At 53.6% G+C, this 121,372-nt stretch overlaps 4 protein-coding genes across 12 annotated transcripts; 3 read left to right on the forward strand and 1 right to left on the reverse strand.

Moving 5' to 3' along the window:
• Nucleotides 1–333: 333 nt before the first annotated feature.
• QRICH1 (glutamine rich 1) lies at nt 334–44,310 on the forward strand. 5 transcript variants are annotated; one of them, XM_084633666.1, is made up of 11 exons: nt 341–463; nt 6,812–6,872; nt 10,809–11,138; nt 24,869–25,882; nt 30,522–30,699; nt 31,873–32,027; nt 32,927–33,041; nt 35,919–36,027; nt 36,620–36,771; nt 37,555–37,645; nt 38,652–44,310. In XM_084633666.1, the coding sequence occupies exons 3-11, from the start codon at nt 10,830–10,832 to the stop codon at nt 38,842–38,844; spliced, it is 2,316 nt and encodes a 771-aa protein (XP_084489792.1). In that variant the 5' UTR covers nt 341–463; nt 6,812–6,872; nt 10,809–10,829; the 3' UTR covers nt 38,845–44,310. The 5 variants fall into 5 exon arrangements, with proteins under 5 accessions (XP_084489794.1, XP_084489792.1, XP_084489790.1 ...); XM_084633664.1 differs by lacking the exon at nt 341–463 and adding an exon at nt 4,854–4,990; XM_084633665.1 differs by lacking the exon at nt 341–463 and adding an exon at nt 5,649–6,062.
• Nucleotides 44,311–50,773: 6,463 nt separating this feature from the next.
• On the forward strand, nt 50,774–75,233 carry IMPDH2 (inosine monophosphate dehydrogenase 2). 2 transcript variants are annotated; one of them, XM_084633996.1, is made up of 15 exons: nt 50,774–50,932; nt 51,749–51,797; nt 52,146–52,247; nt 53,066–53,140; nt 53,693–53,899; nt 60,760–60,847; nt 61,604–61,803; nt 64,252–64,342; nt 65,610–65,705; nt 67,324–67,395; nt 69,600–69,743; nt 73,578–73,722; nt 73,834–73,977; nt 74,464–74,547; nt 74,971–75,233. In XM_084633996.1, the coding sequence occupies exons 1-15, from the start codon at nt 50,835–50,837 to the stop codon at nt 74,990–74,992; spliced, it is 1,617 nt and encodes a 538-aa protein (XP_084490122.1). In that variant the 5' UTR covers nt 50,774–50,834; the 3' UTR covers nt 74,993–75,233. The 2 variants fall into 2 exon arrangements, with proteins under 2 accessions (XP_084490122.1, XP_084490123.1); XM_084633997.1 differs by lacking the exon at nt 67,324–67,395.
• A 627-nt stretch (nt 75,234–75,860) lies between these two features.
• NDUFAF3 (NADH:ubiquinone oxidoreductase complex assembly factor 3) lies at nt 75,861–108,927 on the reverse strand. 3 transcript variants are annotated; one of them, XM_084634002.1, is made up of 6 exons: nt 108,784–108,927; nt 78,616–78,705; nt 77,809–78,001; nt 77,308–77,374; nt 76,755–76,855; nt 75,861–76,100 (listed from the first exon to the last, which is right to left on the reverse strand). In XM_084634002.1, the coding sequence occupies exons 1-6, from the start codon at nt 108,786–108,788 to the stop codon at nt 76,005–76,007; spliced, it is 552 nt and encodes a 183-aa protein (XP_084490128.1). In that variant the 5' UTR covers nt 108,789–108,927; the 3' UTR covers nt 75,861–76,004. The 3 variants fall into 3 exon arrangements, with proteins under 3 accessions (XP_084490128.1, XP_084490129.1, XP_084490130.1); XM_084634003.1 differs by lacking the exon at nt 108,784–108,927 and adding an exon at nt 83,310–83,453; XM_084634004.1 differs by lacking the exon at nt 108,784–108,927 and adding an exon at nt 83,272–83,309.
• A 1,398-nt stretch (nt 108,928–110,325) lies between these two features.
• Nucleotides 110,326–120,819, forward strand: DALRD3 (DALR anticodon binding domain containing 3). Of its 2 annotated transcripts, XM_084633994.1 has the most exons (13): nt 110,326–110,587; nt 111,829–112,127; nt 112,221–112,501; nt 112,764–112,822; nt 112,945–113,067; nt 113,850–113,920; nt 115,206–115,264; nt 116,137–116,219; nt 117,139–117,262; nt 117,856–117,914; nt 118,250–118,363; nt 119,664–119,732; nt 120,133–120,819. In XM_084633994.1, the coding sequence occupies exons 1-13, from the start codon at nt 110,405–110,407 to the stop codon at nt 120,250–120,252; spliced, it is 1,644 nt and encodes a 547-aa protein (XP_084490120.1). In that variant the 5' UTR covers nt 110,326–110,404; the 3' UTR covers nt 120,253–120,819. The 2 variants fall into 2 exon arrangements, with proteins under 2 accessions (XP_084490120.1, XP_084490121.1); XM_084633995.1 differs by lacking the exon at nt 118,250–118,363.
• The last annotated feature ends 553 nt before the right edge of the window (nt 120,820–121,372 follow it).

Consider the following 121,372-nt stretch of genomic DNA (forward strand, 5'->3'; position numbering starts at 1 on the left):
GAAAGGGTCGGAAACCTGCCTTGTCCTGACAGAGGCAAGGAGCGCAGTCTGGCTAACTCCCGCGCCAGCCGGGCCAGGGTGAGGGACCCCAGCCTGTCCCTGCAGCCCTGGGAACAAATCATGGGCGAGGGGCGGCGCCGGGTACCCGACCCTGGGGCTGGAGGCTGATGCTCGACGCCTCCAGCAGGATACGAGGCCCACGCTGTGGCCGGGGAGGGGAAGTAAGGGTGGGGCAGTGGCCAGAGGTGGCGGTGGGGTCTCCAGGCCGGGCTGGGGCTGCGGGCTGCGGGGAGGGCTCGGCGCTGCGCTGCGGCTGCGGGCTGCGGGGAGGGCTCGGCGCTGCGCTGCGCTGGGGCAGACCGGGGAGCGCGCTGGGCCCGGCTGGGGATGCCGATACCCGGCCCCACCGAGCCGTGCGCGTCTCTGACGGCGATGGCGGCCGCCGCGACCCAGGCCCGGCGCGGTAACGATGAACCGGGAGCGGGGGAGCGAGCGGGGCTCGCAGCCGGGCCGGGCCGGGCCGGGGGAGCCGCGGCAGGTCACCGCGGGGCCGGGCAGCGCCGGGAGCTGGGCTCGCAGCCGAGCTCCGGGAGGACGCTGCAGGGCTTCAACCCGCCACCCCCCGCGAGCCTGGCGGGCTCGGCTCGCCCCCTGCCCGGCTCGCCGTGCAAACACGGGCCCCGCTTAAGGTGGGCTGGGCTGGGCTGGGCGCGGCCTGACCCCCGGCCGGGGCCCGGGCCCGCCGCCCGCGCTGGCCGCCGCCGGCGGGTTTGGGCCGCGGGCGCTGGAGGGGGGCAGCTTCCCGGGGGGGCTGCGGCAGCGGCCCCCGCGAGCCCCACGGGCCACCTTAAGGGGCTGTGTTGGCCCTGCCGGGTGGGAGGCTTCGGCGAGCCCACGGGGCTGTTCAAGTAGCCGGCCGGGCTAACAAGCGGCCCGGCCCGGCCCGGCCCCCGCCGGCAGCCGCAGCCAGCGCCCCTGCGTGGGCCGGGGTCCGGCTCCTGGCAGGCTGGGCCCGCAGCCCAGAGGGAGCAACTGCCTCCCTTCCCGTGGCGGGGAGGGACCCGGGGGAAGAGCAAAGGGAACAGGCCTGCCAGGCGCTGCTCTGGAGAAGTAGGGTGGCCCAGTGGCCGGGCACTCGGCTGGGATTGACCTTTCAGTTCAATTCCCTGCTCTACCCAAGGCCTTGCCTGGCTGGGGAAGTGGCCTGGGCCCAGACCCTGGAGGCAGGGAGATATTTTTGGAAACCAATGGAAGGCTCTGGGCCTCAGTTCCCATCTGTCAGTGTGGGGATGATGCCCAGCCTGACCTCCCCCGGGGGCATGAGGATCAGTGCGTTGGAGTCAGGAGGTGCCCAGGTATCCCGGCGATGAGGGCCATGGATTGTCCTTCAGTAGCGTCTGTACAGGTCCAGAGTGGGACAAGCTCCAAGGCTGCTGTGAGCACCTCACGGCCACGACATAGCAAACATCTTCCTGACCCTGGGCGAATGCGCCTGGCGGAACCTGCAGGCGACTCCATGGGCTCTCATGACCCAGAACTATCTCTGGGGCCCAGCTGCTTACAATTAGCCCTCGGGGCTCCCGACTGGGACTGTGTGGGAGTGAAAGTGAGCGCACAGGGGCTACACAGGGTGGGGAGGGGAGGCTCATTCTCCCCTGGTAGCCTGAGGGTCCTGGGAACTTTCACAAGTTCTGTACTTAGTAACTGACTGCTCGAAGATCCTCGCATGTGGACAGGGTAGATGCCATAGGCAGGGCCTGCTGTTCCATTTCCTTTTGCCAGCTAAAAGTCTGTCCCCTGACTTTCAGGTAAGCTGTGGCAATTACCTGGGGGAGGGGGGTAAATTATGTGCTCTGCCTTGGCAGGGGGACTGGTTGTACAGCCAAAACCAGGGCTGCTGTGTGTGTGCACAACTCCCATGCTGACATTGGGGCCAAAATAGCTCTGCTGGCCTCCAGCTCTTCTTTAAGGAGCTTTAATCGCTGTGGGCTGCCTCTGAGAATCCCTTAGGGCGTCTGCTCCTTGATAAGGAGATTCTGGATTTGCACAGTGCCCTGTACAACTCAGTTCTCCAACCCAAGACAGAAGTACCCACAGCCAAATTCACTTTTCCTGGCCTGCTTTAGGCCACAACAGCTGTGGTGAGCTCCCTGAAGCCTAGCTGCAGTAAGGTGTTAGCAGGTCACCGCCAATGGAAACTGCTAAACAGTGGGCCAGTGTAATCTCTGGTGTAACTCCATTAAGTTAAAGGAGTTACTCAAGGGCTGAATTAGCCCTGTGTTTTTCTTAATCTCTGGGTTACCTAGTCTCACTTGGTATTCTTTAAATTCACTGTGTGTGGGATGTTGCCAGGTGTTTTAATGAAGCAATTAACCATTTGCTTTCCAACTCACCCAGCCTGGCTGCCTTGTAGCAGGGAGGGGAGTTAAGATACTTGGACCAATCAAATCCCTCTTTGTGATTGTCCTTCCACATTCGGTCCACACAAACCTTATCTAACTCATTGCAGTGTGAATGGTAAGGCATTGTGGAGGGACCCTGCTGCTGTGCAGAGCCCAGGATACTGCTCCTAAAGCCAGGAAGCAAAAGGAGAGCATGCTAGCTGCAGGGCTCCAACAGGTGATGCATGGGAGGCGAGGGACAGTTTTCAGACAGCTGCATGTCATCTTCACAACTCTGGGCCCAGTAAGGATAATACCTGCTATGTGGCGCACCTTCTGGCTTAGGTGCTGTAGGGACAAGCCCTTCCCAAGCCCACTGCAGTGATTGGGGGATGTGCTAGAAGTTGCTCCTGTTCTGTAACACTAGAAGAAAAGGAGTACTTGTGGGATCTTAGTACTCCTTTTCTTTTTGTGAATACAGACTAACACGGCTGTTACTCTGAAACCTGTAACACTAGAGTTTGTCCTGAGGGGGAGAGCAAGACAAAGTCGCTTCCCAACCACACAACGCTCTCCTCTAAAGCAGCATTCCAAAATGCTGTGAAGCAATGTTTGCTTTGGGAAGGCCTGTAAGTTTCTCTGATGCATTCTCCTGCCCCAGGCTATTTGATTTGACCTGTCAGTGTTTTGTTTCCGTTATTGACAGTGATTGTGAAATCCATGTCTCCTTCCACTGCTCAGCTGTGAATATTCTAGACAAAGCAGGTGTGGATGTTATCTCTAAGCCTTACTAAGATCATGGCTGCTTCAACTGGAAATAGAACTGTGGCTTCCAAAAAACCCATTCCTCTTGTATATCTACAGCTCCTGATCTTATTCTCTTTGCCTAAGTGCAGCCAGAACTGCTCTTTCTCTCCTACCAATGGGACCCAGTATCTCCTGCCTCTGTTCTCTTCCATGGAGTTGTTTAGCCTGCTCCATCCATAGTGGTCAGCACTCTTCCTTCTTCCTCTCTGAATTCCAGTCACAGTTACTCTCCTAATTGTCAAAACTCTCACCGGGCATTTTCTTTTACGGACATAAAAAGCTGCTGCCAGAGGATCTCCATATTGCCCTGACTTGAGAGCTCGTTCCTGGACTGCGTCACATCGGGCCCTGCTCCTGTTGCACAGTGACTGCCCCTTCCGTATTCTCTACCTTCTTTCCTCTTTGTAAAGATAGCAGGGAATATCAGAGCAGCCAGACTGGGTCAGACCAAAGGTCCATCCCAGTGTCCTATCTGCCGACAGAGGCCAATGCCAGGTGCCCCAGAGGGAGTGAACAGAACAGGGAATCATCAAGTGATCCATCCCGTCGCCCATTGCCAGGCTCTCTCTCTCCTGGTTATAGAAAGGTCTAGCCTATCAACTAGCAGGAAACTCCCCACCCCTAGTGCTGACAACTGTATATTGTAATTGTTTTATATGAAACCAGTGTTGGTGATATATGTAGGATGGAATAGGCCCTTTAGCTAGGTTTTCTACCTCCCCAACCAACTCTTTCTTCCCTAGATACATAATGTTTCTGTCTTATGCTGAAATTCTATCACAAGAAATAGATACTGTTGTCAGATCAGTGAGGGCACAGGGGTTGGGGGCCTATTACTTGTTTTTAATTCTTATTTCATCCTCCTACAGGCTTGACTTAGTCTTTAAAGGACAGGATGTTGCTTGACTTTATGGGGAAAAAGTCAACTTTCAGCCTTTATTTCTCACGTATCTGCCTTTTCTACCATGAAGGGTGTGGGGAGAAGGTGTTAAATCAGACATGTAGGGCTGGAAGGGGCCTCAGAAGGTCGTCTATACCATTCTGCCGCCCCCGGGGCTGGCATGCAAAACTAAACATTAAATTACTACTGAGCAACCCATGGACGTTGGGACCAATGTGTAAAGTAGAGGCTAGTCTCAAAGGCACCTAGGCAGGGATATCAATAGCAAGAAACTAAACCACAGGCTGGCTCTCTTTTGTGTAAGGAATGACAGTCTCTTCCTGCGCCTGGCTTTCTCCGGTCCAGCCGGACGTTCGGGTTTTCCCATTGCAAAGCGCTATGTAACCGTTGGGTTAAAAGTGTTCCCGGGAAGCGGAGCCTGGGGCTGGCATGGGACGGGCTGAGGCTGTTGGCCTTGGCTCGGGGCCCGGCCTTCCCCCTGGCAGGGGCCAGCGCTTTCTCCAGGGCAGAGTGGTTGATGACCTGGCTGTGAGGGGCTGGGACAGGGTGCTGTGCAGCGCCATGCACCTGGCCAGGCCTGGCCCAAGGCTTGCAAGGGCCCGCCAGCCCCAGTGCGGTGGGGGGGGTCTGGAATCTGCCCCACACTGGGCCGGGCCAAGGTCCCCCCGGGCGCTAGCAGCAGGCAGGGCGGAGCCTAGGGCCCCCGGCGCACGGCCCCTTTAAGGCGCAGGGCGGCTCCGGGCGCGGAGCTCTCGCGGGGCTTGGGGGCCGCGCTCTCGCGAGGCCGGGGCTGAGCGCTGATTGGCTGCGGGGGGTTGAATGTAAGATGGCGCCCAGGGAGCTGTGAGGGGGAAAGAGTCGGGCCGAGGCGGTGGCGGAGCGAGGCGGCGGCGGGGCCAGGGTGAGGCGGGGCCGGGCTGGGCCGAGCGGCGGCGGAGCGGGGTTTGCCGGGCCGGGGGACGTGGGCTGCGGCGGCTGGGCCGGGCGCGGCCTCCCCTCACGCGGGGGGAGGCGGCGGCGGTGGCGGTGGTTCTGGGGGCGGCGCGGCCCCGACGGGGAGGCGCGGCCCCGACGAGTCCGGCGCGGGCCCGTTTGTTGTGTGGCGCTGCCGGGAGCGCGCGGCGACCCGAGACACCCTGTGCCCGCGCGAGGCCCGTTGGCCTCCCGTGAGAGGAGGGGCGCGCCCACGCGCGCCCACCCCTCCCCCAGCCGCGGGGCGGCCCCTTCCCGCGCCGCTGTTGCTGTCGGACACGCGCACGGGGCCGCTCGCTCCCGGCGGCGGGGGCGCGCTCGTCTCCTTGGGGCCTGGCTCGCCCGGCCCGGGCATGCTGGGGGGGGCGGGGGCGGGACTGTCCCGTCCCGGGGGGCAGGGTGTTGCTCTGCCGGGCTGCGCCGAGCACGGCGCCGGCGGGGCGGGGGCGAGAGCGGCGGGGGGCTGCGCGGGGGGCCTGCTGCCGCCGCCGCCGCGGCTTGCGCCGGGCCCCGCTGCGCAGGGACCCGCCCGCCCGCCAGGCCCGCGGCCCCGGAAAGAAGCCTGGCGAGCTGCAGCCGGGCCCGCCCGCGGGGTCTGGGGCCGGGGGTCAGCGGCGGGTCAGAGCGCCTGTCATTTCTCACTCCGCATCCCCGTTGTCAGCCGGTCTGGTCTGGAGACTACTTTGGCCTGCAAGTGGTGTATCGCCACCACGACCCGCTGCAGTGCGACTGGGTCAACTCTTGCTTTTAAGAAACTTCAAGATAAGAGATACAGTAGATCTTCAGATCAGGCCTGGTATAGTCAGAGCCTTGTAAAGATCCAAGTGCTAAGGCTCCTGAGTCCAGAAATCTCTACTTTAGAGACAAAGCAAGGGGCATAGTTGCTTATATGCAGTGAAAACTGTTCAAGATCAACCTTACTAAGCAATCTCCTGTCCTAGGGGACCCCTGCAAATTAATTGAGTACAATCTTGCTGCTCATTTATTGGAAAACCTCTCCAGTAAGCATCTGATGTGTCAGTCTCTTGAGTGGTCTCTTAAGAAAGTTTTGCTGTATTGCACAAAACCTTAGTATATTTTGTAAAGTGGATGAGTGGTTTAGTAAAGTACTAATTAAGTCTGTTTACAGTTGTGTTTATTAGCTCCAGCAAGAGGAGAAGATATTTTATATAACTAAATTAAGAAGGTTTAAAAAATCTTGAGGTGTAACCCACCATTTAACAGATATGTATGGAGTTTAGCCTTCTCTTCATTTAACAAAGTGACTTTTTTTTAAAAAGTTTTTATCTCCTCAGAGAGCCTTAATTGGACTACTGGTCCCCAGCTCTGCCTAGTTACTCTGTTCTACCTTGAACACTTGTGAGGAGAAAGGAGCAAGAAAAGGCATCTGGACCTTATGGCAATGTTTTTTTTCCCCACTGCCTTGTTCTAAGTTTCAATAACTCCAGTGTCCATTAAAAGTTATGTAAGTTCCAGCACAGTTCTCTGTCTTAGAGAAGAACATTCTGTACTATGCAAAAGATGTACATGGAGAGCTTAATATGTGTTCTTAAGATCTGGAAGTAAAACGAACTGGTTAGGAATTGGGCATGTCTTGTAGTAATTAGTTAGGAATTCTCTATTAAGGGTGTAGCATTATTATGATAATATTCATTTTGTGTTTATTTCATTGTCTTTTAAAAATACAATTTAACTAAAAATAACCAAAAAACTGGGGATAGAAAGGGCTTCTTTGTTCTGTCTTCTCCAGAATGTTACAAGTCTAAGAGCTCAGGACAAGTGCAGCAGAAATACCTGCAACATGGTGACTGGTGAGTCCAGATAGTCCACCTGCTGCAAATCTGTGTGTACATTTTCAGTATCTTTAGTCTCTAAGTTTAATGAACTAACCACTTATGCTCATGAACTTGGACTATTTTCCAAATCCTATTTAGTGGAAAATGCAATTAAGCTGAAAAGGGAGGAATTATATCCATGTATCCAAGCAGTAACCTTTGCTGAACAGTTTAAAAATGCATTCTGCCAAGTTTTAGTAGTGATGAGTATTCACTTCATTTTGAAATGGACTGTACATAATGGATAAACTGAGTGCATAAACTGATCTATCCTGATATTTTAATAGCTAATGGTAAAGGTGTTGTCTGCCTGCCAGTACAAATTTGCGTACGTTCTAGTATAAATGTTTTTTTGCTGTTGAACGCAATACTAACTTTGCATAAAGAGAATTATATTGTGTGTGTGCTTGGAAACCTGTAGAAGTTTTTATTTTAAAAAATAAAAATATATTTGTTAATGCTGAGTAGTAAACATGCCTGTGGGGAGGTGGTATGTTAGGTAGTCAAAGGGAGAGGCTTAGTTCTTTTTGTGATTTTTTTTTAAAATTACAATGGAAAAAGAAGGCTTCAAAACATGTTACCTTCCTGAATCTATGGTCAGCACTAATAACTCTGCTGTTGCTCATACTTTTGCCAAGGGGCAGAAGAGTGAAACTAACAAGATCCTGATCAGTTTTACTGCAGTTCCATATTTCTGTAGATTGCCTTGAAATTGACAAGAATTTGGTAAGGTCAGTTTAGCTCAGCTGCTGATTAGAAAAACTGAGACTTGTTTTTAAATTCGCGATATAAATAAAAAGGGAGACTATAGGAATGGAGCACTAGAGATTCCAGTCTGCCTCTTTCCCAATCTCTCAGAACGTTGGGAGAGGTAGAATAGCAGAGACTCCCCAACACTTTGGTGCAAGGACCATCTTTGTTCTGCTTGTACAGTATCTAAGGTAAGGGGGTCCTGGTCCATGACTAACGCTCCTATGCACTCTGGATATATGTATATTAGATAATACTCTGAAGGTGCTTAGATACCACAGTGATAAATGCAATGTAAGAACTTAGTAGAACAGCTGTTAGGCTCTGGGATTGGGAGGGAGAGAAAAAGGAAAGCTTCCTTCCAGCAGACTGTAGGGGAAGTAAGAGTGGGCTTCTGATTTTAGGTGACTGCTAGTCTGAATCTAATTGAGAGATTGAACACCTGATTGAGGTCAAGAGACAGTAAGTAAGAATCCCAGCACTTGTTCTACTTCCCAGCTATTGGAAGTAGTGGATGGAAGCTTAGTTCTCAAGCCCCTAGACCTCAGTGGTGGTGGGTCTCTCCTACTAGTTACAGGCAGATTAAAAACTAAGATCTAGATTTCTGGGTTTTGCGTTTGTTTTTTTTTAAGCTCTGCCCCAGAGCAGTCAGCTGTATATGTGAAAACAGCTTCCAGCACAAGGATCAAGATTTTTCACAAGTAACTAGAAATTTTTTTGTGAGGGTCAGTTTTTGGGTGCCAACCTTGAGACATTTTAGAGGAGTCTTTCTCAAAAATGCTGAGCACCTGCCTTCTGAAAGTCAGGCCCATTGAATGCATTTCAAATTGGGCACCCAAAGTCACTATTCACATCTGAAAGTCTTAGTCAAAGTACTCGGGCCAAATCTCTGCAAACTTCAGTAGGCTTAAATTCCAGCCAAACACACACACACACACTGGAAACTTAACAATTCTCTACTTCAAAGTATCATACTGGGTTTCTGTTTTCTTTCAGTAAGGTTTAATGCTCATTTTGGAATTTGTTGATGAAGGCTTGGTGGTCTACTGCAGCACTGAAAACATTAGCAAGACCAGGGTTTCTGTTGGTTTCAGCATAGGTGTAGATAGTGTCAAACTTTTTCTTCCTGAGAGAAGGTAAACCGTTGAAGATGTTTGGACTGTGTTCTTGGTGGCTTCTGGGGAAACTTGTCACTGAGTCAGCAGTGACATGAATAGCTTCATTAGTTGCATGTCACATGTAGAGCTGGTTAGAAATCTTGTCAAAGTGTAACTTCAGTGAAAGACAGTATTTTTTTCTGACTATCAGATAGTTGTATGGAAGCTTCTGCATGCTGTGTTATAAAACATTGTGGCCAAGGTACGGTGGCAAATGCAGCTATTCTGTATTAACACCCTTCTCTTAAATAAGTGAACAATGTAAGTTTGTACTTTTTATTTGTGTAAGCACAACCATATAGTTGTGTGTTCACTATAAATGCTTGGATTTTTCTACAGGAACCCATTGCAGAAACTTGTCACTTATTTTTAAGGTCCCATAAATTATGTTCTGCAAGAATTGCCTCGCACACATTCTCTGCCTTTGGGATCCATACCTCTTTGACCCATGTGCTAGTAGTGACTTGTATCTATGACCCTTCCTGCATGAAGTGTCATGGGTGTGGTGCTGCCTGACCAGGTCGGAGTGGGTTTCAGACCAACAATGGAAGTGATTTAGGGTCTGATCCAGCTCACATTGCTAGAACTCTGTTGCACTTAATGTTGACAGCCTATTACTAAACCTCCTTTTGATTGCACACTGCTTTAGAAATAACACTTTGGGCCACCTTGTTGAACGAATGTAGTCAGTCTCCTGTGACCAAATCAGTGCTGATATGTCGTACAGCTTTTTTTCTCATCTATTTTTTCTGTAGTCCCAATCACCATAATGTGTGTGTGTGTGTATATATAGTGTGATCTGTATGTGTCCCTTTCTCTTCTGTATACATAATTGGGCCCAGTCACCCAAAGTTCCCTATCCTGGTAATTGTGGCTGCAACCCCATATCTCCACACAGCATTGCATGACCACATCAGTAGTGGTAAGGTTACCATCTAAATGTGTTTACCCTTTACCATGAGTTATTACTGCTCTGGAAACAAGAATACACTCACAGAAAAGGTGATAGTGAAATAGAAATACTTCTTGTATTTAAACAAGATGGATCAGCAATTCAAACAGTACCTGTGAGATAATACCCCAGATGTTAATCTTGTTCTTGGGTGATTCCTCATTTGTTTTTTTTCTCTTTGCTCTTACTTTCTCCCTGGTCTTGTTGGTTTCTTTTGCTCTGTTTCCCTTTCTTCACCTTACATGTATGTCCCTCCTACTATACTGTGCTTCATGCTGATTTCTTCCTCCTCCTATTTGGTAATAGGAGTGTGAGGCCTGCTGTTGCCCACTTTTTCAAGACCTCACAGCTTCTTTCCAGGTGCACCAGTCCCACTTAATAGAATCTTTGGATTCCAGTGTTCTGTCCTCTGTCCTTTTAAAGAAGTCTGAAAATTCTGCTTAGCAAAGTGAGAGAATAATCCCAGTCCTAATCCCAGTGTAAATGTAGAGATATAATCACTTCCTACTTCCTTTTCTCCTCCTTCCTGTTAGTTACCACAGAGTGTTGTTTTGCCTAATGGGTTATGATACTTGGTTCTGTCACCTCTGTAGCTATAGACCAATCCCATAGGCAATGGCATCTCAAACGTTCTTGATACTATATATAGTATTCCATGTTGTAAATGAACACATAAAATTCAATAAGGGTTAATTTAGCCTATTCAGGACTGCTCTGGCCTGAGACTGAGTGCATTACTGTAAGTCATCAGCAGGAGACAACACTCTGGAGAGAGCTCTTTATACAAGGCAAGTAAGCCTGAAGGGTAGCAGTGTGCAGTTGTGACTCTTAACAAGGGATTAATTCAAGAAATGCTTGCTGCATAAAATGGCATGTAAAACTACAGCATTTGTCTCTTAAAGGCTTCCGGGTGTCCATGTTTGTCATGCAGAAATCCAGCGTGTGTAAGATATTAGCCACTGGCTTCATGTGTACCCTTGTACAATATAACTATGAAAGTTGTGAAACAACTATGAAAGTTGTGAAACTAGAGTCTTAACTTTCTCCTTTAAGGAATCCTAAGGACCTTGCAATATGAATAATTCTCTGGAGAACACCATTTCCTTTGAAGAATACATCCGTGTGAAAGCACGAACAATCCCTCAGCACAGGATGAAGGAGTTTCTTGACTCTCTTGCTTCCAAGGGACCTGAAGCTCTCCAGGAGTTCCAGCAGACAGCCACCACCACCATGGTATATCAACAAGGTGGAAACTGCATTTACACGGACAGCACAGAGGTGGCCGGATCTTTGCTTGAGCTTGCCTGTCCCGTTACAACCAGTGTCCAGCAACAAACGCAACAAGAGCAACAGATACAGGTTCAGCAGCCACAACAGGTCCAGGTAAACATCTGAATGATCATTTTGAATTTATGCATTAACTTGTAAATCAGTTACAATCAGGTGTCTATATTTGGGATGTGCAACATGCAGGTCAGAATGTAAAAAGTAGGAAAACTTTATAAACACTAGTCTGTGGACACCTAGCTCTCCATGTATCAGAAATTATTTAGTTTTCATATGAGAAGTTTGGTAGATAATGTCTCATGGCATTATTTCTGCAGAGCCCCACTATTGGAGGAGTTCCATTCCTAGCAATGAGGTGATGCCAACTTCCTGAGAAATAGTTAGCAGTTTTGGTGTGTGCGCATCTTCCTCAAACCCTAATTTCATAGGAAGTGGCTGTAAATACCCCATCCCCTCTAGTGGCCTGTTAATTTCTCTTTGCTTGCTGGAATAGTTATGGAAACAACCTCTCATTTTTCTGTTCTTTTCATAGAATAGTTCAGATAGGTGTAGGATACACCTGATAATTTTGGCTTAATTGTTGTTTTTGAGCTGTTTTGAAGTTTTGCTTTTGCGGTTTTGGGTTACCTTGTGCCTTGCCCAAGCTGCTAAGATCCATCTAAGAAAAGTGAGAGGCATTCTCCTTGCCCTGATATTTTCTTTTTCTTATGGACCTGAAAAGTGATTTTTGTGCCTTGGGTAGGACCACTCAAACCCAGGTTGAGATGTCTGCAAGGACTTCTCTGAAAGCCTGAGGAGAACTCTGACGCTTTCCTGGGGTATCCAGGATTGTGAGGGACCTCGCTAGCCCCTGCCCTTAGCATGAGGAAGCCTTGTCTGTGCCTGCCAAGGGTCAGCTCCCCAACAAGCACTCCACTCCAGACCTACTCAGCCTCTACTCCCTCTCCTAGGTTAGCAATAGGCACACTCCAACCCTTGAGTCTTCCAAGCCTCCCTCTGGAGTGACAAATCCCTGATGCATCAGTCACTCACTGAATTCACAGACCCACTGCTCCCAAAGAAACAATAGACACCAGCTTACCAGTTTCATTGTTCTGTTCAACACACAGCACTCAGATCTCTTTATAGTGCAAAGAAGTGAAAGTTTGTTTAATGAAGTATAGAGATTCAAGAAGTAGTAAGTCAGAGTATTGTAAACAAATGGTTATATATTCAATAAAATCATGATATGCCTTCTCAAGCCTAGATTTAGGTAACAAGATATACTGTCTTGTCTAATGAATTAGCTTACCTGGTCTTTGCAGAGTTTTCCAGCCAGGTTGGTTTTGACCCTCCTTGCATAGAATAGAACATGCTGACAGTTCATCTCTCCTCAGTGAAGGACGAAGGTTGCCTTTTTGCATCCAAAGGTATACCCCCAACAATCCATTGTCTTTACTTGTAAACAGGACCCCCCCCCCCCCCCCCGCTGGTATTTTTTTTCCTGCGTGCTGCTTTCTAGTTGATTTTACAATATCGATTAGTATTCGGCTCAGACTATAGATAGACCACCAGACAATAGGCATATGACCAGCCAGAGAGAGATGCGCATCTCCTCTTCCCTCCTACCTGACAGGAGAAAATTTATCACCATTTGGTGACTTGCCTTAACTTGAGTATCTTAAGAACATAATTTTCAGCACAGAAACATAACTTCTTGAATATTACCTGGAGATACATTTCACAATGACTGTTGATTCTCGGTAGAGTCCTTACATCCCACCCTCTGGTGAATTATTATGCCTATAAGTGACCCAGAGGATCCCTGTAAAACCCAATGAATCCCCTGGGTTCCCTCTGTCAGTTGGCATCAAGAGATCCCTGGGTCACAAGGACTATGCTGTGGACTCTGTCCCTGCAAACGGCTGATAGCCTGTGAGTTTAGGAGACCTTTCCTAAAATGGACCCCCTGGACACAAGTGGCATGGCCCCTGTGCCTCCCTTAGTGCAAAACCTCAATGCAAATCCCAGGCTAAAGGGGGCCATTCTCTTGTAAAGATATCCTGTAGGGAACCTTTGAACTGTTTACAGGATGTTTCCAGGGCCTGAAGCTGGGGTCAAGGAAAACCCCTCTTGTGTCTTTCGGAAACCACTGATACAGTGTGGAAGGAAGGAGGGACTCCAGCAAGGATCCTGTTGTTGACTCTAACCAGACACCATGGAAATGGCTTTCCAAGATCTTGATGGTCACAAGAAGGGTAGGATTGTCTTATGAATGGTCCTACTGACCCAGATACATACAGAAGGGCGACCACTGGTTCACCATGGCCAAAGCACCAATAGTCAATGCTCTTTGAAGGCTCTGGTGGAGGGAATGTCAACATTCGAAACCATCAGTGCTAAGCCTACTAATTCTATGTGGAGTCACTCTTGGCTCCTTTGTACCACCTCCTCCTCAGATGTTGTCTGAACCCCTTTCTTCTGTGCTCTGAGTGACACCAGGGTCTTTCAGAACACAGTGGGCCAAACAGCATAGCTCTGGGGATTCCTTTGGCAGCTTTACCTAGAAAGTCAGACGCTGACATCTTGGAACTCCAGGAGAAAGTAGCCCTCCTATCAACAAAGATCTTCTGGAACCATAACCTTTCTACTTCCTTGATTTCTAGGGAGCTGCATTCTTTCTACTGGGTCCTAACAGAAGGGTTTGAATTATCCTTCCAGCATCCTCCCTCAGGATCACTTCTGGTTTTGGCTACAAGTGGAGTAGTGGTATTTACTTCTGGGGAAAGGACTATATGTCAGAACAGCTTATTCCTCTACAACAGTGACATTGAGTCTCTAACTGCTATCTTAACTGTTATGGCTCAGTATAGCTTTTTATAGTCTAGGATAACTATATATGGGCCCAGCTCATACCAAGGGCAAAAATCAGGAGGGCACTGAAATTCTTAAGACAATTCTGAGACATTTAAGCATTTTCTAAGGTGGTCTTACACATCCCAACACCGCTGCCAGGTCACCTACCGTGGTTGTGATTCTCATCCTCTTGGCAGCAAAGTTCAGCTCTTTCCATAGTTTGAACCTAAAATAATAGATTTTTCCCTCTTAAATAAACTGATCTCAAAATCTAAGAGAGATGCCGTTTTGAGAAATAACGGCCACAAGATTCATGGCCAGATTGCTTGTATTGGGTCAAGTATCTCCCCACAGTCATCTTTAAACTGCTTTGGTTTGCTTATCAGAGTGTTTTGTCCCCATCAGAGCAAACAAAGGTCTTCATCCTATGCTGTCTCAGCAGCAGGTGGGCTGTGTCGAAGCAGCAGATTTGAGAGAGAGAGTGGGTGGGTGGGGAGGGAACCAGAATCCATGGTAAGATTCAGTTCCTTATCGTTACTCTTCTATCCCTCCCTTTAAGAACCATTAGTGCCAGACTCTTCATGGATGATGAGCTACTGCTCTTCATCCTGCTGGGGCCTGGGGATCCTGGAATGCTCTTTGGTTACAAGTTTCTTCAAAGCTCAAATCCCCTTCCCTTTCAGAAGAAACTGCTCCTGACCCTGTTGAAAATGAGTCATAGAAACTGACAGTCTCCCCAGAGGAAAGGCTTTGTTCCTCATGTTTCCTGATTCCCCAAAATAAAGGGTGGCAGGTGCCCTGTATAAGACTTCAGCAAGTTGATCAGGGATCTAATGAAGATCAAATTCTGCATGATTTCTTTAAGGAACATAGTTCCTACACACATCCGTTGGTCTGGGGCCCTTTTACTTCGAAATATCTGCCTCCACTTCTTGAAAAGGCACAGGCAGTATCTCTGGTTCATGGTGGACAGTATAAGATGCTTTCCTTTGGACTGGTAGCATCCCCTAGTATGTTCATCTAGTGCTTGATGGTGGCTGCAGCTTATGTGCAGCATCAGGGTCTGCAGGCTTACTCATACTTGGACAACAGGCTCATAAGAGCACAGTCTTGTAGCAGGGGTAGTTCAGGCCCTGGGAGACTTGCACCCTTTTTTGTCTCTTGGGGTGAGAATAAACAGAGGAAGTCTAGATTGGTCCCATCTCAGCAGCTAACCTTCATAGAGGCCATCTTAGTTTCTATAAGGGCTTTAGTGTTCCTGCCTCAGGGCAGGTTCCAAATTCTCCTCTTGGCAGTGGAACTATTCCGGTTCAGAACAGAAGGCCTAGTGAGATTGTCTGTAAGTGTTAGAACTGATGGCACTTGCTCCTTTTGTTCTGTCCTGTTCAAGGCTAATGGAGGTGACCCTTGCAAGGGTAGCTGAATTAGTTGTGCAAACCAAGTTTGCACAACTTAGGCACAATAGTAGTTCTCGAGGAAGGAGCTGATTTGTCAGCCTGCTGCTCAGAAAATGATAGCTCGAGTCCTTGGTCTGGGTCCAGGAGTATATCTAGGATCTGACTGTTGATGGTGTCTGAAGACCTAGAGAGTTGAGGCTCTACATAAATAGAGCTCTAAGCAGATATAATTTTGTTTCCATGCAAGGCTCTACGCACAAATTTGATGGAGCCAAGAATTCTGTGGCTAGTTCTGACTTTCTCCTACGCTTCTGGAGGCAACCAGTGCATAATGTCATACAACATGGTCACAGTGTACTATGTGAACAGATTCCAGGGAGCTTTGTTGCCTTTGTGTCAAGAGGTGATCCATCTGTGGAAAAGGTGCACTAGGACCAAAGGGACACCTCCCCTCTCCATTCATATGTGCCAGGTGCAGTCAGACAAAACTTTAGCCAATAACCTGAGTTGTCTGGCTGTCGCTCACCACATGTAAACTTGTTTGATAGCAGGTAGAGATCCATAATGTCTGTTAGTGTCTTCCATTGATGCTTAGGGAAAAGGGGTCCTTTATGCTTTCCTCAGTTTCCTTTCTTACCCAGATAGTGAGGAGGATCTGACCGAACAGAACCAAGGTGATTTTCATGGCAGTGGCTTGGGCATCAGCAGGCTTGGGTCTGACAGTCCGGGCCAGAGATCATCCATTTTTCTTGTCCTCTCCTGTCCCAGCGGAACAGAAAGTAGTTCATCCAGACCTTGCATCGGACCTGCTGAATTTCTAGATCGGGCTATGTTGTGCTTGCCTGTGGGGCATTCAAAGCAATTCTTTTAAAGTGCAGAAAGTATTAGGCTCTCAAATAAAACTGTTAACATTTGCTTAAGGCAGATGTTTTGATCCTGTTTCTTGTCGTGTTCCAGTTATTTTGCACGGTCTTTGTTGGTCATCAGGGCTCTCTGGGTACACTTAGGTCTACCAAGCTGCTAGTTCTGCTCTAACATGTGCCTATGAAAGAGGTCAACGTTATTGCTCCACCCCGAATTATTTTTTTTAAAGGGTCTTATCAGACTTCTACTCTCCCACCTGGAAGCCTACTAGTTCCCATCACTTGAATTTGTAACCAGCCTCATGGAAGGCCCCTTCAAATAATTGTTCTCTTGTGCCTCTCATTGTGTGGTCACCCTTTGCTTAAGGGAATTTTAATGGCCAATAGTATCAATCAGGAGGGTCTTGTGCATCAAGAACTGGCTTTGGGAAGGCAGTGCTTCTGTCCTGCTCATCTAGAAGGATTCCTCAGCCCGTTTTGCCCTGGAAGTCACTGGTAGCTGGTCTATCATAGTGGGAGTCTGTAGAGGTGATGTCATGCAGGAGAAAGGGGCTAATTAACAGTGACTTGTTTACAAATCTTGGCCACAGAGCTCTGCTCTAGAGATTAGTTCTAAATAGGGCTTCTGGAGGTAGAACAACTGAAAACATTAAAACACTCTAGAATAGTGAGCTTGAGGGAGAAACTACAGCTCAAAAACCTACGTCCGCATCGCCTTCCTTTGCAATGTGTGGGTGAGATTGTGGGTCATTTGCCAGGATTATCTGGGTATATCTCACTTAATCATTTCCCTGACATTTCCCGGGCCTTGTGCACTGGTGCGTCTCAGTCCCTCCTACTCTCTGCTTGTGGCATGTCGGAGTAGGCTCCTGTGGGGTGTAATACTTTTTTGCTGGATTTAGTGTGCAGGTGCTGAGTGGCGGTGGGGGCTTGTGCTACACAGGAGGTCAGACTAGATGATCTGATGGTTCCTTCTGGCCATAAACTCTTAATGACTTTGGCTAGGCATTCCACATCTTGTACACTGGGGGATCTGGAGGCTTCATGTTTTGGAGAGAAAGTTACTGTGGATAAGTAACTGTTTTTCCCCCTGCAGTGTAATTCCTTTTTTCTCCTTTCCCCACACCATCCCTCCTGAACACACAATAATAGTGGGAGAAGTTTTAGTAGTTGCTCTTGTTTACAGCCCATTTTAGTGTCAGAATGTCATTGTGAAATTGAGATCTTCCAGGTTTGTAAGATTCTTGACGCTCCTATGGCTTCAAAAACTGGGCTATTCAGTTACTGACCTCTAAAGTTCTGAAGCCTGAGGGTTATTTGCTCATGTTACTGCTGCAAAGGGACTGCTTTGATACAGTTGTATAGAAAAGGGTGAGGTAACTGCATCAACTGAGAAGCAGTGTGTGCTGCTCTGATGGCACATCTCCTTGTGGTTTTACTTTTGTCTACTCTTCTTCAGTCTTTTTCTCCTTTAGCTGCAGACACATCTTGTTCCACAATTTCAGACCCATTATAGAGACACGGTAAGTATACACAAAAAGAAAAGGAGTACTTTTCTTTTTGTGAGCTACACAAAAGCTTATGCTCAAATAAATTTGTTAGTCTCTAAGGTGCCACAAGTACTCCTTTTCTTTTTGCGAATACAGACTAACACGGCTACTACTCTGAAACCAGTAAGTATACAGGGGATGGGAGGTGGAGAAAGAGGCAATTGAGAAGAAGCTGGAAAGACCTTAATCTTGTTGCTACAGAAGTGCATGATTCTAGAAAAGAATCGGCAAGGAATGCATTCCTCTTTTCACTAATTAGGTTTTGTGACTTGCTTCTTCCTACCTGAATATCTGCAGAGTAGTTCAGTCTGCTTTTTGAGATGTTCCTAATTTAAACCCCTATGGCTTTGAATCATTCCCAAAGCTTTGAAACCGTGATTTTGGTTAAAGAGTACTATGTAAATGGCGTCTCCTTACTCAGCAGATCTGTTCCCTGCAAATATTTGGAATCAGATCTATTGACTTCAGTGGCAAAAATAACCAAAGCAGCTCTGGGAGAGGGATCTGGGTTTTTATCTCATTTATGCATCAACAGAATGATTACATTCTAAATACAGGACCAAATTCTATCATTAGGCTCACCTGTGGAACTTGGAGGCAGTGATTTGGGATAGTCAAAATGGAAGACAATCTTTTGTGGCGGGATTTTCCTTGTTCACCAGCTTGACTTTCAGAACTCGGCTTGAGATTGCAGGGCTGTCAGTTAAACTTTGAGAGGCTGACTTATAGACTCCCCACTTGCTATAGGACTTGTTCACCCAGAGCTTGCTTTATTTTGTGATAGGTAATAAAATATTTCCTTTAAAGCAGTTGTATATCATCCTGTATATTTCCTGCTATTCAAGCACTGCTTAGAATAGAGCTTTAGTCTAACTGTCTGCTTCCAAGATCTTTTTAGACTTACACACACACACACTAAAAAGAGAATCTTTACATATGTCCTAGGTGCCCATGACGCAATTTAAAAATATTATAGTATTTGACTCAGTGACTTAGGACTGTTTTTGAAGAACCATGTCTTATGTTGTTTTTATGTCCTGTTGTCTGAATGTTACTTTTACCCCCACACAGTGTGATAGGGAGCTTAGTGTGAAGGGATCTTGACAGTGGTGAAGACTCTCTGGAAGTCTGCAGAAACCACCATTTCTGCTTACTAGAACACTAGTCTTGCTATGTTGCTCTTGTCCTAGTGAAAGCCTGACTTGGCTTGTGGAGTCATCGGCCAGCTATTACATGCTAGAACTTATCTGTAGATAATTTTGGTCACTTTAGTTGGTCTCTTGATGCCAGTGGGCTTGGGATGCCCTGGCCTATAATGGCTCTATGCTGGGAACTCCTAGCATGGAAACTGCTGTTCCTATGCTACTTCCTGAGTACTAAAGCAGACAGTATTTCTCTGCAGGGCTTAGCCTGCAGGCTGACAGAGGCTTGAATGTATCTTTTTCTAAAGTCAGCCACAGAATTTGTTTGTCCTGTACAAAAAACACCACTTCATCCTTTTTTCCCCTAATATGTTGGCTTTTTCACAGCTCATAGCTGTTTCAAAGTTAAAGGCAGTGAGAGCCCAGCCTAGCAAGTTTGGATCTTGGGCAGGGAGGGGTACTCCTGGGGGAATTTGTCACTGTGCATGTGCAGAAATTGTCCCCCACAGATTTCTTTGCTTCCCCGCAGAAAAATTACTTTGATGGGGAAGCCACAAGAGCAGTCTTGCGACCCTCCCCAGCAGTATGTTTCTTGTGCCCATGGCAGCTGTCAGAGGTAAATCGCTGTGGGGCAGGACTGGGGAAGACCCGGCTGGTGGCTCCTACCCTGCATTGGGTTCAGCTGCTAGTCCTTGCTGGGCTGGATGGGACTTCCTCTTCTCCTGCACAGCATCCAGGGCTGTGTCAGACCCACCCCCAAATTTCTTCCCTCGGCTGTAGGAAGCTCTGCAAACTCTTCCCCCCAACCACTTCCTGCACCTATTGTGCCTCAGCTGCGGGGGGGGGGGGGGGGGGGAAATCACTGTAAACGGAGCTGCTCTCCATCTGCCCAGACCCTCCCGCCAAGCCGCCCCGTTCCCCCTGTACCTGGAGCACCCCAACGAGCCACCCAGATCCCCACCCTACCAAGGCCCAACCAGCTGCACTTGGATCCTCACCCCACTGAACCCCACTCCCCCAGCATCTGGATGCCCCCACTGAGCCCGCAATACTCAGACCCCCCTTCCGAGATCTCTCTGTGATCTCCCACCTCTGTGCAGCCAGTGGCCTGTGCTCCCAATGCCATGCTAGAGCCTCCATGTTTGTTTGACAAATAAAATTTGCAGAATTTTAAAATATTGTGCGCAGAATTTTTTAATTGGCACATAATTCCCTCAGGAGTAGAGAGTTTTGGGAATGCTTTGAAGTATGTGCCTTGCATTGCTCTCTAGCAACCCCTTCTAGATGACTTAAGGAATGGTGTTGGTTACACTAGCAGGGAGTGGGTTGCTACAATGTAGGGCTGTTGGAAGGAGAAAATATTGAAGATTTATTATGGGAGGGGGGGGAATGGTGATGGGAAATCAAAGTAGGAATAGCTTCAGTATCCCATTACTTAGTTCCTCACTCAGTATCTCAGTTCAGACTTTGTCACCAAAATGACAGATGTTGTTGACAGAAGTTGTGAAGAATTAGCAGCTCACTAAGTGTGATCCTTTACCTGTGTCATCCTACCTTCTTCCTGGATCTGCCTCTTGCATCTCTGGATATCTGGAATAATGGCTACACAAACATAGGAACGTGCTAGTATATTAGTAGTTAGGATTTAGCTCTTGAGGAGTAGCAGATTAGTGAGTGCAGGATCAAGGCCCGAGACAAAGCTAATGAAGCGCCTCCCTCCCCGCGCCCCTCCCCCAATGTCAGTAGGTATATAATCAGGCTCTAAAACAAGGGTTAAAATAGGAAAATGCAGGTGGCACTGCCCTGGCTGTTTCTAGGAATGGAGATGGCTTCTGCTTTGAAATAAACCAGTCTTGCCACATTTCTAGCTGCACTTTCCTACAGTTGGAGACTGCCTCTTGGTATGTAATAGGAAGCCTACTCCCCTCCAATGAAATAAGAAACAAAAGTAGTGCCTTCTCTTGGGGACTAGTAAGAGGTGCAGAGCATTGTGTACATTAAGGCAATGGAACAGACTTTATGATCTGAAAAAGCGAATATAAGGAAAGCAGTGGATACCCTGAGAACATGAAGCACAGAGCAAAATATCTTTTTAAATGCAAGGGACTTGTCAACCTGATCAGGCCCCGCTATGTGCATTGATATCTATCCAGCATTCTGGGAGTTTTTTCTAATGTCGTGCTGCCCTCTGCATACACCACTTCATTGTGTGGCGGTCTCTGAGAAACTGGAAGATTCTTGTCCTATCAGGTTTTCATTCACATTCTTGTTTTGTGTGAAGGTGTGAAAATAACATTGCTTTTTTGTTTGTTTTTTTTTATTCTATCTCTGCATCATTGATATCTGGACCGCTCTAAAAGGAGGGCTTATGTATAGTTAGTGTATTTTAAGTAGCTGTGCAAAAATTAGTGCTGGGTGGTGGGGTTTTTTTGTCTAAGTATCTCTCACTTTGTGTTTTGAAAATCCCAGGCTAAAGAGCACCTGAATGACTTAGGAGCATAAGTCCCATTGAAAGTGCTTCTAAGACACTTAGATACTACCCAAATTTTTATCTCTGCCTCCTTTATATATGGACAATAAAGCTGAATATTGTACATGAGCTGAATATTGGTGAGTAAAGGAAAAGAAATCACAAGCTGTGAAACAATAGCTCATGTAAGACTTAATCTATTTCAGTTAACTGCCTGGTCAGATCATTCATTGACGTAGCTTTAACTTGTGGTGTTGGCAAGAGGCCAAATGATTCTTGTTACCTTGTAGGAAATTTTATATCAAATCCATATCTGCATTAGTGTGTTTCACACTGCTCTAGCCCTGCAGTAGGAACGCTTAAAGTTCGTTCTACTTCCTATGAGTAGAATCGGCTGTTCTCAACAGGGGGTGACTTGAAAAAATGGTTCTGTGAATGATGCCTCCTTGTCTACCTGCGTTTTCCATGGCATCTCTTAAGTTATTGCAAATGAATCCTTGAAACATTTTAATAAGACCTTTTGGAACTCTGAGCTTTTGGGGGAATGGGCTTTTTGGGTGAGGATCACTGTTTGGGTGCTACTGCAACACAACACAAAAGTGAGAAACAAAGTCCCAAGTCAGTGCTAGATCCCCATTTTGCAAATGACAGTCCATGCCCCAAAGAGCTTACAGGATAATTTTGAATCTGGTAGGTGAGGCAAATAAGAGGGAAGGATAAGGAAAATAAGAGCATGCAGTTACATAGCTTAGCTCTCAGTTCCAGATGGCTCCAGATTATCAAAGCTTTAAAATAAATTCGCTACCCCTGACTAATGTGTTCCATGGCCATCATTGGTTCCCTGATTTCTTCTAAACATCATAGAAGTGGGATTTGGGGGAGGAGAGAGTGGTGGCCTTGTAGATTAACTCACATGAGGAGTTCCATGCAGCCCCTTATGCCGGGAAAGAATCATGTGGATGTTTGTGGAACAAGCAGAGAAATGGCCATTCAAGGCTAGTATAATTGGTAGAGCAATGGGGAGGGTGCAGCATGGTAACAGGAGCAGATGCGTACGGAGGGGCGAAGTTGTAAAGAGCCTTGAAGATGAGGACAGGTTTTAATTTGGCGCAGTGCGGAGCCAGTAGAGGATTGGAAGTCAGGATGACATACTTTCATAAAAGTGTAGGGTTGGAAGGGACCTCGAGGTTGTCTAGTCCATCTGCCTCAGCAAGATGGGGACCAAGTAAACCTAGACCATCCTGGACACACGTTTGTCTAACCTTTTTGTTAAAAATCTCCAACAAGAGAGATTCCACAACCTCCCTTGGTAACCTGTTCCTGTACTTAAATGTCCTTATAGTTAGAAAATTTTTCCTACTATCTAATGAGTATCTATCGTGGCCAACGACAGGCCTGGAAGAGTATTTACAGCTGTTAAAATCAGAATAATTGAATCTTACATTCCTGTCAGTCGTGATACTGGCAAAAGAGGAGTTAGCATGTACTCTTTTGGGCTTCTTCCAGATACTATAGTAAATGTAATGTCATCAGTGTGTCTGTGTGAAGTTGCTTCTCCTCAACAAGGGATAGGTGTCTTAGTGCATAGGTGAACCTTGCAGTGATACCTTGGGGTAGTTTTGGCTCCATAACTTTAGGAGAAAGAGGAGGGTAGGATTCTTTTTTCCTAAACTAAAAATCAAGATTGTTCTTCGGGTGTAAATCTTCCTTTGCATTATTTCAGGGGTTGGCAGCCTTTCAGAAGTGGTGTGCCGAGTCTTCATTTATTCACTCTAATTTAAGGTTTCACATGCCAGTCATACATTTTAACGTTTTTAGAAGGTTTTCTATAAGTCTATAATATATAACTAAACTATTGTCATATGTAAAGTAAATAAGGTTTTAAAAATGTTTAAGAAGCTTCATTTAAATTTAAATTAAAATGCAGAGTCCCCTGGACTGGTGGCCAGGATCCGGGCAGTGTGAGTGCCACTGAAAATCAGCTCGCGTGCCGCAGGTTGCCTACCCCTACTTTGTTTCTAACCAAGACTATGCAATGTATTGTGTAAATGCCTGAGAACCTGAAAGTGAAATTGAGCATGTTCTTATTGTCTAAGCAGAGTTAAATGGAAATGACAAAAAGGTAACTAGACTCTCAAAATTCCTCCAGTTCTGAAAATCTGTGGCAAAGATTACTTAGTTAAGAAAACATCAAAAAGCCATTTTTACCCTATTAGCGTCCCTTTCATTTAAACCGCAATGTGTCCGAAGTCTGCAGTTCCTTCCAATGTGATACCCATTCATTAGTGCTACTCTTAGTCCCAAGGTTAGGTAAGTAGACCTCAGTTTTTATGTATAAACACTATACCATTCCTTTAAGAGAGTTATCCTAATTTACTTTAGTTAGTGCCCATTGTGTGTGTGAAGTGACATGATGGTTTTGGGGTACTGAGCGCGGCACAAAACCTATTGGACCTGTAGGTCCTCGTTCTTGAAGGACGAAGGACCTCGTTCTTGAAGCATCCTACAGATGGAGAGAGTTGTTAGTCAAATGTTTGTATTTTGTAGCAAGGTGAATATTAAAGAATGTTAACACAAGCATTATGATTAAGGCTATGTTTTAGTCATGGGTATTTTTAGTAAAAATCATGGACAGTAAACAAAAATTCACGGCCTGTGACTAAAACTTGGGGACCTGGGATTCCTGCTGGGGTGGCGCGTGGCCCAGGACCTCTGCTGGCTCTCTACCTGGCTCTGTGCCTTCCTCCTCTCCCCACTCCCCCCGCACACAGCAGCAGTTGTGGGGTGGGGTGGGGCGGGGCGGGGAACTTCGGCCAGTGGGAGCTGCAAAGCCAGTGCTCTGGGTGGAGGCATCGCACAGAGCTGTCTGGCCATGCCTCTGCCTAGCAGCTGAGCAAGGGGGATGTCGCCACTTCCAGGGAGCCCCCAGGTAAACACCACCCAGCGCCCTCTCATCCTATCCTGTGCCCCTTACCCCTCTCACACCCAAATTCTACTGCGGGGGCACAGTGGCCCAAGACTGCCCCAGCAGTGGCCAGTGCCCCTGGTGTAGGGGCTGCCTGCCGCTATGGAGGTCACAGAAAATCACGGAATCCGTGACCTCTCTGATGTGTTTGCATCAGGCGTGACTTTATGTTGATTTGCTATGAGGTAGGCTGGATTTCTGATGGTGCACATTCTATCAATGCTGACAGTTCTGAAGGGTATTCTTCAGCTTCCAGGGATGCCTGATGTCTGTTTTCCCAAACAACTCCAGTCTATAAGTGGTATGTGATACAGTTTGTGAACTTCTTCCATTGAAAAGTGCAATGAATTGTGCTGAGGAAATCCAGCATTCACTCTGCCTTCCCTTTGTCAGATACCTTTGAGATCTCCTTGGGCAAGATGCTTCTCTATCTTTTCCTATACTTCCTCTAGGATCTTGTTGACCAGGATTATATAATAAATTAATACAAAACTGAGCACATCAGAGAGCTCTGGAATATAGAGCGTATTGTCTGTTCATGGTGTCACCATTGAACTAAAGTTCTTGTGTATGAGCATTAACTATTGAATCTTTGCTGTTACAGGTACAAGTCCAGGTCCAGCAGTCCCCGCAACAGGTCTCTGCCCAGCAGCTCTCTCCCCAGCTCACTGTCCACCAAGCCTCAGAGCAGCCAATACAGGTCCAAGTTCAGATCCAAGGCCAGGCACAGCAGCAGGCATCCCAGACAATACAGAGTCAGTCTCTTCAGAGCCCTAGCCCATCTCAGCTGCAAGCAGCTCAAATCCAGGTGCAGCATGTACAGACTGCCCAGCAGATCCAGGCCACTGAGATCCAGGAGGAGCACATACAGCACCAGCAGATCCAGGCCCAGCTTGTCTCTGGACAGGCCATTGCTGGTAGCCAGCAGATCCAGATCCAGACAGTTGGGGCACTGTCCCCTCCACCTTCTCAGCAAGGCTCACCACGGGAAGGCGAACGGCGGATCAGCACTGCTAGTGTCCTTCAGCCAGTGAAGAAGCGTAAAGTAGATATGCCTATTACTGTGTCATATGCTATTTCAGGGCAGCCAGTTGCCACAGTGTTGGCCATTCCTCAAGGCCAGCAGCAGAGTTATGTATCTTTAAGGCCGGACTTATTAACAGTGGACAGTGCTCACCTATACAGTGCCACTGGGACCATTACTAGCCCCACTGGAGAGACTTGGACCATCCCTGTTTACTCAGCTCAGCCACGTGGTGACCTTCAGCAGCAAAATATAACCCACATCGCCATCCCCCAGGAGGCCTACAATGCTGTCCACGTCAGTGGCTCGCCAACAACACTGGCTGCTGTGAAGCTGGAGGATGACAAGGATAAGATGGTGGGAGGTGCATCTGTAGTGAAAAACTCACAGGAGGAAGTGGTGCAAACTATCGCTAACTCACTCTTTCCAGCACAGTTCATGAATGGCAACATCCACATTCCAGTGGCAGTGCAGGCCGTGGCAGGGACATACCAGAATACAGCTCAGACGGTGCACATATGGGACCCGCAGCAGCAACAGCAGCCCACACCCCAAGAGCAGGGGCAGCAGCAGCAGCTCCAAGTGACTTGTTCTGTGAGTAAAACTGCTTCCATTATGCCTGCCCTTGATTTTAATGACATGTTGATGGTGTGGGAAGAGAGATGCTGTCTGTCAGGTATCCTGTGCTTCATAGGATCCTTCTAAATATTACATGTGTGACACTGAGCATTTGACCAGTCCCCAGCTGTGCATTTGTGTCACGTCAGTCACTTTGGACAGGGGCATGATTATGGCAAGAATCAGAAGGTGAAACTGCTGTTCTGGCCTCTAGTGTAAATGAGGCAGTATACTTGTAGCAGGTATTCTTAATAGTTCAGTATTCTCCTGTGCTGAGTTAATGTTCTGAGCTGTTCTAGTTACTCTATTGGAATAGTTAGAGCCCCACCGCAGTGGAACTAATGTGATACACCAGACGCTAGCCACTTCACCAGTCACTTTGAATCACTCCGCTCAGAGTAGCGCAAGACACTTGACAGAGAGCTGAGGGTTTGATGGCTGGTCAGCTGATGAAACACATCTCACTGATGATCAGATGTACCAGTCTGTCTCTGCGCCATGCCCTGTTTCTAGTCAATGCCTGGTGTGCAGGAATACAGACGCCATATGAATGAGAACTGGAAACTAATTTAATTTAAACAGTGTCTTTTTTTAGAGTGCTTGGTGTACACAGTGGCCAAAAATATTGCTGTCTTTACAGGGAAATAGGGGAGCCTCAGAGCCGAACCTCTTGAAAAACATTTTTATGTTTTAGCTTTTTTAAATTTCATAAATCCTTTTGTATGTAAATGTCTGTTACTACACGCATACAGACAATGCCCGCTCTGAACATTGTGGTAGTCCACGAGAACAAGAAAGTGACTAGTATGTCACTAACTGAATTGCAAAACCCATGCCCAAAAATCCACCAGCATAAATGTTTTTAGAGAAGATTTTTAAAACTTAAGATGCTAGTAACAAAAGCAAGAAAGCAGCATTTAAAAAATAATTTAAACTTGACTGCAACCTTAATTCCATAATGCACGTGGTGGTGGGAATATCCCTTCCTTCTTGCTAGGTATCAGACTAATAGCCGTATGCCTCTGTGGTTTTCATAGGATGAAATCCAGGCTCTATTGAAGTAAATAGGAGTTTTTCCACTCACTGCAGTGAAGCTAGGATTTCACCCATAGGTTTTAAGGTCAGAAGGGATCATTTTAATTAATCTTTATCTGACATCCTGCATAACACAGGCCATAGAATTTCACCAAGTGATTCCTACATCAGTCCTATAACTTCTGGTTGAGGTAGAGTATCTTTTTAAAAGGATATCCAGTCTTGATTTAAAAGAACCCACCACATCTCTCAGTAAGTTCTAGTGGTTAATTACCCTCATTAAAACCTGCCTTATTTCTGGTCTAAATTTGTTTAGCTTCAGCTTCTAGCCATTGGATGTTCTGCCTTCATCTGCTAGATTAGAGCCTCTGATATCCAGTCTCCCCCAGCCTCCCATGTAGTTACTTTAGACCGTGATCAAGTCACCTCTTAACCTTCTGTTGGAGAAACTAATAGGTTGAGCTGCTTTAGCCTCTCCCTGTAAGGTAGATTTTTCCAGATCTCTAGTCAGTCTTGTAGCTCTCTTCTGAACTCTGTCCTATTTGTTGACATCTTTTGGAAGTGTGAACCCAAGAACTGGAAGCAGTGTTTCAGTAATGGTCTGACTAACCCCTCCTACAGGAGTAATAACACCTCCCTACTTCTACTTTGCATTCCTCTGCATAGCGGTATAGCACACCTAATAGCAATGTTGGCTGTTTACTACTAATTGTACCTTCTTGGTCTGCTGGGGAGTAGTGTGTCCCCTCTAGTGCCAGGAATTTCTAGGCAAGTCAGAATTCAGTCTTCCATTTTAGAGGAAGTGTGATAAAGCTGCCAGGATGACTAAACCTCTGTCCTTTTGGGCCTGTCCTGAGGCCCACCTGTAGAGTTATCCGATTAGATTATTACTGGGAAGGAAAGGGTGGGTCCTTCTGAATGCCCTTTGCTGCTGTAGGAGTATCATGAGGAGTTTAACTTGCTACTGCTGTGGAATGAACTCCTCAGAACCCAGAGCTTTTCCCAGTACTTTGTACTCCCCATTCACCTGCTTCTGCAGCATTGATATGCCGCCCCCCGAACCATCTAGCTGCTGGCTGGGCTGGTATGTTGTTCATGAGTAAGGAAAAATAGAAGCATGTCAATCAGTTCACTGCACTGGAAATTGCTTTTTACCCCAGCCTGATTGCCAGCCCTCAGACTGAGAGTGATTGTGAGGTACTCGCAGGAAGATAGCCAGTGCTCTTCTTCTGCTAGACTAAGTGGCAGTGAAAACTTTATCATTTCATGGGGAGCAAGGAGACAGCATTCAAGAAGTCGGTCTGCAAATGTGGAGGCCGTGCCTCGCCCCTGAGCTCTCTTTCCCCAAGACCGTTGTTTGTTTGTCAAGTTAAGCTTCATCCCTGTCTGCCCTGATGGTAAAAGCAGAGCCCCTTCAATTAAAGGACTTGGTCTCAGATTCTGCCCTAGCTCCACTTTCTGTAATATAGGTGCTGTTGTGTAAACAGCAGGTGATGCAGGAGAGCTGACACGGGGATGCACTCAGTCTGTCTAAAAACTCATATCTGAGATTATTACAGGGTTTGTGCCTTTAGCAGACTTGCTTTTCATTGATGGGTAATGCTGTGGATTTCTCCCTTGTAAACCTTGCATTGTATTCACCATAGTTCTGTGGAGCTTCACAAGAACGAGACTTCCAAAGGAAAGCATGTCCGCAAACATACTTTGAGTGATTTTTTTATTTTTATTTTTTTTTTTTGGTGATACCAAATCAAGGAATTTATTATCTTAATTGTAGCAACTCTTCCAGTGCATGTGGCTCCCCTTTTAACTTGCCTTTTCCCTTCTCTGATGGGAGTGGATGTGAAAAGGGGGCCCTGTATTGGCTAAGAATCCCTCACTTGTAAATTTTCAAGGTAAATGAGATGAGAATACAGCCCTTAATCAAATGAACAATTAAAGCTTTGTCTGAATCCTATTAGCTTTCAGTTCAAGTAAATACAAAAGCTCTGTATGAGGAGGAGGAAGTGTAGAAGGGGATTAAGTGTATCCCTTCCTGTACTGCTTGTAAACAAGGGTCAACTTGCATAGGTGGTGCTGGATGAACAGGTTGGAGTGACTGACTGCACATAGGGCACCATGTTGTGAAATAATGTCTGCCGCTTGTGGTGACAAAGCTTTGACTCTGGGGCCCTATTGTCAAGGGAAGACTCCTCTTGCCGTGTTTTTGTTAAACTTCCCAATAGATGCTGTGATGTTTTCCAGAATACATGCATAGATTAGCAGCTAGTTTTTCTGTAGGTTGGAAGCAGTATCCTGAATTGTTAGTGAAATTGCCTGGCATTTTAGTATCAGTGATTTGAGTGTCACTAAATATGAAAAAACCTATTCATAAGGTAACAATATGCAATTCTGAGACACTTGGCAATTGACAGATGAAATGGAGATTTTCACATTATCTGCCTTTTTAAAGAGGGACCATATTAAAGGTGGTAGATATCCCTATGTAGATTGCATGGTGTCTCTGTTCTCTAGCTGCTCCTTCATGTAAATAGGTGAAACTGACACAAGCATCCTATTCTTTCAGGATAAGGATGGAGTAGGCTGTCAACAGGACACCACAATGTACCTGTATGTTCTAAGATAGCTAGAGCCTGGCTTTTCTAGTGGTCTGTTGTGCACCTGGGATTATAACAGTGTTGCAACTGTTTTTGTGTGTTAATTGCTTCAGAATAAAGACAGGTTTCAGAGTAGCAGCCGTGTTAGTCTGTATCCGCAAAAAGAAGAGGACTACTGGCAACTGTAGAACATAGCTGGTAAAGTGGAGAGAAGATGCCCTTCTGATAGAATAGAACTGAAAAGTTTTTTTTTTAAAAAAAAAGTGTTGCCACCTTGCTACTGTTTCCCACTAGAGGGCAGCCTTTCTCTCTCAAAGCTCCAAATACCTGGCTTCTGAGACCAATCCTCAGCATGCGCTGTTCTGCTGTTAACTCTACATCTAATACAATGGTTTTTGAAACACTGTTTATGCTAACTGTCCCCTGTCAACCAGGGAAAAAGTGATGAAGCTAAAAGGACCTGATAAATCAATAGATTCACCCATTCTATTCATGAATAGAGGAAAAAATTACTCTGAGAGGATCTGTGTCCTGTAAAGTTCTTTACCTTTGGTGAAAATTATTTGCCTCTGTGTGCATGCGTAAGTAAAATATAAATGATCTTTATGATCTGGATGAATGGCTGGGAACACTTCTTCTGGAAAATTTTGCAATACTGGTTTAAACTACCCACATGGAATGGACTGGAGGCTTTTCAAAATACCTGCCTGAAGTGAAAATGAGCTGGTCTTGGGGATCAGAGAATATTTTGGGTTGTTCACGCATGATCACTGATATGACACTAAAGTCCTCCTTTTAGGTTTATATACCATGCCTGTCACTGAGATATGAGTGAGTTGCTAGTCATCATGGCAACATTCACTACTGGGAGTGAGGAGATGGTGCTCCAAGACAAGAAAAATGAGGCAAAGAAGAAATGTCCTGTTTTGGTTTCCTTGTTGCATCTCGAAGGAAACCTGACTAGAAGTGGTTTTCTTTCACAGGCTCAAACTGTTCAGGTAGCTGAAGTGGAGCCACAGCCACAGCCTCAGCCTTCACCTGAACTCTTGCTTCCGAACTCCCTGAAGCCAGAAGAAGGGCTCGACGTGTGGAAAAGCTGGGCACAGACCAAGAATGCAGAGCTGGAAAAGGAGTCTCAGAACAGGCTAGCCCCTATTGGCAGTAAGTTATGTTTTACTCCAGGTTTTCACCACTAGAAGTTGGTTTCAAGTAGGGATCAGGTAGCAAATGAAACAAGACTACACTTGGTTCAGACTAGAGCTACCTATCTAGTTTTCCTAAGGTCCAAATCTCTCTCAACCCTTCCTTCTACCCTGATTTCAAGGATCATTTTCCTGTTCAGCAGAACCACTGCAATGTTCCATCTCTTTTGTTAGGAAAACTCTTCTGGTTTGAGTGGTGATTGTAGTTTGGGATCTCAAGTTCAATTTGTCACAGTGTAATGGTTAGGCTTGGCAGAATTGAACTTCTGTATCTATAAAACTTTAAAGGATAATATTGATTATTGTAAAGTGTTTTTCCCTAATTTTTATTTATTTTATTTATTTTAATATTTTTTTTAACTTTCACAGTTGTAAGAAATCCTGGGGGGCACAGCACAGTAATTATTTAATAACAGTAGTCATTGAGATTCAAAAAAATAACTTTTCAACCATTAAACACAAATTGTCAACATCACGTTAAAGCATACACAAATAATATCCTTAAATCAAACTCAAAGTATGAAATGCTGCTTACCTGTAAATTTCAATGATTATCAATGGAAATATTTTTCATTAGTTTGTCTGTGTACAGTGAAACTGACATTTACCAAATAAAAATCTAATCCTTCCAAGCCTAAGAATGGTTTCTTTGCCAGCTGCATCATGAAACATTCCAAGAAGTATTTGTGTTCCATATTGAGCTACTAGCTCAGGAACGTAGTTTGGTGGCCGCAGATGGATGAGTTACAGGAACAAAATAGCCCCATACACCAGCTACTTAATGAATCAGCAAATGCTGTTATATTTTTTTTTCTGGCTTTCCCATTGCTGTAGGAAAAATGTTTCATTGTGGATAATATAGGAGATGATCTTCATGTAGAATGAGTGGTGCTGGTGTCAGTTTTCTCTAAATGTCTTTCTCTGCTTCAGAGTTGATTTATGAATGCTTAAGGTCTCCATTGCTCCCACTGTTGATCTTATGGTGGGGCATATGATGTGCTATGGGAGCTGTTCAGAAGTGGGGAGAGCATATTGGGAGGGAGGGGTGGACAGTAGTGAAATGGAAGATTATGCTTGAAAAATGGAGTCTGCTTTTTTTAAGCAAATTCATCATGACATTTTTGCTTTGCAGGACGCCAGCTGCTGAGATTCCAGGAAGATCTCATCTCCTCTGCTGTGGCGGAGTTGAATTATGGGCTATGCTTGATGACACGAGAAGCTCGCAATGGTGAAGGCGAACCATACGATCCAGATGTACTCTACTATATCTTCCTGTGTATTCAGAAGGTAGGATCTCTTATTTCTTTCTTCTTATTTTATGTAGGGTGCACGCAACAAAACTGCATATGCTGTGATCAGACAGTGTTTGTAGGTAGCTTTCTCTTTGTAAGACCTAGAATGATGGTGGCAGTTGCTATTAATTTCAAGCTCTCCAGCTTTGTTTTATATATGGAATAGTGAATGAATTTGGGAAACCTCTTCTGTGTTTGATGGAACATGCAACTTTAAGAGTGGACAGTTGGAGGGAGGATTTTTTAAAGGGATACCAGCATGCAATTAAAAACAAAATAGTTGCTATTAATGGAATGAAATAATGTGGTGAGAATTTAATGGGAAAGTTTTTCCAAGCAGAGTGTAATGCTCTAGACCTAGTCTGTCCTGCTTAAAATCAGTGTTTCAGCTTTGACTTGCCTGAACTGTGAATGGAGGCTTATTGCTTGGTATAGAGAAGAAAGAATCTGGGTTTGCAACAGTATTTTTCTTTTATTCAATAAAGTGAAAGGATATTTGTACCCTAAAGAAACAATCCCAGTGCATGCAGGGCAATAATTTAAATGTAAAATTTCAAATAAACTCATCCTTTTGTAAATAGCTGAGGGCCAGCCACCTTTGCTTTTAAGACTCTTCCTCTTTTTTGTTATCCACTCATGCAGCCGTAATTGATTGATTTTTGATTTTTTTCTGGTGCACTGTCATCAGTACAGGGGTATTTGTACTCTCCAAGGTGCACTCTGTGGAACCTCCCCAGCAAACGACGACTACAATAACACAGGAAATACATAAGCCTGACTAGTGCCTGGGCCTTGAGCCTGGGAGGGGGCTCATTCCATCCCAAAGAGAGAGGTCCTCTGCCGGAGTTTGCTTGATGCCATTATATCAGACTGTGTTGTGAATGTCTTTTTCAGTATCTCTTTGAAAACGGACGAGTAGATGACATTTTCTCAGATCTCTATTATATACGGTTTACCGAGTGGTTACATGAAGTTCTCAAGGATGTACAGCCCCGGGTCACCCCTCTTGGTAAGCACCTTTTCTCTGCTTTAGGAAGGGGCCTCTCACATGCTGGGGTAGGGGTGGGATTTGAGAGAGCTTTAAGCTTGCTGGTGTCGTCGTGTTTCTGAAAGCTGTGATTAGAACAGAGATGGGCAAACTACGGCCTGGGGGCCACATCCGGCCTTCCAGATGTTTTTAATCTGGCCCTTGAGCTCCCACTGGGAAGTGGAGTCTGGGGCTTGCCCCACTCCACATGGCTCCCGGAAGCAGCAGCATGTCTCCACTCTGGCTCCTACACGTAGGGGCAGCCAAGGGGCTTTGCATGCTGCCCCCACCCCAAGTGCCACCCCCAGAGCTCCCATTGGCCAGAAACCACAGCCAATGGGAGCTGCAGGGGCGGAGCCTGCATGCAGGGCAGCATGCAGAGCCACCTGGCTGTGCCTCCGCATAGAAGCTGGAGTAGGGACATGCTGCTGTTTCTGGGAGCAGCTTGAGGTAAGCGCCGCCCAGAGCCTGCCCCTGACCCCCTCCCATGCCCCAACCCCCTTGGTCCCAGCCTGGAGCGCCCTCCAACCCCCTTGGTCCCAGCCTGGAGCGCCCTCCAACCCCCTTGGTCCCAGCCTGGAGCGCCCTCCAACCCCCTTGGTCCCAGCCTGGAGCGCCCTCCTGCACCCCCAACTCCTCAGCCTTCCCCCCCGAACCCTAATCCCCAATTTTGGGAGCATTCATGGCCCACCATACAATTTCTATACACAGATATGGCCCTCAGTCCAAAAAGTTTGCCCACTCCTGAACTAGAAACTGATCTGAAGAAACACTTGAGCAGAGGAACATTCCTTAAGTTTCACTGAGCGGGGAGGGAAGTTCTCCAAAGCCTGCAATAAGTACAAATATTTTAGAGGGTTTTGTGCACCAGACTCCCATCCTGACTTCTTTTTTAAGGGTTTAGTTAGGCTTGACTCTGTGTACCATTTAACTTACTCTTTAAGGGGTTCTGAGAACTGGTTAATCTTTCGGATGTTGGGAGTGTGGGGTTGATGCCCCTTCTAAGGAATGCATGAGTTGTTGAGCAGAGATGGATTCATAAATGGCAGATGAAATTCGACGTTGATAAATACAAAATATTCACATTGGAAAACAGAATCCCAACTATACATATAAAATGATGGGGTCTAAATTGTTACCACTCGAGAGAGAGCTTGGAGTCATTGTGAATAGTTCTCTGAAAACATCCACTCAGTGTGCAGCGGCAGTCAAAAGCGAACAGAATGTTAGGAATCATTTAAGAAAGGGAGAGACAAGACAGAAAATACCATATTGCTGATATATAAATTCTTGATACGCCTGTGTCTTGAATACTGCATGCAGATGTGGTTGCCCCATCTCAAAAAATATATTGGAATTGGAAAATGTTCAGAAAAGGGTGACAGAAGTTATTAGAGGTAAGGAACAGCTTCCATATGAGGAGAGATTAATAAGATTCAGACTTTTCAGCTTGGAAAAGGAACAATTAAGGGGGGGATATGGTAGAGGTCTGTAAAATCATGACTGGTGTGGAGAAGGTAAATAAGGAAGTGTTATTTACTCCTTCTCATAACACAAGAACTAGGGGTCACCAAAGGAAATTAATAGGCGGCAGGTTTAAAACAAACACAAAGTATTTCTTCATACAATGCACAGTCAACCTGTGGAACTCCTTGCCAGAGGATGTTGTGAAGGCCAAGACTATAACAGGGTTCAAAAAAGAACTAGGTAAGTTCATGGAAGATAAGTCCATCAATGGCTATTAGCCAGGATGGGCAGGGATGGTGTCCCTAAGCCTCTGTTTGTCAGAAGCTGGGAATGGGCAACGGGATGGATCACTTGATGATTACCTGTTCTGTTCATTCCCTCTGGGGCACCTGGCATGGCCATTGTCGGAAGACAGGATACTGGACTAGATGGACCTTTGGTTTGACCTAGTCTGGCCATTATTATGTTCTTATACTACCTCCTAGTGGCTTACCTCTGGTATTCATGAGGCAGGCGATCTGATCTGAATTGGCAATGCATTTTGCTTTGAGTGCCACTGATGAGAAACTAGAGCAGCTTCAAGTGATAAAACCAGAGATTTGCCCTAAGGCTTGGCTTGTTCTGAAGCTTAGTGGATTTTGGAATCTATTTGTGGGTGCTTTTAGGCAGAGCCTTGGAGATGTTGCAGCCAAAAACTTCTGAATATTATACCCTTCATTCAGAGTAGGGTTGGGGGGGGTGTGGGCTTCACTGTGTACATGGGAGTGTCAACTTGTTCATGCAAGGTCTGTTCCTTTATGCCGTTGCTGCAGTAGGGAAGATTACACCTATTCACATGAGAACTAAAGGATCACATTTTCAGGGAACAAATCTGTTTTTTCAGATTTTTATTCCTCTTGCTCTTAGTTTGGTCTGATCATCTGTCAATTCGTTTTACATTTGTGTTCAGATACGCCTGCTTAAGTAGTGTGGTGGATTTCAGATCCTCTTTTTCCCTCTGCCTGTTTGATTTATTCTTTATTCTCTGTGCCATTGCATGAGCTCTGGGGTTCATACTGTTTGTGGTGGTGCTGTGTATCTAAGTGTTTGGAGTGAAGAATTACTCTTCTGTACAAGGGAAAATCAAAAGAGTGGACACCTCCAAATAGTGTGTTTTGACTCTGTACGTTGACTGAGGATGCACATAAGGCCAACAGCTCAATTTGTTCCATTCCATCAGCTTGCTCACTCTTGCTGATTAAAGGTTGATATAAAAATGAGCAACTCTGAAATGGGAGAATTAATCTGTTTTCCCTTCCCCAAGGAATCTCTTTTTATAGTATGTATCCCTGAAAGTGCCTCTTGTGTTCATATTGTAACTTGGTCGGTGATGCTGACTTCTGATTGTTGCAGGTTATGTCCTCCCCAGCCATGTAACAGAAGAGATGCTGTGGGAGTGCAAGCAACTGGGAGCTCACTCCCCTTCCACCTTGCTCACTACGCTGATGTTTTTTAACACAAAGTAAGTATTTGGGGCAGTTGATTTAAAAGCCAAGGAACTTCCAGCATCCTTGAGAGGACTGACAGGAAACTGTATTGGACTAAGATGTGGCCATTGCTTTTTAATGGTTAGGGACATGGGAGCAAAAAGAAAAGGAGTACTTGTGGCACCTTAGAGACTAACCAATTTGAGCATAAGCTTTCGTGAGCTACAGCTCACTTCATCCGATGAAGTGAGCTGTAGCTCACGAAAGCTTATGCTCAAATAAATTGGTTAGTCTCTAAGGTGCCACAAGTACTCCTTTTCTTTTTGTGAATACAGACTAACACAGCTGTTACTCTGAAACCGGACATGGGAGCAAATCCCAGAGCAGTCCCTTTATACAAGAAATTACATGCAGTGAAACAAGGAAGTGAACTAACAAAGAGAAACCTGGACTTGCATCTGCCTTTTCTTGTGTTCTACTGCTCAGAATACCACCTGACTTTCAAATGCTGGTTTGAACCCTGGCTGGCTCATAGACAGTAAAGATCACCACTTCACTGTCAGATGAAAGGCTAAGTAAGGCTTTGTTTGCCCCATAAATGTCCTGTGTCCTCTTCTCGCTGCTCAGGTACTTCCTGTTGAAAACGGTAGACCAGCACATGAAGTTGGCCTTCTCCAAGGTCTTGAGGCAGACCAAGAAGAACCCTTCCAATCCCAAGGATAAGAGCACGAGTATCCGGTATCTGAAGGCACTTGGTATACACCAGACAGGCCAGAAAGGTAAAGTGTACATGAGAGGAGAAGCAAGCCTTCTTGAGAATGTCTGGGATTGACTGACCTGGTCTGTTTGTACTAGTTTTATGAAGAGCCTTGCAGGTGCCTTCAGGTGGGGTGCAAGAAATCAATGTTTTTGACAATAAGATCCTCCCCCAGTAGCTCAGTGATCAGAGATAAAGCACATCTGTGTGTTCTGTGAGCACATGATGTCTTCTGACCTAGGCTTGAGTGGCTGTGAGGCACACAGGCCTCCCAGCAGACAGGTTGGGGATTGGTTTCCAGTCCAACTCTCCCAGGCAGAGGCACTGTTGCGATGCAGGGGTCTCTGAGCAAAGAGAGTACTAAGAGTGGAGCCTTGTTCTCTTCTCTCCATGAAAGCCCTTGACTCCTGGGAACATTCATGGAGTTTAGAGGTAGAATATGGCCTGTTGACCCAGGCTTCCACTGGCTCAGGTACTGGCATTTCATTTAACCAGACTTCCTGCCTTTCAAAGGTTATAGCTAGATGGTGGGTTAATGAGTGGGTCTTGCTGATAAAGCAGATAGCCAAAAGCAATACCTGGAGGTTTCTGGCTGCTAACAAGTGAGCTGTGCTTTGGGGCAGCGATCTGAATCCTTTTACCTTTCCTGCAGCTGGTAACTCATGAGATATTGTAGGATGACATAGGATTTGAAAACATTGAGGCTGCTTGACATTGCTTATTTTATTATCTACTATTCTACTACAAACAGTTTCCTGTACTCAGTTTGACACACTGTGGTTTTCGGGGGGGGGTTGGTTTGCAGTTACAGATGACATGTATGCAGAGCAGACTGAGAATCCAGAGAACCCCCTGCGGTGCCCCATAAAGCTCTATGACTTCTACCTCTTCAAATGGTGAGATCTTCTGTCACATAGGGTTGCTCATCTTCCATAAATGTGGACCTAGACTGCATTTTATAGCTGCAGAAAGATAGCTAACTTTGTCTTCGGGACAGTATTTCTCTCTCCTTAATATCGGTACAGTTTGTGTGTATGTTAAATACATTAACTATATAAGGGACTCCTTCAATAGGGGGTGCGTGCCCATAATAGAGGGCAAACTTTGGTCCAAAGCTGCATTAAAAAAAAATACCACTAAAATCCTGTTCTGCTCAATATTTGAAGGGGCTAAATCATGAAGTGTGAATTGTCGTAAGTGTTGATCCCAGGGTTTACTTCTGACATTAGACATCAGAGCAGTTGAGCTTGTGCAGTGGCCCCTTAGCCCCCAGGTGCACTGATGGCACATGTGGTGGAAGTGCCCTCTGCTTTGGATGAGATATTGGCGAGGCCCAGGTGGCGGCAGCCGCAAAAATGGAAGTTTGTTCTGAATATTAGAGATGAGAGAGAGAGAGGTCTCTTAGTAGCTGCATTTGTATAGGCTTCCCTCCTTCGTGGACGGCACCATAACTAGCTTACTGGGGTGAAAATGGAGTTTGAGAAGAAAACTGACTCTTAAAAGGCTAAATGGTAACCTTTGGTACCAAGTGAAAGGAGTTTAATCTTTCCTAGTGAATATAGGTCCACGTGATAGCTGGGGGGCCCCTTTATTGTTAACCTTGGCTTAGTCCAGTGGGTGAATGAGTCATTGAGACAGAGCTCCCCTCTTTCCCCAAGAGGAGGACTGTCTAGGGCTGGGTGGGACCCATTGGTAGGAGAAGCTTATCCTACCATTGCCCATAATTGTATCTGTCCTGCAAGTAAACTTCCATAGCTCTCCTAGTCTTGCACCTTTCATCAGCCCAGCATTCACTGTAAGGATTCTTAAAGCCCCAGAATGAATAGGATGATGTTACTTGTTCCAGGACATGTTACTAACCTGCCTGTTTCTGATTTTGTCCCCCCACCCCACCCCTTTCAGCCCCCAGAGTGTGAAAGGCCGGAATGATACATTTTACTTAACTCCGGAGCCGGTGGTAGCCCCTAACAGCCCGATCTGGTATTCCATCCAGCCAATCAGCAGAGAGCAGATGGAGCAGATGCTCACTCGGATCCTGGTGATACGAGAGATTCAGGAAGCTATTGCTGTAGCTAATGCCAGCACCATGCACTAAGGCATCCTTCCCAGCTCAGAAAGGGGTGGGGTGGGGCAGTGCGGTGGGGGGGATGACGAGCAACGATAAATTGTACAGACTTTTACACTAAAGGAGATGCCTACGTTTTGTTTTTTATTGGTGTAGTTATGAAGCCCTTTTAGGCTTCTTCTGTTTAAAAGAATCTAAAAGGAAAACCTACCCAATGTGTATCCTACCAAACACACTGAGCTGTTAGACCCATTGGAGGCTGCATTTCTCTGCCAGCTCAGAGCTGTTGAAACTGCTGGTTGACTTTGGTTTTTTATGATGTAGAAAACAGAACATGAGCTATGGGATTGGCCTGGATGGCTGGGGCCTCTGATGCCTCCTCAGAGCATGTGCAGCCTGGAGAGCGCAGAATGATGGATGGACCTGCTCAGCCAGCCAAGGAGAGGCAGGTGTCTCTCCTTTGTGCTCAGACATTAATTTGCTGTTGTCCTGGAAGGAGGAGGAGAGAGTGAACTGCAATTATGATTTCTAAAAAACAATTTCTATTCAGACCTTTAAGTGACATTTTTAGATGTTAAAAGTAAAAAAAAAAAAACAAAAAAAAAAACAAAAAAAACTTTACCACGCTCTTCTTTTTTTTGGCCTGGCATTGAGGCCTTAAACCTTAAGGCTCCTGTGCCTGATGGAGTTCTTGTACCATACACTTGTGTATCATATAAAGATACCACCCTGTTTCTCTTATGTATTCTTACTCTAGTTGTTTATTAAGAATGACGAGCACGTCTTTTCAACATGCCATTGAACAGTGTGTCTTTATTTGGGGAAGAGCGCAAGAGCTGCAAGAGGGAGCATTTTAAAAAGATCAGTGTAATTGGGTTGTTCTCATCTCCCCCACATATGCTTTTCAGTGTGATTTCCCCTTGGACCCTTTTTCTCTTTCCCACACCTCCAAACTTTGAAGGTCTGAAGGAATTCACTCCTGTTAGGGTGTCCACGTCCTCCTTTAGTTTTGCACATTGTGTCAGCCTTTTTCTTCAGTGTAATAACTCACTGAGAGAAACCAGTTTGCTGATAGAACTTCAAGTGTCCAGCTAGGAATGTGGGATTTGCTATTGCACCAGATCAGCTTATTGGTCCATCCAGACGAGTGTCCTGTCTGCAGCAGAGGCCAGTATGTGGGGCTTCAGGCACAGGCAACCTCTCCCCCAGTCCCAAAGCACCTGACCGGTGGCTAGAGGGTTAGGGGAGAAAATGCTTTTCAGGCTGTATGGATGGCTGGCTCGCATATCGGTATTGTGGTTGTATAGTTTCAAGAGTTGTCACGGGTCATAATTCTTTTTTAAATCGGACCCATGGTGCCTGCCTCACTGCATCTTCAATGGCTGCTGTATTTTGACATCATAACGTTTCTGGTGGCTTCCAAAGAGAATAGATTGTCCGCTGTGCTCGAAATCAGAGCTCACTCTCTAGTGAGGCTTGAGGTTATTGAGCTACCAGCTTCTTGGACATGAGGAGGTGACGCTTCTTGAATCTGCCTTCCCCTCTTCTCCCTATATTGCAGTCCTGTAAATGGAAGCTCCTCCATTACTGTCCAAGAGTCTTAAGGCTTCCATTTGTTGCCTCCCTGTTTTACATTTGCAAGTAGGGTGTGTCATCCCTCTGATCTGTACATGTGCACCAGGGATAGAATATACACCTAAATCAGGACTGTCCATAATGTTACCTGCCCGTGTGCCCTCCTGTTTGATGTGCAGGTATGCCTGGTGAAGACTTCCGGTCCTAGCATGTGATACTTGAGCTTGATGGAAGTCTCCTTGCATCAAACAGTCAAAATACAGATATGCCTGAGAATATGAAAATGAGGGGAGATTTGCTCCTGAAGAGAACTTTTTAAAAGCATAATTTGGTAAGAAATGTTTGGGTAACTGCTGCAGGAAGTCGTGCATCCCCTGTGCAGTGGGTTTGATGCTCCCTCTGTTCTTTACTGACATTAACACCCGGAGAGGTGATTTAAGCAAAGTCCACTGAGTTAGCTCAAGTCTCACCTCAACGACTGCCTGGTTGGTGGTAGTATCTGGCTGAAATGCTAGTTCCCGTAGGGCAGAAAAAGAGACTGGGGACAGGTGGAGTGTAAAGCTGCCATCATACCCTCAGCTCAGTGCAGCAGTTGGGAGTATCCGCAGCACTTTTCCTCTGGCAGGGAGGTGTTGGTGTTGGTAACACTTCTTGGTTTGGCTACTATCAGGTGCTATAACCCTGTCACTGTGTTCCAATGCCTGCAGTATTCTCCAGGCTCCAGTTGATTATTTAAGGACATAGTTATGCGCTAGGTCGCTGTTGCTCTGTTCAAGGGAGTGGAGACATGCATGTTGTGCTAAGGGTGTCTGGGCCTGCATGGAGCTAATCTCTAGATCACTTGGGTAAACAGCTGTCCTGAATGTTGGATTTGAGAGGGGAGCATCCTGCCTTCTGCACAGAAAGCAAGTGACCTTGAGGAATAAGCATGTGCAGGCTAAACACCCATACTCAAGTCACTGTGCCCTGGAATGCCGCATAGGAAACAATCCAGCCTTCCCAGAGGTCGGAGTGTGCCCATCCACTGTTAGTTAAATCTGAGAGCAATATGAAAATGGAAGCTGACTGGCTATTCTTTCCTCTGCCAAGTACTAAGTGGATGGAATAGTTTGATATATGGCTTCACATAACATCTTTGTGTAAGTATAAACTTGCCAGAGCTTGAAACAATTTGGCAGACAGACGAGACCCAGCAATGGAGTAACAAGGGATGTTGCAGGTTAGGACTGAGTTGAGGTACACTGGCAGAGCTATGTGGTCAAGCTGTATGCCATGTTGCTTAAAAATATACCTGATTCTAATGTATTTGTTGCTGTTCACTTGCTACTGTAAAGAGCAAATGAATCAAAAAATGTACCTGGTGGAGAGTCAAGTAATTCTTTAGGATCTCCACTCAGCCTGGAGAAGCACAACTCACTGTAACAGTATCGGGAGTTTAGCAGGCACAGAGGGCCACATAAACCCCTAAATCTTTATTGGGTTTGCCCGAGCAAACAGACTGAGGATTTTCCATCCCTGTCCTCTCTTTGATTTCTCCTGTGTATGGAAGATGAAGGTGTTGACTTGAAGATGTACAGTGTTCTCTACTGTCTGGTATCAAAATGTCTTGTACCAGTTTCATTTCTTAGGAGACTATCCAATATACTGTGCTTTCAGATGACTCCACAGAAGTTGTTTTTCTTCTGCATAGCTGTATGAAACCATGTCTGCAGTATTTCTGGAGTTTAAACTCTGTACCCTCTGATAGTGAAGAGTGATCCAAACTTTCCTTTCTAGAAAGGTCACCCTAAGTCCTTATTTTTAAGGACTCCTGGAAGGAACTCTACCCAGACTAGGCAACAGTGCTCTGTTGGCCTAGGATCTTACCCAGGTCATTGGCAAATCTGCTCCTGGTTAAATGATGTAAAATAGCTCTTTTTAGCATGGTTTTCTGTATCCAGTTTGTTTCCACTCTCTGCTTGAGTTTCAGTGATGGACATTCCATTTAACACCTCTTGAGTACCAAACAACTTGCTGTTGTACATATTTAACCCAGAATTCACTCCCTTCCTTTGCCTTGTATGTGCAACTGATACAGGGTTAGCCTTGTCTGTTATATCTCAGCTTGGTTAGTTATTTAGTCTGAGGCACCCCTGCATTGTTTGTTTGTTTGTTTTTTTTAATTGTTCTGTGCCCATCTTGTCTCCACAGAAAGTGTAGCAAGATTGAACGTGGCTGCTTTGTGAAGCTTCTTGTGTTCTAACCTCTGACCTCCATGTATTGTCCTCTCTCATGAAATTGCAATATAACTGCTCTCCTACAGGAAACTTAGTCTGTTACACAGACTTGGTGTCCACTGTGCCATCGTGTCCTTATTTCCTTTTTTGGAGGTGATGGTCACTACTGTAAAATTGGAATGACCAAAGTAGCGGAGGACAGCCTGTGGCAAACTATCATCCCCCGGCCCCTTGCTGCAGGGGGAGGGAAGATGATGACAATCTAAGTGTAACTTAATATAGTTCCTTCATATTTTTTTTTTTTTTAATTTCTTGATTCCTAGACTCTTGTGTTTCTGGGAGGAGGTAGGCTCCTGTATGTCTGAAGCTGTTTCCCAAGCATGCTGCCTTGGCCTGATTCGTTGTGTGAGCTAAAACATCCATTTTAGGATCCAGAACCTGAAAGTGACCCTAAACAGGAGTCCTCCTTTGCACCAACCCTCACAGGGTGGAAATGAAAGGGATTGCTCTGACCTAGGAGAGAACAAGTCCATTTGCCCTGGTCAACGTGGAACTGCACAAAAGCTGTGTTCACCATCCCAAGTTCTCTATCTGTCGCTAAATAAAAGAAAGGTGACAGTGCCTGAGAAGAGCCCTTTCCTGTCTGTGTGGGCTGGAGGGTTTTCCTGTGAACGTTCTCACTACCCTTCTGTTTGCTGGACTGTCTTAGGGGTTGCATGATGGCTGCACACTAGGTGTAACCTGTTGAATAATGAAATGGTTAATCTTAATGTTCTGACTCTTACTTCACTGTTAAAATGGGATAGAAACTGCTACAGCCTGTGATGTGGCTGGGAGAAGGGCCCCACACATCCTGAGCTGCTAGGTTCCAACAGCAGCCTACAGAGAGATTGTTTTCCTTCCCCGGATATTTTGAGGAATGCTCCTTGCCCTGTCATTTCAGCCTGTTCCATTTCATTGGAGCCAATGCATAGAAAACATCCAAGCTACTGCTAGCCACACTAACAAGCATCTTCCTACCATAAGGAGCATCTCAAACCCTGTTCCAGGAAGGAATGATTATCGTACTGGGGGTGGGGGATATTAAGCTGCCAAAAGACATGTGATGCAATGGGTGTGGCACTCTGCCCACCGCTCCCTTCCTCCAGTGTGGCTCTGGCACAGCTCAGCACTGCAGTAGACATTTTGCACAGCAGCCACGTTTCCAGTTGCCTGCTTCCATCTGTTCTTGCTACTGAGTTAATCAGGAGGGGTACGGCAGGACTGAGCCCAGCATAAAGAGGGAATAAATTGGGTCTTGGCCTCTAATGAGGGAATGTAAGGAAATAACACATCCCCTACCGACCCTGTATCTCAGTAAGGCTGGTTCTAGTTGCAGCCCAGATCCTCTCTTGGTAATGGTGCAGCCTGCATGCCAGAAATGTCTTGTCCATCCTCCCCTGTTGAATCCTAGTCTGAACAGCATATGTCATTGCCATCCCGCAAAGTGACCTTCCAGCTCGCCAGTAGCTTTTGCCCCGTGAGTTACTCACACTGCAAATCATTTTAAAGAGATGAACTCAAATATTTTTTTAATTTAACTTTACTCTTATACCCTCTGATCTTTGTAATCCCCTTGGAAATGAAATGTCTTTCCCTGCAGCCTTTGTAGTCTGTTTGACAACCATTAAACCTTGCCTTGTGTTTCTAATGGAACAGAAGCTAACTTGCCTGTTTGTTTACTACTTTGTATTCTAGTATCACTGCTGAGGTTAACGTAAATGTGCCTTGCATTGGAATAGGGCAGCTGTACCACCATCGTCCTTTCCTTTAAAACAAAAAAAGACATTCTCACTTCTGCCACTCTTACAGTAGGCAACATTTACTGTTGGTAGAATGTGTCACGCTTTAAAAACAAAAAAAATACATGTCTGAATGCTCTTCTGCCTAAGTGCTCAGTAAGACCAGCTGGAACAACTGCCTTGATGTCACTACTCCAAGCCACTTTTGGTTTGTCAGTCAGGACATCAGTGAATTCCGTAAGTCTACATAGAACAGCTTTAGGTGAGAAATGACCAAGAAACTACACACAGATGTGTAAAATCACAACCAGGAATGTTATGAAACCCAAGGGCCATATTTCTCTTAACAGTTGCCACCCTACAACAAAAACTGAAAACTTCACATTGCATAACCAGAAACAATATTAACTCCATGGCTGAAGAAAAGGAGTTTAATTTTCCTTCTCTGTCTTGACTTAAATGATACCATTCTTAGTACTACGTACAGCTAGCACAGAGTGTGCGGCCCCTGTTCAGGAAAATTGGGAATCGCTGAAGGAAAACTGCAGTGATCAACTTCTGCAGTGACTACAGCCTTCAGTTATAAGAGCAGCTTAACAAACCAGTCACTGAGACACCATGCAATACGCAGTATAACAGATGTGCTGCTGCCCTTAAGTGTCAGGTTATTGGAATAAAGTAAACTCCGCCACCCCCATGACAGGCTATTGGCTGTGAGAGCCCTGCTGCCAGAACTGCAGAATCCCACCCTGCTGTGCTGTCATCAAAAGAATCCTATCCAGTCCTAACTAGTTTGATGTGGTAGCAGAAGGAGTGGGACTTTTAAAATCCCCCAATGTCTTGAGCTTTCTTGAAAATCTGGCCCCAAGCGTGGCATCCCCTGTTTGATTTAAACTGAATAATATGAAACTTTTTTGTGATTGCATTATTTTTCATAAAGAAACAGTCCAAAAAGGTGCATGACTTAGTTGTATGTTTTCAAATACCCCGTCCTTCACAGGATCTCCAACAGAACTCTGCAATTTTACAAATCAGCACTGCAACATATGTTTGGGCGAGGGGCAACCATAACGAAATCGATAACCAACCTGAATGGGAGGCGAAGCGGTGAGGTGGAATGGAAGTCTGGTGGTGATTGAGCCATCTCAATGGATTTTATTTTTTTAAATCCAAATGTATCTAGAAATGGGGTCAAAATTTCTTCAGATTCATATAATTGCTATGTCAATAAGCTATTCTTTCTTCAGCTGCTAACTCATGCGGGTCTGAATACCACTTCAGAGGAGGGTGTACAATGGGATAATCTGCCCCCTACATTGGCTCTCATTCTTTTAAATCCTAGAGTATGAAGTTTAATATTCCTTCTAAAACCTATCCTAAGTAGACCTTATTTATATAAACGTCAGTCCCTTTTGGCATCTTCAGCTCTTGACCTCAACAGCTGTCTGTGGCAATAAGTTCGACAGCTTTTCAAACATTGTGTAACTGACACTGTTTCTTTTACCCAGTTTTTTCCCCACCTTTTTAATTGCATGTGCTCTTTTAAGGAATTCATGAGAGAATTTTCCTAGGCCCTTGATCATCCTGGTGACCAATCCTGCACACACAATCCAGCTGAGGCTGTGCTGTTGATTACATAATGGTGTATTCTCCACCTCATGCCTTAGGCATCCTAAAATCTTTGGGTTTTTCTAGCACAGATGCACAATGAGCTGTGTACTGTGATGTCCAGGTTCTTTTACTGTGCTGATACAGCTTACAGAGGTCTAAGTTAACTGTATGAGTAGTTTGTTTCCCACCTTCACTGTGCATTGCTTTGTGGTTATCTGCATTGACTTTCATTTGCCATCATGTTGCCCATTCACCAAGCTTGTTTAGGACTCACTGTAGTTCCTCACTCTTCTGTCCTAACCTAAATTACTTTGTCATCTGTAAATATTGCTACTTCATTAACCACCCCTTTCCAGATCATTAAGAACAAATGTTGAACAACATGGAACCTTGAGGCCCTGTGCTGTTAACCTTTTGCCAGGATGAATATTGACCATCTAAACTGTTTTCTGTTTCCTAGCCAGTTTTTGATCCATGACAATAGTTTGCCTCTCACTCCATGACTACTTCATAGTCTCTTGGGTGCAACTTCAGCAAAGGCGTTTTGGAAATCCTAATAAATTATGTAAACTGGTTCTCCCTTAGCCACTACATTGCATTCTGAGAGATTACTGAAACATCATTTTCCTTTGCAGAAATGTTGGTTAAATGCTCTCATGATGTTTTGTTCTTCTTTTAATTACATTGCAACGGATTTTTCCAGGCACACATGTAAAGTTCACTAGTCTCTTTCCCAGGATCACTGCTTAAGACTTTTAAAACAAAATAGTGGTACATTTGCTACTCTCTAACCCTCTGGAATAGTTGCCAGTTTTAATGACAGGTTTCAGAGGAGCAGCCGTGTTTAGTCTGTATCCGCAAAAAGAACAGGAGGACTTGTGGCACCTTAGAGACTAACCAATTTATTTGAGCATAAGCTTTTGTGAGCTACAGCTCACTTCATCGGATGCATACTGGGGAAAGTGTGGAAGATCTTTTTATACACACAAAGCATGAAAAAATATCTCCTCCCACCCCACTCTCCTGCTGGTAATAGCTTATCTAAAGTGACCACTCTCTAAGTCATTATGCAAGGTAACCTATTTCCCCTTGTTTTTTCCTACCCTCCCACCCCCCAGCCGTTTTTGTTAAACCCTGGATTTGTGCTGGAAATAACCCACCTTGATTATCATACACATTGTAAGGAGAGTGGTCGCTTTAGATTTCCCCAACATTTTCCGGCAGTGAAGAGGAAGGTAAGATAATTAAATTCTCAGTGGTTCCTACTGTCCTTCTCTGTCTACTTGCTCCCATTTTATCTCCAGTGCTTCAATGGACTTAACTATTCTTGGGCACTCTTCCTGTTCTGTTATAGTTACAAAAACAATGAGGAGTCCAGTGGCACCTTAAAGACTAACAGATTTATTTGGGCATAAGCTTTTGTGTGGGCATGAAAGCTTATGCCCCAATAAATCTGTTAAAGGTGCCCCTGGACAACTTGTTGGTTTTTGTGAATACAGACTAGCCTAGCTCCTCTTTCTTTCTAGTTAAAGAATCTCTCATTGGTTGTTGGGTTTTAAACCCTTAGCTGTTTGAGTTTTAAAATCTGTTTTGGCCCTTGTACTTCCCCTTGATTGCCTGCTGTAATTTAACCCAGCGTTTCTCAAACGTGGCCACCAGGGGCTTCTCCTTGGGCCGCAGCCTCCGGGGCTGTGATGGCGGGGCACCCTGTTGCTCCTGGATGCCTCACCTGGGTGCTGGGTTCAGCTGCTGCTCCCAGGCCCAGCCATCTTCTCCCCTGTGGGGGAGCAGCCAGCCTGTGCATTCCCCACCTTCCCATGGGGCTCGGGCTTGGGGCGGGTGGTGGCAGGCTCTGCCTGTGGGACTTTAGGCTCTGGCCTCCCACTGCCCCCATTGCCATGGGCCAGGGCCGGCTCTACGGTTTTTGCCACCCCAAGCAGTGAAAAAAACCTGCTGCCACGGATGGCAAAAAGGAGGAGCTGCCCCCGACTTACCACCACGGGAACCCTGCTGCCCCTTCCTGGCGGCTGCCCCGAGCACCTGCTTCTGCCCCCCCTGGGCTCCGGGCACCACGGGTCTGCGCCGGCCCCTGTTCCCAGCAGCCTGACCAGCAAGAGACATGTCTCCGCTGGGGAGGGGCTGGGCCGGGTTTGGGGGTGACTAGGGGACTGGCTGGGGCCATGTCTGGAGAAGGGTCTGAGGCCAGTGACTAGGGCTGCTGGCTGGGGCTTGGCAGTGACAGGGTCGGGTTTGGGGCCAGTGACTAGGGCTGGTGACTGGGGTCGGGTTTGGGGAGTGACTGGGTCGGGTTTGGGGAGTGACTGGGTCGGGTCTGGGGCTGGGTTTGGGGAGTGACTAGGGGAGTGGCTGGGGCCATGTCTGGGGAAGGGTCTGGGGCCAGTGCCTAGGGCTGGTGGCTGGGGCCGGGTGTGGGGAGTGACTGGTCGGGTCGGGTCTGGGGCTGGGTTGGGGGGTGACTAGGGGCCTGGCTGGGGCCAGTGACTGGGGCCGGGTTTGGGGCCAGTGACTGGGGCCCGGCCTGCGGGAGTGTCTGGGGCAGTGGCTGGGGCCGGGTGTGGGGAGTGACTGGGTCGGGTTGGGTCTGGGGCTGGGTTGGGGGGTGACTAGGGGCCTGGCTGGGGCCAGTGACTGGGGCCGGGTTTGGGGAGTGACTAGGGGCCTGGCTGGGGCCAGTGACTGGGGCCGGGTCTGGGGAGTGACTGGGTCGGGTCTGGGGGGTGACTAGGGGCCTGGCTGGGGCCAGTGACTGGGGCCGGGTTTGGGGCCAGTGGCTGGGGCCGGGGCCGGGTTTGGGGCCAGTGGCTGGGGCCGGGGCCGGGTTTGGGGCCAGTGACTGGGGCCGGGGCCGGGTTTGGGGCCAGTGACTGGGGCTGGGGCCGGGTTTGGGGCCAGTGGCTGGGGCCGGGGTCGGGTTTGGGGCCAGTGGCTGGGGCCGGGGCCGGGTTTGGGGCCAGTGGCTGGGGCCGGGGCCGGGTTTGGGGCCAGTGGCTGGGGCCGGGGCCGGGTTTGGGGCCAGTGGCTGGGGCCGGGGCCGGGTTTGGGGCCAGTGACTGGGGCCCGGCCTGCGGGAGTGTCTGGGGCAGTGGCTGGAGCTGGGGCTGGGGAGTGACTGGGTCGGGTCGGGTCTGGGGCTGGCGCGGGGGCTGAGGGCTGGGGCCCAGTGTGGGGCCGGGTGTGGGGAGTGACTGGGTCGGGTCGGGTCTGGGGTCGGGTTTGGGGAGTGACTGGGTCGGGTCTGGGGGGTGACTAGGGGCCTGGCTGGGGCCAGTGACTGGGTCGGGTTTGGGGAGTGACTGGTCGGGTCGGGTCTGGGGCTGGGTTGGGGGGTGACTAGGGGCCTGGCCGGGGCCAGTGACTGGGGCCGGGGCCTGGCTGGGGCCGGGGCCTGGCTGGGGCCGGGGTTTGGGGAGTGACTGGTCGGGTCGGGTCTGGGGCTGGGTTGGGGGGTGACTAGGGGAGTGGCTGGGGCCATGTCTGGGGAAGGGTCTGGGGCCAGTGCCTAGGGCTGGTGGCTGGGGCCGGGTGTGGGGAGTGACTGGGTCGGGTTGGGTCTGGGGCTGGGTTGGGGGGTGACTAGGGGCCTGGCTGGGGCCAGTGACTGGGGCCGGGTTTGGGGCCAGTGGCTGGGGCCGGGGCCGGGTTTGGGGCCAGTGGCTGGGGCCGGGGCCGGGTTTGGGGCCAGTGGCTGGGGCCGGGGCCGGGTTTGGGGCCAGTGGCTGGGGCCGGGTTTGGGGCCAGTGGCTGGGGCTGGGGCCGGGGCCGGGTTTGGGGCCAGTGGCTGGGGCCGGGGCCGGGTTTGGGGCCAGTGGCTGGGGCCGGGTTTGGGGCCAGTGGCTGGGGCCGGGGCCGGGTTTGGGGCCAGTGACTGGGGCCGGGGCCTGGCTGGGGCCAGTGGCTGGGGCCGGGGCCGGGTTTGGGGCCAGTGGCTGGGGCCGGGGCCGGGTTTGGGGCCAGTGACTGGGGCCGGGTTTGGGGCCAGTGGCCGGGGCCGGGTTTGGGGCCAGTGGCCGGGGCCGGGTTTGGGGCCAGTGGCTGGGGCCGGGGCCGGGTTTGGGGCCAGTGACTGGGGCCGGGTTTGGGGCCAGTGGCCGGGGCCGGGTTTGGGGCCAGTGGCTGGGGCCGGGGCCGGGTTTGGGGCCAGTGACTGGGGCCGGGTTTGGGGCCAGTGACTGGGGCCGGGGCCGGGTTTGGGGCCAGGGACTGGGGCCGGGGCCGGGTTTGGGGCCAGTGGCTGGGGCCGGGGCCGGGTTTGGGGCCAGGGACTGGGGCCGGGGCCGGGTTTGGGGCCAGTGGCTGGGGCCGGGGCCGGGTTTGGGGCCAGTGGCTGGGGCCGGGGCCGGGTTTGGGGCCAGTGGCTGGGGCCGGGGCCGGGTTTGGGGCCAGTGGCTGGGGCCGGGGCCGGGTTTGGGGCCAGTGACTGGGGCCCGGCCTGCGGGAGTGTCTGGGGCAGTGGCTGGAGCTGGGGCTGGGGAGTGACTGGGTCGGGTCGGGTCTGGGGCTGGCGCGGGGGCCGAGGGCTGGGGCCCAGTGTGGGGCCGGGTGTGGGGCGGGGCCTGGAACCCAGGGCGGGGCCCGGCGTGGGGCGGAGTCTGGGGCCGGGCGTGGGGCGGGGCCTGGCAGCGGGGTTTCCTGACGCGCATTCAGGGGTCGGGGAAAGGGAGCGCGCCGGGGGGGACCGGGGCTGCTGTCCGCGCTCGGCTCCCGTAGGGGGCGTGGCTGGGGGCGGGGCCCGGGCCGCGCGCGGGTTTATCTCCGGGGCGCGCGGGGGGGGGCGGCTCTTTCTGGGCCACGCGGCGCAGCCGTTCGCCGAGGCGCCATGGCCGATTACCTCATCAGCGGCGGCACCGGCTACGTGCCCGACGACGGGCTGACGGCGCAGCAGCTCCTCAACTGCGGGGACGGGCTGACCTACAAGTGAGCCGGGGGGGTGGGGGTGCCCGTGCCCGGGGGGGGGTGTGCCCGTGGGGGGGTGCCCGGGGGGGGTGTGCCCGTGGGGGGTGGGGTTGCCCGTGTCCGGGGGGGGGGTGTCCGGGGGGGGTGCCCGTGCCCGTGCCCGTGGGGCTGGGGTCCCTGGGAGGTGCGGCCCGGGTGTGCCCCGCCTGTCGGGCGGTGGTTGCAGCGCCCCCCGGCGGACGCAGGCTGCGTTGTCCCGCTCGCGCGGCGCCGAGGGCCGGCGGGCGGCCCAGACTGTCCCCGTGCTGGGCCTGTGCCCGGGGCGACCTACGTGAGACTAGCCCCAGCCAGTGACCCTGCCCCTGTGTCGCATCCTCCTTTGCACCGCGGGCACCGCGCCCAGAGCTTCCGCAGGCTCCGCGCCCGCGGGCTTTGGCTTTTGGCGGGTCTCGAGAAGCCCCTCGGTGAGCGGAGCTGCCTAGTGTCCGAGCGTTTCTGAGCCTCCAGCCCCGGACGCCGGGGCAGGAACCCCCGAGTGCAGCGGGTGGTTTGTGTGACTCGGGGCATGGCCCCACGGGCGCTTCACGGCGCTGCATCTTTCTCGCTCAGGGTGTGAAAACCCCCCCCCCGAGCGCAGCAATTTCAGCGCTGTAAAGCGCCCCTGCGCTGGGAGCTGCACCCCTCCTGGAGGTGGGTTTCTAGAGCACTGGGGGAGCTCGCTCCCAGCGCTGTGCCGACAACGCAAGCCATGTTAAAGCCCTGCCAGTGTAGTGTCTGGGGGCAGTTTCACTGAAATGCAGTTGATTTCGGTTTTTCTCTTTCCTTTCCCTCTTCTAGTGACTTCCTTATTCTTCCTGGCTATATTGACTTCACTGCAGACCAAGTGGTGAGTATAAAGGTGAAGTTTGCATTATCTGGAATTAATGACTACAAGCTGGCACTCCCTGACCCCAATTCTTTGCTAACAGGCTCTTCTTGTGTCTGCTTAAGGGGCCATTGTAGAAGGAGAAAACTCTTTTTATTTTTAATATCTTGGCTGCCCTTGGAGCTAAACTCTTGGAGATATTGGTGCCCCTTTGAAGATCATGGGAACTAAGAAAAGCACTTGTTGTAAAGCAGCGGTGTGTGGTATATGAAGCAAAAATCCATGCTGGTTTCCCTGGTTTACAGGCCCAGGTAGAATTGCTTTGGGATGAACTTGCATATCACCACAACAAACCTTTCCTTCTTTTAGGACCTGACTTCAGCTTTGACCAAAAAGATAACCTTAAAGACTCCCTTGGTTTCCTCTCCTATGGACACTGTGACAGAGGCCAGCATGGCCATTGCAATGGCGGTGAGTGCCCATGGACAAGAGCATTAGAAGGTGGAAGAAGTGAATCTTGTGAACTGAAGAATAACTTTTTAATACAGATTCCCAAGAGTGATGACATCATTGGTGTTAAACTTGGTTTAAAATGGACAGTTTAAAATAATGTGCTTCAGTGTTAAACAAGCTGTCCTGAACTAGGCTCACTATTGCCAGCTGCTGTTTTTTCAGATCTCCTTAAGCTGGTCTTGCTTGTTAGTGGGTTGGATCTTATTTCTCTGTATCCTATTGGAGCAGGGGGGAGGTATAGCTCAGTGGTTTGAGCATTGGCCCCCTAAACCCAGGGTTGTGAGTTCAATCCCTGAGGGGGCCATTTAGGGATCTAGGGCAAAAATTGGGGATTGGTCCCCCTTTGAGTAGGGGGTTGGACTAGATGACCTCCTGAGGTCCCTTCCAACCCTGATATTCTATGATTTATCACGGTGTTCCCTTAACAGTCTAGCCTCTCAGTTGCTGTATTCCTATTCCGAACTCTGTAAGGAAAAACAAACAGTTTGATGTTAAATCATCTTAAAAGGAAATTGGAGCATGTTTCTGGCCTGAATATACTCCTTACATTGGTATCCCATAAGTAGCCAGGGGGGTGGCAGGCAAGTCATGTCTTTTGGATAAGGAAATCCTGGCATTTATACTATTCAGATTCTGTCTCTGAGCTCCCCATTAGCAGTGCAGTTTGCTCTGCTACAGTAGTAGTCTGCCGTCTGTACTTGGTTGTTGAATTCACCAAATAAAGTTGAGGGACCCTATTGTTGCAGTGACTTACTGCTGCCTCTGTGTGTTCTCAGCTCACAGGTGGGATTGGATTCATCCATCATAACTGCACACCGGAATTCCAGGCCAATGAAGTACGGAAAGTTAAGGTAAAGAACAACTGAAGCAGGAAACGGGGAGCTGCAGCAACTGGGCAAGTCACTAAATGTCCAAAGGGGTCTGGCTCCAGTTTGAGAACCATGAAGTAGGCTTCAGCAAAGGAGAACTGACAAGTAGTATTTCCCCTTGTACTCTAGTCTCTTAGAGCAGTGGCACTGGTCAGTGCAGGTGGACACATCAGCTCTTCTGTCTTGCCATATCCCACAACAGCTAGGGACACAAGAACCTGCTTACTGAGTGTGGGGGAATGTTGGCCAGGATGCTGGGGTTAAACTCCACCTGCCTATTTTGAAAAGTGTCAATGAATTTATCCCCACAGATGGGCAGAAAGGAGCTTGACTTGTTTGATGCAGCATCCTTGCTATTGCAGTCACTAACTCCAAATGCATATGTGCCACGGACTCCAGTGATACGCTCTGCCAGCTTGGGGAGGGTGACAGACCTTCACAGCTCTCTTATCATGAGGAATGCTAAATGCCCATCACATTACAGCTCAGTCTATCCATGTTGTTTACTTTGCTCTCTGAATGTGCTTGTTTCAGAAATATGAACAGGGATTTATCACCGATCCAGTGGTGCTGAGCCCCAAGGACAAAGTGAGAGATGTGTTTGAAGCAAAAGCCCGTCATGGATTCTGTGGCATTCCTATCACAGACAATGGAAAGATGGGGACTAAGCTGGTGGGGATCATCTCATCCCGAGACATTGACTTCCTGAAAGAGGAGGAGCACGACTTGCCCCTCAGTGAGGTTTGTTTGTTGAGGTCCTGCACTCCTGGTGGGACAGGGAGGGTTATGTTAGGAAGTGCTACTGCGTGTGGTGATGACGAAGACTCGGTGCTTGAATGAGGTTTGTGAACCAGCCCAGCAGGGACAGGGACCTGGCTCTTTGTTTTATTCCAGGTTTAAATTAGTCTTTCTGTTGCTTATTGCTCTGTGCCTATTACTAGCGTGTTCCAGTGACTGCTGGCTCGGGTTTACCATTTGGCACAATCTGGCCATGATCCTTTTTGCTTCCTACAGCAGACATCAGGGTTGCAGGAATGTGGGGGGCCATGGGGCCTTGCATGGCCTTCTCACTGTTTGCCACAGGCCCGGCCCCTTCTATTCCCCCATGAGACCCTGTCACCGGGCCGGAAGCTGGAGCCAGGACCAGGTGAGAGTGGCCCAGACAGCTGTGGGGAGCTGCGGACCCTTCACTAGCCTGGGATAGGGGGGCCTGAGAGCCTCTGGGGAAGGGGCAGGACCTCATCCATCTGTCCCCCATACTTCTAGGAAGAATCCGTTGCCCCGGCAGACATTCACTATTGGCTGTAGCCATCATGTCTCTTCTGGTTCTGTATTGGCTACTGCTGCTCTCCTGTAGTGACCTGGCCGTTGGAAAGGTGACATCATTGTTTGAATGCACAGGCCAAAGCCTCCAAGCTCCTATTCACTGAATAGTGCTTTCAGGCTCCTGGTATAATCCCTTTGGCTGGGACTTGCACCATGCAGAATAACTCCTGGGCTCAGTAAAGTCATGCTTAGCATTTACACAGTGCTTCATAGAATCATAGAATATCAGGGTTGGAAGGGACCTCAGGAGGTCATCTAGTCCAACCCCCTGCTCAAAGCAGGACCAATCCCCAACTAAATCATCCCAGCCAGGGCTTTGTCAAGCCTGACCTTAAAAATTCCTAAGGAAGGAGATTCCACCACCTCCCTAGGTAACGCATTCCAGTGTTTCACCACCCTCCTAGTGAACAAGTTTTTCCTAATATCCAACCTAAATCTCCCCCACTGCAACTTGAGACTATTACTCCTTGTTCTGTCATCCGCTACCACTGAGAATAGTCTAGATCCATCCTCTTTGGAACCCCCTTTCAGGTAGTTGAAAGCAGCTATCAAATCCCCCCTCATTCTTCTCTTCCATAGACGGAACATCCCCAGTTCCCTCAGCCTCTCCTCATAAGTCATGTGTTCCAGTCCCCTAATCATTTTTGTTGCCCTCCACTGGACTCTTTCCAATTTTTCCACATCCTTCTTGTAGTGTGGGGCCCAAAACTGGACACAGTACTCCAGATGAGGCCTCACCAGTGTCAAATAGTGGGGAACGATCATGTCCCTCGATCTGCTGGCAATGCCCCTACGTATACATCCCAAAATATCATTGGCCTTCTTGGCAACAAGGGCACACTGTTGACTCATATCCAGCTTCTTGTCCACTGTCACCCCTAGGTCCTTTTCTACAGAACTGCTACCGAGCCATTCGGTCCCTAGTCTGTAGCGGTGCATTGGATTCTTCTGTCCTAAGTGCAGGACTTTGCACTTGTCCTTGTTGAACCTCATCAGATTTCTTTTGGCCCAATCCTCCAATTTGTCTAAATCCCTCTGTATCCTATCCCTACCCTCCAGCATATCTACCTGTCCTCCCAGTTTAGTGTCATCTGCAAACTTGCTGAGGGTGCAATCCACCCCATCCTCCAGATCATTTATGAAGATATTGAACAAAACCGGCCCGAGGACCGACCCTTGGGGCACTCCACTTGGCTGCCAACTAGACATGGAGCCATTGATCACTACCCGTTGAGCCCAACAATCTAGCCAGCTTTCTATCCACCTTACAGTCCATTCATCCAGCCCATACTTCTTTAACTTGCTGGCAAGAATACTGTGGGAGACCGTGTCCAAAGCTTTGCTAAAGTCAAGGAACAACACGTCCACTGCTTTCCCTTGATCCACAGAACCAGTTATCTCGTCATAGAAGGCAATTAGATTAGTCAGGCATGACTTGCCTTTGGTGAATCCATGCTGGCTGTTCCTGACCATTTTCCTCTCCTCTAAGTGCTTCAGAATTGATTCCTTGAGGATCTGCTCCATGATTTTTCCAGGGACGGAGGTGAGGCTGACTGGCCTGTAGTTCCCAGGATCCTCCTTCTTCCCTTTTTTAAAGATGGGCACTACATTAGCCTTTTTCCAGTCATCCAGGACTTCCCCCGATCACCATGAGTTTTCAAAGATAATGGCCAATGGCTCTGCAATCACATCCACCAACTCCTTTAGCAGTCTCGGATGCATCGCATCCAGCCCCATGGACTTGTGCTCATCCAGCTTTTCTAAATAGTCCCGAACCACTTCTTTCTCCACAGATGGCTGGTCACCTCCTCCCCATGCTGTGCTGCCCAGTGCAGTAGTCTGGGAGCTGACCTTGTTTGTGAAGACAGAGTCAAAAAAAGCATTGAGTACATTAGCTTTTTCCACATCCTCTGTCACTAGGTTGCCTCCCTCATTCAGTAAGGGGCCCACACTTTCCTTGACTTTCTTCTTGTTGCTAACATACCTGAAGAAACCCTTCTTGTTACTCTTGACATCTCTTGCTAGCTGCAGCTCCAGGTGTGATTTGGCCTTCCTGATTTCACTCCTGCATGCCTGAGCAATATTTTTATACTCTTTCCTGGTCATTTGTCCAATCTTCCACTTCTTGTAAGCTTCTTTTTTGTGTTTAAGATCCGCAAGGATTTCACTGTGAAGCCAAGCTGGTCGCCTGCCGTATTTACTGTTCTTTCTACATATCAGGATGGTTTGTCCCTGTAACCTCAATAAGGATTCTTTAAAATACAGCCAGCTCTCCTGGACTCCTTTCCCCCTCATGTTGTTCTCCCAGGGGATCCTGCCCATCAGTTCCCTGAGGGAGTCAAAGTCTGCTTTTCTGAAGTCCAGGGTCCGTATTCTGCTGCTCTCCTTTCTTCCCTGTGTCAGGATCCTGAACTTGACCATCTCATGGTCACTGCCTCCCAGGTTCCCATCCACTTTAGCTTCCCCTACTAGTTCTTCCCGGTTTGTGAGCAGCAGATCAAGAAGAGCTCTGCCCCTAGTTGGTTCCTCTAGCACTTGCACCAGGAAATTGTCCCCTACACTTTCCAAAAACTTCCTGGATTGTCTGAGCACTGCTGTATTGCTCTCCCAGCAGATATCAGGGTGATTGAAGTCTCCCATGAGAACCAGGGCCTGCAATCTAGTAACTTCCGTGAGTTGCCGGAAGAAAGCCTCGTCCACCTCATGCCCCTGGTCCGGTGGTCTATAGCATACTCCCACCACGACATCACCCTTGTTGCTCACACTTCTAAACTTAATCCAGAGACACTCAGGTTTTTCTGCAGTTTCATACCGGAGCTCTGAGCAGTCGTACTGCTCTCTTACATACAGTGCTACTCCCCCACCTTTTCTGCCCTGCCTGTCCTTCCTGAACAGTTTATAACCATCCATGACAGTACTCCAGCCATGTGAGTTATCCCACCAAGTCTCTGTTATTTGCTTCATTAACAAACTTTCCTTTTCACAGTAACCTTTTCTCCCTCTTGCTCCCTCACATCAGCCTGCAGTGTGCACTCAGCTGTGTAAGCCTTCTGGTGCTAATTCTGTTGTTACTGGTACTGCAGTAGCTCTGTAATTGTAGCTCTTCGGTGTCATCAGATATAAGCATAGTTTTTAGTGCTTCTCGGCCAGTGCTTCCCTCCTGACTTAGGTCAGCATGAGCTAAAGATAGACCCAGCTTGACATTACACTCCTGTCCCAACTCCATTTTCAGTCTCCTGTTACTAGCCAAAGAGACGCTGACAGTGTCACTTCAGGACTGGTACCAAAGAGGCTTGTGTTTCTTCAGAGATGCTGAACTATTCAGAATATCAAACGGTTGTAATGGGTCAGACCAATGGTCCCTCTAGAACAGCACTCTGTCTCTGACATTGGCCAGTCGAGATTGTCGCCATATCTCCTGCTTAGGCCTTTTAGGCCTGGGCCACACTAGGTGGGGGGATTCAAACTAAGATATGCAACTTCCACTACGCTATTCGTGTAGCTGAAGTCTAAGTATCTTAGTTCGAGTTACCTAGCCGTCCTCATAGTGGTGAGTCGACCGCGGCGGCTCCCCCGTTGACTCCACCTTGGCAGGAGGAGTAAGCGGAGTACCGGTGTCGATTCGGGGATCCATCGATCACTACAAGCTGGCGGGTAGTGAAGACGTACCTTTAGCATCTACACTGCAGAACTGAAAGCCCCTTTCCTATTCTTGTTTGAAACATTGAATCCTATGTATGCAAGAGAGTTTATTTCCCTAGTGTTTTGGCCTCTCTGTAACAGCACTGGTTCTCATCCCACTTATGATTCAGCTCTAACGTCCTGCTCATTGCTCTCATAGGCTCTCTTCAAGTAATCAGTGTTGGGTGCTATTCCTCCTTCTCCTCCCCTTTCTGGAATTCCTTTCTGTGCAATCTGAGACCGAACAAACCAGCCCCCTGCACCCCAGTTTTGGGTGAGATGTTACTCCCCTGAACTCGGTGAGAAGAGAGCTGTCTGTCTTCAATATGTACCTTATGAGCCCTGTACAGATGCACACTGGTGCTGGTTTGTCAGAGTGGACACAGGCAGGCATGTTCATTTAGATTATGGCTGTCAAGCGATTAAAAAATTAATTGCGATTAATCGCGCTGTTAAATGGTATTCTGTTGTTTGTTTTAAATATTTTTGGATGTTTACCACATTTTCAGATATATTGATTTCAATTACAACACAGAATACAAAGTGCACAGTGCTCACTTTCTATTTATTTTCTATTACAAATATTTGCACTATAAACAAAAGAAATAGTATTTTTCAATTCACCTAGTACAAGTACTGTAGTGCAATCTCTTTATCGTGAAAGTTGAACATACAAATGTAGAATTATGTACAAAAATCCTGCCTTCAAAAATAAAACAGTGTAAAACTTTAGCGCCTACAAGTCCACTCAGTCCTACTTTTTAGTCAGCCAATCGCGCAGACAAACAAGGTTGGTTACAATTTGCAGGAGATAATGCTGCCTGCTTCTTGTTTACAATGTCACCTGAAAGTGAGAACAGGCGTTCGCATGGCACTTTTGTAGCCGGCATTGCAAGGTATTTACATGCCAGATATGCTAAACATTCGTATGCCCCTTCATGCTTTGGCCACCATTCCAGAGGACATGTGTCCATGCTGATGATGGGTTCTACTTGATAACGATCCAAAGCAGTGCGGACCAACACATGTTCATTTTCATCATCTGAGTCAGATGCCACCAGCAGAAGGTTGGTCTTCTTTTTTGGTGGTTTGAGTTCTGTAGCTTCCGCATCAGAGCGTTGCTCTTTTAAGACTTTAAAAGCATGCTCTACACCTCATCCCTCTTAGATTTTGGAAGGCACTTCAGTTTCTTAAACCTTGGATCAAGTGCTGTAGCTATTTTTAGAAATCTCACATCGGTACCTTCTTTGTGTTTTGTCAAATCTGCTGTGAAAGTGTTCTAAAAACGAACAGGTGCTGGGTCATCATCCAAGACTGCTATAACATGAAATATATGCAGAATACGAGTAAAACAGAACAGGAGACATACAATTCCCCTCCAAGGAGTACAGTTACAAATTTAATTGATGCATTATATTTTTAACAAGCATCATCAGCATGGAAGCATGAAGGGGCATACGAATGTTTAGCATATCTGGCATGTAAATACATTGCAATGCTGGCTACAAAAGTGCCATGCGAACGCCTGTTCTCACTTTCAGGTGACACTGTAAATAAAAAGCGTGCAGAATTATCTTCCATCAATGTAAACAAACTTGTTTGTCTTAGCGATTGGCAGAATAAGAAGTGGGACTGAGTGGACTTGTAGGCTCTAAAGTTTTACACTGTTTTGTTTTTTGAGTGCAGTTAAGTAACCCCCAAAAAATCTGCATTTGTAAATTACACTTTCACGATAAAGAGGTTGCACTACAGTACTTGTATGAGGTGAATTGAAAAATACTATTTCTTTCATTTATCATTTTTATGGTGCATGTATTTGTAATCAAAAATAATATCATGTGAGCACTGCACACTTTGTATTGTGTGTTATAATTGAAATCAATATTGAAAATGTAGAAAAACATCCAAAAATTTGCGATTAATCACGATTAAGTTTTTGGAGTTAGTTGCGTGAGTTAACTGTGATTAATTGACAGCCCTAATTTAGATGTGAACTCTTCCTCCCATCCCCTGCTCTTTTATTCTGCAGCATCAGGCACTCCCAAGCAGAGTCCTCCTAAAGCCAATGTGCTAGGGAGCACTGTCTGAAAACAAGCCCAGTGACTGGTGGAGTTTCTGCCAGGAACAGTAAGAGGCTGTGATTATATCAGGCAAATGAGTGCTGAAGTTAGGTTCCCTAACCTATTAAAAGTACTTTGGTCTGGACTGTGTAGCTATTGATGTGAGGGGAGTCTGTGCTGGTGAAATCCCAAGCAGAGGGTGAGAGGTTCTTCCTTCTCTCAGGGTGATCTCACTGGGTCGCCCGGCAGTATGGAGAGACAGCTGTGTGCTGGGCTTCATGTGGATTTGAGTGGACTGTTTGAGTGGGTATAGAGCGCTGCAGGCTGAGGATTTATTTCCATGGGCTGCTCCACGCTATTGTGTGCTCCCTCATCCCCCATTCCATATGTCACGTTTAGTTGGGACCCTCTGGCACCTAGCAAGTGGCCACTGAAGCATCTTTGCTTGGCAGCTTGTTTCTCCTGTCCTGGATCAGGTGGGAAGGAGCTCTCACTTGTGTGTGACTTTAAATTCTTTGCCCCCTTTTCTATCAGATTATGACAAAGCGGGATGATCTCGTTGTCGCCCCTGCAGGGGTAACATTAAAGGAAGCAAATGAAATTCTGCAGAGAAGCAAAAAAGGTACCGTGACTAGCTGTGTGTTGTGTGGGAGAGCTGTGTATGGCAGAGAGCAGGGGTAGGATGGGAGCACACACTCGTACGTGTATGTGGAAATGCTCTCATGCTCATCTCTCCACACATTCCATTCGTTTCTCAGTGCAAATGTTTTTCCCTACAATAAAAGATTATGATGCCAGGTGTCCCCATGAGGTGTTCCTTCCAAATCTCCTTGGGGAGAAGGGGATGGTAAGGACAGGACCGTCCTGGAGCCCCAAATGAGAGTGACAACCTGCCAAAAGATTAAAACCTTCACCTTCATCTGAGTCTGTTTAGAACTTCAGGGATTCCTGCCAGTCAAGGTGCTGAAAAGTTGTAAATGCCAAGACCGCACTTGGCTGCAGGCTTTTAATTTTGTATCCAGTTTCTAGCGTCTGGTTTCAGAGGCTTATGAACAGCTCAGTTCCTTTGGGGGGGTCTGGAGTGACTCGAGTACAAGAGCCCTTTTTGAATTAAAGGCTACGTAGCACGATCAGGATCATAATACTGAACCCTTTCCCAGTCCTACTGACTTCTCATTCTGCCAGCTGGGATGAGAACCAGAGTCTGCTGGGTTTCAAAAGCAAACCCTGTTCTGGCTGCCAGTCATTCTTTGCATCTCTGGCATACAGTGTGAGCTGGGTTCCTTTAAGTAGGAACTCCTCCCCTGAGGGCCAGTCTGGTGTGACACCTATCTTGTGAGAGGCTCTGCAATGACGGTGTATTTATATTTATTTCAAGGTAAGCTGCCAATTGTTAATGAGGAGGATGAGCTGGTGGCTATAATCGCTCGCACAGATCTGAAGAAGAACCGTGATTACCCGCTGGCATCCAAAGATGCTAAGAAGCAACTGCTCTGTGGCGCTGCCATTGGGACCCACGAAGATGACAAATACCGTCTGGATCTCCTAGTGCAGTCTGGGGTGGATGTCGTTGTGTTGGTGAGCTCTAGGGCTTGGCTTCTGTTTTAGTCGAGTGGATTCAACACACCCTGAAAAGTTTTTGACTAGCATCCCTCTTCATAGCATAGCTTCATCATGGACTTTGTGATAGGCACATTGGCACAAGGTGGCCAAGCTTGGACCTGCGGGGCAGGAGGTAGACTCTAGTCTAAATGGCCGGTCTGTTCATGGTGGGGCATTATGATGGCATGTGTGTTGATCTAGATACTGGTCTGCTAGCATGTGGTGATTTGTGCAGCTAGCTATATTGAGTTCAGGCTAGATGGCTGTAATTACAAAGGTGCTCTGTTCGCTTGATGTCTGTCACTGACCATTGGACTAATGTACAGGCATGTGTTGGACTCCTGGTGTGAAATAACAGTGTTGTGTCCTTTAATTACCTGATAATTAAAAGAAATAACACAGAGGGACCAACATAGTACTCCTCAGCAGTCTGTCCTGTCAGCCCCATGTGTCTGATCATTTGGGCACAGGAGTTTGCACGTGCCCTTGCTGTTGATAGGTTAGTCTGGTTATACAGTGTTCTACCAGAGAACACTTGTTTAGCAGGCCGTGTTAGTTAGCTGGATTAGTCAGAATCACCTTCCCCCTCCCATTCTAATGAGGGGGGCCAGTGCACTTAATGTGGAGCCTCCATAAGCAGGGACTGCTCCTGCCACTGCCCTGGGAAAAAGGTGACTAACTTTCCCTGCCTCTTAAGGTGTGTCTTCACGACACAGGTAACTTGAGTTATAACCCATTTTACCCCTAACTTGACTCCTGTCCACATACAGAAATCTCTAGCTGGAATTAAGCAGTGCTTTAAGCTCAAGCTTGCTGTCTCATGAGGTGGATGGGGAGGTGGCGCTCCAGGGATGCTGACTCTGGAACTAGTAATGCAGTGGGGATGTAACGGCTCCATTTATATCCCCTCGAGAGCTAATCCAATCGCTCTGTGCTACTAACGAGCTCTCTGTGTAACACTAGTGGTGTTTGTGGTGTGGCTGCTGTCAGGCCTGGCCTTAAAACCTAGCTTATCAGAGCTATGGTGTTCAGAGGGGTGAAAAATCTCACGCCTGAGTGCTGTAGCTTTGCTAACTTCCGTTAGTTCCAGGGAAGAATGTTGCCATTGCCCAGGGAGGTGGAGTTCCTATGGTGACAGAAAAACCCCTTCCATGGCTGTGGTCTGGTCTGGTCTACAGTAGACATGTAGGTCGGTTTAACTACGTGGCTCAGGGGTATGAAAAAATCCACACCCCTGAGTGGTGGTGGTGACCTGAGTCCCAACATAGACCGTGCTAGGTTGATGACAAAATTCTTCTGTCGACCGAGCTACTGCTCCTCAGGGAGGTGGATTACCCCGTGCCAAGGAGAGAACCCCGCCTGTGAGCACCGGCTGTGTCTACACTGACGTGCTGCAGCGTTTCAGGTGTCGCCGAGCCCTGTGTCTGCACGAACAGGGTTACGGCGGTACAGCGACGGCGCATGTAGGGTAGACGTGGCCTCGCCCAAGGCAGGCTAGTTCCGGCACAGTAACCAGAGCGCTCACCTGTCGTAACTGGAGAGGACTGTGCTGTGAAGGCACACCCAGAGTAAACTGAATGACAAAAACCAAACTGCATGCATGGGAGTTGGAAATAGTCTTCCTTGAGCATCTCAAGAGTCTCTTTGAATTCAGCATTCGATACTTTGGGGGGCCCGTCACCTGACAGTCGTCATCAAGTCTTTATCTTCACGACGCCTCTGAGGCCAGGCAGTGCTGCCATCCCAGTTCTGGGGCTGGGAGACAGGTATAGTGATGTTAAGTGACAATTTGTGGCAGAGCAGGAATTGAACCCTGGTCTCCTAGCCAAGGCCAGTGCTCTAACCATGGGACCATCCTTCCTCACTTGTGTAGACTGTAACATGGACATGTGCGTTTTTTGTGGGGGTGGGACAGGACCATTTGGAAGATGAGGAATAGACAGGTGGCTAGCTGCCATTCCAGTGCTAAGGGCTTGGACTGACCTCCCCACACCCTTTCTTTCAGGGAAATATTAGTGACCTCACTCAGGATGAGATTGGCAGCCCTCCTCTTGTCATGGGGTTCACAAGTTGAGGCCTCAAAATGCAAATAATTCTCTAAAGAATGCAGCTCTTAGATTTGAGAGGACTGGAATCTAGCCCTCAGTGTGAGCTGTTCTAGTCTCTGGGAGTGTTTGTGTCTGTCTGTCTTGTGAGATCTGCGTTCATTAGGCTGAAATGTCCTGTAAGATGGAAGTTTGTGGTGGTTTTTTCTTGTGGCTCATGTCTTCTGGGCCTTCTGAGCCTGGGCAGTGGGGTCTTTCAGTACTGAAGTGAATTAATCACCTGTTTGCAATGTGCTGAAGTCTCTGTGACTCTCCTAGGGCTGGATTTAAAATCCTTTATAGCTATTTTGGTTGATTTTTGTTTTTCTTTCTCTTCTAGGATTCCTCTCAGGGCAATTCCATTTTCCAGATCAACATGATCAAGTATATCAAGGAGAAATACCATAACCTACAGGTCATTGGAGGCAATGGTAATCTGCTAAATGGGATTTTAGCTTCTAGACTTTGACTGTTTTCAGTTGCAGTGAAAGATGTGTTGACCTGCTTTATATAAGCATCCCTGTCAGCTGTCCAGTTGGACTTTTGACCGATATCTCAGATGTATAGAATATGCTTCAGCACCTGAGGGACACTTCTTTTCCATTCTATATAAAAACTTTTCACTCAGGGTTAATGCCGTGTGTGCAATTCCCTGCAGTTAGTTCTTTTGTTTCCAGCCTTGATCCTTTTCTCTCTGGGCTCTGTAACATTGGTTAGAAAGCTTTCTAGAATTTCAGGTGTCTGGTTCTTGGAGGACTCCTACTTTGTGTGGAAAATAAATGGAAACATCCATGTGAATCTGGCTGAGCAGAGTTTAACTCTTTTCCTCTTGTCTTTATCTGCGTTACCAAATGTGTTGCTAACGCACCATAGTGTCTGCTCCAGCCTTTTGTCCCCTGCATGGCCGTAAGCATGTCTCATGCTTCCTCTGCCATTGTACAATGCATTATAATGGCCTTACTAGTCTAGCTGCAACACTGAGTCCCATGCACCATTGGGATAGGTGGGAAGCACTTTAACATCCAGAACTTTGTGGATTCAGCAGCCAGTACAATGCCAGTGAAAAGGGCAGTAGAGAAGCATGGCCCTGGGAAATCGGCCAGAAACGAACCATGTTGGGAGGGACCATGTTAGGCTAACCCCACCCCTACCCAGGCTCTGACATCAGGCTGATCCTCCCATCCCCCTTGAGGGGGTGGCTGTGTAAGTGTGAAGCTGACCCCTGGTCCCTGCACACCAAGATGGTAGGGTTTGTTCCTAGAACAGTTGGACATCAAGGCCTGATTGTCACCCAGGTTCAGTGTGCACATGCCATGGCTGTGGTGACTGGTGCATGCACACACTTGTTGGTTGGTTGAGAACCAGCCCTTTGGTGCCGGATTGCTGTTGAGATTTTAAACTGACTTTGTGCGTGACCTGTTGTGTTACCACGCACACCGACACCATGGGCCTGCCTCCAAAAGGGAGCACTCTCCAACCCTAGATCACTGCGGGGCTGCGAAGCTGACTCGGGTGCTGTTTGTGGAAGCCATTTTGAGATGCCCGAGTGGAAGGTGCTGTGCAAGTGCAGAGGTCCCTTTCCCCGCCAACCCATCTCAGGGAGGAAGCACCTTTGCAGGAAGCTAGGGCAACTGGTTAGCTCCTAGCGGTGAAAGGAGACAATGTTCTCATTTTAAAACCTTCGTCTGTTTGCTTCAGTGGTGACAGCTGCTCAGGCAAAGAATCTGATCGATGCAGGGGTCGATGCTCTAAGGGTCGGGATGGGCAGCGGCTCCATCTGCATCACACAAGAAGGTAAAGAAAATGTTTAATATCTTCTCAATAGCTAGAAGAACAAATATCTGCTAAACATCCACCTCATATCCAGAACCCACAATAAGTCCGTGGAGCCAGAGTCCTTGAGTTCTGGTGCTGTTGTGGTGGTGACTGTCTGCCGCAGGGCCTGTGTAACTGCGATAGGATTTTATAGCTGTGTAATGCCAAAGACATGCCATGGCTGGGTGTGGGAACGTAAAAGTGCCACTCATCTGATCTCCACCTAAGTGAGCAGGGCAAAGGAGAGGGCATCAGGTACAGACATCGGGGGGCGTGGGTAGGGGTTTCCATTTGCCCAGCATAGCTAGGAGGGCAGCAGAGAGGATGGTGATAAAACTCCCAGGGTTGTTTTCGTGGCCCTGCCTGTGGCAGCTGCAGCTGACAGTAAGATCCTTGTGCGTTTAATGGAGAGTTGGTCTGCTGGATTGGTGCCAGTTCACAATTGCCCACCGAAGCTGAGGTTTTTGAATGCAGCTATTGCAGTTAGCAGGATCCCAGGGGAGCCTGTGCCAGGCAGGCCGTGTTTCTAGGGCATAGCTCTCTGGCTAGCTACTAGACTGAGTGGCTGGGCGTGTCCTGGAATGAAGACTAGTTTTAAAGCTGCAACTGGACATCACAGTTCCAAGTGCATCAAGTGAAACAAACAGAAGCAAGGGTGTGGATGCCATGTGAAGGGCCATCGCTGCTGCAGTCTGGCTGCAGAGCCCCTCTTGTGCTTCATCAGTTGCCTTTGCGGTAATGGACCTGAAACAAGCCGCTGACTAGTAAAAGCAGCCCTTTGCCGTACGCATGCAGGGTCTTCCTGCAGATTCCAGCAGCAGTACTTGGGGCCCTATGAGGACAGTCCCCTGTACAGAGGATCTGTGGTTTTGCTCTGCCTGTTAAGGGAGCACCTGCTGCTTGGAGACTGTCTCAGGTGTTGCACTGGAGAAACTGTCGTGTCTCTTTCGTGTAAGAATGTTTTATTCAAGAGCCGCCCTTACGCTACCCAATCCCCGGCTGCACCAGCAATTCCTGGTCTGGGCCAGGCCAGGCTCTGCTGGGAGCACAAACAGCACTTTCCTGCTTCTTTTCATTCTCCCTTTGGTGCTCTCACCCATGGAGAACTGGAGAAAATGATGGCAGATTCCAATGCTACAACGTGTTTAATACAGCCTGACTCTGGGAGCTGTGTCCCTATCTTGGCAGCAGTGGGATAGAGGGGGCTGCAGAGACAAAACATCTGTTCTTCACAGTGGGTGTTATGTGGCTGGTGTTTCAGGACCAGAGGTCTATCCAGCCTTAGCTTCCCAAACCTGTTAACCCTCTCAGTGCCAGGAAGGCCAGGAGGCAGGTTGAGGATCCAGTGTTTCAGCATCAGATGGATTACTCCCTGAAATGTCCTTGGAGTAGGGAGAGCACATGCCAAGTGCCATGATGTGCTCCCTGGACATGGCCTTCAGCTTAGCATCCTTCTCTGTGGATTGGACTAAGAGGGACCCTCGATGTCCGAGCTGTGGCTCAGTTATCCCAGGCTCGGCCTGGTAAAGTCATTCGTGGGGGCCTTTATTCTGCTGCTGCTGTTCGTTTCTAAATTGTATTTGTTTGTTTTGTTTAGCTGCTCCACAGATCCCTCCAGAACTAAAGTCCCACAGCCCCAAGTGCCCGTCTTCTGTCATGGGCACCTATAGTAAGTCACTTGCCCTATTGTCAACCTTAATTCTGTCTTGAAGCAAGACCCTGATTGGCTGCACATGGCCCCTCTGCTTGTTTGAGAATAAGTGGGTTGTAGATGCACTTGGGGTTTTGTGGCTTTGGGTACTGGTAGTTGACCCAAAAACTGATGCTGAGAAGTCTTTTGGATTTCTAAAGCAGGGTTCTGAATTGTCCTAATCAAGGCCACCTGGGCTCATCAGTGTCTTTAATCCAAACCCAATTTAAAAACCTGATTGAGCTTCCTCAGTGGTACTGCTGAGCCTCTAACTGGAAGGTGCGGCAGGTGGGAGGATGGTGCCTATGCAGAGCCTGCAAATCTGCTCTGGTCTCTTAATGATGGGAGAGGTTTCACCTTAGCTCAATTTTGCCTTGTGTGAACTAGCCATGCTGTGTGAATGTAACTTCAACAGGGACTTTCACCCTGTGGCAAACTTGGAAGGCACATCCCAGAACCATGCCCTTTGCCAATGATTCTGATCTGCGTGTGTGAGGAAGGGCTCTTCTCCCTCTCACCTTGCGAGCGCTACTTTTTGATGTTGTTACAGGATCAAGTAGGCGACCAAGATTAAGCTTGGCATTTGCCCTGTTTGCTATTTGTGAAGCACTTCAAAGGGAAAGAAGTTTCTGATTTGGATCCTGGGTTGTACCCACTAGCATGACCGTCCTCTCTTAGTGCCACCCCTTACAAGCCTTTGCTCCGAGTACAGGGGAAGTGTGTGTACATTTTGAACCCTGCTTTGGAAGCCTGCACCTCCTGTTTAAGTCTTGGCACTGGGAGCTGGGACAGCCAAATACAGTCCTGTGATGGTCCCATGTGCCCCGTGCCAAGAGGTGAATTATAAAGGGCTGGTCTCAGTGGTTACTTCTATAATATAGCTGCAGATTTCTGTTCTTGGGTAGAGAATAATGGGATCCAGAGGCTTGGGGCCCTGGGTTTCTTTGAAATCAGAGGCTTTTGCACAGAAGAGATGGTGCTGTCACAGGCTGCTGTAAAGGCACCCTCAGTCTCTTCTTCAGCAATGCAGTACCAAATGAGACCATCTCTTTAACACTAACAGCATTCACATTATTGCTAGCAGACGCTTCTTCCCGGCTGGCTGGGTCCAATTAATATTGACTCTTTCACGATCGTCACCTTGAATTCTCCTCTCAACCTGAGCTGCTGGTGCTGAGCACAGGGAGAAATACGTGTGAGCCAGTGCAAAAATTAGTTTGTAAAGACTCCCTCTTCTGGCAAAGCACCAGTCTACTAGGAGTTGTCACGCTTGATGCTGCTCCAAAGTGGCAGCCTGAAACCCTGCATCAAACATGATGTTTGCATCCTGAATTACTAATCTTGCATGTTCATAATCCCATCTGAACCATTGTGCTAACTGTGATTGGAGGAAAGGCCTCCTGGTGATTGTGTTGCTGGGGGAATCTGAGGGATGGGAAGGTTATTGTGGCATATTTGCATGCACTTGGCTGTTAAATGTACCCGAATACATGTCATTCAGTGGTTTCCCTTCTGGTGTTTCTTTGTACAGTCAAAAGCCTGAAGTTGCTAAAGCACTGGTAAATCTGAGACCAATCTGTATTTGTCCCCACTGATGGCTAAACGTTAGAGGCCCTGCTATGCTGTGGAAACTTACATTTCCAGCACCACATCAATCCGCCCTGTGTCTTTCCTTTTCTGTTGCATATAAACAAACTCTCTCCTTTTGGTCAGATGCCTCTTCCTGCCAGAGTCAGTCTGTCAGGAGGCTGACATCCCATCATTGTGATGATCAGCAGTGCTGGGAACACAGCAATCATATGGGGACTCACTGGGCTTGGGTTTCTTGGGTCTGGCTTCTTTCTGTGTCTTACTAGACCTCTGGCTGAACACTAGGTGGTGAGTGAATCAGCACCCTTAAGGACTGACCAGCTGGTGTCCATGATTTCACCAGGTCTCTTGGCTCATTCTGTAACCACTGCAAAAGCTTCTCTATGGCATTGGGGCAGCAGTTACTTCATAGCCCCCGTTCACCTGCCTTCAGAGACTTGGGGCCAGGGCTGCTTGATTTCGTGTGGTTTATTCCACGGGGAGAAGCAGACTGGGAGGTCTGTGTGTGACTGAAAGCTGAAGGGCCTTTAACCAAGGGGGACTGCTGCAGCACCTGGTACTTGACCGTTTACCCTTTCTCTTCCTTGATCTAGTCTTGGCCTGTGGCAGGCCCCAGGCCACAGCGGTGTACAAAGTGTCTGAATATGCCAGAAGATTTGGGGTCCCAGTGATTGCAGATGGAGGGATCCAAACCGTGGGACACATTGCCAAGGCCCTGGCACTAGGTGCTTCCACAGGTGAGGGGGAGTGAGGGGGAATGAGGGTTGGGTGGAGGCCGGGGGGAGCTTAGGGCATTCAGAGGGGTATCTCCTTTGTGGGTGATTTGCTTTTGCCGTTGGAATATCAACCCAATGAGTGAACTTCTTACTGACTGCAGACTACTTTGCAGTGCTCGCTTGGCAGTGTTACGGGAGCTTTGCAAGGGCAGTAGCATTGAAAAGCCCTGACCTTGTCAGCATCAGTGCCAACACCATCAGAGCAGGGCCAGGAGCGAGAGATTGCTGGTGTATTTACATTTTGCATAGGGCACTGATCACACTACTCTAGTGCTCTGGGCAGGGAGAGACTGCCAGGACAGTGCAGCATTCTCCTAACAGGTGTGCTGGTGCCCCATAATCCTGAATTGCCAGATGCCCCATGCACTAGGCTTCTTCTAAGCAGAGTGCCAAACAAACCTGGCTGTGTCTTGGCTCCTTCGTGATCTAGGCCATTTTGCCCAGCGGTAGGAAAGACGGGCTAGGAAAGAGACTGAAATCTAGGACCTCTATGGTGGCATTCTCAGAAATGCTTCCAGTTCGATGTGCAGGGCCAGGTAGGCAGGCAGAGCTTCAGAGTCTCAATGCGTGGATGAGATGATGGTGTAGAGAGGAGGGGTTTAGATTTATTAGGAACTGGGGGAACTTTTGGGATGGGGGAGCCTGTACAGGAAGTATGGGCTCCACCTAAACCAAACTGGATCCAGCTGGCCAGCATTTCACATTAAAAAGGCTGCAGAGCAGTTTTTAAACTAAGAGATGGGGGGGGAAGCTGATAGCTGCAGAGGCGCACGTGGATCAGCCAGAGACTTCTCTTAGAAGAGAGTCTATTGAGAGAGATTCTCTAGGTTTTAGTTATGAGGAGGGGATGGAAGAGGATAAAGTATGGGCCAGATCAGATGAGAAACGTTCACATAAAGAATCTGACACATCAGAAAAACAGACAAACAGTGACAAGTTTTTAAAGTGCTTATATACAAATGCTAGAAGTCTAAATAATAAGATGGGTGAACTGGAGTGCCTCGTGTTAAAGGAGGCTATTGATACAATAGGCATCACAGAAACCTGGTGGAGTGAGGACAATCAGTGGGACACAATCATTCCGGGGTACAAAATATATTGGAGGGACAGAAGAGGTGGTGCTGGGTGAGGGGGAGGGAAGAGTGGCACTATATGTGAAAGAAAATGTACAATCAAATGAAATAATCTTAAATGAATCCACAAGCTCCATAGAATCTCTGGATAGTAATCCCAGGCTCTGATAAGAATATAACAGTAGGGATCTGTTATCGACCACCTGACCAGGACAGTGATAGTGACGATGAAATGCTAAGGGAGATTAGAGAGGCTATCAAAATAAAGAACTCAATAATAGTGGGGGATTTCAATTCTCCCCATATGGACTGGGCACAGGGCACCTCAGGATGAAATGCAGAGACAACCTTTCTCGATCCTTTAAATGTCTGCTTCTTGGAGCAGCCGGTACAGGAACCCCCCAGGGGAGAGGCAACTCTCGATCTCGTCCTGAGTGGAGCGCGGGATCTGGTCCAAGAGGGAACTATAACAGGACCGCTTGGAAATAGTGACCATAATATAACAACATTTAACATTCCTGTGGTGGGGCGATCACCTCAACAGCCCGACACTGTGGCATTTCAGAAAGCAGAACTATGCAGAAATGAGCAGGCTAGTTAAACAGAAATTAAAAGGTACAGTGACTAGAGTGAAATCCCTGCACGCTGCATGGACACTTTTCAAAGACACCATAATAGAGACTCAACTTAAATGTATACCTCAAATTAAAAAACACAGTAAAAGAATTAAAAAAGAGCCACCAGGGCTTAACAACCATGTAAAAGAAGCAGTGAGAGATGAAAAAGGCATCTTTTAAAAAGTGGAAGTCAGATCCTAGTGAGGTAAATAGAAAGGAGCATAAACACTGCCAAATTAAATGTAAAAATATAAAAAGAAAAGCCAAAAAGGAGTTTGAAGAACAGCTAGCCAAAAACTCAAAAGGTAATAACACAATGTTTAAGTACACCAGAAGCAGGAAGCCTGCTAAACCACCAGTGGGGCCCCTGGATGATCGAGATACAAAAGGAACACTTAAAGACAATAAAGTCATTGCGGAGAAACTAAATGAATTCTTTGCTTCATGGCTGAGGATGTTAGGGAGATTCCCAAACCTGAGCCATCTTTTGTAGGTGACAAATCTAATAGTCACTGATTGAAGTGTCATTAGAGGAGGTTTTGGAATTAATTGAGAAACTTAACAGTAACAAGTCACCAGGTCCAGATGGCATTCACCCAAGAGTTCTGAAAGAACTCAAATGTGAAATTGTGGAACTATTAATTATGGTTTGTAACCTGTCCTTTAAATCAGCTACTGTACACAATGACTGGAAGATAGCTAATGTAATGCCAATATGTAAGAAGGGCTCTAGAGGTGATCCCAGCACTTACAGACCGGTAAGTCTAACATCAGTACCAGGCAAATTAATTGAAACAACAGTAAAGAATAAAATTGTCGGACACATAGAAGAACATAAATTGATGAGCAAAAGTCAGCATGGTTTCTGAAAAGGGAGATCGTGTCTTACTGATCTATTAGAGTTCTTTGAGGGGGTCAACAAACACGTGGACAAAGGGGATCCCTTCATTTCTATTTATTAATATCTTCATAAATGATCTGGAGGATGGTGTGGATTGCACTCTCAGCAAATTTGCGGATGATACTAAACTGGGAGGAGTGGTAGATACGCTGGAGGGCAGGGATAGGATACAGAGGGACCTAGACAAATTGAAGGATTGGGCCAAAAGAAATCTGATGAGGTTCAATAAGGATAAGTGCAAGGTCCTGCACTTAGGACGGAAGAACCCAATGCACAGCTACAGACTAGGGACCGAATGGCTAGGCAGCAGTTCTGCGGAAAAGGACCTAGGGGTGACAGTGGACGAGAAGCTGGATATGAGTCAGCAGTGTGCCCTTGTTGCCAAGAAGGCCAATGGCATTTTGGGATGTATAAGTAGGGGCATAGCGAGCAGATGGAGGGACGTGATCGTCCCCCTCTATTTGACACTGGTGAGGGCTCATCTGGAGTACTGTGTCCAGTTTTGGGCCCCACGCTACAAGAAGGATGTGGATAAATTGGGAAGAGTCCAGCGGAGGGCAACAAAAATGATTCAGGGGCTGGAACACATGACTTATGAGGAGAGGCTGAGGGAACTGGGATTGTTTAGTCTACGGAAGAGAAGAATGAGGGGGGATTTGATAGCTTTCAACTACCTGAGAGGTGGTTCCAGAGAGGATGGTTCTAGACTATTCTCAGTGATAGCAGATGACAGGACAAGGAATAATGGTCTCAAGTTGCAGTGGGGGAGGTTTAGGTTGGATATTAGGAAAAACTTTTTCACTAGGAGGGTGGTGACACGCTGGAATGCGTTGCCTAGGGAGGTGGTGGAATCTCCTTCCTTAGAAGTTTTTAAAGTCAGGCTTGACAAAGCCCTGGCTGGGATGATTTAATTGGGGATTGGTCCTGCTTTTGAGCAGGGAGTTGGACTAGATGACCTGAGGTCCCTTCCAACCCTGATATTCTATGATCCAGTGGACATAGTGTACTTAGATTTCACTGTTTGTTCAGATCACAGGGTCAGGCTGCCCCCCTCCTAAGATGCAGGCTCTGCCCCTCCCCTTCCCCCCAGTGGCTGAACAAAAGCCTTGCTCCAATGTAAGCTCACCTGCTGCATCTCCACAATGAGCATTGCACGTCCCGCTCCTGCTCCCTGAGCTGTCACTAATCTTCTCACTGACTTTAGTGATGATGGGCTCTCTCCTGGCTGCAACCACGGAAGCCCCTGGAGAGTACTTCTTCTCGGACGGAATTAGGTTGAAGAAATACCGGGGAATGGGATCATTGGATGCTATGGACAAGAACTTGGGCAGCCAGACTCGATACTTCAGGTAGGAGAGACCTGGCATGAGAGGCAATAGGTCCCTGAGTCTGTGAGATCACTGCCTTAGCCTGCCAGGTCTGGTTTGTTCCACGGGCCTTTTGTTTTCAACCATCCACAGTGAGACAGATAAAATTAAAGTGGCCCAGGGGGTCTCTGGTGCAGTGCAAGACAAAGGTTCTATCCACAAGTTCATCCCGTACCTGATCGCTGGGATCCAGCACTCCTGTCAGGATATCGGTGCCAAGAGTCTGACCCAAGTCAGGTAAGACACCTCCCCGTGTGTGCGCTCAACTAATCCTCAGTGCCTCCATGGAGCTCATCTTGTCATCCCTAAGCTAGTGTCTGGTATCTGGCTTCTTGCAGCTTGTAGTCAAGGCCCACCATGTCTCATAGACCCTGATCTCTGTGGCGCAACTGAGCTGGAGCCCCTTCTCTCCTCTCAGTCCCCAGTGGGCACACCCTGGAGGAGTTGTGCTGGGAGGGAGAGCACTGCCCTTTGCAGACTGCCCAGGCAGTCTTACTGAGGGAGGTGCTGGAGCTGGCTGCCTGGCTCTGCTCCTGCCAGAAATGGAGGGGAAAGGAGGCAAAGCCTTGCTCTTCCTGTGCTGCAGTTGGTGTGAAATCTCCTTGCCCCACTGCACAATACAGTCTCTCCCCAGTCCTGCAGCTCCTCATGGCACACTGAGGGCCAGAGGCCTTCTAGCTGCAGCCTGGGGGAGCCTGACCCCAATCTGCTTTCCCTTGGCAGAGCCATGATGTACTCAGGAGAACTGAAGTTTGAAAAGAGGACAACATCTGCCCAAGTGGAAGGAGGAGTTCACGGCCTCCATTCGTAAGTCCTGCCAGTGCAGCCCTTCACTGGGCTCTTGGTGGCTCCAAACACTGTTGGATGTGGCCCAGCACACGTCTAATGCTGTTGGCCTTGCCCTTGCTGTCCCTGTATGCAGTGGTACATGCTGCATCCCATTGGCTTGCAGTGAGCTGGGCTGTTTTTGGGGGGGATGGTTACTGGCTTCCCTGTTTGTAGCAGCCAGAGTTGTTCCATGATTGCACTGGCCTTGGATTCTCCTAACAGAGCAGATCTAATGCAATTGACTGTCCCAGCACAGAGGACCTCTGGTGTACTACTCCTGGGGTCACCAGGCCCAGCTCTGTATGTGTCCCCCCTCTGCTAGCAGGGGTCTGTGTGCTGGGCAGGGCAGGCCTAGAGTTAGAGGGGCCAGTGCCCATGGCTAACTATTTCCTGTCCGTTTAGATATGAGAAGCGCCTCTTCTGAAGGAGGGTCTGTGCCTGTACTCAGCACCTTGCTGCTCTGCAGCACTCAGCTGCCATGCACCTGAGCTGCTCCTTTCACAGAAGTGCCATTATCCTGCAAGCACCTGCTGCTTCCTGGGTTCAGCAGCTGTTCTCCTTCCCTGTGAAGACATCCGTCCAGGGCTCCCAATGCCATGGGGGCAGCAGGACTCAGGCCCTGGCCTGTGTTGGACATATGTTACAATAAAAGAAAAGAGGTGGGACTTGTCTGCCTGTCTCAGTTTCACCACCTCAGGCCTCCTTTCCCCAGGTTGCAGTCCCCGACTCCTGTCCCGAGTGATGCTGTCACTCTCACCCCTTAAGCTGGTTTTGTTGCTGGTCTCTGAATTTGCTCTTTTTTGTGAGAGCAACCATTGCCCCCATGTACTCCAGTCACAATTCCAGGCCCTGTCTGTCCTGTAAATCCCTGCTGCTCTCAGCCTGACCACCACAGCTTGCTCGAGTACCTCATGAGAGTTTTCTACTGCCAAGTGGAGGAACTTCTGTGGCAGGTGCCCCTTCAAAACCCAGCTGAGCCACGATCCAGCTGCAGCCTGCTCAGAACCTCTCATGCTAGGCTGCCCAAAAGCAGAGTGGAAGGGGCAGGTCCTAATAAGGCAGCGGGTGGCAAGAGGAGTTTCAGCCCAGTTCAGGGCAGGTCCTGCCACTAGCATTCCTGGGCCCAGGGACAGAGAGGCTTTGAGTCAGGGCTACAGCCTGTTCCAGGAACAGTTCTGCACCAACATGGGGGTAGCTGCCCCTGCAGCCCTTATCTTCTTTTGCATAGTCCCTAGCAGCAAGCCCCCACCTGAGTGAGGGGCCAGGCCCAGCAGTTCAGACAGACACCCATGGCCCTGCACAGCTGGTCACAGTTTATTCTGAACCATTTTCTCCAGTAACAGTTCATGTTCTGTTTCCAGGCCCTGTCCCACCCCAGGTGTGGGTGGCGTTCCCAAGGGCCAGTATCATGTCCTGCCACAGGGGCTCAGCTGCTTCTACCTCAGGGCTCCAACAGCATGGGGGGGGATGAGGGCAGCTGCAGTTACCCGACCCTCACTTGTCAGGAAGTTGAACGTTGCACAAGCGTTAGGCTGTGAAAGAGAAGGCAAAGGCCCAGAAACCATCAATGACTAATGCACAGCCCTTGGCCATGTGGAACATTTACCCAAGCCCCTGTCTTCCTGGAAGCAGGGGAGAAGAAGCCCACATACCCTGCCCTTAAGCCATGTTCTCATCTCTGCCCACCTACTCCCAGGCCTGCCTTTCACCACTAGACACGTGATCATTAGCCCAGGGTCTATGGTGCAGGGAAGAGTTCCATGCCTGTCACTGCACCTGAGGGTTCAGCTCATGTTGGCAGGACTGCATCTCAAGCAAACAGCCACCAAGGCACAGATGCCCTGTCCCAGCATGTGCCCAGGCCCACAACCATTGCAGAGCTGTGCGCATGATCACAGGGATGCTGCCATTGCACAGTCCGGTGAAATGATGTGGTAGGGGGCCCAGTAACTGGGTCATGCTTCACACTCCCTGGCCCTGCAGGGTCACTGGTGGCCTCCACCCATCTAAGCAAGGGGCCAATGCATAGGGCAGGGCCTGGGGGAGGAGTGGTTACCTTCGCCTCGGAACATGCCCCTTGTTCTGGGCTTCCTGAACAGATATTCTGAGCTGCTGCAGACATCCCTGAGGTAGGGGCCTGGCAAGTCTGCTCAGCTTCACTCGTGTTCCCAGCATGTCCCCCCTACCGTGTCCTGCACCTCCACAGCGATTCCACATTCCCTCATGAACTTCAGGACGTCGGGCTCCAGCCGCTCCACCTTGTCCCCCATGCCCAGCACCAGGATTTCTAGTAGCAAGAGACAAGCCCAGGTGAGAGAGGCTGTGTTAGCCCCATGGCGAAACCCAGCCCTGCCCCTCGCCCGCCCCACATTGTGGTGGGTGCTCAGCACCTGCAGCTTCAGCCACAGCACACAACCAGTACAGCCATCCTGGCGCTGGCCAGTCCCTCCCCCAGCCACAGCCCCATCCGTCCATTCAGACTACAGTGGCCACAGCCTTGTAAGACACGGAGTAACCCCAGCCTGGCTGCCCCACTCCCGATGCTCATTGCTGGGCAGTGTCTGGGGAAGGGGAAGTTCTGCTTTGGCTCAGACAAGGGCAGGGTAGCAGGACATGTGCCAGCACATGCCATGGGCAGGTCAGAAGTGTGGCTTGGCCAGTGCAGCCCCTGCTCCTGGCTCACTCTGGGGACCAGCACACCCACCCAGTGCCCGGCTCGTCTCTGCGCCTCCAACCTACCTATTCTCGGCTCCAGCAGCCGGAACAGTACCAGGCTCTCCTCGGTGATGTCCTGGTAAGAGCCAACCTGAAGGAAAGAAAGGACACTCACAGACAAGACACCTCCCTGTGCACCTCTCCTGCTCACAATGCCACCTGGCTTGGAATGCAATCTGTGCCCTGCATGGGGGAGATGCCCCACTGAACCATCACGCCCACACTAGTCCAATAGCAACCTGCCCCTAGAGCTTGCTGCTGCCTTGACTGGGCAGGTTTCAACACACAGCCAGGGAGGTCCAGGTCAAATCACCTGCACACCCCCTTGGGGGCAGGGAAGAGTCAAAGTGACGGACATGTTCCCAACCAGGCCTAGCTCCCTGGGTCTCCCACACACCCACCCCCAGGACTGGACTGGCCACCTGGGCATGGGGAACTCCACTGCCCCAGGCCTAGGAGCTCAACACAGTGGGGAGTTGAAGGCCCAGGCCCTGTGGGGAGGGGGAGGACCCCTGGGGCACTCACATTCCACTGCAGGATGGCACGTGGGATGATGGCGCAGGGCCCCACCACCTTGTCCCCATTGATGGTGAAGCCCCGGCTGCTGTAGCTGTCTATGAACATCATGCTGGAGGATTCCCGCTCCAGCGCCTTCAGCGTTGTCTTCTGGTAAAGCTCGTCATCTGCAGGGGTGAGGCGGTGACCCCGGCGAGGCTGCCTGTCACAGGAAGGCTTGACTGAGACCCACCAGCCAAAAGCCCCAAGACTTCGCTTCCTCACCCGCAGTCCCCCTTGGGCAGAGACCTCCCCCCACTGTGCATGGTGGCTGGCTCCCCTACTGCCGTGAAGGGCCTCATAACCGCAGGGGAAGGCTCCCAGACAGCCTCTGAGTGGCCAGCTCAAGCCCCACCATGCAGGGGGGGAGGGACAGCTCAGTGGTTTGAGCATTGGCCTGCTAAACCCAGGGTTGTGAGTTCAATCCTCCATTTAGGGATCTGGGGCAAAAATTGGGGATTGGTCCTGCTTCAAGCAGGGGGTTGGACTAGATGACCTCCTGAGATCCCTTCCAACCCTGATATTCTATGATTCTATGACTGAGTGCAGGAGCAGCAGCTGGGCCTGGGTAAGAGGGGCCATGGGCATTGCTGGCCAGCTCTGTCTTGCAGCTAGAGCACCGGCCAGCCTGGACCTGGCCTCATTCACCACAGTGGCCAGGCTCTGCTAGCTGCTGAGGACAGCCTCTCCCAGGCAGAGGGAGGTCAGGCCCGTGCTGGACCAAGGGAAATCCAGGGAGACGTGGTGCTGGGCCCCACGGGGCGCTCCCGACCTTACCAGTCCGGGGCTCTCCTGGCAGCTGCCAGCCTCCAGCTAGGAGCTATGCCCCTGCAGCAGAGCATCCTCACAGAGGCCAGAGCCATCCTGCTGCAATGAGACGGAGAGAGGGGTCAGGGCAGAGCCGCGGGGCCACAGCTGGCAACCCCAGCGCACCGAGAAACCACCAGCGCCAGCTGTGGGGAGAGCCCTGGGCTGAACCACGGAGCACTGTGGGGGTGGATGGAGGGGCACCGGCGGGAAGAGCCCAGGGCTGGGGTAGCAGGGGCTGTCGGTTGGGAGTGAGGGGCACCGGCGGGGGGAGGGGGGGGTCTGCGGGTCGGGAGTGAGGAGCACCGGCGGGGGGGGGGCTGCGGGTCGGGAGTGAGGGGAGCGGGGGAGCTGCGGGTCGGGAGTGAGGGGCACCGGCGGGGGGAGGGGGGGGTATGCGGGTCGGGAGTGAGGGGCACCGGCGGGGGGGGGCTGCGGGTCGGGAGTGAGGGGCACCGGCGGGGGGAGCGGGGGGGCTGCGGGTCGGGAGTGAGGGGCACCGGCGAGGGGGGCTGCGGGTCGGGAGTGAGGGGCACCGGCGAGGGGGGCTGCGGGTCGGGAGTGAGGGGCACCGGCGGGGGGAGGGGGGGGTCTGCAGGTCGGGAGTGAGGGGCACCGGCGGGGGGGTCTGCGGGTCGGGAGTGAGGGGCAGCGGCGGGGGGAGCGGGGGGGGGCTGCGGGTCGGGAGTGAGGGGCACCGGCGGGGGGAGCAGGGGGGGGGCTGCGGGTCGGGAGTGAGGGGCACCGGCGGGGGGAGCGGAGGAGGGCTGCGGGTCGGGAGTGAGGGGCACCGGCGGGGGGAGCGGAGGAGGGCTGCGGGTCGGGAGTGAGGGGCACCGGCGGGGGGAGCGGGGGGGGGCTGCGGGTCGGGAGTGAGGGGCACCGGCGGGGGGAGGGGGGAGTCTGCGGGTCGGGAGTGAGGAGCACCGGCGGGGGGAGCGGAGGGGGGCTGCGGGTCGGGAGTGAGGGGCACCGGCGGGGGGAGCTGCGGGTCGGGAGTGAGGGGCACCGGCGGGGGGAGGGGGGGGGCTGCGGGTCGGGAGTGAGGGGCACCGGCGGGGGGAGCGGAGGGGGGCTGCGGGTCGGGAGTGAGGGGCACCGGCGGGGGGAGCGGGGGGGGGCTGCGGGTCGGGAGTGAGGGGCACCGGCGGGGGGAGCGGGGGGGCTGCGGGTCGGGAGTGAGGGGCACCGGCGGGGGGAGGGGGGAGTCTGCGGGTCGGGAGTGAGGAGCACCGGCGGGGGGAGCGGGGGGGGGCTGCGTGTCGGGAGTGAGGGGAGCGGGGGGTCTGCGGGTCGGGAGTGAGGGGCACCGGCGGGGGGAGGGGGGGGGGCTGCGGGTCGGAAGTGAGGGGCACCGGCGGGGGGAGCGGAGGAGGGCTGCGGGTCGGGAGTGAGGGGCACCGGCGGGGGGAGCGGGGGGGGGCTGCGGGTCGGGAGTGAGGGGCACCGGCGGGGGGAGGGGGGAGTCTGCGGGTCGGGAGTGAGGAGCACCGGCGGGGGGAGCGGAGGGGGGCTGCGGGTCGGGAGTGAGGGGCACCGGCGGGGGGAGCTGCGGGTCGGGAGTGAGGGGCACCGGCGGGGGGAGCGGAGGGGGGCTGCGGGTCGGGAGTGAGGGGCACCGGCGGGGGGAGCGGGGGGGGGCTGCGGGTCGGGAGTGAGGGGCACCGGCGGGGGGAGCGGGGGGGGGCTGCGGGTCGGGAGTGAGGGGCACCGGCGGGGGGAGGGGGGAGTCTGCGGGTCGGGAGTGAGGGGCACCAGCGGGGGGAGGGGGGAGTCTGCGGGTCGGGAGTGAGGAGCACCGGCGGGGGGAGCGGGGGGGGCTGCGTGTCGGGAGTGAGGGGAGCGGGGGGTCTGCGGGTCGGGAGTGAGGGGCACCGGCGGGGGGAGGGGGGGGCTGCGGGTCGGAAGTGAGGGGCACCGGCGGGGGGAGCGGGGGGGGGCTGCGGGTCGGGAGTGAGGGGCACCGGCGGGGGGAGCGGGGGGGGGCTGCGGGTCGGGAGTGAGGGGCACCGGCAGGGGGAGCGGGGGGGGGGGCTGCGGGTCGGGAGTGAGGGGCACCGACGGGGGGAGCGGGGGGGGGGGCTGCGGGTCGGGAGTGAGGGGCACCGGCGGGGGGAGCGGGGGGGGGGCTGCGGGTCGGGAGTGAGGGGCACCGGCGGGGGGAGGGGGGGGGCTGCGGGTCAGGAGTGAGGGGAGCGGGGGGTCTGCAGGTCGGGAGTGAGGGGCACCGGCGGGGGGAGGGGGGGGCTGCGGGTCGGGAGTGAGGGGCACCGGTGGGGGGAGCGGGGGGGGGGCTGCGGGTCGGGAGTGAGGGGCACCGGCTGGGGGAGCGGGGGGGAGGGCTGCGGGTCGGGAGTGAGGGGCACCGGCGGGGGGAGCGGGGGGGAGGGCTGCGGGTCGGGAGTGAGGGGCACCGGCGGGGGGAGCGGGGGGGGGCTGCGGGTCGGGAGTGAGGGGCACTGGCGGGGGGAGGGGGGGGCTGCGGGTCGGGAGTGAGGGGCACCGGCGGGGGGAGCGGGGGGGGGCTGCGGGTCGGGAGTGAGGGGCACCGGCTGGGGGAGCGGGGGGGGGGCTGCGGGTCGGGAGTGAGGGGCACCGGCAGGGGGAGCGGGGGGGGGCTGCGGGTCGGGAGTGAGGGGCACCGGCAGGGGGAGCGGGGGGGGGGGCTGCGGGTCGGGAGTGAGGGGCACCGGCAGGGGGAGCGGGGGGGGGGGCTGCGGGTCAGGAGTGAGGGGAGCGGGGGGTCTGCAGGTCGGGAGTGAGGGGCACCGGCGGGGGGGTCTGCGGGTCGGGAGTGAGGGGCAGCGGCGGGGGGAGCGGGGGGGGGCTGCGGGTCGGGAGTGAGGGGCACCGGCGGGGGGAGCAGGGGGGGGGCTGCGGGTCGGGAGTGAGGGGCACCGGCGGGGGGAGCGGAGGAGGGCTGCGGGTCGGGAGTGAGGGGCACCGGCGGGGGGAGCGGAGGAGGGCTGCGGGTCGGGAGTGAGGGGCACCGGCGGGGGGAGCGGGGGGGGGCTGCGGGTCGGGAGTGAGGGGCACCGGCGGGGGGAGGGGGGAGTCTGCGGGTCGGGAGTGAGGAGCACCGGCGGGGGGAGCGGAGGGGGGCTGCGGGTCGGGAGTGAGGGGCACCGGCGGGGGGAGCTGCGGGTCGGGAGTGAGGGGCACCGGCGGGGGGAGGGGGGGGGCTGCGGGTCGGGAGTGAGGGGCACCGGCGGGGGGAGCGGAGGGGGGCTGCGGGTCGGGAGTGAGGGGCACCGGCGGGGGGAGCGGGGGGGGGCTGCGGGTCGGGAGTGAGGGGCACCGGCGGGGGGAGCGGGGGGGGGCTGCGGGTCGGGAGTGAGGGGCACCGGCGGGGGGAGGGGGGAGTCTGCGGGTCGGGAGTGAGGAGCACCGGCGGGGGGAGCGGGGGGGGGCTGCGTGTCGGGAGTGAGGGGAGCGGGGGGTCTGCGGGTCGGGAGTGAGGGGCACCGGCGGGGGGAGGGGGGGGGGCTGCGGGTCGGGAGTGAGGGGCACCGGCGGGGGGAGCGGAGGAGGGCTGCGGGTCGGGAGTGAGGGGCACCGGCGGGGGGAGCGGGGGGGGCTGCGGGTCGGGAGTGAGGGGCACCGGCGGGGGGAGGGGGGAGTCTGCGGGTCGGGAGTGAGGGGCACCGGCGGGGGGAGCGGGGGGGGGGCTGCGGGTCGGGAGTGAGGAGCACCGGCGGGGGGAGCGGAGGGGGCTGCGGGTCGGGAGTGAGGGGCACCGGCGGCGGAGGCGGGGGGGGGCTGCGTGTCGGGAGTGAGGGGCACCGGCGGAGGGAGCGGGGGGGGGGCTGCGGGTCGGGAGTGAGGGGCACCGGCGGGGGAGGCGGGGGGGGGCTGCGGGTCGGGAGTGAGGGGCACCGGCGGGGGGAGCGGGGGGGGGCTGCGGGTCGGGAGTGAGGGGCACCGGCGGGGGGAGCGGGGGGGGGGGCTGCGGGTCGGGAGTGAGGGGCACCGGCGGGGGAGGCGGGGGGGGGCTGCGGGTCGGGAGTGAGGGGCACCGGCGGGGGGAGCGGGGGGGGGCTGCGGGTCGGGAGTGAGGGGCACCGGCGGGGGGAGCGGGGGGGGGGGGCTGCGGGTCGGGAGTGAGGGGCACCGGCGGGGGGAGCGGGGGGGGGGGCTGCGGGTCGGGAGTGAGGGGCACCGGCGGGGGGAGCGGGGGGGGGCTGCGGGTCGGGAGTGAGGGGCACCGGCGGGGGGAGCGGGGGGGGGGGCTGCGGGTCGGGAGTGAGGGGCACCGGCGGGGGAGCCGGGGGGGGGCTGCGGGTCGGGAGTGAGGGGCACCGGCGGGGGAGCCGGGGGGGGGCTGCGGGTCGGGAGTGAGGGGCACCGGCGGGGGAGGCGGGGGGGGCTGCGGGTCGGGAGTGAGGGGCACCGGCGGGGGGAGCGGGGGGGGGCTGCGGGTCGGGAGTGAGGGGCACCGGCGGGGGAGGCGGGGGGGGGCTGCGGGTCGGGAGTGAGGGGCACCGGCGGGGGGAGCGGGGGGGGGGGCTGCGGGTCGGGAGTGAGGGGCACCGGCGGGGGAGGCGGGGGGGGGCTGCGGGTCGGGAGTGAGGGGCACCGGCGGGGGGAGCGGGGGGGGGGGGGCTGCGGGTCGGGAGTGAGGGGCACCGGCGGGGGAGGGACCCGGCTGCACGAGCCCCGCTTACGCGGCCTGCAGACGCTGCCGAGGAGCAGCGCGGCGGGAAGAGCGGCCGGCCGGGCCCTGCCGCCGCTCCCGCTGCTGCCCCCTGCTGCCCGGCGCTGGGAGCTCCCCGCTGGGCTCGGGAGCGCTTGGTGCTGCCCAGGGTCTGCCGGCCCCTGCGCCCCACTGCTCCGCGCCGGCCCCCCGCCCCACTGCTCCGCGCCAGCCCCACCTGCCCCCAACCGCACTGCTCCGCGCCTGCCCCCCGCCCCACTGCTCCGCGCCAGCCCCACCTGCCCCCAGCCCCACTGCTCCGCGCCTGCCCCCCGCCCCCAGCCCCACTGCTCTGCACCAGCCCCCAGCCCCACTGCTCCGCGCCGGCCCCCCGCCCCCAGCCCCACTGCTCCGCGCCGGCCCCCAGCCCCACTGCTCCGCGCCAGCCCCACCTGCCCCCAGCCGCACTGCTCCGCGCCTGCCCCCCGCCCCCAGCCCCACTGCTCCGCACCGGCCCCCAGCCCCACTGCTCCGCGCCGGCCCCCCGCCCCCAGCCCCACTGCTCCGCACCAGCCCCCAGCCCCACTGCTCCGCGCCGGCCCCACCTGCCCCCAGCCCCACTGCTCCGCGCCGGCCCCCCGCCCCCAGCCCCACTGCTCCGCGCCGGTCCCACCTGCCCCCAGCCCCACTGCTCCGCGCCGGCCCCCCGCCCCCAGCCCCACTGCTCCGCACCAGCCCCCAGCCCCACTGCTCCGCGCCGGTCCCACCTGCCCCCAGCCCCACTGCTCCGCGCCGGCCCCACCTGCCCCCAGCCCCACTGCTCCGCGCCTGCCCCCCGCCCCCAGCCCCACTGCTCCGCGCCGGCCCCACCTGCCCCCAGCCCCACTGCTCCGCGCCTGCCCCCCGCCCCCAGCCCCACTGCTCCGCGCCGGCCCCACCTGCCCCCAGCCCCACTGCTCCGCACCAGCCCCCAGCCCCACTGCTCCGCGCCGGCCCCACCTGCCCCCAGCCCCACTGCTCCGCGCCGGCCCCCCGCCCCCAGCCCCACTGCTCCGCGCCGGCCCCACCTGCCCCCAGCCCCACGGCTCCGCACCAGCCCCCAGCCCCACTGCTCCGCGCCGGCCCCCAGCCCCACTGCTCCGCGCCGGCCCCACCTGCCCCCAGCCCCACTGCTCCGCGCCGGCCCCCAGCCCCACTGCTCCGCGCCGGCCCCACCTGCCCCCAGCCCCACTGCTCCGCGCCAGCCCCCAGCCCCACTGCTCCACGCCGGCCCCACCTGCCCCCAGCCCCACTGCTCTGCGCCAGCCCCCAGCCCCACTGCTCCGCGCCGGCCCCACCTGCCCCCAGCCCCACTGCTCCGCACCAGCCCCCCAGCCCCACTGCTCCGCGCCGGCCCCACCTGCCCCCAGCCCCACTGCTCCGCGCCGGCCCCCAGCCCCACTGCTCCGCGCCGGCCCCACCTGCCCCCAGCCCCACTGCTCCGCGCCGGCCCCACCTGCCCCTAGCCCCACTGCTCCGCACCAGCCCCCAGCCCCACCACTCCGCGCCGGCCCCACCTGCCCCCAGCCCCACTGCTCCGCGCCGGCCCCCAGCCCCACTGCTCCGCGCCGGCCCCACCTGCCCCCAGCCCCACTGCTCCGCACCAGCCCCCAGCCCCACTGCTCCGCGCCGCCCCCACCTGCCCCCAGCCCCACTTCTCCGCGCCGGCCCCCCGCCCCCAGCCCCACTGCTCCGCGCCGGCCCCACCTGCCCCCAGCCCCACGGCTCCGCACCAGCCCCCAGCCACACTGCTCCGCGCCGGCCCCCCGCCCCCAGCCCCACTGCTCCGCGCCGGCCCCACCTGCCCCCAGCCCCACGGCTCCGCACCAGCCCCCAGCCCCACTGCTCCGCGCCGGCCCCCAGCCCCACTGCTCCGCGCCGGCCCCACCTGCCCCCAGCCCCACTGCTCCGCGCCGGCCCCCAGCCCCACTGCTCCGCGCCGGCCCCACCTGCCCCCAGCCCCACTGCTCCGCGCCGGCCCCCAGCCCCACTGCTCCGCGCCGGCCCCACCTGCCCCCAGCCCCACTGCTCCGCGCCGGCCCCCAGCCCCACTGCTCCGCGCCGGCCCCACCTGCCCCCAGCCCCACTGCTCCGCACCAGCCCCCAGCCCCACTGCTCCACGCCGGCCCCACCTGCCCCCAGCCCCACTGCTCCGCGCCGGCCCCACCTGCCCCCAGCCCCACTGCTCTGCGCCGGCCCCACCTGCCCCCAGCCCCACTGCTCTGCGCCAGCCCCCAGCCCCACTGCTCCACGCCGGCCCCACCTGCCCCCAGCCCCACTGCTCTGCGCCAGCCCCCAGCCCCACTGTTCCGCGCCGGCCCCACCTGCCCCCAGCCCCACTGCTCCGCACCAGCCCCCAGCCCCACTGCACCACGCCGGCCCCACCTGCCCCCAGCCCCACTGCTCCGCGCCGGCCCCACCTGCCCCCAGCCCCACTGCTCCGCACCAGCCCCCAGCCCCACTGCACCACGCCGGCCCCACCTGCCCCCAGCCCCACTGCTCCGCACCAGCCCCCAGCCCCACTGCTCCGCGCCGGCCCTACCTGCCCCCAGCCCCACTGCTCCGCACCAGCCCCCAGCCCCACTGCTCCGCGCCTGCCCCCAGCCCCACGGCTCCGCGCCGGCCCCACCTGCCCCCAGCCCTACGGCTCCGCGCCGGCCCCACCTGCCCCCAGCCCCACTGCTCCGCGCCGGCCCCACCTGCCCCCAGCCCCACTGCTCCGCGCCGGCCCCACCTGCCCCTAGCCCCACTGCTCCGCACCTGCCCCCAGCCCCACCGCTCCGCGCCGGCCCCACCTGCCCCCAGCCCCACCGCTCCGCGCCGGCCCCACCTGCCCCGAGCCCCACCGCTCCGCGCCGGCCCCCCAGCCCCACTGCTCCGCGCCGGCCCCACCTGCCCCCAGCCCCACTGCTCCGCGCCTGCCCCCAGCCCCACTGCTCCGCGCCGGCCCCACCTGCCCCTAGCCCCACTGCTGCGCCCCGGCCCCCCGCCCCCAGCCCCACTGCTCCGCGCCGGCCCCACCTGCCCCCAGCCCCACGGCTCCGCACCAGCCCCCAGCCACACTGCTCCGCGCCGGCCCCCCGCCCCCAGCCCCACTGCTCCGCGCCGGCCCCACCTGCCCCCAGCCCCACGGCTCCGCACCAGCCCCCAGCCCCACTGCTCCGCGCCGGCCCCCAGCCCCACTGCTCCGCGCCGGCCCCACCTGCCCCCAGCCCCACTGCTCCGCGCCGGCCCCCAGCCCCACTGCTCCGCGCCGGCCCCACCTGCCCCCAGCCCCACTGCTCCGCGCCGGCCCCCAGCCCCACTGCTCCGCGCCGGCCCCACCTGCCCCCAGCCCCACTGCTCCGCACCAGCCCCCAGCCCCACTGCTCCGCGCCGGCCCCACCTGCCCCCAGCCCCACTGCTCCGCGCCGGCCCCACCTGCCCCCAGCCCCACTGCACTGCGCCGGCCCCACCTGCCCCCAGCCCCACTGCTCTGCGCCGGCCCCCAGCCCCATTGCTCCACGCCGGCCCCACCTGCCCCCAGCCCCACTGCTCTGCGCCAGCCCCCAGCCCCACTGCTCCGCGCCGGCCCCACCTGCCCCCAGCCCCACTGCTCCGCACCAGCCCCCAGCCCCACTGCTCCACGCCGGCCCCACCTGCCCCCAGCCCCACTGCTCCGCGCCGGCCCCCAGCCCCACTGCTCCGTGCTGGCCCCACCTGCCCCCAGCCCCACTGCTCCGCGCCGGCCCCCCGCCACCAGCCCCACTGCTCCGCGCCGGCCCTACCTGCCCCTAGCCCCACTGCTCCGCACCAGCCCCCAGCCCCACTGCTCCGCGCCGGCCCCACCTGCCCCCAGCCCCACGGCTCCGCGCCGGCCCCACCTGCCCCCAGCCCTACGGCTCCGCGCCGGCCCCACCTGCCCCCAGCCCCACTGCTCCGCGCCGGCCCCCAGCCCCACTGCTCCGCGCCGGCCCCACCTGCCCCCAGCCCCACTGCTCCGCACCAGCCCCCAGCCCCACTGCTCCGCGCCGGCCCCACCTGCCCCCAGCCCCACTGCTCCGCGCCGGCCCCACCTGCCCCCAGCCCCACTGCACTGCGCCGGCCCCACCTGCCCCCAGCCCCACTGCTCTGCGCCGGCCCCCAGCCCCATTGCTCCACGCCGGCCCCACCTGCCCCCAGCCCCACTGCTCTGCGCCAGCCCCCAGCCCCACTGCTCCGCGCCGGCCCCACCTGCCCCCAGCCCCACTGCTCCGCACCAGCCCCCAGCCCCACTGCTCCACGCCGGCCCCACCTGCCCCCAGCCCCACTGCTCCGCGCCGGCCCCCAGCCCCACTGCTCCGTGCTGGCCCCACCTGCCCCCAGCCCCACTGCTCCGCGCCGGCCCCCCGCCACCAGCCCCACTGCTCCGCGCCGGCCCTACCTGCCCCTAGCCCCACTGCTCCGCACCAGCCCCCAGCCACACTGCTCCGCGCCGGCCCCACCTGCCCCCAGCCCCACGGCTCCGCGCCGGCCCCACCTGCCCCCAGCCCTACGGCTCCGCGCCGGCCCCACCTGCCCCCAGCCCCACTGCTCCGCGCCGGCCCCCCGCCCCCAGCCCCACTGCTCCGCGCCGGCCCCCAGCCCCACTGCTCCGCGCCGGCCCCACCTGCCCCTAGCCCCACTGCTCCGCACCTGCCCCCAGCCCCACCGCTCCGCGCCGGCCCCACCTGCCCCCAGCCCCACCGCTCCGCGCCGGCCCCCCAGCCCCACTGCTCCGCGCCGGCCCCACCTGCCCCCAGCCCCACTGCTCCGCGCCTGCCCCCAGCCCCACTGCTCCGCGCCGGCCCCACCTGCCCCTAGCCCCACTGCTCCGCGCCGGCCCCCCGCCCCCAGCCCCACTGCTCTGCGCCGGCCCCACCTGCCCCTAGCCCCACTGCTCCGCACCTGCCCCCAGCCCCACCGCTCCGCGCCGGCCCCACCTGCCCCCAGCCCCACCGCTCCGCGCCGGCCCCACCTGCCCCCAGCCCCACTGCTCCGCGCCGGCCCCCCAGCCCCACTGCTCCGCGCCGGCCCCACCTGCCCCCAGCCCCACTGCTCCGCGCCTGCCCCCAGCCCCACTGCTCCGCGCCGGCCCCACTGCTCCGCGCCGGCCCCACCCGCCCCCAGCCCCACTGCTCCGCGCCGGCCCCACGTGCCCCCAGCCCCACTGCTCCGTGCCGGCCCCCCGCCCCCAGCCCCACTGCTCCGCGCCGGCCCCACCTGCCCCCAGCCCCACTGCTCCGCGCCTGACCCCAGCCCCACTGCTCCACGCCGGCCCCACCAGCCCCCAGCCCCACTGCTCCGCGCCGGCCCCCCGCCCCCAGCCCCACTGCTCCGCGCCGGCCCCATCTGCCCCCAGCCCCACTGCTCTGTTCCAGGCACCCCACTACCACTCTGCACATTCTCCCAGTCCCTTCATGGTGTGCTGGGGCGGGGGACCCCTATGCACTGGGGGGCTGTGGTGCTCCCCAAGCCCAGGCCAGGGTTGCTGTGGCATGGTCAGTCCCCTGCAGCCAAACGGCAGCATCAGGGCTGCTCAGACATGGGGCCTGCAGCCTTCCCTGCAAGCCCCCCAGGTGTCTGCTTGGCCAGAGTAGAGGAGGAGCCTGGAGTGGATTTCACTAGTCCTCCTACCCTGGGACCTGGCACTGCTTCCCCCACACCTGAGCCCTCACTAGGGTGGGGCTGAGCCAAGTGCCAGGGCTGCTGGAAAGCACCTGCCCCTGGGGACCAGGGGGCTTTTCCCAGGTGTCAATTAATGGACAATGAGTCTCTCAGCCTCAGCAGAGCAGTGCCGGCTTGTCCCCTCCCAGGGCGGTGCTGGCAGATGGTTGCACAGATCACTTCCAAGCTGGCCTCGCAGTTGCCTGAGGGGAGATGGGCTGGGGGCTCAACGTTGGCCCCTGGCTAGTGCCCACCTGAGGGATGGTCAACTGAGGAGAGCCCTGGCACAGAGCATCACGGGTAAAGACAGCCAAAGCAGCTTTGGAGGAGGGCTGAGTGCTAGCCGGGACCTCTTGCACTGGAGAGGTGGGCTTTGCTGGCCCAGCTCCTGACCTCAGAGCCACTGCATGGGTGGGGCAGGCCCAGGACTTCTGCAGATTGGGTCACGGCTCCAGGAGCCGAGCTCCGAAAGGCAGGGGCCTTGCAGACAGTGCGGCCAGGCGCTGCTCGCTGGGACTCACTGGGATGGCGACAGAACTCCAGGACATTCCAAACCAAAACTGGTTCCAAAGCCAGGCCAGGTTGCTCAATGACACCAATGCTGCCTTAGCACAGGGGCAGAGTTCGCCCTGATCACAGGCTGAACACGCTCCTTACTGAGGACAAAGAAAGGCTAATGGGGCCTGGCTGCAAACTGTTCTCTGGAAAGCCAACCTCCTCTCCTTACTGCACTACACACCTGCAAGCCTGTACAAATCCCCGCGGCTTCTCGCAAACAGGCCTGCACTGCCTGACGGCAGCATGGGCGCCCGTTAGCACTCTGCTGGAGGAGGGCATCACATTGGCTGAAACACGGTGTCCAGAAGGAGACCCCTGGGGTGTGGGTTTTGCGGGTGCTCAGCACAAGGCCCTGTGGGCTGTGGCTAGGCAGGCAGGATGTCCTTGTGGCTAAAACGCTCTGGGTTCAATGCTGTGCTCTGGCCCAGATTCTCTGTGCCTCACAGACACCCCCACCCCTCCAGAAGCAGCAAAGATATTTTCCCCTGCCTCCTGGGGACTGAGGGGCATCACCTGGGCTCTGTGGGGACAAAGAGGGGATTACAATTACCTCCATTACTCCCCTCCTCCCCCCAAGATGTCTGCAAGGGGCTTGCACTGGATCCAAGTAGCCTAGGGCTGCTTTGGGAAAGCAGGAAAGTGGCTGTGGGTGAAGCTGGGGGCAGACCCCCTCCCCACCAAACACCTGCAAGCTGGACCTGAGCCACTGCAGAAACCCAAGCCAGCTAATCCGCTTGGATTTCGGGCTCAGGTTTCCCTGCTTGTCCCTGTAAAACAGCAGCAGGGCTGGGCTGGGTCAGGTCCCATATGCCAGTTTCCGTCCCTCTCTGCCTGTCAGTGTTATTCAAGACGCCTCCCCTGACTTGTGCGGCTACACCCTGCCAGGGCGGAACCGCCTCTCCCAATGCCACAAGTTGCAATTAGCCAGCCCTGAAAGCTCAGCACAACTGGGGGCTCCGCACACCAGCTGCTTTCCCTGGCACCGTACACAAGCGGGCTCGGGGTATAGTTATTTCTAGGACTTTCCATGGCCTCATTGCTGGGGTAGCCTCCCAAAGGACATTTCTGCAAGTTCCCTGTGAGGCATGCAGTTCTCCCCCCATGTTACACAGAGGAGACCTGAGGGGCTGCACTATGAAGGGACCAGCACAAGGTTGCACAGGAAGCCTGGGGCAGAACTGGGGACTGAACGCAGACTTTGGGGGTCCCAGGCCAGTGCCCTAAATACAAGGATGCCCTCCTCTGACTCAGGCTTTGGCAGTGGTGCTGTCCCATTCTCCCCCTTCCCCTCGTTCCTCAGTGTTACACAGGGATGGATCCCCTGCATGGTGCAGGCCACCGAGCCTCACCCACCCCCTCCAGGGATCAACCCCAGCCTCTGGCTGAGTCACTGACATCCTCAAATCCAGATTTAAAACCTTTCAGTGAGACTCCACCATTGACATGAACTCAAAACAGCCAGTGCCCTGTGCCCCATGCTGCTGGGGAAGACGTAACTCCCCCAGGGTGTCTGCCAAGCTCACCCAGGGGAAAGTTCCTTCCTGACCCCAGACCTGGCGATTGGTTAGACCCTGAGCACATGGGCAAGACCCAGCAGCCAGCCACCTGGGAGAGAACTGTCTGCAGTAACCCAGAGCCCTCCCCAGCTCGTGTCCCATCTCCGGGCATTGGGATATTTCCTGCTAGCAGTCGCAGAGCGGCTCCCTGCCATCATAGGCAGCCCCATCACACCATGCCCCTCCAGACACTTCTCAAGCTCAGGCTCGAAGCCAGTTAGGTTTTCTGCCCCCACTGCACCCCTCGGGGGCTGCTCCAGAACGTCACTCCTCTGATAGCTAGAAACCCTCTCCTAATTTCCAGTAGAGACTTTCGCTCAACTGCAATAACTCCTCTCCCTGCCTGGTGTTATCCCTCGCATGGATTGCTGGACAGCGAGCAGCTCTCCCCTCACCTGCGTTTGGTCAGGCTAAACAAGCCGAGATTCCCCTCTCATAAGGCAGGTTTTCCATTCCTCAGTTCATCCTAGTGGTCCTTCTCTGCACCCATTCCAGCTAGAAATCATCTTTTGTAAACATGGGAGACCAGAACTGCACCTAGCATTCCAGATGAGGTCTCCCCTGTGCCTTGTACAAGGTATTAACACTTCCCTGTCTCTGCTGGAAATACCTCACCTAGGACTGCATTAGCCTTTTTCATGGGTGCATCCCACTGGTGGCTCCTAGTTGTGGACAAGAATGGGAGCGAAGCCAGCCACAGAACATTCAGACAGCAGGAGTGGAGTGGACCACTGTGTCAGGTTCAGTGTAGAAGTCCCCCTAAATCCGTGTTCCCTGCTGACTCACCCTCCTGCCATCTCCACGTCTCCAGCCCAGCCTATGGCTCACTTTGCCTCTTGGGAACAAAGGCTCCTGATGGCCACATACACAGTACATGCACACTTCAGCTTCCCGACTGGCTAGGTAAGTGGGGCCCTGGCAGCTGCAAGAATGACCCAACCTCAAACCCTGAAGGCCCAGCGACTTGGTGACAGTGACCCTGGCCCACCGGACCCGGCAGCACGGGGGGGGGAGGGAGGGCGGGGGGAGCTCTTGGGAAGGCACTTGGCGAGAGCATGGTGTACAATGGTTGTAGGTTCCCATGCGACCCTTGGTCATGGATCTCAGCAGTCCCATGGCAGAGTCTATCCCCCCAGGGGGTGGGGAGGCCGACATGGGAAGAGGCTTTCAGCTATGTGCAGAATCGTGGCAGCACAAATACTTGGCAATGGCCATGGTGGGGTTAAAGGAACATAGAATCTCAGGGCTGGAAGGGACCTCAGGAGGTATCTAGTCCAAGCCCCTGCTCAAAGCAGGACCGATCCCAACTAAATCATCCCAGCCAGGGCTTTGTCAAGCCTGACCTTAAAAACCTCTAAGGAAGGAGATTCTACCACCTCCCTAGGCAACGCATTCCAGTGTTTCACCACCCTCCTAGTGAAAAAGTTTTTCCTAATATCCAACCTAAACCTCCCCCACTGCAACTTGAGACCATTCCTCTTCGTTCTGTCATCAGCTACCACTGAGAACAGTCTAGATCCATCCTCTTTGGAGCCCCCTTTCAGGTAGTTGAAAGCAGTTATCAAATCCCCCCTCATTCTTCTCTTCCACAGACTAAACAATCCCAGTTCCCTCAGCCTCTCCTCATAAGTCATGTGTTCCAGCCCCCAAATAATTTTTGTTGCCCTCCGCTGGATGCTTTCCCATTTTTCCACATCCTTCTTGTCTCAGCCCAGCTCCATTCCCAGACTGAACATAGGTTTTAGACTGGGTGTAACCCAGCTTGGCTCTGTTATCACCCAAGCTGAATGGTGCTGAGGCCAGCTGAAGGGCTGGGGAGACAGGCCCATGTGCTCCCTGGCCCACCCCAGCTGAGCTCCCAGCAAGGGGGCAGTGGGATCACACAACCTTCAGTTCATTTGGTTTGTAAACATCTGCGGCAGATGGAAATCCCCAGCCCTGGTCCTGGCTCAGGACCCAAAGCCTGGCACCTGACACAACTGTGCCAAAGCCACGGAAAGAGACACTGCCGCCAACAGCCCCTGCATGTGCCCTGAGGCAATGGCCAGGCACTGCAGAAAGGGTTGGGCTCTGTGCAAGGGGCAGGCACAGCCAGGGATGACCAGCCCCCAGCACAGACAGCAGGAGGGAGGCAGAGCGAGGGGCTGCCCTTCCCTGCCCTTGGGGGAGCCCGAGCCTGCACCCGGCCTCGCCAGGCAGCACAGGGCGAACAGGGCAGAGTAATAGCAAAAGTGAAACTGCTGCTGCTTGAAAAGGGGAAGTGAGTGTGTGTGTGCGGGGGGGCTAGTCCATGATTGGCTGCCCTGGGCTTCCCGAGAGGGACTCGCCTTGGGCGTCTCTGCATAAAGCAGCCAGAGCTGGAGGGGCAGCCTGGCAAGCAGGGACGGGCACCGGCTGGAGAGGGAGGGAAGGAGCCCGCCTCCCCCCCCAGCCATGCCTCTGCCTCTGGGCAGCCTGGGGCCACCCAAGCGGACTCCACGCTCAGCTGGCAGCCCTGGCTGCAAGCCTGCCCTGCCCTGCCCTGCCAGGCTGCCTCCTGCCCCGCTGGGCTGCCTCCTGCCCCATGCAGCATTCTGTGGGGGGCTGGGGCGCAGCAGGGGAGCCTGGTGCCCAGAGGACCCCGCGCAGCCTCCAGTCCTACCCGGGGGGCTGGGGAAAGCTCCCGAACCTGGCACAGGCTGAGGACGGCTGCACAGGACAACACTCCCGCCCTCAGGACTGGCAGGTGAGAGGAGGGAGCTGGTGCCCTGGCTGGGAGAGCTGCACTTGACTGGCACAGCCGGGGGCTGGCATTTGACCCCTGACCCTGTCCAGCCACTTGCTGCGGTGCAGGTTTGAATCCCGCCCTGAGGATTTCCTATTTGCTCCCTGTGCCCCGGGGGTGTTCAGGGCTCCTGACTGAGCAACCGACTGAGGGGTGGAGGAGCCGGACGCATCCCAAGTGCCCCTGGGCTGGCCCTGCCATGTGTCTGGGGGCAGGAGGAAGCTGTCAGCACCACAGCTGGGGTGTGGCCCATGGCGGGGAGCCCGGGCAAAATGGCGGAAATGAATCGGAGCGAGGAGCACGCAGGCTGCCCACCTACCTGTGCCCAGGTTGGGAAGCCAGTGCCCCCGGGCAAGGGGACGGGGGGCTTTGATTAACCTGCTACCCTGGCTCCCTGCACTGTGACCTGGTGCTCGGGGTCACAGTGCTGCACAGGGTTTGGCCTGGCCACGAGTCCGACCCTGGGGCCTCCCCTCCAACAGAAGCGTGTTTGCCTAGGCCAGGGCCCGGTGACAGGTTAATCCAGCCCCGGACACGGCAACCCCTCTAAAACCTTCTGGTGACCCACCGCTTGGGATACACGGAGCTAGGGGAGACACCACTAGCTTAGTCACTCCTCCCTTGGGCTGGAATTCCCCTGGGGAAGGTTCCCAGCCTAGCCCCACTTCTGACCCTTGGAACGGAGAGAGGGACCTGCTGAACACTTTACCAACGCAGGCACTTGCAGGGCTTAATTTGTGCCAGCTCAGAGCCCCGGCACCTCCAGGCTGGGCAGCTCAGAGCCCCGGCACCTCTGTGCCTGGCGTGTCCGTTACGAAAGTAAAAAAACTGCTTGAGCCCCAGCACCCCGCTAAGCGCTGGACACTTGTCTTTGTTGGGCATGCCCTGCTGAGACAGGCCAGAACTGGAGTAACCAGCAGCTCCCCACAGTTCCCCCCATTGGGAGAGGGTTCCCGCATGGCTGGCACTCCTGCCCCCCCCACAGTGCCCCCTGCTGGGGGAGTCTGGGACCAGAGTAGCCAGGCTCTCCCCCCAGCTCTCCTGCCCCCATCCCGCCCACACCGTGAGCACCCTTGCAGCTAGTGCTGTGAACTTGTGCATGCTGCCACGCCGTGCGCTTTCCTCTGTCGCTGCAAGCTGCAGCTAGCTCACATGAAAAGTGTGTCAAAGCTACTGTTGCTGGTCTGGATTCCCCTCTGCCCCACACACCACTGACTCTCCAGTTCCTGTTTCCCATCTCCTCAGCTCCCCACAAGCATTTCCTCCTTGCAGTTGCTCTGCCTGCCAAGAGCGCTCAGCCCCACCGTGGGGAAAGGCCCAGCCAGCAGAGAGCAGGGAGGGGGCTTCGAAGGCAGGTGACAGAGAGAGAACACACAGCGGAGGGGACTGGCTCGAGGGGGCAAGGTTGCCTGGCCCTGTTGCACTGGGGCAGGCAGAGATGGGGCCCAGGTTACAGTGATGGTGTCTTAGTTATACAGCACTCCAGAGTTGCAAATAGGTGGCAGAGCCCCTGCTCCAAAGAGCCTGCAGCCGGACTGATGCCATTGGGGGATTAGATAGGGAGCGGTGTATGTGTGTTTAGCTGCCTCCCCATGTCCCACCTGTCCCACACACCCACCGTCCCTGGCCCAGTGTTCCTGGGGGCGGTGGGGGGGGGGGGGTTACAGGGAAGGGTCCTGGGAGGATCCAGTGACAGATGAATAACAATTAGGTATTTGCAATTTGACCCTCTGCGCTTTTCAGCCTGGCTGCACTGGGCTGGGGACGGGTGGCCCAAGCTGTAGGTACTTCAGCAGTGGGCCAGGGCACAATGCAGACTAAGGAGACAGGCTGCCTCGCTTCACCTAGCCGGGCAGGCCCTCCCCAGACCTTAGGGGCCAGGCAGCGCCAGCTTGTCAGGGGAGGGGGGTTTGCAGAGAAGCTCCACTAAGGAGGCAGCTTCTCTGTCTGGTGAGTGCCACCTAAGCAGGACTGGGAGTGGTGCCCTCTCCTGGCAGGGCTGAGGGAGTCCTGGGACACAGCAGGAAGCCAGGCAAGGACTGGTCTGTGCCGGAAGAGAAGCAGGACTGGGGGGGTGCAATCTGGGCAGATGTGGCTCCTCAGTGCCTGTCTGCCCCGCCCCACTGAGCTTGCTAACATTTACACTAGAGCCTGCGGTCCCAGTGCGGTGAGGGGGAAGGGGGGTGGGCAGCACCAGGGGGCCTGGAGAGAGCTGAGGGGGAGGAGGGTGCAGAGAAGCGGGGGCATGGTGGCAGTGGTGCTGGCAGAGAGAATCTTGGGGTGTCTCTCCCTAGGTATTTGCACCATGCCTACATCTCCAGCCAACACCGTCACCCAAGTAATAACCCATGATTAGCATGGCCCCCAGCCACTCCGGGCAGAGACCACTGTCCTCCCCTGCATCCTTCACCCCAGCCACAGCGCCCAAGGACTGCGGGAGGGGATCCTGCTGGAACTGGCTCCATGGCACTCCGGGCTCCTGCTGACAGTGCGGCTGGTCGTGTACGTCCCAGGGCAGTTCTCACCCCCGATGCACTGGGATTGGCACTAGCATTGCCCATTGAAACCACGCTCCTGTCACTAAACCCAAGGGACTCGCCACTGACATCGAGCCGCATGGAGGCCAGCCAGAGTTCACAGGCCCGACTGTTCACAGGCCCCGAGGCTCGGACTCAGGCCCCTGGCATTCCACAGCCCCTGTCAGCGCCAACCCAGGCCTCCCACGACTATCAGAGGCAGCGCCGGAGCCTTCGGGGTGGCACAGACGGTCCAGGGCAGAGACGACTCCAAGCGCCATCTTTCCCAGAGCCAAGCCCTACCTTGTGCCAGCTTGTGGCTGTGACTCACTGCTGAGGAGTCCGGGCACTGGTCGCAGCTGACTTTGTGCCCCTTTTCAGAGCCTGCCCTGGAATTACCCTGGGCACGCGGGGGAGGGGGAGCAACTTCACTTCCTGCGCCTCCCTCCATGTGCAGCAGGGGACTCCCCCAGAGACCCGACTGAGGGCACAACGAGCTGGCTCCCCTTACTGAGTGGAGGGCCAGTGGCCTGCAGGCCAGAGCAGCGTGGGGCCATTGGGGCTGGTCACACCTTGCTAGCGACGGACTGTGAAACGTTCAGAGAGGCGCAGAAGAGAAGAGATGCCAGGTCAGGAATTCCTCTGGGCTCGTCACCCCCCTTTCCCTTTAACCCCCCTCACAGACCCTCCTTCTACCAGCGCTGGTGCTGCTCCCTGGGGCTGGCTGTGTGCTCAGCAACCGGCAGCTGAACCCTGACTCCCACTGCCCAGCTCAAACTGGCAGCCCTGGCTGCGTCTCCCCGCCCTGTGTGAGCCAGCCAGCCTGTGTGAGGTGCTGAGCACCCCTGGGCCCCCTCCCTCGCCATCAGCAGGAGCCACAGGTGCCTAAGCGAGGATGAAAGGACTGGGGGTGGGGATGGGGGGGCTGTCTCGGGTTTCCAGGCATTAAACAAGCCTCTCCTACAATGCCAGATGCTCCTTCCTTAGGAAAGGGCTGGACTACCCAACCAACCTCCAGGTGAGCTCTTTGTTCTCTGCTGTCTAGCTTTGCAGCTTCAGCCATCCTGTTCAGAGCCCCTCCTGTTGGGAGCAGGGCCAGGCCAGCAGCGCCGGTACCAGCCTCTTCTTGCCACCAACACACTGACTCCCCCACCAGAACCTCTTCCAGCACTGCACTGGCTGGCCTCTGCCCCATAGCCAGTGATTCTGCCCTGTTCTTTGTGGAGCCTCCTGCAGGGAGTGGAGCTGCTGCAAGATCCCTCTCCCCCCATTACAATTGTATCCCTACAGCTCCTTCCCTACGCCAGTCCCTTACAAACCATGCATGTGCTCACAGAGATTACTATACCCACCATCAGAATGCAGCCCCCTCTGGGGTGGAGCACAGAAACTCTCTAACAGCACCCAGCACCAGCTTAGCAGGGGGGAGTGAAGAAGAATCCCTTATCGAACAGAAAGGGCAAAAGGAATTTAGCAGAACATAATTACCCACATGCTGCTTTGGCCAGAACACACGCCAGGCGATCTTTAATAACCCTGCGTGGCCAGGCCCTTGGGCAGGTTTTACTGGAAAGAGGACACCTCCAGCAGCCCATGCCCCATAGGATCATGGTCACACACTGGGCTCACTAATGACTCCAAGGGATGAGCACCACTTTACATCACCACTTATTGCCGCTCCCTGGATTTCTAAAACCCAGCGACTGACCCTGCGCAGAGAAGCTTAGCTTCTGAAGTCGTAGCAGATCACAGCTCCAGCAGTGAGTAGGGCGGCTCCGTTCCTCGGCCCCTCGGCTGGGATCAGAGGCTTCTCTGCTCCATGTACACAGTTTCTATGGCTAGTTTGCATGACGGTGATAGGTCTGCAGCATTAACTAACCATGCTCATGAGGCCTTGATTCTGGAGGAGTTCCTCTTCCTACAGTGATCTGCTGCGGGCTTGTAGACCCTGGGAAGAGGCTGCTCGGTGAGTTCAAGACAGTCTCAACGCTCCCTCATGTGGGTCCCGCTGTTGGCAGCTGTGGTAAGTGATCGTCCGCTCCTTGGTGTATCCCACGGACGGTTTGACTGTTTGCAGTGCTGTCGTAGCCGTGCTATTTTACATGGTGTTAGTCTGTTGCTCTACACCCACCCCAGGAATCTGAAGATGGACTTTTCTGCTGGGCCTGGTTCCTGGGGATTGTTGCACCAGATACCCACCTGCCCACTCGATAGCGTGACAGCGGGCAACGGAATCCCAAAAGCAGCTGTCTTCCTCTGAGCATCCCAGCTGCGGTTGGATTTCGTTACCTGCTCTCCTGCCCGGGCATCTGTCAGCCCATCCTGCACTGGGGCAACCTCACACCAAGGGCTCATAGCATCATATGCATTTTCAAGCTCTCTGCCAAGCCCCCGAGACACTGCTCCAAGGAACATTACTGACAGGTAGGTACTGACAGATAGCAAGTGTGAAAAATTGGGATGGGGATGGGGGGGGTAATAGGAGCCTATATAAGAAAAAGCCCCAAATATCAGGACTGTCCCTATAAAATCGGGACATCTGGTCATGCTACTGGTAGGCACTGGGTCTTCCTGGGTTACAGAATGCAAGTCTCTTCCTTGTAATAATGGTTTGTTCTAATGGACTAGAAGTAACTCCTTCCCTTCACAGCCTCTGCAGGACTTTCTCGGAGCAAAGGGACCTTGGATGGTTTGCTGCTCTCTGTGTACTCCACAAGAGTCAGGCCAGTCTCAGGTAGTTACACAGACAGCTATTTGGCTGCTTTAAACAACGGGCCAAGAGTTGGTGGGATAGAGGCATAGTGGTGACAGGAACACAGACCACACAAGTTCCTGTAGTGAGTTAGGGTGAGAGCAACGGAACGCACCAAGACAGGGAGTGAGGCCTATGGCTTTACACAGTAACCTCTTGGATTGAGGGGAATTTGGTTCTTTCCGTCTTGCAACAAAAATCTCTGCACAGACAACTGGGGCCAACTGTTCAGGAGTGGGAGAGCTGGAATAGCAGGGGCTGCAGACCAGGGCTACGAGGCGGCGGCCCTGACGGTCTGTGGGCTGGTATTGCTTCACAGCAGTAGAATGAGGGAGACTGGAATACCCCAGGTGGTGGGAGTCAGGAGTTTTAAACCCTGCTCTTAACATACCCAGGCTCCTTCTTGCTGTGGGGCCCCTGCGGCTCTGGGCAGCCACTCCCATGAATGAGCACAGCAAGGGCTGCCACTGTGGCTGCATGCCTTGTGCTGGGGAAGCAGAGACTCTCTGCAGGCGGGAGAAACAGGAAGTGAAGGCAGGGCCTGAACAAGCGAAAGAGAAACCTCCAGTCCCACCCAACGGTTACTGTAACAGGTGCTTGGCTGCAGACTGGTCTTCCAGCCAGGGAGCATCAAACAAAGCCAAGAGACCCCACTCCTGGGGAGGAGGGGACGGACAGACAGGCTGGCACTCAGCACTTTGCTGGGTAAAGTGGCCGGTTCCCCACCCTGAACTGGGACCTGCAGAGGACTCCACACAGGGCACACGCCCACCCAGGCACTGTGTTGCCTTGCCACTGTACTCAAAAGCCCCACCTCAAAGGACATGTGGTTTTGGGACCTACTGCAGCAGCCGTGCTGGGTGGGGCAAAGTGGGCACCCCACAAACTGAACCTAGTTGCAGTTCAAAGGCAGGTCCCAGAGTGCATCTGGGCATGCATGTGCAGGGGAGAGGCACAATACATCTCCCCACCCAGCAGGGCTCCCTTTGACATGAGTGAGGTCTGGTTCAATCAGGGAGGAGCTGGCCCCCAAACTCTGGCCCTGCTTCCTCACTGCAGGCACTGAACCAGCTGAGCAGCAGGAGGCTGAGTCCACAGGGCTCTCCTGCAGTCTCGTGCTCTAGCTATCTAAAGATAGCTGTGCATTTCCTGGGGGAAAACCACCAGAAGAGTCTCTGCAGAAGCGGCAGCCACCGGCTGCCGGCCACAATGTGGATGTGGCCACCTGCAGCAGGCCAGAGAGGACCCCAGCAGGAGGCTGAAGTCACAAGACACATGCACGTGCTTCCTGCTGCTGTGAGTGTAACTCAGGCTGGAGGGAGGAGGGCTCTTCCCCAGCTCTGCGCCACAGGCTGGGCCTTGCACGCACTAGTGCTCAGAAAAGTGACGCAGCAGGAGGGATCCACCCAGCCCAGCACTGGGAGATAGAGAACTCCTGGCAGAGCCACAGGGGGATGTGGATGGGAAAAGCCCAGGGTCGTGTCTACAAGGACCTTCCCATTATCTACTGGAGAACGGACTGGCCTTGCCTGCTAGTGGGTGACTGCACTGTCTGTAGCAGCTCCTCTGTGCAGGTGGTGCACAGGTGCAAGTAACGTGGCACACCCCGAGGTCCCAAATCATGGGATGCCACAGGGCACAACTGGGCACAGGTGAGTCCAGACTCTGGAGAGCAAGCCCACAGTGCCTCTCCCCTGAGACATGGCATCAGCCTTGGGCAGGAGGGACACACCCAGAGCCAATTCCTCTTCCCCTAGCAGGAGGCTCCCTCCAGCCCGGGATGGAGAGTTTGGGCAGCACTTCACGATCCTGCTGCCCTTTCGGTTTCAAAGCTGCCTGAGCTCAGTCCCCAGATGCCCAAGGAAAGAGCTGAGGGCAGACGAAATGTTCCTAGACAGCCACTGAAGGGAAGGAGGTGCTCACAGGCACCCAGCGGGCTGGATCCAGGTTTGGGCTGGAAGCAGCAGTAGTCAAGAGGAATGGGAAACTAAGGCAAGGGAAGACCAGTGAGGACCTGAAGCTCCAACCAGAGCCTCTAAGCTAGTGCCATGAGCAGGGCAGCAGTGAGATACAAGCAGGCAAGCCCACGGCAGCAATCTGGCATGCAGGGAGCAGCACAGCTGAGGGGCAAGCACAGAACACGTTTGCCTGAGATTCCTCGTCCCTTCTAAACGGGGCTGGTGGGGGGCGCTCACACGTTTGCCTGAGATTCCCCGTCCCTTCTAAACGGGGCTGGTGGGGGGCGCTCACACGTTTGCCTGAGATTCCCCGTCCCTTCTAAACGGGGCTGGTGGGGGGCGCTCACACGTTTGCCTGAGATTCCTCGTCCCTTCTAAACGGGGCTGGTGGGGGGCGCTCTCTGCTCTCCACGCTCCAGGCGTAGGAACCAGGGTGACACTGGAGCCAGCCAGGACAGTGGGGGGCAGCATGGTCTTCCATGGAGAAGCAGCCACGTGGGTAATCTGAGCTGGAACATGACAGACTCTAGCGACCCTGCCACCATCCAGCCGCTGGAGAGAAACTGCTTTGGAATGACACGATCACTCCCGCTGAGCGAGCAGCCAGAGAGCCATCGGGAATGTCGTGTCCGTCCAAAGCTCTTTCGGCACCTCCTGGAGGAAGACTGAGTGCCGTTAGCCCAGCATGCGATCCAGAGGATCCCACCCTGCCTGAATGTAGCTCTGTGACTGAAGGCAGACTGCTCTCCCACTGACTCCCTCTCCTGGTCTGTGGCCTTCAGTCCACGTGTGCCTGCATCTGGAAGAGCTCTCAATACAATGTGCAAAATGACTTGATACGTGGCTCATCATTTTCCCCAGCCAACGTTACCTAGCGGGCAGAGGAGGCTGGGCGTAAGGACTCCTAGATTTGGTCTAGCAGTTGAACAGGGGATGTGGGCTCTATTCCAGCCCTTCCACTACTTTGTCTGGGCCTTCGTTTTGCTGCCTGTCCCATGGAGATGATACACCCCTCCCAGCCTCCCACAGGGCCATCAGTCTTCACTACTGACCCCCCGAAAGGGCCTGGATCCAGGCTGTGTTGGCCTGTTTTCCTAGTGCCCCCTCGCTTTGCTGTCTCAGCTGGAAGTGCCAAGTCTGGTTCCGAGTCAGTTCCCAAGTCCATGACAGCTCGCATGCCCTCACCACATACTGCGTCATGGGAAAGTCAGCAGATCCGTGCACTGGGGGAGACCCTCAGGAGGTCCTGATCACCACACCCCAACAGCTCCAAGCCTCCTGCTGAGCCATGTGCCGCCAGCACCCTGACTCCCAATAATGCCTCGTCTCCTTTGTCTGCCCTACTGAGTCCCCTGAAGCTGGGCTGCTTGCTGGGGCTGGAGTGGTTCCTCCCTGCCTGCACTGCAGCCACTATGCGTTGGTACCCACAGAGTCAGGACAGAGCCAGCCCTCCTGAGGCAACCCCTGCCTGGCCTCCCAGCTGGCCAGGGGACAGCTGCTCCTGCGCACTCCCCAGGGCAGGGGAGCAGCCAAAGCAGGGTACTTTTGCTGGTGGACTTTGCTCCCTCCGCACTGAGCTCGCAGCACTGTGCACCCACCAGCACATCTCACCCAGGGGAAGCAACGATGGAAGCCCCAGTGCAGATGTCGTGCTGGAGTTTTCACCGCTGAGATGTTTAACCCTGCTCAGAGCAAGCCCAGACCACACAGCGGTTAGCACAGCGCCTCATCTGTACTAGAGCCTGAGCGTTGCCACTGCAAGGGTGGAAAATGTGCAGATCCAGCCTCTTGCCTTGTGACCGCTCTCTTCTGCCTCTCCTCTCTTCTCAGGTTGGACACGGCTGGGCCCGCAAGCTGGAGCTAGGCAGGAGCAGGGGAACACCCTGAGGCACACAGGTCTCTTCCTGTCACTGCAGACAGTCAGTAGTTGGTCTGGCGTGAGCAGGAATTCTCAGATCACCTCTTGGCTGTGAGTGGTGGTGCAGAGAGCAGTGCACCTTTGCTGCATGTCAAGCAAGGGAAGACGACATGGAGGGGACAGAGAGGTCTCTCCCATCTCTAACCGGTCTGTGGCTACAGGGGGATCCAGCATGGCCCAACCCCCAGGGCTGGCTACTGGCCAGACATGCTGTCTGACTGCAGAGCCCTCTTGGTGCTAGCCCTCCAGTGAACACCCCTTCATTCACATTTCTTGTTACTCACAAACCCAATGCGATCAGCTCTCCCTCATACTGCCCATGGGAAGCTGCGCTCCAAGGTGGGATCTTCCCTCCTTTTGCCCCACGTGCCCTCCATGGCTTACTGACCTTTGAGCATGGGTTTGGCCTAGCGTTAGCTTAGATGCCCTTTGAGGCAGGGAGCTCATCCTTCCACCCACCTGGTAGCACCAGGCCCACTGAGAGCACTATACACCTAACAACAGTATCTCCAGAGCAAACATGGAGCCCCAAAAGCGGACTGTCCAACATATCAAGGGGAGCCAGACTGCCAGCTCTCATAACAAGCAGCACTCACCAGGGCTGGGAAAGCAGGGCAGACCCCAGGCCTCAGCACACACTCTGTAGCTACCATCTGAGGGGATATGATAGAGGTCTGTAACATCATGAATGGTTTGGAGACAGTGAATAGGGAAGAGTTATTTACCCCTTCATATAACACAAGAACCAGGAGTCACCGATGAAATTGACAGGCAGCAGATTTAAACCAAACACAAGGCAGTACTTCTTCACACAACACACAGTCACCCTGTGGAACTCATTGCCAGGAGATGCTGTGAAGGCCAAAGTATAACTGGGTTCAAAAACTAATTAAATAAGTTCAGGGTAGATAGGTCAAGCCATGGCTATTAGCCAAGATACAACCCCACACTCTGGATGTGCCTAAGCCTCTGATTGCCAGATGTTGGGACTAGAAAACGGGATGGCTCACTTGATGATTGCCTGTTCTCTTGATTCTCATTGAAGCACCTGGCACTGGCTGCTGGCAGCAGACAGGATACTGGGCTAGATGGACCTTTGTTCTGACCCAGCATGGCCATTCATATGTTCTGTGGCCCAACGAATCTCCCCAAGTTTCTGCTGGGAAATATCCTGTTTGTGCATCAGCTACATGTCACCTAAGGAAAGAGAGCTCAATGGCACTTTGGGCACCCATATCAATGCCAACCACCAGTGCCATAGTGGCAGGGGAGACCAGGATGCAGGGAGAATGTGACAAAGAAGGCTAAGCTGACAGGCTTCAAATCCCCTTGGCCTGCCTCTAGATCCTGCTGCTGGAGGTCCTTGATTTGCTTTGGGCCTCTAGGCACTACTGTACCGCACAGCAGTCAGTCTGCTGTGGAGAAGAGTCGGACTAAGTGCAGCAGCTGTGGTCAATTCCAGCTTGGGTCGTGAAATCCCCCCTTCCTAAATTCCCATCTCATCTCCGCTGGGTTCTGCCGGTTTTCTGCAGTTTGCAAAAATACCAAGCTACTGCACAACAAACAGCATAGGGCCTAATAACGGTGACCCACCTTGGTGAAAAGAAAAGGAGTACTTGTGGCACCTTAGAGACTAACCAATTTATTTGAGCATGAGCTTTCGTGAGCGAAGTGAGCTGTAGCTCACAAAAGCTCATGCTCAAATAAACCACCTTGGTGAAGCACTTTGAGATCTATAGATTAAACAGCTACCAAAGTGCTAGGCATATTAACAATTGTTACAGGCAGCAGAGGACTAAGAGTTTTATTCCCTCTAGGACAGGGCAATATATGTCTTTCTTTGTCTAAAGATCCTCCACTGGGAAGCAATGGATAAAGTTCCTAGATAGTGACCCTTCTGCCCCCACGGGGCCTGCTCTGCCCACAGACTGTTAGCCCACAGGGAAGAGACATGGGGAGGAGGAGAATGAGGTAGGGGAAGGAAGTGGAAGAGGGGTAGAGGTTTTTTACCCACAAAAGCTTATGCCCAAATAAATCTGTTAGTCTTTAAGGTGCCACTGGATTCCCTGTTGTTTTTTTGGGGTAGGTGAGTGGCTCTAGTGGTTCCAATTTCTTTGGAAGCCACCTGTTGAGCAAATTCAGCCACTGACCATGGCCTTCAGTTGTGGGCTTCAACTGGCCTGAATTTTGGGCTGCCCAAGTTCCATCCCAGGACTGAATGAGTTCTGCTGAACAGGAATTGGGAGGTCAGACTAGCTGCTCACAATGCTCTAAGGCCTTCGGTTCTGTGACTATAAACAGGCCTTTGAAATGATGCCAGGAGGAACGTAGCGGTGTAGATCTAATGGAGAGTCTGACACACATTCTGATAGTTGTCTATCTCCTTTCCTGTCCTGCCTGATTAACGAGATGTGCTGGCTCTCCCCTGAGCAGCCTCCCTCTCCTCACCAGTACTCTCTGTGAGTTATTGCCCCCACCCATGAGAACAGGCCAGTGTAGAATATTAGTGATCTCAGAGAAGGGAACAGGCTTGTGAGTGTGTGGAAGGAGCTGGAGCAAGTTTCTCTTTGCAGACAAACTCCTTTATGGCTGAGAAAGAAATAGACCTAATGGAGTTTCAGTAATGGGTTTACTTGGCCAGCACATGGTCATGTCCTTCAGTGGGTCAAAGGCCCAAGCTGCAGAAGCCCACACTCAGATTTGTCAGGGTCACAACAGCTGTGTCTGTCCCCATAGCAGATGCTAGCAGGTTCCTCTTAGGTCAGCAACTTCAGCACCTGTTCAGTCACATTCAAGCCACCTACCTTCGCCCAAAAGTTAGACACACTATCAAGTTCCAGATTTCAACATGCAGCATATTTCCTACCTATATTGCCACTAACCTCCGAGAGCCTGCTCCTGCGAGGTGCCAAATGTCCCGAACTCCCAACGACTTCAGGGCAGTTATTTGGTCTGTAAAAATGCTCAGCATCCTTTTGGGCGCCATAAATAATACATTAACCAGAAAAAAGCCCATTTCCTGGCCCCTGTGTTGCACAGGCTGATTGCATTCCTCTCAGCTGGACAAGGAAGCTGATTAGCCCCTTTCACTTTTGTTTCTGATCAGTTTCAAATTGTTTAATTTTCTGAGTTGTGAACACCACAAAATCCAAACAAATAACTGTCTGTTCTAGAGTCTACGAAATCTGTGACGAAAACATTTCAGCTGGTCTTTGGTGTCCTGGCATCTTCCTTTAACAAAACCTGCATGTGAGGCTTTTAAGGACTGATGACAATGAATGGATAGGATCCGACCAAATCAGACAGGGTAGACTTCAAGTGTGGCTGCTGCACCTTAGAACCCAACTATTGATAGTCCATTCGGTCAAGAGCAAGAAATGAAACAGACCTAACCCTGAACAACTGAGGTCTGTACAGGACAGTGTCTCCACATTCAGCAATCTGAGCTCAGTAACATTACAGCTCTGTCAAGGCGGGGAGGGGACACCAACATTCATGACATATCTGAAGGGAGCAGCACAGTCCCTCTCAGTAAGAGCCTGGCCTTCATGTCTTAATCCGTCAGCTCCTCAGAGAGACACACTGCCTGCCTGATGCTAATTCCAAGCGTTGTGTGTGTCCCCTAGGTGGAAAGAACACCGGGGCTATGAAAGGAGCCCCAACCCTCGGGGGACTGTGCTCCACAATCTCAGGCAGTACAAGCCCCGGCCTATTGTGGAAGAGCTGGCATCTTTTCAGTATTCCCATCCCCACATGTTCAAACAGCAGAAGCAGATTCCAACACATCACAAGATGGTTTTGAAAATCATATGGTTTTAACAAATGGGGCTTTTAATCTGCACCCTGGATTCTGAGCCTTTAGGTGCAAATTGCCTGCACTCAAATTGTGGGCAGGGCCGGATTAACCTTTTGTGGGCCCGGCACCAAAGTTATTTGTGGGCCCCTATGGGGGCAATGGAGCCTGGTGCAGGGAGGTTGGTCCCTGGAGCTAGGGGGTAGCTAGGGGAAATGTGGTATGGCATGGTGGGGGTGACCCCCTTCACCCAGCCCAGTGCGAGGGCACTGTTTTACAAACCGGCAGAAGCTGGCCTGCTCAGCCCTGTACTGCCAGCATGCTCCTTCCCCTCGGGGGCAGGCCCACGCCATGCCACACAGCCCCGCTGCCCAACACCCCCCCGACTCTCTATACCCAGCGCCCCCCAGACCCACTATGCCCAGTGCCACTCCCTACCGACCTTCCCACCACAAATGCACAATGCCCTGTGCACCACTATCCCTGCCCAGCGCTTCCCCACCCACAGCCCCACCCTCCACACAGAACTCCCACTCCCTAGCACCTCAAACACAGATCTCCCCCACCCGCCACTGCCCAGTGTCCTTCTCCACAGCCCCACCACAAGTACACAGTGACCCATACAGACCCCCCCTCACTGCTCAGTGCCCCCCCAACAGACCCTCCCACTGCCTAGAACTCCAAAACACACAAACCTCCCACCTGCCCAGCACCACCCTACAGCTCCCCCCAGACACACTCCTCCACGCCCTGCCCCCCAAGCGCACTCATTGGCCCTGTGGAGCCAGTGCAGAGCAGGGATTCCCCCCTCCCAGCACAATGCTAGGGAGCAGGATAGCTGAAGCTTGGGAGTACAGAGCAGCCCCGTCCCACAGGACCTCACCCAGCCCTGCCCACCTGGCGCTGGTGCCCAGGTGAAGGTGACTTCCCCAGCCCACGGGTTCTGCAGTGTGGCAGGGAGAGGTAGGTCCCGCCCCCAGGAGCCCGAAGCGGACAGTCAACCATCCCAGAGCGGCAGAGCCTAAGGGCTCCTCTCTATGGGGGGGGGGGAGAGAGACCCAGCCTGTGAGAGGGGGCCCGGGGCGGGGGGAGAGGAGCCAACAGCGCAGGGCGCAGTGCAAGTGGAATGGGCCAGGCTGGGTCCCCTTTTGAGCATGGGCTTGGCACCATGGTAAACCTGGTAGTGATTGCGTGAGAGCATTTCACATTCAAAATTCACACACACACACACAAATACAGGCTTCCTATTGGCTGCTTGGAGGGGTTTCCATGTGCACTCTTCTGAGCCTGGGGAGAGGGACCAGCTAGGCTATTCTGCCCCCCTCCATCCCCCTCTCTTATCACTAGCCTGTCTCCTCTTCCCCAGTACGCTGGCCCTACGTTTTCCCCCTTTCCTTCGCAGTACCCTGCCTCTACATCTTCCCTCTACCCCTCATTCTCTGGCTTCTCCCCACATTTCACTGCAATCCCTCAGCCTCCCTCCTGCACCCCACATCTGATCCACCTGCCCCTCAATCTCCTTCCATGAACCATGGCTCCCCAAAAACACATTTCAGTCTTTCCCGTGCATCCCTATTCCTCTCTCTCCTACTCCCCACATGCCCCTGCACACTTCAATCTCTCTCAACCCCTGCACCTTCCTGCAGTCTACACTCCCAACTCCTCGGTTTCCTTAGGAGGCCCCTCGCCATGGCGTGGTAGCCGCCCAGCTAAAGACATTCTGTCTCCGGTTTAACTGGAAGCAATGAGATGGTGGCCGTGGCCATCTTCCCTTGGGGCAGCCTCACCTCTACATGCAAAGACTATAGGGAAATTGTGGTCATTTCAACTCAGGCCAACTTGGCTTCAACCCTCTTGAAAATTACAGATGGCAGCCATTTTGATTGGGGAAAATTCAGGAGTTTGACACTAGCACTCCTAAGATCATGGGCAGCTTAAAAACCCCATCAACTCATGATATTTGGTGACTGTGTTTGAAACAACTCACTGCATGAGTCTCTCTCATGTACGCAACGGTGCCCTCCTCTCCAGCCTTCTCCAGCTCAGTCTGTTCAGCAGCCAGCAGCTGAAATTACTACTGTTTCCCACAGCTCGGCTGCTGTGCCCTTGAGTCCCACTGCTGGCTCCCTGCCTGTGCATGAAGATCAAGTTCACAGTCCTCATCTGAGGCTCTGCTTTGCCCTCAGCCCGTGCCCTCCCATAGCACTGACGTTGTCTCACCGAGACCTTCCCCCCACCATGTGCCCTCCCTCTCCCCCTGCAGACCCATTTCCTTGGGGGTCCTTCCCCTCGCTCAGCCCCCTCCCCAGGCTGTCTGACACTCCACCCTTGGCACAGGAGCAGGCCGGCTCTGTTGGGCACCGCTCACCCTGCGCCCCAGCCAGTTTGGGAGGTGGGTATCGGGCGACCAGGACACTGGGAGGGCTGGGAGCCAGCACTGAGGGGTGGGGTGGGGTGGGCACCAGGCCAGTGCTGGTGGGGGGATGGGCACAAAGCCAGTGCTGGGGTTGGGAAGGGCACCAGGCCAGCGCTGGTGGGGGTTGGGAGATCGGCATTAGGCCAGTGCTGGGGGTGGGAAGGGTGCCAGGCCAGCGCTCGTGGGGGTGGGAGGATGGGCACTAAGCCAGTGCTGGGGGTGGGAAGAGCGCCAGGCTAGCGTGGGTGGGGGTGGGAGGATGGGCACTAGGCCAGTGCTGGAGGATGGGAAGGGCACTAAGCCAGTGCTGGGGGTGGGAAGGACGCCAGGCCAGCGCTCGTGGGGGTGGGGGGATGGGCACTAGGCCAGGGCTGGGGGTGGGAAGGGCGCCAGGCCAGGGCTGGGAGCGGTGGGGGGATGGGAGCCAGGCCATGGCTGGGGGGCGGTGAGGGGATGGGAGCCAGGCCAGGGCTGGGGGGGTAGGGGGGATGGGCATTAGGCCAGCGCGGGGGGGGGGGGATGGGTGGCAGGCCAGGGCTTAGGGGAAGTGGGGGGATGGGCACTAGGCCAGAGCTGGGGGTTGGGAAGGGAGCCAGGCCAGGGCTGGGGGGCAGTGGAGGGATGGGCGCCAGGCCAGCGCGGGGGGGATGGGCGCCAGGCCAGGCCAGGGCTGGGGGGGTGGGTAGGGGGGAAGGGCACTAGGCCAGCGCTGGGGGGCGGGTGGGCGGCAAGCCAGGGCTTGGGGGCGGTGGGGGGATGGGCACTAGGCCAGAGCTGGGGGTCGCGAAAGGAGCCAGGCCAGGGCTGGGGGGCGGTGGGGGGATGGGCGCCAGGCCAGTGGTGGGGGGGGCATGGCGCCAGGAAGAGGGGGCGAGGCCCATGCCAGACGGTCCGGGAGGGGGCGGGGCAGGGGCGGGGCCTCACAGCCGGGTCGGCTACCCCCAGACCTAACCTGGCCGCCGCCACAGGCTACGGGGAAGATGGCAACCGCCCTCTTCCGGCTACACCCAAGATGGCGTCCGCGGAACTTCCCGCCACACCTAAAATGGCCGCCGTCAACTGCCTCCACATCCAAGAAGGCCGCTCGACTGTGTGACGCAACTTCCGGTTAGACAAACAGGAAGTTGCTCAGTATCCGTTGCCCCCGAATCCCTGGCGGCGGGTTCCGGTTTCGGCAGCTGCCTCGGTCCCCATGGAGACGGGCGGGGGCCGGTTCGGGGTGTCGGAGACCCTGGGGGCCCTGAACGCGGCGCTGAAGAAGGAACTCGGCCCCCCCGCCTCCGTCTGGTTCAAGGAGAGCAGCGCCCGGAACCTGCGGACCCGCGACTTCCTGGCCCCCCAGGCCGCGCTGCGGGCTCTGTTCGCGGGGGGGCCGGTAGGCGGGGAGAGTGAAGGGGGAGGGGCTCAGGGCTGGCGGGGCCGGGAGAGGGAGGGGCCTGTGGGCGCGGGGCGGGGCCTAAGGCCACGCGGGGCGGGGCGGGGCGGGGAGGGGGAGGGGCGAGAGGTGCAGCCCCGGCAGCTGGGGGGATTCCTTGGGGCGAGGCCCCCTGCCCCTGTTGCAGGGCAGGGGGGCGGGCAGGGGGCACCTTGGCTGTGGTGTCTCATTCCCAGGCACCGCCCATGGGACGGAGCCGCTTTTACTCCTGGGAGCAGGCTGCGCCCAGCCCCTGAAAAACGTGCACTAAAAATTGAAACTTCTGCGCACAATATTTTAAAACTCTGGAAATTTTGTCTGTCAAAATCGCACGACATAATCATGCCAGTTTCAGTTATTTTGGTAATTTATTTCAAAATACTGGTCAGCAAGTATGTCTGTAACAATATAAGTTTCAGAGTAGCAGCCGTGTCAGTCTGTATTCGCAAAAAGAAAAGGAGTATTTGTGGCACCTTAGAGACTAACCAATTTATCTGAGCATGAGCTTTCGTGCATCCGATGAAGGGAGCTGCAGCTCACGAAAGCTCATGCTCAAATAAATTGGTTAGTCTCTAAGGTGCCACAAGTCCTCCTTTTCTTTTTGTAACAATATAAGCACACACAAAAATTCACCCCCCCCCCCCGGAGAGTTAAAGAATCCCCTATGACTACCCAGTTCCAGTTCCTCTGCCCCCTTGCCACCCTGGAGCCCAGCTGTGGGGGCTAGATACCCAAAGCCCCTACCCCCAGATTGCACAGCTTCCTACATTCCCTCAGGACGTGCTGGGAACTGCAGCTGCCAGGAACCCTCGAGCTCCCTTTTTCTCTCCCCAGCAGTATCGACTATGTGCACGCTGGGCTTAGGGAGTCCAGTAGCAGCTCGCAGCACTGCAGCCCATTTCTGTAGGGGAAAAGGAAAGTCTGCATGCACAATGTTAATTTCTGAAAAATTCTACATTGCGCAGTGGCGCAGAATTCCCCCAGGTGTCCCCCTTGCACCACACTAGGGTCCTAGGCTCACAACTAGCCCCTACCACCATGGGCTGCAGTAACTGCCTGAAAGTTTATGAATCTAACCTAGACTGGTGAGATTCCAGCTAATTTCTGTCAGTAAGAGTGAGGAATTTGCAAGATGGCACACTGGTGTTAAAGAAAGTGTCTGTGAGAGGAGCTTTTCATGTGTCTGTCTTGTCTTCTTGCAGGTTCCCAAAGGTATCATAGAGGATGTGATTTCACTAAAATGCCCTGGAGTACCACCTCTCCAGAGCTGTCAGCAGACCCCACTGGGGCTGACTGTTCAGTTACAGAGACCTGCTGCCTTCCAGCAGGTCCTGAATTCTATTGGTGAGTTCACAAAGCCTTCCCAGGCAGCAAGTGGGCAGAGTATCATCCTGAACTGCACACCCCTCCGGGGCCGGAGAAGCCTGGACATGCTTAGCCTGAGCAATCTGAGAGCCATTCTAGTAACTGACCACTTGGCTGAAGTACTCAGAATACAGGGGTCAGTGGATTGAATTCTCCAGCTCTTTAAATGCTCTTCCTTGGATGTTGCACCGGCTCATGCATGGTGAATGGTGTTTGTATCTGATTCTAGGATGAATGTCCACCTGGTTCCTGCTGTGCCCGATGAAGGAATCCAGAAGTTTCTGCACCAGCTGAGAGTTGACTGGCCCTCAGAGCTGGAAACAGCATTCATTCCTGAGGATGTTTTGGCCTTGAAGCAAGTCCTCAGCCAGTGCCCTTATGCTACAGTCCCAGGGCTGGAGCCACGGCAGATGAGGCTGGCTGATGATGTAATATATAAAGTGCATTTGAAAAACTTCCTGGCGCAGCAGAGCTTGGAGGGCTATGACCCCAACCTAGATGTCTGTCTTGGTAAGCGTCACACGTTTAACATTTGCTATCTGACTGGGTGGGCACAAGGCTGCAGTTGGCTCTATTGTCATACAGAAAATATGGGGTGTTTGGGCTCAAATCCCCCCTTTCCACTCCCATTGCTCTTTCCTGGTTTCGGCGCACCAGCCTTTAGCAAGTCACAGCCCCACAGGACACTGACTGAGGCAGCAATGGCTGGGGTGGAGAAAGGGTGCAAAGAGCCTGTACCTCCCTTTCTGAGTCCTCTCCTCCTCCTTGGCAGTGACTGAGGAGAAGCTGCGGGTCCTGGCAGAGCTGCGGCAGATGGCCCTGCGCTGTGCGGTGAGTAACCCTGCTGCCTGTGGGTTTGTGCTGCTCTGGTAAACAGGGAACCCAGAGCGCCTGCCCTGCTCCTTTCTGTGCTTGGTGGGAGTACATCTAACCAGGCTGCCGCTTTGCTGCAGGGCACGGGACCGGCAGGCTGCTGCAGGGTGGTGCATGTGGTGAGCTGTAAGGGCGAGTTCCAGCAGCAGCAGGTGGATTTGCTCTGGAGGATGTTGGACCTGGGACCTCACACAGCCTTGCAGGTGAGGCACGTCTCTGACTCCCCCATTGCTGCCTCCCATGGCAGCACCCAGCAGAGGGCAACGATGGGAAAGTGTTTTCTGCTGCTGTGTGAAGTTGTCTGGGTTGGGGGTAGGGGTGTCTGAGCATGGCTCCCTCTGATTTCCCCCAGGAAGAACTCATGGTGAAAGGAGACCTTATCTCCTTGAAAACCTTCCTTTTCCTCCTCTGTAGCCTCCCCCTGCCCTTCTGGCTGAGCACTACAGATAAGAAAGGTTTCAGAGTAACAGCCGTGTTAGTCTGTCTTCGCAAAAAGAAAAGGAGTAATTGTGGCACCTTAGAGACTAACCAATTTATTTGAGCATGAGCTGTAGCTCACGAAAGCTTATGCTCAAATAAATTGGTTCGTCTCTAAGGTGCCACAAGTCCTCCTTTTCTTTTTACAGATAAGAAAGGCAGTGTCCCTGCCCCTGAAGACCTTGATGCTAAGGTGATAGGGCATCGGGGGGAGGAGGGTAGACGAAACTGGAATCACTCACAGCACGGCTGGTTTCTTTTGACTGAATAAGCTGTGACATTACAACGGTCTGGGCGCATCCATTAAGAGCCGGGGCTCAGGTTGGTCTGTGGTGCCTATCACCCTGGGATCTAAGCACAGCTGAACGGCTGTGCTGTCTGGCATACTCCATATTTCACGCATCCCAGTACTGCCTGAACGGGCAAAGCCCTTGGTGAAGTGCAGAAGGTCAGGGAGCTGTTTGCCCCTCCTTTGTCCCAGGATTCACTCTCTCCTCCTCTCTCTCAGAAACACCTCGTCTGTGGGCCAGTGAAGGTCGCTAACTCCCCCTCTCCTGTGGGGGCACCCCAGTACTTCCAGTAAGTTGGCACTTAGCAAGGACTCTGCTGCAGCCGTTCAACCGAGCGCGTTTCCCTGCGTTCTGCTGAGGTGGCTGATAATCAGGGTGTTTTTTCCGTCTGTAAAAGTGCTGCCCAAGCTGCTGGCACTGTAGAATATTCTGTGTTCTTCAGCCCAACTCCTCTGAGTGGCACGCAGCACCGTACAAAGGTGGCTAGGATGGACAAGGAGGAGGCTTAATCCAAGTTGCATAGCAAGCACTGGGAAGAGAACGCTGGTGTCCTGACTTCCAGTCTCCTCTTCAAGCCATTAGCCGTGCTTCCGGCAACCCTGATCTGCATAGCCCTGCAGGGCTACAGCTCATGTCCTGAGGAGCAGGCCCTGACTCTGCACTGTGGAGGGCTAGTGCTCTGCGGTGGGGTCACTGGTTAATGCTGTGGGAAATGGAAAGAGAGGGTAAGCCCTTCTTACAATGTCTGTCCTGCAAAGACACGGTGGGGAGGTGAGGACAGAAGCAGGCAGGCCTGATAGAACTAGGCTGGGATGTTGGTGCTGGATGGACAGCTCACTGCAGCATCTTTGAGGGGCAGGTCTGGGCATGGACAGTTGTGTGTCCAACCTGCTGTCTGCCCCCGTTTCTGCTCTGGCCAGAGATTCTGCCGATCCCTGCATCAGTGCCATCAGCCAGGGACCTGGGCAGGAAAGAAGTCTGCATCCTTAAGATTCTGATCAATGGCTTTCTGATTTCCTCAGCCATTGAAAGGCAAGAGAGGCCACTTGGAACTCCTCTCTTCTGCTTCCTGTGAGGGGCCCAGCTTGATGTGGTGCTCTAAAGGTCCAGCTGCCCTCACATCATGAATCAGCGTCCCATGTTACTGGTTCAGTAGCAGAGGGGTCCAGTCTCTGGTCAGGAACACAACAATTTCAGGGAGCTGGTTTCAGTTTGACGCTGTCCTTGCTGCATGGAGTTCTGCCCCAGGTTGTTGGGTTGCCACTCTGCCGCCCAAGAGAAACGAGACCTGGTCTCTTAGCCCAGCCTCTCTGGGCTGGCAGAGCTGGAGCCAAAACCCTGGCAGCCAGTGGGAGTGGGCAGAGATGTGACCAAGGGGGGATGCATTGCTACAAGTCAATAAGAGTGCCTCTTTCTGCTGGGTGGCTCTTTTGGACACTGTCTGATCCCCAGCTTTGTTGGGTGGGCATTGCCATTGTACTCAGATGGGCCAGGGCAGTGCCAAGTGCAGCTGAGAGCTGGCAAGGGGATGATAGCCCTGGGCTGTCTTGCATCACTGCATTTATTCCTCCCAGGCTCCGCAGGTGCCAGATGTACGAAGCCTCGGTCATGAAGTATGGAGACCTTGTTCAGGGTAAGGCTTCAAGCCTTTGCTTGGCCAGGGGATGCTTCCTCCTGCTCTTGTGCCTTCATTGACCCAAGGAGACCAGGCAGCCCCTGGAGCCTCCTCACCCGCAGGTTGCATTTGTGCAGGCAGCCTCTCACCAGGGCTAGCGTCACCTGCGGCTCCTCTTGCTGCACGTTAGCTGCTGTGTGTGTGAAGTCACAGGCGTGAGAGCCCAGCCTCTGGGAATTAGCTGCTGGAGGCTAGCATTGGTGGCTCTTCTCTCCCCAGCAGCACCTACACCATGCTGCCGCAGGCCTGCTTTTCCCAGAGGAGTTCAGAGCCCTTTGGTAGCACCCCCGCATCCAAGCCGCAAACATGGTCTGTGGATTTCAAGCAGATTTGCAGGGCCCTGACTTTCGGTTCTCCCAGTCCAGATCAGCAGGGACTGAAAGTCATTCCCACGATGGGTGTTCATCCGGTGAGGAGGCATCCAAACCACCATCACCAGGCTAATAGCTGGGGCCTCAGCAGAGACCAATCACTTCACAAGCAATGGCCAGCAAACTCCCTCTTGCCCCCGGGGCAGCCTCCTGGGCAGGGCTGAGGCATGCTGATGGGGAGCATGCCCAACCAGTGCCAGCATGGCGTGTGGAGAGAGGGGGAGCTGGCCCCCACAGCTGTACCCCAGCCTCCTGCACCTGCACAAAACTCACAAAGCCCACATTTCCCAGGTGGCGGCTGGGCTGCCCCCCAACATGCCCTCCTCTTCTGGCAAGAAGTGGACTGGGGCTGAGAGATATGTCCCAGCTATGACCATGTGCAGGCTTAGCGGGTGGCATGGCTGGTGGGCTCAGCCAGGCCCTTCCAGTTGTATGTTCTTTGCCACGTTTTCTGCGCAGATGACTCTTGGACTGAGATCATCAGCGTCTTGACATCAGCTGCCATCAGGTTTGAAATGCTGAGTACAGCCCATCAAAGTCAGGTAAGCGCACGAAGGAACCACGTTGCTTTTCCTTCCTGGTCATTAAGAGGCAATCCCTGTGTATTCTGGCCCCTGGGCCTTACAGGGACAGGGAGTGAGCAACATCCCACCGTATACAGCCTGCCAGCCAGCAAATGTGGGAAAAGACAGTCACTACGTTTCAGGGAAAGGACTCTGAGACATACAAGAACCTGGGAAGCCATGACCCTGAGAGACCTAGGAGATAGCACACAGCAAATTAGATAGGAGCTTCTAATGCGATATTGCAGTGGAACAAGCCATTCTGAGCTATAAACCCAGAGCAAGAAGTCGACAGCAAGTCTCTTGACAGTCAAGTGCAGCATCGGTTTTGGGTGTGGCTCTTGGCACCAGGAGGAGGGGAACAAATTAGAGGGAACTCAGAGACAGGTAACAGAAATGGGGCAGGAGAGGGTTCTGAGAAAAGGTTAGAGCTCGACAGTTCTCCCTTGGGCTCCCAAATGGCTAAGGAGCAGGCATTCGAAGGAGGTTGATGTGGGGAGGAAAAGGAATTGGTCAGGGTGTGACTACAAACAAAGGGATGAAATGAAGCAAAGGCAAATGGAGGTTGATGATCAGGAATCCTTTGCTAGCAGTGAGCTGTTAGACCATGCATTGGTCTCCCAAAAGCAGGGACAGGAGCCCTGTTACTTGGAACGTGTGAATGGACTGGGGAAATCTGAGGCAAATTTGCCCTGAGGAAGCATTTCCTAATGGTCTCCAGGCTGGGGCCTAGATGCAACCTGGTACTTGCCCAACTCTCCTTCCAAGAGAAGGCCAGGGTCAGATGCCACCAGGGGAAGTGGTGCAAGGGCTCATGAGAATGGGGAGGAAGTAGGTATTGCTGGGCGGACCACTGAGGAAAAAGTGAGAGAGGAACGGAGCTGGTTTCCGCCTTCAGATTATCCTTGACCTGGAGGACAGCAGCATCTCCACAAAGGGAACGAAAAGTGGAGCCTTTGTGATGTACAACTGCGCTCGGCTTGCTACGCTCTTCAAAACTTACCAGCAAGCTGTGGAGCAAGGTGAGTGCCAGGACTGCCTGTCTGATCAGCTGCAGGCAGGACATTCCACTCAGCTTGGGCCACTGCTGAGCAAGATTAGCCCCAGACTGATTCAGTGAGTGACCCCCTGGAAGCGACGGCAGCAATTGGCCAGGCTGGGCCTTACTGCTAGTCAGAGCCCTCCAGAGGTTCCAGGGGCTCAGGCTTTATGGACTCGTAGCCCTTGGTCTGACTGATCCAGAAGGCAGGGAAAATCCTTTGTGGATGGTCTTTGTGGACCTGCGACAAACTGTCTGACAAAGCCGCTCCAAGGGGTTGGGGTCCAGCAGCTCAGGCAAGCCCAGCCCACTCACCAAGCACAGCATTCAGGCCAACGGCCCCAGCATCACGGCAGGAAGGTGCAGGGGAGGTCTTCCCCCTGCAACGGGCTGGAAACTGTGACAAAAGCAATGGATGATGTGACTGAGCCAGCTTCGATTGCTTGGAACGATCTTTTATGCTAGGTGTCTCCAGGTATCAAACCCCTGCCCATCTCTGAGCTGCTGCCAATCTCGGCTCTTCCCCAGATCTCTGCTGCCACAGGTGCGTAACCGGGCTCTGAACTTTTATTCCAGGTGCATACCCGGCCTTCCCCCCAGCATCAGAACTGAACTTCTCCCTGCTCAGAGAAGAGGTGAGTGGGCAAGGGCTGGGACCCATGGCTGGAGGGGCTGCCAATCAAGCTTATCCTTACTCTGCCCCACAGTCATTTCCTCCTGCACGCCCCCCTCGGAAAGGGCCCAGGCAGTTTAGCAGGAGCATGTGGGAAGGTCTGATCCATAGGGCCACTGGAATCTCAGACAGCCCAGAGTTCAGACTGGCTCCCAGGAGAACCATCACTGGGCCTGACAGCTGTCCTCCCCCGCCCTGGCTTCCAGTCCAGTGGGACTACCTGAGCTGGCCAAGGGGTGAGGGGAGAGAGCTCCGGAGGCTGCTGGGAGGTGACTGACATTTGTGTTCCTTCCATAGGGTGAATGGCTTTTGCTGTTCAACTACATCCTTCCCTTCCCAGAGACCCTGAGCCAGTCAGCACAACTGCCCCTCTCCAGCAAAGGGATTCGAATCACAGCCAGCACTGAGGCGGTGAGAGCAGTGAGGCTGGGTGCTGGGAGGATCTGCAGGCTCTTACCCCCCAATGAGGGCTCTGGCAAGCTGGCTTACTGGGGACAGAGCCCCAGGCGGGTGCGAGGGCTGCTCCTGGCTGGCACTAGCCTGGAGGTTTGCAGGTTGTCTGTGGAGCACTAGAGAGGGCTGCTTTGGTGCTATAGCCACCGTTCTTGAAGAGATTCGTTAGACAGCCAAGGCCTACACGTCCCAGTTAGAACGGGGCCTGCTGAGCCCTGTAGAGTTACGTCTGATTTAACACAAGCTGCAAATTAGTTTGGCAAACAGGAGGTGCAGGGAGGAGTAAGCAAGTGAGCTTGGCTGCTGCTAAATAACCCTCTTCCAAACAGCTGCAGCCCTTGCTGCCGGCACAGCTGTGTGTTCGGCAGGAGGGGGGTTTGCGGGAGGAGAGCATGCTGTCCTTACACGTTAATTCGGGGCGGGAGGGGGGAAGAGGGACAGCGACTGCAATTACAGGGCAGCAGTGAGAGGGACAAATGGGTGTCCCAGGCTGACAGGCCTAGCAGTGTGGAGGGGCAGGGCCCTGCCGGTAAGGACAACGGTGGAGAACAGGGAGCTAGTTCCTCGTGTCTGCCTCCAGGGCATTGCCCCAGAGGGACTGTTCGAGAGGAGATAACCCCAGCAGTCTGACCAGCCGCCTCAACAGCATGGAGAGTGAATGATCCCAGGCAGAGGCAGGCTGGCCACAGGTTCAATGGAGGCAGCAGCATAAGCTGCCTTGCTGGGAGCAAGAGGAGCTCATGCTCTGTGGCCCACTCAGTCCGTGGCTTCTCTGCTGAGCTGGCCAGGCCCGGGGTGCTGTGCAGGTGTGGGTGACTGTGGGGCCCTGGCCACTGCTGTTACAGGCAGGGGGGGCTTGCTGCCTGTTCTGCAGGGCTTCTCCCAGATGTTTATACCACTGGCACTTCAAAGCAGTTGTGCAAGCCAGCCTCTAATTGTGGTTCTCTGCTGGGACTGAGCCCAGCCTGCTCCCTACAGCACCTCCTCTGGGGGCCGCTGCTGCTTTCCCATCCCTGGGCACCCAGCAGGTGTCAGCAGGAGCCCCGCGCGGGAGGAAACAAGCGTGGAGCTGCTAGCTGCAGCCCTGGCCGTAGGGGCAGAAGGCCTGGAAAGAGATGCCCAGGACCGTGATGGGGTGATCGACTAGGCAGAGTGGGATGGGTGTCACTGTGCGACCACCTAGCAGGGAGTGTGCACATGGTCTCTGACTGCCCCCTGCGGGAAGGAAGGTCTCTAGCTGCTCTGCTTTGTGTGGCAGGTGTGCAAGTTCCTGATCCACCTGAGCATGGACTTCAGCTCCTACTACAACCGCGTTCACATCTTGGGGGTAAGCAGGGACCCTCCTGGGAAACAGCCTGCCCTCCCTCCCACAGTAGCTGCTCTCTCCAGGGAGCCAGAGCAGCACCCTCCCCCTGCAGGCTTCAGGGCCCAACTGGCCATGCCCCTCTGTGGGAAGCTAATGGGATGGCAGTGTACCAACAGGGGTGCCCAGCTAGGAAAGCCTGGCTTGCTGGCTAGGGCATGCTTCCCCTGCCCAGCTCTCAGTGGCCTCAGCACCATGTGGCGAAGGGCACCGCATCCAGCAGGGGGGCTGAGAGCATGGAGAGGAAAGGAGGAAGGACTCTAGGAAGCCCTCCCTACACTGAGCAGGAGCTGCGGGGAGCCCTGCCCCTGGAGCGCAGGGAAGCAGCAGCCTCTGCTCTCACTTGCTGCCCCCTCTCTTCCAGGAGCCGCTGCCTCATTTGTTCAGCCAGATGTTTGCTCGGCTACAGCTGATGAGAGGAGTGAGAGACGTGATCCACAGGGCCCTGGCTACCCTCCACCTACCTCCTCTCAGCCAGATCTGAGTCCTGCGGGCACCACACATTGGTGCCGAAAGGGTAGCACAGGGGGAGGGCAGAGTCTGGTCTGAAGCTGTTGTTCAGAGTTAAAGGGTTAACCCTGTTTTAGAGGGTGGGGGAGGGGTTCCCCCCAGGTTTAGTTGCTATCTGGAGGGGCTGGTTCTTGTGGAACAGAAGGGGTTAAATGCCCTTCCCACCGCTAGTGCTGGGGAGGAGGCAGTGGCTCTGCTGGCACCTGGCCATGGGCTCTGCCTCCTAGCCACTGATGCCAAACTTGCTGGCCTCCTGCCACAAACTGCCCAGGAGCAGGAGAGGCCGTGTCCCAGCCCGTCAGCCCCTCAGAATCTGCCTGCCTTGCCGTGAGCCCCCCGCCCCCAGGGGTGGAGTGGGGCACCCCAGCAGGCCAGGCCTCAGCCTTAGTTGTGTTGTAACAAGTGGTTTTTTGGCTGTTTTGCTCTGAACTCGCTGAGGTCCCCACTGGCCCCAGGGTCGCTTGCCCCTACCCCGAGGGGGCCAGCAGCCTTGGTGTTGGATCCAAATACAGATTGTTATGGAGCAAGTGCTGTTTTCTTGTTTAACTCCCCGCCATTCCAGTCCTGGGCCCCCAGCTCCACCTCGCCCCGCTCCAGACCCCCCGCCATTCCGCTCCTGGGCCCCCAACTCCACCTCGCCCCGCTCCAGACCCCCCGCCATTCCAGTCCTGGGCCCCCAGCTCCACCTCGCCCCGCTCCAGACCCCCCGCCATTCCGCTCCTGGGCCCCCAGCTCCACCTCGCCCCGCTCCAGACCCCCCGCCATTCCGCTCCTGGGCCTGCAGCTCCACCTCGCCCCGCTCCAGACCCCCCGCCATTCCAGTCCTGGGCCCCCAGCTCCACCTCGCCCCGCTCCAGACCCCCCGCCATTCCAGTCCTGGGCCCCCAGCTCCACCTCGCCCCGCTCCAGACCCCCCGCCATTCCAGTCCTGGGCCCCCAGCTCCACCTCGCCCCGCTCCAGACCCCCCGCCATTCCAGTCCTGGGCCCCCAGCTCCACCTCGCCCCGCTCCAGACCCCCCGCCATTCCAGTCCTGGGCCCCCAGCTCCACCTCGCCCCGCTCCAGACCCCCCGCCATTCCGCTCCTGGGCCCCA

The sequence above is a fragment of the Lepidochelys olivacea genome, assembly GCF_965140295.1.
Source record: "Lepidochelys olivacea isolate rLepOli2 genome assembly, chromosome: 7".
Classification (NCBI taxonomy): Eukaryota; Metazoa; Chordata; order Testudines; family Cheloniidae; genus Lepidochelys; species Lepidochelys olivacea.

Coding starts and splice junctions, on each gene's coding strand:
- QRICH1 (XM_084633668.1), top strand. CDS start 10,830: ATGAATAATTCTCTGGAGAACACCATTTCCTTTGAAGAATACATCCGT. Junction 25,883..30,521: donor AGCTCCAAGTGACTTGTTCT/GTGAGTAAAACT, acceptor TTTCTTTCACAG/GCTCAAACTGTTCAGGTAGC. Junction 32,028..32,926: donor TCTTCCTGTGTATTCAGAAG/GTAGGATCTCTT, acceptor TGTCTTTTTCAG/TATCTCTTTGAAAACGGACG.
- IMPDH2 (XM_084633996.1), top strand. CDS start 50,835: ATGGCCGATTACCTCATCAGCGGCGGCACCGGCTACGTGCCCGACGAC. Junction 50,933..51,748: donor GGGGACGGGCTGACCTACAA/GTGAGCCGGGGG, acceptor TCCCTCTTCTAG/TGACTTCCTTATTCTTCCTG. Junction 51,798..52,145: donor ACTTCACTGCAGACCAAGTG/GTGAGTATAAAG, acceptor TCCTTCTTTTAG/GACCTGACTTCAGCTTTGAC.
- NDUFAF3 (XM_084634002.1), bottom strand. Junction 76,856..77,307: donor GCTGCTGGAGCCGAGAATAG/GTAGGTTGGAGG, acceptor TCTTGCTACTAG/AAATCCTGGTGCTGGGCATG. Junction 76,101..76,754: donor CTGTGGAGGTGCAGGACACG/GTAGGGGGGACA, acceptor TCTCTTTCACAG/CCTAACGCTTGTGCAACGTT.
- DALRD3 (XM_084633994.1), top strand. CDS start 110,405: ATGGAGACGGGCGGGGGCCGGTTCGGGGTGTCGGAGACCCTGGGGGCC. Junction 116,220..117,138: donor GTACAGCCCATCAAAGTCAG/GTAAGCGCACGA, acceptor TTCCGCCTTCAG/ATTATCCTTGACCTGGAGGA. Junction 118,364..119,663: donor TCACAGCCAGCACTGAGGCG/GTGAGAGCAGTG, acceptor TTTGTGTGGCAG/GTGTGCAAGTTCCTGATCCA.